The sequence below is a fragment of the Hemicordylus capensis genome, chromosome 6, assembly GCF_027244095.1.
Source record: "Hemicordylus capensis ecotype Gifberg chromosome 6, rHemCap1.1.pri, whole genome shotgun sequence".
In the NCBI taxonomy this organism is placed as follows: Eukaryota; Metazoa; Chordata; class Lepidosauria; order Squamata; family Cordylidae; genus Hemicordylus; species Hemicordylus capensis.
Window position 1 is genome coordinate 93,744,424 of NC_069662.1, and position 135,572 is coordinate 93,879,995.

Consider the following 135,572-nt stretch of genomic DNA (forward strand, 5'->3'; position numbering starts at 1 on the left):
AAAGAGAAATAATAAATAAATAAGATGCATCCCTGTCCTCAAAGGGCTCACAATCTGAAAAGAAACACAAGACAGACACCGGCAACAGTCACTGGAGGTACTGTGCTCGGGGTGGAGAGGGTCAGTTATTCTCCCCCTGCTAAATAAAAAGAATCACCATGTTAAAAGGTGCCTCTTTGCCAAGTTAGCAGGGGTTAACTTGATATGAGATTTCACAGTGAAATAACCTTCCCGTGAAATTGCATGAAGAAAGCTGATGAGTAGCTTGCCCTTTCCCTTTGGTCCAGAGGGGAATGATGGTGTTGAGAAGCAGGTGCTGCCTCCTAGTAATTGTTTGCTGCCCAGCAATCTCTCTTGCTCGCTCTCTTTCTGGCAACTAAGCAGGCAACAGTGCTGAGGAGGTCAGGGCAGGGACACACTGAGAAACGGTAACCCACTGAGAGCGTCTTCCCCAAGAGCCCTCCAAAACCTGGACAGAGCAAGAAGGAACAATTTTTTTAACCTGTGAAACTCTCTGCTGTGTTATTGGTACAACATGTGCATGTTATTAATGCAAGATATTACAGAAGAGGAGTTAAATGTACATTTAAACTAGAACCAGTTTAAGCCTCATGTATGAAAATGAAACTTTTTTTCACATGATCCCTGGAAAAGGTACTTGAGCTTCTCTTCCAGTTTGTGCCTTGTGTAATCATAGTTAATATTGGACAGAATCACTATACAGAAATTTTGACCCATGCAGATTTTACATTCATATTACACAATATATTAAGATGATATTTGTGAAAGTTTGATGTACATATTAATTTATTATATTATATTATATCATATATCATATCATATTATATTATATATCAACCAGTGTGTTCCCATACACTGAAATTACCTGTAATAAAATTCCTTATGTGGCCAGTAGTACACACTCATATGGTTCCAGGAGGCTTCTGAATCCTGACCCTGTGGGTGACAGAGATTCACAAACTCCTCCTCACCTCTGGTGATGTCTACAGCACTTCATAGAAGCCAAAAGCACTTGTCCCTGGTACTTGGGTGCATTTTGTGCCTATGGCAACCACCAGTGTCCACCTCCTTTGCTCAAGGAGTTATGCATTTGTGCCATTTCCTGTGGTGGGGAAGGTTTTCTTGCTGTCACTGGTGATACACTGAGTGTGCAGCAATAGCTGAGCAAAAAGTGAAAAATAAATTAAAATTTAAAAGCTGCTGTTACTGCCTCACACTTCTTAGAAGTTTGAAGTTGATTCCAACACAGTTGTCAGCACAAAGTGAGGACTTTACTGTAGCCATCAGTGACTGTAGGGCAAAGAAGGGGGCTTCTTTTTCTTCATCTGGAAGAAGCTGGCCTCTGGTGAGAAAATAAGCCACAATAATTGGTGGTTTAGGAGGAAAATAGGCAGGCAGAAGCTTCTGCAGAAGGAGATGGGGTGGTGTTGGTTATCCACCTCCCTGAGGTTGGTAGGCAGGGAAAGGACTACTGTGCCCCTGATATGGAGGAAGTGAGAGGGTGGCCAAACAGGAAACTCCCTGACAAAGCATATTGTCAGAAGGCAGGATGGATTATGTGGACTAAGGAGGATAGGTGTCGTTGGTGTATAGTGGTGTGGAAGCTGGTAAATGTTTAGTTGTCCCTGGCAACAGAGGAACCAGGAGGAGCTCCCACATGGCCTGTATGGCAGTTGACCAAATTTCTTGGTGTCTACTTAAGATCATATTAATGGTAGGGTTGCCAGTTTCAGATCCTCAGAAGGCTGCTGTTATGTCTTAAGCTACAGGCCCAAGTGTACTTGCTTGTAGGAAAACTCCATTAAGTCAACAGAGATAACTTCAGGGTATGTATGTATGTATGTATGTATTATTATTATTATTATTATTATTATTATTATTATTATTATTATTATTATTACAGAACCATCATTATATAGAGTGACTCACAGTTTCATAGCCAAATAAGTAGACCGATCCCTGCACCCAATGAGCTTACAGTCTAAACATGTTTAGGATTGTGAATGGGTGAAAAACAATCCCACTCCTTTGTGCAGCAGAAAGGATTGTGCAGCAAAAAGAAAATTGTACAGCAGAAAGAATTCCAGCTGTAGCTTTCTGGCAGGAAAAACCACACCTGATGAAATATTTCCCTTTTATGCAGCACTTGCCGTCATAATAATATTTATTCAGAAGTAAGTCCTATTAATGTGAATGGAAATAATTTCTGGTTAAGTGTGCTGAAGATAGCATCATAACAGGAAGCCTATAGGAACTGGAATGCAGCCTTGTCAGCCCTAATTAATGCATATTAGTTAGCCCTTTACACATTGTTCAAATACCCTGTGAGGGCGTATATTGAAGCAGGTTAGCTACCCTTCAACAGTGTTTAATTCTCAGGGAAAAGAAGTGGGATTGTTCTTCACCCATTCAGTGAATGCTTTTTTTGTTCTTCATAGCCATAAGTCATTAGGCAGAAAATGTTGCTGTAAATAAGATACAAATAAATGCTTGCTTATACAAAGAAAAACAACCAGTAGATTTTACATACTGCAAGGATTCAGTAATACATTATGTTAGATTAAATGGGAGTGAATATCTGCTTCTCAGTGAGCAGGGAACTAGGGGCAGTTTACTCCAGATTAATGAGATGTAGAAAGGCTGTCCATGGATGGATTTTAGTTCCCCCGTTAATGCACCAGGGAAAGGACACTACATCATGATGCTGTGCATCGTTGAAGCATCATTGGCCGGCTGCGGAGAAAGAAAAGTAGTGTGTTGCTTCCAACTGTTCTGTTGCTTCCGACTGAGGGCAGGTTTTTGAAGAAGGACTGCCCGCCACATTGCTGCAAGGTAAATCTTTCAATCTCCCAATACATCAGATTAAACTGATGCTCCCTGCACTATTGGATCAGATCATTTCGATTAAGGCTTCCCCATTTGCAACGTCAAGTCAATGCAGCTGATGGGGATCAGAACTGGATCATTTCCAAACATTTTGGTGATGCAGGGCCCTACTATTTAATACAAGATTATTATATCACACAAAATACTATAAATAAAATATACTTACAGATATGACTCCTGCAGTTAAATACAGAATAGGCTATAGCTATGGTCTTGTGGTGGGTTATCAAAAAAAGAAGTCTGACTATTTTAACTGTGAAAATGGTCAGTAAGCTGAAGCCTGGAAACTGATTCTGACTGTTACTGTTACCACGTATTTTGGAGTGATGATAAAAATATAAAGAATGTAAGTAATGTGGTTCATTACTTACTGTCTTTGCTTCCAATGAGCTGGATTTTTCTACACATGGGTTATTTAAAAATGTTTTGTAGCCCTTTTTATAGTAACAGAATAACGGTCCATTTTTATGGTGTACTTAGTTCCCATCCCTCCTTGTTTATTTTTTAAACAAACTTGCTAATTAGATAAAATTAATGCATTAAGTACCCTTTTTAAAGCAAAGTTGTGCTGTCAAGTTGGTGTCGACTCTTGGTGACCCCAGAGCCATGAGGTTGTCTTTGGTAGAACACAGGAGGGGTTTACCATTGCCTCCTCCTGCGCAGTATGAGATGATGCCTTTCAGCATCTTCCTATATTGCTGCTGCTTGATATAGGTGTTTCCCATAGTCTGGGAAACATAGCAGTGGGGATTAAAACCAGCAACCTCTTGCTCCTTAGGCAAGTTACTTTCCTGCTGTGTTATTAGGTGGCTGCATCCTCTTCAGGATACTTTATGTATATTTAGTGTAACTTACTTATTTCTCTTTATTATCCAAGATTTAATTTTTTGTTGAAAATTAAGACTGTATTTTTGTTAGACATTTCAGACATCCTGGCCAATAATATGGCAAAATCACAGGTTAAATATGCATGAATTATTGCTCTTCAGACATTTCTCTACAAAATGACAGCAACTGGGATCAGTATTCAACATTTTTCATTTTAACCTCTTATCCTTGTTTTCATGGAATTGCCCCGCAGTTAAAAGGCAGAAGGGCTGAGGAAGACCTCTGCTGGAGGCACTACTGGTCAGGGTAGAGCAGGGACAGGCTTAGGTAGCTTGGAAGCTAGCTACTGATAGCTCCTGGGCTTATCTGAGGCAGCTCTTCAAGCTTTGGGGTTTGCTTCTCCCTCCCTTTCTTCCAGCCAATGCCAGTACTGCTGCAGATCTGACTGGCTGCATGGCCACCATTCCATTTTAATCTCTTTCTTCCAAGTGATCAGGGTTGCTTTTACTTTCTCTCCCAGTTTATCCTCCCACGAAGCATACCTTCTTGTTCTCATGTCCTGCAACAAAATTTTCTGGGAACTGAGGGGAGTTGATGTTAAAATCCCTTATTCTGTCATTGTGAATGTTTGTCTATGCTGCTGCCCTGTGATGACTTCTTCCTCCTGAAGCTGCCATTTCCCCCCTCTCAAGCTGACTTTGTGCCCCCAAGCCACAATTTGGTGCTGGTAGCTCATAAGGCTCTAGCACAAAAAAGAAGGAGAAGGAGAAGAAGGAGAGCCCCCCCCCCGGAAGCTATATGTTTTCCCATCCCTGTGGACAATACTGGGTTACATGGTCCAATGGTGTTACTAATTATAAAGCAGCTTTGTATGTTTATATATCAGGATACCATAAAGATTAGTTGTTATAAGAAGGACATATGAGTGACACTGCTCTTCGTCCCTACACCTGCAGCAGATTCTAGATATTACCATATTTACCTAAATCAAACACGATTCTGAATTTAAGACGACCTCCTTAAAAACTAGAGGTTAACTACAGGTCATACCTGCATTTACTCGAAAGGAACAGGACTAAATTTAAGACAACTTTCCGATTTATTATAAAACTTGGATGGCGGTGGGACTAGTCTTGGATTCATCTAAATACAGTAGCTCTCTGGTTTTGGTGGAAACCAAGTGATTGTTCACTGCTGACTGATAGCACAGTATTAATTATCCCTGCTGCTACATGGGAATTTGCCAATGCAGATCAGTAAAGGGCATACTATGTTGCCATACAGCTGAATGTAACATTATTTCAGTGGTCGCTCCTTGATAGGGGGAGCATTGCAATGGAAAAGCTGTTGAATTAACATTACATGCATGTTAACCTAATTGGCCCTAAATTACTAAGTGAGATATTAAACAGACAGCACTTTATTTCTGTCCAGGTGGATTTTAAAGACCGTGTGTGCCTTATAAAAAACACACACACGTTAAAGTATGTCTTGTATATTTATAGTACATTCTTATTCAGCATACTCCAGTGCATTGCATATACTTGATACCCATTCTATTGGCACGGACCCAAGTATCAGAGCAGGTGGTATGAGATGAGGTTGAGTGATATGTTGTACAGTCTCTATCTTGGCCTGTAAATGACTAGAGGATCCCCACACATCTAACATGTTTGTAGGCTAAATAAAGAATAATTCCAAACTGAGATGAAGGGATTTTGATTTTTGTGAAAACTTGTAGACTATGGAGAGAATAGGAAACAAAAGAATGCAAAAGGATTTAGTTTAAAGAAAATTCAAGTATTTTATTTAAATTCACTGTATTACAAATTTAAGTGTGCTTAGGACTTGCACTAAAATATTACAGGTAAGCGACATATATAAAACATACTAATACAAGACACTGAAGTGTAACTTTTTAAAACATATGGAGCAGCATATTTGCACTAAGTGCCCTTATTGCTGTTTCTAGTTTTAAAAGGTTTGGAAGGTGCACATTGTTGGAAGAGAAAATGTGTTAATTTGGCTAAGTACAAAAGCCAGCTGCCTTTATCATGCTGCATAAGCATATGAATTATTATTTCAGAGATGTCAAACCTAAGGCTGAAATACACATATCTTTTTGCTGATGGTAGAGTAAATGCTGTTTGGCATCTAGGAATGGGTGCCCTGTGTTTTCTCATACACTCCGGGAGTGTATTATAGAATAAAAATGGTTTAGCTGCGAGACCACTGTATTGGCAACCTTACCATGGCAATATGGAAAATGTCATAAATGGTCATGTGCTTTTAATGTGCCGTTCAATTCTAAGTTTGTTTACTCAGAAATAAGACCCATTGTATTCAGTGGGACTTGCTTCCAGGTATATGTGTAGGATTGCAGCTTTTGTTTTCAAGATGCATTGCATGCTAGAAATGTAAACTTCATCAGGCGTGCAGTGGGACAAAAGATTCTCAGTCTGACTCAGCAATAACTGTTCTGTACCCCCAACTTAGCAAATGTATACAGTTGGCCTCTCTATGGAAGCACAGAGAGAAACACAGTTGCAAGTGTTCTCTTGGCATGTTTATTGTGCTGTCTTTACATCCCACCCACCTATCCTGTTGCACAGGGAGTAGATTCTAGCCTCCACAGCATTCAGGGGAGTGCAGCAACAAACAAAAACCCAGTCATCTCAATTCTGGCAAGTCTAATAATGCCAGCAATAGTAATAACACACAATCTCCATATGAAACTTTCTATGCCTGCCTGCCTGCTTCTCTCCATTCCAGTATGTACTGAAACGTGTTCTGCTTCTAATTATAAAGCAAACATTACTGTAGAAACTGGAATAGAGTACTCGACAGCTTTAGGCTGTCAAAGAACGTTTTAAAGCTACCGCCCCCCGCCCCTCCCCGGTTCTTCCGCGTTCTGCCACCTTGGGGCTACGCCGGACCCACTCCCCTCCTCTTCTTCTGCTCGTCAATGGTCAAGTGCTATTCACCGCTGACTGACAGTCTCGGCAGCGAGAGAGTCGCAGCCGCTGAACGTTGCCGGTATCTTCGTGGCTGCCGGGCCTGTCAGTCACACTGAGGGCGGGGATGGGCTGAGCCTCAACACTGAGGCAGCCAATCACGAGGAGAAGAGGCGGGAGGTTGGTTGCCTGTTGCTCCACCCACCTCTCCCTCCTTCCTCCTGGAGAGAGAGGACTCGTCTCTCTTGCTACGGAAGCTGAGACGAGTCCTCCGGTCCGGAGTCAGCTGCCTGCCAGTAAGTCGGGGAGCGGGGACGGGGAGAGAGAGACACAGAGTCAGTCAGGGCTCGGAGAGTGAACTGTCGCCTGGGCGTAGGCACGGCGCCGCCTGTCCGTTCTTGCCGGCTGAGCTGGCCAGAGAAGTGGGATGTGTTTGCCGCCGTGGCTGCTGGAGCCGGGCACGTCCATTACTAGGGCATGGCCTCGTTGGGCCCCGGCCCTGCCCGGGTGCCTAGAAGCGACTTTTACTCCAAGGGCTGCCTTTAGTATGGCTTGCAGTCTGACTAGCTGTGACTTCAGGATGTTTACTCAGACGTCCCGCCAAGTTCAACGGGCTTTGTGTTAGGAGTGCAGCCTGGATTTGGCTCTCAGATGAATGCAGTGGGTGGCTCAGGCTGCCCTCTGTGCATGGAAATGCAAATAGGCAGCCTCACTGCTGGTGCAGGGCGGGTGGGGGGTGATAAGAGAAAAGCTCTTAAGTAGAGCAGCGCACTCATGGAGGGGAGTGAAGGATGTGATGGGGGAGAGCTCAGGGTCCTTTGTGTGACACATGTTGGAATTATTGGTTTCAGAGTTGAAACTAGTTCTAGTAAGTATGCAAGACGTTGTTTTACTTTCCTGTGCCTACCTTTCTGATGTTGCTGTTTTTTAGAGAACTTTCAGGATGATTGTAGTTTTGGAGTGTTTTCGTGCCTTGTTTAATTTCTGCTACAATTTAATTCCAAACTATAATATTTATTGTGACCATTACAGAGAAAACGGGGGACAGTCTCCTCTGATTACTCAAGCACATGAAGGAGTGGCCATTTCCTTTACATTTTTGGCTCTTGAATGAGAGTGGTTTTCCACACGGAGAATTTCTGTGTTGTTGCCATCTGACTGTGTTGTTATCTTTTGAATTTGACAAAAATGTTAGGTGGAATTGCTAACATAAACCCGGTCTTAGGCACGCTTGCTTGAAGTAAATATCATTGAAATCAGTTGGATTTAGGAGAATGTAAAAGTTACAGTTTAAGGATTAGATTTAGACATGGTTAAAAAGGAGAGGGGAGAAAACACATTTAATGAATGATTAGTGAGATAAAATCAAGAATATATTTATGGGGTTGTATAATTGGGAGGGGGAAGAAGTGCCACTAGATTGCAGGTGACTCACCATCTATAGTGAGCACTCACTAGTGAAGGAAAAAACAACTGCTCTAGATGTATGTCCTTCATTTTCTGTTCATTTTAGAGAGCTAATTAATACAAAATGAATGCAACTATTCAATTCATAAAACAAAGTCAGTTTCTTGTAATGAAGATAAGATTATGAAACCTGGTGTTAACACATCAGTTCATTCCTCCATCTCCATTTACTAATAAGCTAAATAAACTAATTGTTGGCAAGTATGTTAAAGTTATAGAAATATGTATATTTTTAAAAAATAAGCCTGATAACCTTGTAACTTTTTCAGATCTGTGTGCTTGGATTTAACGTTGTCTTCCAAGAAAATTACGGAAAAGATATTTAAACATGGGGACTCCGGGGTCGGGAAGGAAAAGAACTCCAGTGAAAGACAGATTTTCTGCAGAAGATGAAGCTCTGAGTCATATTGCCAGAGAGGTTGGTACCTTTGTAATTCTTAGTTAAAATAGCTATCATGATCTACAAACTGAAATACTGCTGCAAAAACACTTAAAAAAAAAAAGCAGTATAGATGGTTACGAATATTTGACAAATGATTCGAACTAAAAATGTTTTACTTTCATCTGATATAAAACTCATATTATGGTATGTTTATTGAGCTCTTCAAGGTAATACTGTGTTTAATTGTTGTGGTTCTTAAAATTTTAAAACAAATTGAAACACTGCAAAAGGTTATGCTAAAATTCAAAAGGTTTGAAGAATCTTTGCTAACCTTTCTTCAAGTTGTCATCACTTGCTATGTTTTGCTGCTGGCCATTTCTGAGGAGGTGCTAGTGAGTATGGAGGAAATTATCAAATGAGATCTGGTTATCTTGTTTGGAAGAGTATTTGGTGTGAGAGAGGACTAATTACTGTTACCGTTAGAGTAATTTGTTGTGAGCTGTCTTGAAGAATCTTATAGGTGGAACAGTGGGATATAAAGGTTTCAGATAAATTACAGCTTAGGTGTTTGTGCCAGAACAATAGTAACCATTCACATTGTTGCAACAGTTCTGTGGAAAGCCCCAATGCAGCATAACTGTAAATGTGGCTGTTTGGCTATGACACAATATAGCCACTGTCATAGCCTATTTATTAATAAGACTATAGCGTGGCATCTTAAGGTCTGGCAGTTACTATGTCCAGAAAGTGTTGGTGCAGAGTTGTAAGGGTGACAAAAAGTGTTGTAAGAAGAGGCAAGTGAAACAAAGCAAGTAAAATATTGCCTGACTGCTATCAAACTGAAGGAAATAAACTGTGGATTCCCCCATTGTAGCAGTTGCAGAGTTATTCTTGTGTTGATCAAGTGACCAGTGTCTACATTTTTCAGTTGCTCCCTTAACTACTCTGTGCATTCAGCCACCTAATCTGCATTGTGTAGGCCTAACTTCACTTCTGGGTGAAGACTAAATTTGAATGCTCCTTCACAATTAAAAAACAAACCATTCCTTGGGTATGTTTTTAAGCTGTTGGCTACAGCTGGGGAGGTGGTTGCTAAAAGATGTTTTGGCATGGATGGAATGGGATGGATAATGAAGTATTAGAAGGAGGAGCATTCTAGAACCACCTACCTGTTGGGTGGAGCCTCAGAAAACTAATCACACCTAGACATGAATTCTGCCCCCACCCCAATCTGAAGCTGCTTTTCTAGCCGTCACCATTGGCAGTTTGGGGTGTATTACTGAAGAAGAAGCATTCCAATATCTTTAAGCAAACTTCCACCTTCTTGCTGGGCAGAGCTCTAAGAAACACAGTCGTCACCACATTTGGGCCTGACCTCCTCCCCCTGCCCCCCTCATGGATTTTTATATTTATAATCCCAATTTTGACTTTTTGGCCTATTTTATTTCCCCAAACGTTAAAAAAAAAAGATTTAGGGGATAAAATGCTATAAGCTGCTCTGAGCCCATTAGTGGGAGATAAATAAATATATTTTATGGCACGGCAGCATCTAGGCAATATTTAACTTTTCTACTTAGCTAACAGTGTGATGAAGTTGGGGTGCTGTTTTGGAATGTCTTTCCTCTTTGCCTTCCTTTTGTTTGTGTTTGCCTCTAGACTTCTAATTTGTCTTCCATTGTGTCTCCAGCATTTAGCCTTTGTATAATATCTGTGATTCAGTATCACTGTGATTTCAGTACTCCTGTTTTCTCTAATTTGCTTCCAGTGCTGACAAAAATAAGGTATCTCCATTGAAGGGTACATGTTCTTTGTGGAGGCACGCTCTAGGGACCAACTTGAGGGGCAAAGCTAGGCATAGCATTGGCAGTATATAGCACTAGCCATGGCTTTTGAGCCAAAAACTATGAAGTGTGGATCTGTTGTTTAGCAAGATGGAAGGCCTTGTTCTTGCATACCTACTCACATTCCCATTTGTCCTGAGGAAGATAGTCAAAAAATGAAGTCAGTTTCACCCTGATGGTGTGACATACAAGCCTGGTAGTTAGCACCGAAAAGCTGAGGGGTGGCTGTTGAATAAAATTTGCATCCTATAGAATTAAGTTTGCATCCCTCTCAAGTAGGAGCAGACAGGGGCTTTTGCCTGTTGTGGGGTTGTGCTGCTTCATCAATTAGAGTTGGACACCTGATGGTGGATGAAACAGACTTGTTGCTGGATATGGGGCAATAAGATGATGGTTCATCCCAGGAGCTTTTCACAGCCTTGAGAAGTGCTGGGAAAATAGAGCTGTGCCTGGAGTGTGAGATGCTGTTTGACCACCTGAAAGATGGGGTCCGTAACAAAGGAAACAAGTTGTTGAACTTTGAGTCCATTGGTTGTGGCCATTTGGGTGAGTTGTTGGGTATAGAGGCCAAGGTCATCCTTAGACAAAGCTGTTCTATTGTTGCCCAGCAATTCAGGGGGATGGGCCTGAGGCAGTATTGTAAGTCAGGAATGGAGAAATATTGGACTCTTGAGTTGGAAGTATCTGGAGGCTCAGAGCTGATGTCAAAGCTGGTATGTCTAGGAAGAAGCTGAGAATCAGGAGGCTGTGGAAGTTGAAGATACAGCTGTTTGTGTCAAAATGGGAGATGGGAGAAGCATAAAAGCTGTTGTTGGGGCTGGTATAAGATTTGTTGTGTTAGGATCTATAGTGGTGGCTGGAGGATTTGTTATGGTATCCAGCGGAGGAGTGGGGCAAACCATGGCAGAAAGAGGAGGCCTACAATAATACAGTCAGATGGTAGTGGTGATGGTATAAGTTGTGAGGTTTGTCCCAGTATGGCTGATGGAAAGGAGAGTGGTCACTGTGACAATAGTGTTGAGACGATGAATAGAATTCAGAGAAGCCTAATGGTCTTGGGATGGAGAATAGTAATTGTGATAGGAATAATCCCAGTTGTCATAGTCCATTTCTTGGGAGTGACAAAAAGAATAACAAGGACTGTGCTAGTTGGCCCACTAAACTGGAAAAGAGCATTGTTGGAGTCTATAAGGGAGCTGATCCTGGTGGAGATCTTAAGGCACATTTCAAGGATCAGGCACATGGAAAGCATTCTCAGTACTGAAATATTTGATTGTGGAGGGAATCAAATATGCTTAATGTGATTTAAATGTTATTCTGAAATAAACTCAAAGCTTTTGATGAAAAGAATTATTGGAAAACTTAAAAAAAGCCCAATAAAATATATGTACTCTCTCACACTTCCTAGGAATAATCAATTAACAACATTAACTACAACTCTGAAATTGCTAAATTAGCCTAATATTGTATTAGCATCAATTCATTGTTGTTAATTATTTTTATTATACAATTGCACATGCAGCACAGCGAGTTACAGACCATCCCTATGCTGACGCTTGAGTGGGAGAAGGAGCAACTTGAATCAATCTCCATTTTCTTGTGAAGCCACTATGCATTGCCAAAATATGTCCTTGAAATGATCCTCAGGGACATATGTTGGTGGCTCACAGTGGGCTTCAGAGCGAAGGGAAGACCAACACAAATCACCCCATCTCCTGCTCAAGCATCAACACTGGGGTAGTCTGGAACCCCCACTGCTGCTCTTACACAGTGTTAGTCTGGATGTCAGCCAATGAATTTTTAGAAATGGAAAATATTTCCACAGAAAAAATAAAGGATTGGTAATTTTTCATTCTGGCAAAGTTTCTGTGGAAAATGTTGTATTTCACATCTCCGTTCAAAACAAGTAATATTGTAAGAGATAAATTTATGTCCCATTTTTGGGGAAATTATTGAAACCAAAGAGTTGCAGTTCTGTTTCTAATAGCTTATCTCAGATACAATCACTTTTTGCTTAAAGGTAAAGTGTGCTGTCAAGTCGCTTTTGACTCCTGGTGGCCACAGAGCCCTGTGGTTTTCTTAGGTAAAATACGGGTGTGTGTGTGTTTACCATTGCCACCTCCTGCACAGTATGAGGTGATGCCTTTCAGCATCTTCCTATATTGCTGCTGCCCGATATATTACCAGCAGGGATTCGAACTGCCAACCTTCTGCTTGTTAGTCAAGCATTTCCCTGCTGCGCCACTTAAGGTGACCACTTTTGCTTAGGAACTTTTAAAATTCAAACATTAATTTTTGAAAAGCTGATTCTTCAGTTATTTGCATTAGGCTTCTAGACCACAATGTATGCTTTGATAATTGTTTTTAGAATTCAACCTTTTAAAAACAGTATATTTACTTTTATAGGTGTATTATAGGATCAGAAAATTGACTCTTTGCATAAAATTTTTTAATTCAATTCGACAGGCTGAAGCACGGCTTGCAGCCAAACGTGCTGCTCGAGCAGAAGCAAGGGATATACGCATGAGAGAACTGGAACGTCAACAGAAGGAGGTACTGTGGAGTTATACTTAAAAGTACATTCTGAATAATCTTTTGACTTCAGTACAGTATATTGGGGTTAATTACATGAAGCATTCCCTTGCTGCATCATTCTTTGACATTGCTACACAGTTCATGTTTCACTCTGAAAGCCTGCCAGATACTTTTCCTGTTGGTGCAGTGTTGTTCAGGCATTGTTCAGCTTGAATATTAAGGTTCTGCTGCACGTATAATGGGAAGGATAAGCTGTAATATGTCTTGGACCAAACTATCAATCAATATTTCTTGGGTTGGTTGAAAAAAAGAAGGTGGGTGTTACTGTGTGCTGAGGATATTTGTGTGTTTTGCCAAGTCTCATAGAACTGGGCACTTGGATCAGACTTACTGCAAACCTCTGCATAGGTTACTTTTAAATTTTATAATCTTTCAAAAATCAATATAGGATTTGTCTCCATTACAACTGAAAGGATACTGTATGCATCTTGGTTTTTGGGAGAGGTGCTATTGCAAAATGAGGGTGAAGGGGTTTTTTAAAGTGTAAATGAATGTTCCAGGAAAGGTAAGTGAACTGTGTGGTTTGTATTCTTACAGAGCTCAGAGAAGAACAGATAATTCTGGGGTGTGGTTGGGGGTGTCCATTTTAGAATATAGCAAATCTTGGGGCAGGACAACAGGAAGCAAAATTAAGGGAGAAGTGGAAAGGGAACTGTTCTGCTTGCTTGTATTGGACCATGTAAAATGTGGATTGTGCACAAACAGGGTAGGATAACAAACACTTATCTTAAACCACTGGGTGCAATCAAGAATATAGTTCGCTTGCTAATTTCAACTGAACTTCAGTGTGCCTCTGGATTGTGTTCATCATTATTAGTCTTGGTATTGTTATTAGTATTATTTATTTATTAGAAACATTGGATATACCACCCACTCCGAAGACTCTGGGCGGTGCACAAAAACATGCAAACAAGGCGACATTAAAAATTACATTCTAAATTAAAAAATTAAAGTAACTAATAAAAAACAAATAGGTAAACTATAGGGCAAAAGCCTGGCGAAAAAGAAAAGTATTCAATAGAGATTTGAAGATCAGTAAGGAAGGGGCTAAATCAACCTGGAGGGGAAGAGAGTTCCAAAGAAATGGGGCAGCAACCGAAAAGGCCCTTTTGCAGGTCTGAGAGTCCCAAATCGCTTGGAAATCAGGGACTGACAAGAGGGCCATCTGAGATGATCTAACCAGACGGGATGTAGCTGGATGGGAGAGGCGGGTCTGTAGGTAGAGAGGCACCAAGCCCCGCAAGGCTTTGAAGGTCAGAACCAGGACCTTAAATTGAACTCAGTAGTGAATAGGCAACCAGTGTAATGACTGTAGGAGAGATGTTACCCTGTCATATTTTCTGGCACCCATGAGTAGGCGAGCCACTGCATTCTGGACCTGTTGTAACTTCTTGATCGTCCTCAAAGGTAACCCTAGATTATTTATTCGATTTCTATACTGCCCTTCCTAAAAAGGCTCAGGGCAGTTTACACAGAGAAACAGCAAACAAATAAGATGGAACCCTGTCCCCCAAAGGGCTCACAATCTAAAAAGAAACATAAGATAGATACCAGCAACAATCACTGGAGGTCCTGCGCCGGGGGTGGATAGGGCCGGTTGCTCTTCCCCTGCTAAATAAAGAGAATCACCACTTTAAAAAGTGCCTCTTTGCCAAGGTAGCAGGGGGTTTTTGATTTGAGGAGCATGTAATGAAAATGTAGGTTGCGATTTTTAAATATATTCATTCAAAATGAACTGGAAATACTCCATTAGAAGATTATTGACAGGCAGAAAAATAAACTTATAGAGAGAGCTAAATTCCCTTTTCTAAACTTGGTGCCTGCAAAACTGGGAAATGTAAGTTTAAGGCTTTTAGTGCTACCACATAGAATCTTACACAACACAGACTGGAATCACTATATTGTATTAAGTTAAGAAGTGTGCTTTAAGTTAGTTTTAGCTTGAGAATAAACTGTGGCATATTATTGTATTCCCCTCCCCCATCCCCATTTCCCAGTCTTTCAAGCACTAACTGTGGAAGATAAAAGTGAATATGGATACAACTGTAGCCTTCCCCCAACCCACTTTTTATCTTCTGTATTTAGATGGGCCTCGGCTTTCTTTAAAATGTTAGTATACCACTGACATCCGCTCTGGACCTTAGGGTTCTGAACAGTGTTATAACATGGGTTATGAGGCATATCCTATCAGTGGAACCTGCCCAGAGCCTTTAAGAGTACAAATGTACAGTTTATCTTGTCACAGAATCACATGGAAGTGATTCTGCTTTCCTAAGGATAATGAACAATGGTGATTTCAGCCATAATTTTTGCAGCATGGGGGCAAACTGCAGAAAATATGAAAAGCTTTAATATTTAATATTATCATTAATCATTTAACATTCCACTTAAACATTTGTTATATCACGTTCTGTTTGCAAAACACAATGTAAGTAAAATGCTTTCACAAGGAGTTTGTTACTACATGATACCTTTGAGTAAATATTTTAATGTATGGCTGTATACCTGTACTCTGTATTGTAAATGCTTTCACTCTTCCTTTGTGCAGCAAGTTTCAGAACTTATGTATAGTTCAGGACTGAAGCTACATATGAAGTTCTGGTTAGGTCCAAGTGAACTAAAACAGTGTAGGCAGTATTTCATTGGCCATGATATTAAGATACTGGTTACAACAGTTAGTTTAAATAGTAAACTGTAATGTGTTTGTAAGTTGGTGCTCCTTCAGAGTGGAAATCACATCATTTTTTTGTAATGATGCTTAGGCAGCCTTTACTAAAACATTGACAGAATAAAACTTAACAGGCACTGTTTATTAAGGACTCCTTGAGTTCATTGTGAAAACTAGCTATTATGTGATTTGGATGAAAATGTTTTGGCTTGTATTTAGTGATCACTCTGAGAAATAAGTTATGCTAGTGATGTTAGGGATGTGCTGAATCGCAATTTGGCGGGCGAAGCGCAGGGCACATCCCTTTATAACTGAGTGCTTACACAGCCCATTTAAAGTGGAGGAGAACAGGTCCATACCTGCTACTCCTCCACTTGTCGTCATTGCCATTGTCTCAGTGCTCCCTCCAGCTATGCCCACATGGTTTTTGGGGGGAGAGGGCATCTCCTAGCTGCCCCTGTGTGATGCTGGCACGCACATGGCCTCCACGCATGTGAGTGCTCAGTTTTAAAGGGATTTTGACCACTCTGAAAAATAAATCATGCTAGTGTCTGTGCCTTCTGAGAAGATAATTGTGTTTGTGTGGATCAATGCACTGATGTGAATAATTTGTCAGTCATAATTTGTCTGGCTTTTTCTGTACTGCATTTAAATGGATGTCATTAAAAAATTTTTTTGAATAGGTAGACTTTAGTAATCTAATACAATTGCGGAAGTGAAATGAGAAATTGAAACATAAAGTTAATGACTTGCATAATATATAAAGCAATTCGGGTGCTGCTCTGTCTGTGTAACCATCGTGCTGGTGTCATGCAACAGGGTGGTTTTGCCCAGTCAGCAACTTGCATAAACCAGTTGCCCGACAGGGTGCCCATTGGAAATAATGGGCATTCTGTTGCGTGACTTTCCTACTACTATGGCTTTGACAGATATTTATATACCGCTCTTTAACAAAATTCTCAGTGGTTTACATAGAAACATAAATAATACATAAGATGGCCCCCTGTCCCAAAGGGCTCACAATCTAAAGAGAAACATAAGGTAGACACCAGCAACAGCCATGGATGTTGTGTTGGGATGCTGTGCTGTGCTGGGGTTGGATAGGGCCAGTTGCTCTCCCCCTGCTAAATATAAGAGGACCACCACTTTAAAAGGTGTCTCTTTGCTCATTTAGTGGAATGGAACCACCCTATTGCATAATACTCTCAATGGTAGTTACACAGATGCAGCTGGGCAGGTGGGGGCTTCAACTGCCTGCATTGCCTTGCACAGTATGTAAGCTGCCTGAATACAACATTTGACCATAGATATGAGGGTGTCTTGTATTTTGAAAGTAAACTGTAAGATATCGCAATTACTCTTACTGGGATTTCTTTCTTGTGCATTAAGATTATTTTTACCTTCTTGTAGCTTTCTCAACGTTCTTATGATAGAAAATGGGGACATATCCAGAAGTGGATGGTAGGCCAGGATTGCCTGTTTGTGTGATGTTTATGCTTGGAAAACTAACATGATTGGAGTGCTCTATTTACTAATCGCGTGTGAAATTTGAGCGATGGAATATAATAGAGACACATTTGGCTTGCATGAACAATGACATTGGATCAAAGAATTGGAGGTGCTTGTAGGCCATCTAGTCCAACCCCTGACTGATGCAGCAGTCTCGCTGTGTAAAACAATTTTAATTTTACATAAGGAAATTTACCTAAATATGTAACGTATGCTGTTACTCCAATATATTACTGCAAATAGGAAAATATACAAAATCAGTACATTCAAGTCAATGTCATTCTAGTACTGAATAAATGGGGATCTAAGAAAAGCAATTTTATATCAAAACTTGTATTTCATATATGTGGGGTGTGAGTTTAATCAAGAAAACAATGTGCTGCGGTTTCCTTTGTCATTGTTCTTTAGACAGTTATTTGGGATTTCCTGATACTTAGCTATAAGTACTTTTCAGTTTACAGTTCAGTAGTTCTGTGCTGTATTCTATCGAGTATCTTTTATTGTTGTTTAGAAGCTTGTCCCAGTGGGGCTCCTGTAGAGAGTATGGGCAGATGGAGTCAGAAAGGAAAAGGGAGGGCGAGGAGGAGAAAATGGACTTGTTTCTGAATAAGCTTATAGCTAAATCTCTATGCTTTGTGTTTGTGAGAGAAGTAGCTATAAAACATCCTGTTGGGAAGAAAACCCATAGTTATTGTGCATATTAATAGTAGAGGTATCTGGAATACAAAACTTTGCTGTCTGTCTTATTATGTTATTAATCAACAATTTATTGGATAATTTTATAAATGGTATAGATCAGCTCTTTCCTCCATATCTTTTGCGTTCTACCTCTGAATTTTAATTCTAAATTTCCTTCCATTTTATTCTAATTATAATCTGTAGCTGGGCTTTTTTAGTAGTAGATTTTGGTGAAGTTTTAAATTGTGGTCTCCTCATTACGATGGCAAATCTATATGAGATGGATGCTGCTTTCAATGGACGAATGTGATGCCATATGTATTATTTCTACTGTCCCTATTCCTAGAAGCAATATGGTTCCAGCAGGTTTAAAATCTAAATGGCTGAATAAGCCATTAAGTAAGCCATTTAATTATAAAATCTAAGTAAAGGTAAAATGTTATTGTAAAGGCCAAGCAATAATGCTTTCAAAATACTTCTACTTCAAAATATATTCATAATACTTCTATGGAAGTTGGTTATTATGTACAGTGAGGGAAATAAGTATTTGATCCCCTGCTGATTTTGTCCGTTTGCCCTCTGACACAGAAATGACCAGGCTATAATTGGAATGGTAGGTTTATTGTAGCTGTGAGAGACAGAATAACAACAAACAAACTCTCAAAAGCCCAGTGCCCAAAAGTCAGCGATGGATTTGCATTGTAGTGAGGGAAATAAGTATTCGATCCCCTATCAACAAGCAAGATTTCAGGCTCCCAGGTGTCTTTCCACTATATGCAGGTAACGAGCTGAGATGAGGAACACCCTCTGTAAGGGAGTGCTCCTAATCCCAGCTTGTTACAGTACCTATATAAAAGACACCTGTCCATAGAAGCAAGCAATCACTCAGCTTCCAAACTCACCACCATGCCCAAGACCAAAGAGCTGTCGAAGGATGTCAGGGACAAGGTTGTAGACCTGCACAAGGCTGGACTGGGCTACAAGACTATCGCCAAGCAGCATGGTGAGAAGGTGACTACAGTTGGCACGATAACTCGCAAATGGAAGAAACACAAAATAACTGTCAATCTCCCTTGGTCTGGGGCTCCATGCAAGATCTCACCTCGTGGAGTTGCAATGATCATGAGAACGGTGACAAAGCAGCCCAGAACTACACGGGGGGAACTTGTCAATGATCTCAGGGCAGCTGGAACCATAGTCACCAAGAAAACAATTGGTAACACACTATGCCGTGAAGGACTGAAATCTTGCAGTGCCCGCAAGGTCCCCCTGCTCAAGGCAGCATATGTACGGGCCCGTCTGCAGTTTGCCAATGCACATCTGAATGATCCAGAGGAGAACTGGGCAAAAGTGTTGTGGTCAGATGAGACCAAAATCGAGCTCTTTGGCATCAACTCAACTCGCCGTGTGTGGAGGAGGAGGAATGCTGCCTATGAGCCCAAGAACACCATCCCCACCGTCAAACATAGAGGTGGACACATTATGCTTTGGGGGTATTTTTCTGCTAAGGGGACAGGACACCTTCACCGCATCAAAGGGACGATGGATGGGACCATGTACCGTCAGATTGGGTGAGCACCTCCTTCCCTCAGCCAGTGCATTGAGAATGGGTCGTGGATGGGTATTCCACCATGACAATGACCCAAAACACACAGCCAAGGCAACAAAGGAGTGGCTCAGGAAGAAGCACATGAAGGTCCTGGAGTGGCCCAGCCAGTCTCCAGACCTTAATCCCATAGAAAATCTGTGGAGGTCGCTGAAGGTTCGGGTTGCCAAACATCAACCTCGAAACCTTTCTGACTTGGAGAGGATCTGCAAAGAGGAGTGGGACAACATCCCTCCTGGGTTGTGTGCAAACCTGGTGGCCAACTACAAGAAATGTCTGACCTCTGTGATTGCCAACAAGGGTTTTGCCACCAAGTACTAAGACATCTTTTGTGAAGGGATCGAATACTTATTTCCCTCACTACAATGCAAATCCATCACTGACTTTTGGGCACTGGGCTTTTGAGGGTTTGTTTGTTGTAGCTGTGAGAGACAGAATAACAATAAACCTACCATTCCAAATATAGCCTGGTCATTTCTGTGTCAGAGGGCAAATGGACAAAATCAGCAGGGGATCAAATACTTATTTCCCTCACTGTACTTAAAGATGTTTGTCTCATTGGAGAAATCTTATCTATTAGTGTGGATACTTACTAGATATTTTCTGGTAAAAAAAAGTTAATGTATAACTTTTCTTTTTTAGAGATTGAAACCTTTATAGGCTATTCTGTTATATAGATGCCTCTTCTGGATATAGTTGTTGGAGCATATGTTAGGACTGCATAATATTCTTCTGGGGATGTGGATAGTAACACTCTCATTGCTGTGTGATTCATACTATTTCCACGGGGTAACGATGCAGTCTAAGCCCATTTATACATATGTTCTATAACCTAGTTATACATACTAAATTTATTTTTTATTAATAAGAGTTAGAGTAGTGGTAGAGTGTCAAAGTAGTATTGGGGAAAATGCAGGTGCAAATTCAGGCATAAGCTTCACTGGGCAGTCTTGAGTCAGTCACTGTCTCTGCCTAACTTGCTGTTAGGAAAAAGTGGGTGGGAAAATACCACCCAGAGCTCCTTGGGTGAAGGGCAGGATAAACATGTAGTAAATAAATAACATATTAAAAACAGTAATTGGCTGTTTCTCTAAAGAAAACACTGCAGTGCTTTAAATGGCTTACTGCAAAATATGGCATGTTTGGTGCCTCTCTTAGTCACGTAGATTTGTGACTCCTGCATGTTGGCCATTAATCCTATCATAGGATAATACCAAAACACAAGTTATTGATCAGGTAACCTTGAACAAAATCAGGTGAAGCAGTGACACATTGTAATTCAAGGCAGACTTCTATGAAAGAATAATTGGACAGTTACTTACATAAAGAGTAGATCAGTACTTTCCACTACAAGTTCTGAATAATTTTCTAAACTAAAAATACTAGCTGTTTTATTCTGGTCTTCTGTTCTTATTTTCCCCTCTCCTTTTTCTTAATAACTGGTGTCTCCTTTCTCAGGAAGATTCAGAGAAGGCTAAGTATTCACACCAGTCCAACCGACGGCCATATTATCTGGTTTGTACTAACGTATACATTCTTCTCTTTGGTTCTTTTTTCTTCTTGTTCTTTTAAATGTATCGCTTCATTTGTGATTTAATTTTCTGATTAGGGAGCAGAAGATGTATCTACCCGAAGTACTGGTAGTCACAGGGTTAGTACTTAAACTTTTGACTAGTATGATAAAGTTGATAAAGCATGGTTGTTACATTCTGTAGAGTCTCTTTGATTTCTCATTTATAATTCTGTAGAATTAATATAAAATGTTTTCAAAACTACAAAGATAATGTGTCAAATATTTATTTCACACACAAAAAAACCAACCCTTGGCAAATGTTCATATTTCTACAGTAAACCCTTCAGGTTGTTTTCCTGTATTTTTGGACTTAATGATGTGTATACTAGTAACTAGATAATTCCTCTTCTATCTGAATATCTTATTCTAGATTTTGCAGTAGACCATGCGTCTATCTGCTAATTCTTCCTTTATGTAGGAAGGGAAGAATGGTCAAAATATAGACCATAGAGTACCAGAGCAATAGGACTGTAATTTCTACTTTATTCACACGTATATAAAACATCCTTTATGCAAGTGATATCAAAGAGATCCTATGCTTTTGATGCATATTATGCTAAAGGGTAGAGAGTACAATAGATACATCCAATTGTTTCTAATGTCCTTTGCCTATAAAACAAGCTATACTATGGCCTGATGTAGACTTAGAGTGAGATCCAAAGGTTTCCTTCCTCTGGAGGAAGGGAATGTTTGGTTTAACCCACAGTATTAATGATCTTCTAATCATGGTTGGAACAGAAATGTGCTGCAGAAGAATGATGTGTCTCCTGCAAATTTTCCTTTCCCCACTTTGTGGCTTTGTTTAACCACAGTGTTATATCTTCAACCACAATATTACCATCTTTTTCTGATGCTAATATGTCTGTATGCATAATATATAGTTAAATCAGGGCTGCTCAACTTCGGCCTTCCTGCAGATGTTGGCCTACAACTCCCATAATTCCTGGCTATTGGCCTCTGTGGCTGGGTATTATGGGAGTTGTAGTCCAAAAACAGTGGGGGGGGGCTAAGTTGAGCAGGCCTGACTTAGATGGACATGAGCCAGCTTCGTATGTTTCTATTACTTCTATGACAGGGAGTAAGCATGTAGTAGTAGAAAACAGAGTAGGCACCATCAACTTTATTTAAAACCTGCTTGTCCTCAGAGGAATGGGGGGGCAGTCTCTGGGCTCAGAGTTAAGAGAGGTGGAATGGGGGATTCGTTGTTGAATGACTCACTGAAGTTCCCGTCACCATTGTCTTTGGGAAAACATTCAAATTCAGTCTCTGAATCAGTGGATTCAAATATTACCCAGATAATATCTTCAGAGTCTCCCATCCCATTTGTTAGGCAACATTTCTGGGGCACTTGCCATATAATGGCAGAATCTATTGCCTCCCATACCTCTTTGATCCACCAGATGATAACAGAAAGTTCTGGCTTTTGAGCGGATTCCCCAGTGCTGACAGCACAGTCTTGGGGTCACCTATCCAGAGCAGGTTGACTTCTATTAGAGAATGTTTAGCATATGGTTTACAAAAGCAACAGTGAATAGAATTTCCCGATAAAGCACGGCCGTGTACTAACGAATGTGTGGTTGCAATGGTAGAAAGAATATAGCACTGTACGCGAGTTCCTACGGGTTTGAGTAGAGTCCGGTTAAAAGAGTTCAGTGAGAGGAATGTCCAAAAAGTCCAAGGGAGGGGCAGATCCCAGCTTCACCTTGTGTGTGGCCGGCAGGGCCGTGCCAGTCTTCTTCTGCCAATTGCAGCCTCTGGGCGTGGGTCCTTGACGGTGAGGGTCTTCTCCAGGTCCAGGGGGTCCTCCAGGGGTGTTTTCAGCACGAGTTCCTGGCATGGTCAGCCACTGTGCTGGCATCGTTCGTTTAGCATGCAGATATGTTATAGATCATGTTCCCGAGGCGGGAGGTTACATACATACATACATACATACATACATACATACATACATACATGCAGGTCAAGACAGCCATAAGAAAATAGGTGTCCATCTGAGTTAGTCGCGAGCTGCAAGGCATCGCCAATGTATGTAAGTCCTCCTTCGGTTCCACGTGTATGTGAATCTGGACAGAGTCCAGGGTAGAGTCCAAGTCAGGAGAGCGGGGGAACCCGGTCTCAACTTGTAAGTGGGGTGTCCTCTGGGGGTTTCCAGGTGGTCTGGCATCCTCCTGCAGGGAAAAAAGAAACCTCACTGGGCTTGTCCGCAGCTCTGGTGGAGCTCCTCCCTACCAGGGTAGGGTGGAGTGTGTGGTGGCTTGTACTAGAGCAGCTGCCTTTCCAGTTTTTGCTGCTGAGCCATGTGGCCATGCCCTGGAGCCTGCAGAAGCAGACTTTGAGATCAAAGGTAGGTCTTCTGTTTTCTCTAGAGGCGCACAGTTGCCTTATTCACCCCATATTCTCAGCCTGCTGCACGGTTGCTTCTGCGTTCTGCTTGGAACATCCCAGCCTGTGACAGCTTGGTCACCACTTGCCCTGCTTGCTGTCTCAGTTGTTTGGAGCTCAGCTTGGATGGGGGGGTGAGGCAGGAGGACAGGCAGAGTGCAGACAGTTTTAGCAGGCTGGACTGGAGAGTCAGGGAGTGCATTCAGGCTAGAGCTGTGGAAGAAACAGCAGCAGAAGTCCAGTCTGGAAAAAGTGTTGTTTCCATGCAGCCTATTCCCTGGGATGAGGACCCTGGCTCTTTAACCAAGAGCTTGGACCTAAAGCAAGAGCCATTTCCTGGAATCAACACCCCAGCCTCCCACACTGCCTTTCCTAGCCTTGCCCTGAAACCAGAAACCAACCTTCCACACCATCCCACCCCTGGTGCAAACCAAAGTCTGAAGGCTGGGGGTTCAGGAAGATGATCCTTGCTGAGGCAAAAGAGAAAGGAGTTCTCTGAAGGCTTCTGTTCCCGTTCAGGAAGAGAGGCAAACAGATGGGAAGCAACGGCTCCAGAACTTTATAAGACTCAGGCTTAAGTAGCACGCAGCTGGAAACAAGGCACCACACCCTGTGCATGGCTTGGCTTGTTACCTCCACATTACCTTTACATGACAGCGATGAAGGTTGTCTGTGCAAGTGGGAAGCCTGGCCTAGGAGTCAGGGCAAAAACTGATCATTAATCCCAGGAAGGGGGCCTGGAGAGTGGAGATACTTTGCCCTCTCCCCCTGGAACTCAGGGGACCAAGCCTGGACCTTGAACTTGGAAAGGGGCCTGGAAGGGGCTTAACCAACTCCCCCTGTCTTCATGGAAGTTGGGGAGGGGTGGCAAACCCTGAACCTGAAGCCAAGAAGAGGGTCTGGGAAGGGGTATCCGCACCTCCTTCTCTCTGCCTGGAAGCCAGGGGACTTTGAACATAACCTTGAACATTAAGCCAGGAAGGGTGCATGGAAAACAGGTCAGCTAAGTGGTTTTGGAGTTTCCATTGGGGATGGATTTTATTGATTTACCCAGGAGTTCCACAACCGTGGCCGCTGTTTGGGATTCAACGTGGTCTCTGACAGGCTCTCAGGGAAGCCTTGCTTGGGCATGTGCAAGGAGACTTATAGGAGCACAGAGTTTTTGGGACCAGTGGCAACTTGGTGACCCTGTCTGCCTGGAGAAAATGATGGAAGCCTGGTTTACCACACCGCGTCTGTGCTGAAAGGGGCCTGTAAGTAGGGCAGTCTCCTTCCTCTATTCCTCTAGAGGCCAGGCGACCAAACTTGAACCTTAAGCCAGGGAAGGTGCTTGAAGCTGGGATGCAGGCTCTGTTGGCAAAGGGGGAGAAGCATGGAGCTTCTACTTGGGAAAGATGCTTGCCCAAGGGGCAGGAAACCTAGAGGCCAAGTCTATCTCCCCCTGGTTTCCCAAACATGCAGCCCAAGGAAGGTGCCTGAACTGGGGAGCTGGTTGCCTTGGCGTTATCATCGGAAGACCTTTGATCTCTTGGTGGTGTAAGGGTTAAAATGTGATGGTCAGACTTTAAATGAATGTTTCAATTGGTCAAATCTGTGTTAATGAGACTATATACATGACTACAGTTATCAATAGTAAAACACTGAAAATTGCATGTGCTTGGTATGTAGACTATGGCATATAATACACTTTATACAAAAAGGTGATATACATGTAGTTGTTTAAACACTGAGCTCTTTTTTGGCCAGTCATATTAGTATGTGATGTTTGATTGAAATGATTTGTCTAATTTTTAACTTCTTAATGCAAATTAGTTTAAACTTCTAATGGACTATTAAAATGCATTTTTATGAAAGTAAGACTTGTGAGATTTGGAATTGCAAGCATATTTTAGTTTAACATAAAGCTAAAATGCTGTGTCAGAATTAAATATAAATTTGCAAAATTAAAATTTTAATTTAACACAAAATTATTTGCAACGAACTCATTTGTTGAGGTTCATTATCTTCTGCAACTTCATTCTTAAGAGCTCTTCTTTGGATGTCAGTGGGTCTCACCGGAGTAGAGCAAGTACCTCCAGGAGGAGAGATCTTGTGGTGCGTATTTGTGAATGAGCATGCTTTGGTTTATTCACATAACACTTTGTGCATACTAGTTAGGAGTAGTGATGGCAAAATTATTTTAATAGCATTTGAGCTCTGGAGCTAAAGATGTGTGTTTGACTGAGGCAGACATGAAGTTCCCAGTGATATCTAAAATTGCAGGCTAACATTGAGAGGGGTAGTGCAGATGGTGCTGATTCACCTGTGTTGCTGCAAGCTTACAGTGCATGGGTGGTCTTGCACTTTTGCACAGGAGCACAAATACTTCCAGTGCATGCACACTCTGGATGTGCTGGTTAGATTGGAAACAGGTTGCAAATGGCTGAGCAATGTGTTGCTGGTTTTACTAGTGCTTCCAGAGGGCTACCTGAAGTATTTGTGCTCTTGCACCACGGGTTCTTCACTGTGAGGCTGTGGCAGCTTGGTGGATCAGCATCGCCGGTGTTATGCTGTGATGAATGCTGGCCATAGTCTTTAAGGCCAATAGTAGTTGTTTGAGATACAGAGATGATAGAACTAGGCTAACTTTTTAAAAAGTATAGTGGGTCATGGCAGAGGCTGTGTTTTTCAGTATACCACAATATAATTAGCAAGTAGGAATGTCTATACACCATCAATAAAATAGTACTTACAAAGAGGAACTGATAGACTCTCTTTAATGCTGGCCACCAGTTTGAACCATGATTGGTTTTGTAATGCCAAATCATGGTTTGGCATGGTGAAAATAAAAGCATGAGCATTCAGCTTGTGTACTCTCTCTCTCCCGCACCCCACATGGCAATCAGAAATCTATTCCTGATTGAGGAGAAAATCAGAAATGGCTATTTTGTCTGAACCTGGCATATAATGTTTTTTTCGCTAAACCAAGAGTTGTGTCCTAAGCAAATTAGTCATGAATAAGCACCATTAAAACCACTGAGACAAATTATTCATGATAAACTTGTCTCATTGATTCAAATAGTCCTGACTAACCTTCTTAAGATAAAAGCCCAAAATTGCAAGCTACAATTTGATCCTGGTTCGCAAGCAAAGTATGGTTTTTGCAAACCATAGTTTGCCAGGTTTGGATAAAATGGCAAACTATATGGCTTGCCCCAAACAAAGATAAGAAGTTCCTTATCTCCTCTGCTTGCACACAGAGGGAGGAGGAATGTGTGAGCCTAAAGCTTGTGCCTACTCATTTTCATAATGGCAAACCATGGTTTGATATTGAATCTGAATAGTCCCTATGTTTAATAATTTGTATTTGTGAGCATGTTTTCTTTTAAGTTCAGTGCTTTTGATGTTTAATTTCTTTTTTAATCAAAAATGTGTGATATTCAAAAAGTCCCCATTTAGAATGGGCAGTTGCTAAATTACGATGTTTCAGATGATGCCCAATGCAATGTGAATTGGTGTTTTAGTTATATTTGATCTGGCTTGGAAAGTAATGGGGTTAACATTTAATAGGTATTAAAGGAATGATTAACTTATGCTTCCCCTTTTATTATAAATAGTTATATAATGCCTAAAACTAATTGTGTTGGGTAAACAGAGTCACTATAATCTAAGTTATAATCTAAATTTAAGGAAACAGCTAAAGCAAGAGACAAACATTTCTGTTCTTCTTACATAGCTTTTCACAAGGTGTGGTTTTGCGTCTTAAATACAGTAATTGATATGCTGTATAGATTGTTGGGATTTTTTTGTGGGAGCACACTTCAAGTGGACCTTTTACACAATAAAATAGAAAACAGTACAAGTTCTTTCAAATTTTAAACTAACCTGTTTTGAGACAACTGGCCCTTATTCTTCTTTTGCTCGACCATGTAAAGATGTAATGTCACCACTTTGTGGAAATCACTTTTTCTACTTACCATTTCTAAGAGAATGGTAGAATAATGGGGGGGGAATGGGTTCAAGAAATATTTTCTTCATATCTAGAGAGAAAAGTGCTAGAAAACTTCACCATCCAGATGTTTTGGGTGTGGGGAATTCATGAGTGTGGCCTGTGTGCATAGTCTGCTTTGTGGCAACACCCTCCTGCATGCATTACCAGTAGCTCTGATGAGGACACAGGTTTTTTCCTGTGTGAGACCTGGTAAGATTTGAGCTGAAACTGTCAATTTCTGATTTGGCTATCTGTGATCTGTTTGATATGATGTAAGGTCGTGGATTCATTCTTTGACTTAATTTGATGCCAGATACATTGTGTGCTGAAGCAGTCTTTTCTGCATATGTGCTGAGCATGCTGCAAAGAACATTTCTTCTTGGGGGATGGGGCTGCTCTGGGAAAAGCATCTGCTTGGAGAAACTGCTGCCAGTCTGTGTAGACCACGCCTGCTCAACTTAGGACCCCAGCTGTTTTTGGACTACAATTCCCATAATTCCCAGTCCGTGGCCAATAGCCAGGCATGATGGGAGTTGTAGGCCAACATATGTAGGAGAACCAAAGTTGAGCAGCCCTGGTGTAGACAATGCTGAGCAAGACAGACGAATGGTCTGACTCAGTATAAGGCAGTTTCCTATGTTCCTATGTTTTTGTCATTAACAGTAATTTAGGGTCACTCTTGAAACTGTAAAATACATTTGACATAAGTAACGCTGAGTTAATCTTATTTCCAGAGTGGCTACTGTTGAATGAGACTCATGCTTCAGAAATGTCCTACTTTATTTAATATCAAAGATAGATTCTTTAATATGTTTCACTTCTACCTTTAGATCTTGCTTAATTATCATTCATAGTATTAAGATTTATTTATGTATTATTTATTTTATTTAACATAATTTTATACCGCCCAAAACTTACATCTCTGGGCAGGTACTCCTATGCATGTGTCTGCATTTGTGTCTCTGTGGTGATGGGTGTAGAAAATATGCCACCAAAAAGCAAACTTTGATTTCTGTAGCCAGCACCCTCTGATGATGCACCTGAATGTTTGTCAGTGTGCTCTCTTGTCTAAGAGAGCACAATCAGCATAATAATAATGGCTTGCCTGCTCTCTACAGAAAGGAGCAGGCGAGTCATGTGCCATCTCTGCCTATTCCTTTTGTTTAATTCCATATTCCCCCCACCCACCCACCCACCCTTGGATAGATCAGTGGTATGTCAAATGCATTTTTAGGATGGCATTTTGTTAAAATCACAAGATTGCTTAGAATTGTTTCTGTAGATGTCTTTGCTCTTTGGTGATTGTAACTTTATACACTTTTACTCAACAGAGCCATGCTTATAGTGATTCTCATGGTGGGAAGAAGCCTTCTCTCTCACATAAAGATCTGTTGGTTAGTGTTTTTAGTTGGAGTTTGCTATAATTTGCTTCTTCATATAGCTTTGTGTATTGGTTATACATGGTATCTCTTCTGCCTGAAAGAAATCATGCTAACTGGGGAGACGCTTTGCCTACATGACATCTAACCTGGCAAAGTTGAAAGCATGACAATATGGACAGGGTGGTTGACATCGGGGATGGTAAATCCTGGTAAGAGACTACTCAGGTTTTTCTGTTTTACTATCATTTTGATGGTATGTTAGGTCATCTGGACACCTACGTGCTATATGTGTGCCTTTCAGATATATTTGAGACTTTTTGAATGTCTAATGTTGAACCCATGAAAGTAAGGTTTTGTTCCAATTGACACTGGAATGTACTTCATTAAGCTTCCTCTAATGAATGCTTGAAATTCCATTGAGGAACAGCCTATATAAGGTCAGATACTTCAATTGAAGTAAACATCTGAAACCACTTCAGTGAATTATTGCAACACAGATTACTTATCTTGATTTCCAGAAGATCATTGTATACAGTTTCACAAGACTTCAGTTTATGGATTTTTAGAATAGCACTTTTTATAGATGGCCACAGATTAGTTTGTAGCTTCTGTTGAAGAGGTCTGCGAAACCCCTCAGTGTTTCTTTCAGTTTCAATTCAGCTCTCAATTTTTTAAAAGCTGATATATAAGCACTCAGTGGATTGTATGCAAACTAACATGAGTGGAACTCTGCTCATACAACAGGTTTTTCTTGTACCCTTCTCTCCATTGCAACCGCCTATGTTACCTTCTGCAGTGCAGAACAGGCTGTGAGGGCTGCAGTGGGTTAGAGGAGTCCGTGGAAAGGGAGGGTCACCTTGCACAAGCAAAAGATCCTTTCCACTCGCACAAGACACTGCTGGGATACAGCCAATATGAAATTAGCAACAACGGGGAAGGTTTCTCTGTTTAAAACTTTTGAAATGCAGTGTAAAATACTTCCCCTGACACATGCAACCATTTGTTCAGTATAGAAAGTTGATGACATCAATGAAGGTCATTACAAAATATTTACCAATCTTTTGCTGGTAAGGCATTTGAAAACATGTGTACAGAATGACTCTCATCTTGTAACATAGAACATAACATATTGGTGTATATAAAGAGCTGTTTACCAATTGAGATCACTGATTGAGGTTTAATAGTATTTCAGTATATGTATTTAATGTTTTGACAGAGTGGATTTTACCATGACCGAAGAAATTACAGCAGTCTTAGGCATAGCAAGCCACTTTCCACCTACCAACCTCGGGTTTGTCTGATTTCTCCCTCCGTTGGGGATTAATTGTTACTGAGCAAGCTTTTAAGATTAAGAATTAGAGCATGGCAGATAACATCACCATAGCAGAAAATGTTGGCTTGAGTTTTTGTTGTGGTGGTGTTTGACAAATCAGTTTTTGGAAATAATAAAATGACACTAAATATTTGGTTGTCTTTTGTCCTGCAAACTACATTACTGCTGTGTGAATCAAATTTTGGACTGGAAGTAATGCTAGGTTTATAATTCACATTTATGTTCACTAAACTCTTTGATACTGCTTTGCTTGGCGTTGCCTTGGTTGTAATGTTAGTTAACAAATATTTATTTATTGGTAACCAATCCTCAGCATTGCTATTTGCACTGAAAACTGATTTAGTTAAAAGTAAAGATTTCTGGATAGTAACTAAAGATTAAACAACTAAAGCAGTTTTTAGTCTAGTATCTTCTTGCTAGTTATTTGAATCAGTTGGACTCCTTACATTGTGTTATGTTCATAAGTTTTATATTACGATACTAACACTTGTTTTTCATAAGTGTATATATTATGCACAGAGTGCTTAATTATTGAGACATCAAATGTAATACAATGTCTTATTCTTGTCACAGTCATCTTCTCTGTACAGTGATCCTTTGGCAACAACTAAAAGTTACAGGGTTAGTACAGTGTGATATACTAGTCTATATTTAGGTATTGTAAGATTCTGTAAACTTTAAAAAATGCTGTCCTTTCTAGGTGTCTCCAGATGTAAACACTGGTTTGATAAGAAGTGCCAGTTTGGTTCGTATGCCGATCTGCATGGTTGTCTTAAGCTTGCATCTGTGGGCATTGAGAATGCATTGTATGTTCTGTTCTAGAATATTGTAGTGGAAGTACATAAGAATATAAAAATGGAGAATATCTGAAAAGTACTTTGAGAAAATACAAATGTTTATGCACGCTGCAGATTGTGGAATCTGTGGTGATATCCTATTTTAAGACAGGGCATATCCAATCTCATGCCTTACTGTCATGTGAAATGTACATGATAGTACCTGTGCACTTCACTGTTGTTTTATATGCAAGATGTTCAAACTTTATCACAGTCTCTCCTTTTAGACTGTGACTAGGAGCTTTGGGTGCTGAAGGTTTTACCACCAATGTACAGAACCAACAGCTATAGCCTGTATATAGCCATCTTGGCCCCAGTGTTCCTTACATGCTCCCTTGCAACTGCTTTTATTTCTTTGTAACTTATTGGAAAAGTTAACACTGGACAGCATTGCATGGACTCATAGCATTCTCCAGCACTGATTGTAGTTGTGCCTATTTGTTGTATTTCTGCTGCCTTAAAAATGACATGAAGGCAGCCTCAGGTAAGCATGGTAAATGTGTATTTCCAAAGTACGAAATGAAGGGGTACACTCACCAAGTGCTAATTTTAGTGTCTTCAAGGCATGTCTGCTTTAAAGCACTAAATAATTTTGTAGTGGCTGTGCCAGTGACAAAGCATCTAGCAGTAACTGGCTGAGCTGCTGTGATGTGGAATGTTCACTAACATTCTGTCTGTTGAAGATAGTTGTCAGCAAAAGAAAGTTCACTGCACATCAATTCTATTTTGTGACACAGTCCTTTGGACAGGGGGAGCTGTGGGGACAAGGTCAGGAGACCGAGCACTGTAAAACAATACCAAATTCCCGCAGGATTAGGGAATCTGAGGGGTAGGGAGCCAAGATAATTGGGAGGAGGTGGTAATGGGCTGAAAAATAAAAATCTGAAGGAAGTGTAGCTGTTATAATGGGCAGGATTGCCAGCTTCTTACTAGACCTGCTACAGTGCCTCTAAAAGAAGCCTGATTGCACAGATATTTATGTAGAGGTAAATGCAAGTGGAAGATGCTTCCTTTGTGAAATTTTTGTATCTGGATGCTGCTAAAAGCAAAGGAGTAAGGCTAGTAATAACTTTAACAACCTGGGAAGCATGGATCTGAAGAAAAGAAGCTCGAATGAAAGGCTGGGTCACCTGTAGGAAAAATCTCTGAGCCTAAGGAAGAGAAGATGATGATTTAAAATATTTATATTCTGCTTTTCCATTTAAAATAAAAAGTGGCTCTCGGCAATATTAATACAATACGATTAAATAACTAAAACACAGTTTTTTAAAATCAAGAGACAGATACAGCAGAACTATAATATAATTCTAGGGAACAAGGAGATCTAAAATCACTTGAACAGGCCCAAATCCTGCCACAAGAAAAAAGTTGCATGGCAGAAGATCATCGGAGAAAGAGAATAATGGAGCTCCAGGAAGCAGGACAATCTATAGTTTGGGTGCAACCATAGAGAAAAACACACTCATACATCCCAACCAGCCAAAACCTCTGAAATTGTCAGGATGCACCGAAGAGCCTCACCCAATAATCTCAGTGGATGGGCAGGCTCATGTGGAAGGAGGTGATCCTTAGGTAACCTGGCCCAAAGCCATTTAGATCTTGAAAGGTAATCACCACTTTTAATTGGACCTGAAACAGCAGTTGAAAAAGGGGAGTTGCATGATCCTGAAAGCCAGCCCCAACTAAAACTTGGCAACTGCATTTTGAACCAATTGAAGCTTCCAGCTGCTTTCCAAAGGCAGCCGTGTAGTGCATGTTCCACTGTTGTGGAACTGGTCTCCCTGAAGATGTCCATAAAGATCCCTCATTATTGGTCTTCAGACATCTGTTGAAGACATTGCTTTGGGGGGGGCGGGGGTAGGATCTTGATCTTGCTGTCTGTAAATGTGATTTTAAAACTTTGTATTGTGTTAGCTTAATTTCTTGGGCTGGTTTTTTAAGGTTGTAATTTTATGGGAGTTTTATTGTGATTATTAGCTGCCATGTGAAAATCTTGAAAGGCAGGATATGAATGTTGGACTGTGAGGTCCTGAACATTTGTAACTGCCAAGAGGCTGAGCAGGCAAGAACAGAATATTGCAAAAGAGTGCCCCCAAGTCCCATCCTTGCCAGATGATCCAGAAGGATACCATGGTGAATGGTATCGAAAATTGCTGAGATGTCCTATAGAAGCAGCAGGGACACACTTCCTCTGTTCAGTTACTGGTGTAGATCCAGGTGACCAAGTCTGTGTCAGTCTCATAACAAGGTTGAAAACCACATTGAAATTTATCTAGTGTTGGGATGCAGCAACATGCTCAAGCACCTTACTTGAGTATACCTGAGGCTGGCTGGTGGGGTTTAGTCAGGGGCGTAACTATAATAGGGCAAGGGGAGACAGTTGTCTGGGGGCCCACTGCCTTGGGGGGCCCCCCAGAGGCAAGTCACATGACTGACTCCCCCAGCCATGCACCTGCCTGGGCTTCCTTCAGTTGTATTCATTCTCCAAAATTGTTGTGAGTGTTAAGATCACAACAATTGTGAAACCAGAACAGGATGTCTTTCTCATAATTTAGGATGATGTTCTATTGTGGCACATAGGTAGGGGTGTGTGTGTGTGTGTGTGTGTGCACACACACACACACACACACACACACACTTTACTATGCTTTTTGTTACCACTGTTCAGCCTCATTTAAGATTTATTTACTTCATGAGCTGAGCTTCAGTGAGCAGGGGGCCCATTTTAAAATCTTGTCTCTGGGCCCCCTCCCACCTTGCTACGCCCCTGGGTTTAGTGAGGATTTATTTAATAAAGGTGTCACCACAGACCCTTTTAGGCTTCCTGGAACTGCACCTTGAATCAAAAGGTAATTTCCTGCTCTATTTACCTACTCAGCCAGATCTCTTCTAACTGCTTAAAGCAGCTGGGAAGGGCAGGGGTGTGGCGCAAAAGTGATTAGCCTCATAACTCCAAGGAGCCTGTGCACGTCCTCAAGCTGCACAAATTAAAATTTGTGCATACAAACAGCTGTCAGAGGTACATCCACTGATCCAGTATCAAATATGGAGCTGAAGCTGGAATGGATATGGGTGACTTCATCTACAGTGTGTTTAAACTGATCCTTATGGTACAGGGAACCATTCCTTTTGCTATGTAAACCACGTTGCAAACTTTTTTTGTTGAAGTGGTATAACCCCACTATAGTCCCAAGAAGCTTCTTCAAAACGGTCAAATACAGATTTATCTCCCATAACCCAGAATCAGAGAACTCCCCTCTCACTGAGACTTAGTCACAGAGGGATTGCACCCTCTCATTCAACCACCACTTGAGAAGGTGCCCTTCCTTGGGGTCTCCTTCATACGCTCTCGGGCTCCCCCCCCAAAAAAGTGGATACCACTTGGATATCAATGAGGACATATGCTGAACGCACTCGTGTACTGGAGCTTCTTGAGGCTCTTCTCCCTGGAATGGTGGTTCCAGATGCCTGAGGGGGATGGTATGAGATGGCTCAAGCCACCTTTTGTTCCTGCTGTAGCCTTCTTTCTTCAGCTGTGGCAGGCCTCTGAGAAAGGAGCCCAAGTCCCAGAAGGGTCCCACCATTAACCGGATAAGAATTGTGCTAGCATTTCACTGGAAATTGCTGTGCTCGCAGCTATCCAGCTCAAATGTTATATCCTCCAAGTGGCTATATCTACTTTGTGTGCAGGAGTTTTGGAACTATGAGCTAGTCTCTGTTAATTATCTTACAAAAGGCTGTTAGCCACTGGTTTCTACAATGGTGCCACAAAAGTTTAGCATCTGGGGATCCATTTTATGAGCTTGCTTACTGTACTTAGTCTTGGTATTTTTTTTTTTTTAATGGAAATGCAGGAGTGTCAGTCAGCCTTCTGCTCTGCTTCCTACCTTTCCAGAGTCAGATAATTAACTGGAGGTAATGGGAAGGAGACTCAGCAAAGGAATTCTGGCAAATCAACTGTAAAATAGGAGATACTCCTCACTCATGTTTGTGCTAGATATCAGGAAGGTGACTAGCATGGAAGAAAAAGCACAAGAGGAAAATCAGTTCAGTTTGTTTTTTGTTTTCCTTCTAATAATGTTGCACATAGCATGGCATATATGTTTTGGTTCTTAGAAATCTGGCAGGCTTCATGTTGATGGAAGCGTTGTTAGCAGTGCATGGGAAATGAACTGAGCATTTGTGTGTTGAATTCACAAACTTTCCAAAATGATAAAGGAAGATTATTTGTGAACTTTGGAGGTTTTCAGCAAAAGGGTAGAGAAGTAACTGTTGGGTACTTCAGGCATAGATTATTTATTTATTTTTATTTATCACATTTTTATACTGCCCAAAACGTGGGTTCTCTGGGCGGTTTACAAGACAATTATGTTTTAAAATGGTGAGTTGGATTCATTTCATTGTGTCTTTGAAGCTGACTAGAACTACAAGAGAAAACAAATCTGTAGAATGACATTGCTGCATTTCTAATGTTTAAGTGAACACTTTTAAATGGATAATTTAAAACACTTTGATCACTATATTTCTGATTCTTATCAGCTGTTGGTTTTTGGCTAGGCAAGATGGGTGCCAGGGGGAATAACTGTTTTCATAAAAATAATCACAAGGAACACTACTAAATGAAGTGGTCTAGACACTGGCTGTGGGTGACATCCTGACTAACACAGAGTGTGCTTTTCAAGCAGATGCAGGGTGAGTCCTTGTGCTGTTCCATTGCATTTGAAAACCTGGTAGCAATTGCGCAAGAGTGCTAATATTTCAGAGGGCTCCTCCACACACCAGGAACACTCTGTAATAACGGAAACACATTCCTTAAACCAGTGGCATGTTTCTACTATTATGGAGTCCATCATGTGCGGGAGCCCTTTGAAATATTAGCGCTGTTGTGCAATTGCAATGGAGATTTCAAATGCAATTGAGCAGTGCAGGGGCCCACGCTACATCCCTGAAGCTGCTTAAAGCACACATGCTTTGTCAGCCAATGTATTAAAAATATGGTAAGCTGTGCCTTTAGATTTAAAATTGAATAACTTTTTCCCTTCAGAAAAAAATACTTTTTAGTGAAAAGGTCATGTGTATGTATGCTTAGTAAAGGTGAGGTTTTATAACAGAATAACAATGCTTACAAGGCACAAAGATACTTGTTTTAATTTTCCAATTCTGTAAATACAAACACTTGTTTTCTCTTTTCTGCAGGCATCATTATATGATAATGGATTGTATAACTCATATAGTTATCGTACTGTAAGTCTACAGGGTTTTCTTTTGGTTTTTACAAATTATTTTTCTGCAGAGATAGGTAACTGAAAATCAAGCATTTCCTTTGCAACTTTGTTTTTAGCCTTCTGAATACAGTTCTTATTCTTCAAGAGCAAGTTCAGCACGAAGTAGTCCCGTGGTGAGAGGGCTTTCATTTATTTTATTTTGGCATGTCTTCATTTTCCCTTTTTGACTAATACTCCTATTTGATCATTTGTGTTAATCACTCTGCAGACAAATGCATGGATTGTAGGTTTCTAACTTGCATTTCCAAAGTTGATATAATAAAAGTGAATTGAAAATATGTTGGTGGCTGTTAGTTTTTGATCTTGTGCAAGTTTTTCTTTTACAAATACATCATTTGAGTGTAGAATATGAAGAATTGTCATAAGAAACCTGGGAATATAGTAGATGCAAAAGATCTCTGAAAATTACCATAATCCTATGGGCATTATTTTAAATAAAGGTGTTGGAGAGCACACTGCCTCAGTTGTTTTACGTATGTCCTGTTGGTTCTGGCTGCTCAGATTGCTGAGGAAATTATGGTGGGTGCAGGGAACATGTCAACTGTTAAATGTAATATCACCTGTAGGGGTCAAACATTTTGATCTCTCTTACAGACTGTATTGGGAGCTGGGGATGAAAAAATTTATGGTCACTTTTTTTTGGTGCAGTCTCAGAATCTGATTGTTCCTTTCTCCAAGCAATCCTTCTGTGTTTGTGGACAGCTCCCATGTGTGGAAGGATTCCCATAGGGTGTAGCTGAGCTCTGTTCCCTTCATCATTTCTTGGCACATATGTTGGCTTTGCCATTCTGTGTAATTCTCCTATTACACAGAATGGAGAATTAAGCCCAGCCTCCCTTAACTCAGTCAAGGAATGTAAACTAAGAGCTAACATTCCTAGATGTTTAGAAGAATGGGGATAGCTGGATATAGATAAGAGAGGCACTCATAAGAACATAAGAACAGCCCTGCTGGATCAGGCCCAAGGCCCATCTAGTCCCGCATCCTATTTCGCACAGTGGCCCACCAGATGCTGCTGGAAGCCACAGACAGGAGTTGAGGGCGTGCCCTCTCTCCTGCCATTACTCCCCTGCAACTGATACTCAGAGGCACCCTGCCCTTGATGCTGGAGGTCGCCCACAGCCCTCCGACTAGTAGCCATTGATAGACCTCTCCTCCATGAAGTCATCCAAACCCCTCTTAAAGCCTCAGAGGATGCTTATGTCCTGTAATGGTCTGGCATTTTCTGTTAAGTTCAGTAGGGATCTCTCTCTGCCTGAATGCTCCATCCACTTAAGGCAGGATTGTACCAAATGTGTTAAGGTCCGGTTCATGCTGTCTGACATCTGTCTATGTCATGCTCGTGAATCTATCCAGCCTGGTCTGTTGGCACTTTCTTGGGAAATATACTCCCTATCTGCAATTGAGATGTTATTACCTTATAACACTACTTTATTAGAAGTATTATAAGAATTACTGAGATAATTATACAAAGTGATCAGCATGTTTTGGAAAAGTACAGTATACAGACATCTGTAAAAGCCAGTTTCCACATTCATAATGGTGAAGAAACAAAATCTAGGATGCAGGGAGGAACAGGCATGAGTCTGCCTAATCAGGTTAGCGAGCAGATTTAGCCAACAGTGCTTCCAAGGCACTGAAGATACACAAGGGAATATTTTTCACTGGACTTGGAGACCCTGAAGGCAAAATCTGCCTCTTACACTGGGTAGTCCTGTCCTCACAGACTAGGATTTTGCAGGAGGTGTTGGGTCTGTGTAGATGCACTGCTTCCCACTCTCTGCGGAGTCCTTGCACTCTAGAGGCCCCCTCTATGCACACATCCCAGCTAACCTAATGGTGAGCATTTTGTTAGGAACAGGATATGCTCAAGGCACCATGAAGAGATTATTTCTCAGCATGTTGCATTTGATTTACACATGAATCACTAACAGTGTGTACAGTGCTTAACCTTGACCCAAGCAAATTTTGTTGAATAGTAAATTAGTTAATTACTTGTCTTTGAATCTTATAGTTTACAGATGATGAAGCAGGGAGCATTGCATCCTCTGACCGTGCCGTTCGAGGCCGGAGGGATAGTGTGGTGAGCTGGGTTGCATGATTGTGCCGTGTGTTCATAATTTTCTCAACTCTAGCACGTGAAGTCCCACACATCTGATTGAGATGAATAAACTAAGTATCACTATTCACACTGTGTACACACATTAGTCTGAAGGAATTTTGTTCTGTTTTTTAAAAAAGGCAGAATTGCATGCTGTTTGCATCTTACAACTCAGTAACACATGATTGACATAAGGGTTCTCCGTATGCATCCCTCCCATCATAATATGGATTCTGCAGGTAGTTATAGTGTATGCCAGGGCTGCTCAACTTCGGCCCTCCTGCAGATGTTGGCCTACAATTCCCATAATCCCTGGCTATTGGCCACTGTGGCTGGGGATTATGGGAGTTGTAGTTCAAAAACAGCTGGGGGGCCTAAATTGAGCAGGCCTGGTGTATGCTCATGACATTGTGAAGCTGTTTCCTATACACGAGAGATCTTGGTAAGAAAATAAGAATTTGTATTGAGTAATGGTTTACATTCCTTTTTGACATAATTGAATACATGATTCAAAACATGTGTTCTGTAATACTGTACACTTGTATTGTATAATTGCTGCTGACCCAAAGAAGGTTGTGGTACATATCTTGGCAAGTCTGATAATTCGGTAGATGACTTTGTGCAGTGAAGGTAACATGAGTAGTTCCTTTCCCATCACCTCTGATATGTAGATTTTCAGCAGCTTTATATGAAAAATGTGAGGCACACTCAGGAGTTAAAATATTGGCCTTATGTAAGAACCGGTTTTAAAATGTGTGCTTCAGGCAAAGGCAAAAAAGATTTGTGAGTTGAAGGAGTGAGTTAAGCAATCTGGGGAGTTCTGTGAAGGAAATGGCTGATATTCATTACTGGCTAGTAGTCTGTAGTTAGTTTGGAGATAGGGAGTTGTGGGGGAAAGCATCCTAAATCATAATCTGATAGTCATATAGGGAATTAATCATGTAAGCTAAAGAGCAAATTTAAGGGCCTGGGAATTTCAGCTTTAATTATTTAAATATATTACTGTTGATCATATTGACAAATTTGGTAGCATGACTCTCACATACACTTTGAGTTGTTTTTGCTTAAAAGGCAAAAAAAAAAAAAAAGACACTGGGGTATGGCTTAAACATATTGCCCACATGAAAGCCAAAGTTTAGTTTAGCTCAAAGTCTAGTTTTTCTGAGCCACAGGCAGCAGGGTGTTGAACTGCTTGAGGACAAGCAACATCCTCAACATATAGGAAAGAATAAAGGGATTAGAATTGAGTTAGTGGTATGAATCTGGTATGCATGTCTAAATGTAGGAATTTAGATAGCAAAAAAAGAGTTTAAAGTTGCTAGTATGGGACAGGCCATGGGGAGGGGGGAAGAGATGAGATTTTTCTTGCCCTATCCTGCAGTATTCCCTCTAACGGAGATCCCCAGATGTTGTTGACTACAACTCCCAGAATCCCCAGCTGCAACGATATTTGCTTGGGGATTGTGGGAGTTGTCATCAGCAACATCTGGAAATCCCTGTTAGAGGGAACACTGCTATCTTGTGGGCCCAAAGTGGGCAACAAGTTTCTTGTGAAGCCAATTAGACTGGAAATAGCTCACACATGTGGCACTGTCATCCAGTTGCCACCATGCAGTTGTCCTTCAATCTGTATATGTTTGCAGCTGTATGGAAGTACCTTGTGTGAATACGAAATATGCATGATTACACAAGATGGCAGTGATTCCTGTGATCTTCTAAGGGGACGTTGGTAATGTTGATTAAGCTGTCTTCAGTGTAACATATCTTAAGTATCCATGTTAAAGTTTTCTAGTCAGAAAAGGAGAACCTCCTTCTACAATAGAAAATTTTAAAAATAACTTTGACAGACACATAACAGCACAATCAAATTTCTTGTTGAAAGACCTGAAATTCAGTGTGTGCGTGTTGCTTCTGTTTTCCATAATCTTTGCTAGTTTAGTTATACTGAAGTGTTGCTTTGGCTTACCAGTGCTGCTGCCACAATATAGGAACAGTTTTCACTTCAAGCATAGCTGAGTGTGATAGAAATATTCTAGTTTTTGTTCTGAAATACTTTATTTTATCTTTCATGTTTCCTCTCTATTTGTGGTCTTTGTCATTGAAGTCAACAGACTTTTCTGATCATAGTGAAACTGCAGCTGATTATTTTAGCCGCTCTAATCGTAGGGGAAGCATTGTTTCTGACTTGGATGATCTCAGCATTCCAGACATGAACAGTGTGAGTGTGACTGGTGTATTGTGCCGATGTCATCATGTTGGTTTACTAATGATTCCTTTGGGTGGGGGGAGGGGGCAGTGTTACTAGCATTCTCGTGATGTTTTGCTGGCTTTAGTATTACATGCATAATTTTGTAATATGTATTGTTGCGATTTATAAAATAATACAAGTTATTTCAAATATAAATACCAGCATGGCTCAATTCTTGGGTTTTACTCTTTTACTAATATGTGGTTTTTTTAAAGAGAATTTTCGGATGTGTTTGATATTACTGAGTGTTTTAATTTGCATATACAAGTTTGGAGTTTGTATTTAAAAAAACCAGTTTTGATTGCAGATTTCTTCATTGATTTAGACGCATGAATGAAAACTCTAAATAACACTTTTTCTTTTTAAAACAGCATTGGAAATTACTTCGATATATTCAAATTTCAATGACAGATAGTTGTTAATAACAGTAAATGATTAGGCAGAATAATTGCAGAAGGTTCACAGCCATCAACTGACATCTGCTACTGCCCATAAACAATTGTTAACTGTGTTCAATAACTGAAGGAACTTGTGCTCATGCTGTATATTGGAGATCATGGACTTGAGAGTTGGAAGGGTCCTTGAAGTTCGTCTAGTCTAACACATTGCTAAGTGCAGGAAGCTTCTGCAGTAGGAACATAAGAAACTGCCATATACTGAGTCAGACTATTGGTCTATCTTGCTCAGTATTGTCTTGAGACTGGCAGTGGCTTCTCCAAGGTTGCAGGCAGGAATCTCTCTCAGCCCTCCTCGTAATCAGGTTAGTAAACCTGTATGTCATTTATGCAATGCTCCTGCATAGGAATAGGGAGGGAAGACGCGACCAAGAGGTTCATGCAGATGAGACAGTAAATCTCTTCTGGAAAAGTTTGTATGGTTATGTGCAAAAAGACAAGAGTATCTCTTCTAAACAGCAATGGGACAAATTGTGGAAATGGACGTCAGATGTAACCCCCCTGATTACCTGATGTGCCTTGAAATCCCCCACCCCCGAGTTACAGTACTACCTGCATATACTTCATAACCTTGTGGGTTTCCAAATCATTGTGTGTAAATCTTTGTAGATATATCATGTACAAACAACCACTTTGTATATAATTGTGCTTTGGTAGTTTGTTGGTTCAATAAAAAAATCTTGTCCTATTTTGGAGAAGCCAGGGAGGTAACTTGAAACCTTCTGCTCTTCTCAGAGCGGCTTCATCCCCTGAGGGGAATATCTTGCAGTGCTCACACATCAAGTCTCCCATTCATATACAACCACAGGAGACCCTGCTTAGCTGTGGGGACAAGCCATGCTTGCTACCACAAGACCAGTTCTCCTCTCTATCCCTGAGAGATGTCTGTCCGGCCTCTGTGTGAAAAAAACCAGGAAAGGAGAGCCCTCCACTGCATTGAACAGACTATTTCACTGTTGAACAGCATTTATAGTTAGGAAACCTTGTGGCTATCTAGCCTAAATCTGCTTCCTTGTAATTTCAACCCATTGGTTCTACTCCTACCTTGGGAGCAACAGATAACTCCACTCCTTCTGTGTGATGGCCCTCCAGATATTTTGAGACAACTATCATATATCCCCTTAGTCTTCACTATTTCAGGCTAAACATGTTCAGCTCCTTTAGCCATTCCTCATAGAACCTGGTTTCCAGACCACCCGCCATCTTTATTGCCTTCCTCTGGACCCATTCTTGTTTATAAGATCGCTTCTTAAAATGTTGGCCCTAGAACTGGACACAGTGGCTGACATCCTAGCACTGTGCTGGTGCGGCAGTGTTGTCATACAGACTAATGCTGCACTGTTGCGTGAGGGAAAACAGCTCCCCGCTGCCACATCCAGCTAGTGTGGGGGGAGGAGTTGTGTACCTGGCCCTTAAGATGGTTATGGAGGATGCTGTTTTGGCTCCCTCAGCACATGACTCGTGCCAGCCAGTGGGTGCTGGGGAGTGGCTGCTTAAGCGGCTGGCTCCCTTCTGTTCATCCTTAGTTGCTCTGGGGGCAAAGCACCTACCCCCCCCACATTCCTACTTAGTGAGGGTTATCTGGTTGCCTTTGGGGGCCAAGTAGGAATTTTTGGGGTCACATTTTATTGGTTCTGGTGTGGCCTTTTTTCGCCTGCTTCTCAGTGACTCTGTTAGGTTGTTGTTGTTGCATGTTCGGTCACTTTGCAGGTGAATGCGGGTTGGGGTAGGTTGTCTAAGTTTGGTGTCTGATTGGAGGACCATTTAAGGTGAGTAGGCAAGTCAAGGAACAGCCCTTGCAGGTTTTGCAGTCCTTGGGCTGGGATCCTCCCCTACTCGGAGGCTGGCTGGTGCCCACCACTCAGAGTTGTGTAGCTGGTTGGCCTCCCCTCGGCGGGGTTCAAGCCTCCCAGTTGTGATGTCTGGACTTAGCACTGGGCTGAATCAACACCTAGTCCTTTGCCCTGTGGTGGGCAGTCCTCCTTACAAGGCTGACCCACAGAGGGGGCACCTGCATTCTAATGGTAAATTGCTCATTGCAGGTTATTTCAATTTATTAATGAAGTGGCACTAGTTCATCCAGTCACACGTGTCTTGTTGTTGTTGGGTCTGGGTGTGCAAAGGGGTGATGTCCCTGAAGGTTGCATTTTATGGAGGCCCAGTGGGCTTCAGAGGGAATGGGAGATCAGTGAGGATTGCCCCTCGGGTGGCACTTCAGTGTTGGCCTGCATGTCAGCACTGTTGTACTGTCACAGTGTTAGTGTAGATGTCCAGTGAAAGAAGAGGAGGAACTCAGATGCCTCTTGGATGAGCTTTATTGCTGGCCTGACATGTTTCAGCAAGGCCTTTATCAAGGGCTCTCATTCCCTCGGTGGTCAGAAGAGGCTAAGAAAAGATGTCTGCTGTTCCTAATTAGAGTTCAGCTTCAAGGAACAGTAGATGTCTTTTCTTAGGCTCTTCTGACCACTGAGAGAGATTGGAATGAGAGCCCTTAATAGAAGCCTAGCAATAAAAATTCACCCCAGAGGCATTTGAGGTATCTTTTTATTTGGTTTGGTGCCTCTCCCTTTCCTTTTCTGGCATAGTGTGGATTCAGCCTATATTCCAAATGAGTACTCTCTACCAGTGAATACTGTCTCTGAGTGCAGAATGGAGTGGAACAAGGTTTTCTCATTGGTGGCTTTGCTAGAGGAACGGGGGCCCTGTTTGCCCCCGTCCCCGATGGCCCTGTTTTTTTGGGTGTGTGTGTGTAGAGCACACATACAGTGTCATGCACGGGGGGCGGGTGCAAGTCATTCAGAGCTCATTCCCAGCTGGCATTTGCTTGCTGGGTAAGTCTGTTTTCCTTTCTCTCCACCTGAGCAAGCATGAGAAAGGAAAATAGACCTACCCAGCAAGCAAATGCCAGCTGGGAATGAGCTCCAGAAAGCTTGCGTGGGCTCTCAGGGGCTCTGGTCACTTGTGCTTGACATCATGCACAAGGGGGCATGGCCAGAGAACATAATAACAGCTTTGCTGGATCAGGCACCAGGCCTATCTAGGCCAGCAGCCTGTTTCGCACAGTGGCCCACCAGATGCCTCTGGGAAGCCCCACAGGCAAGAGGTGAGGGAATGCCCTTTCTCCTGCTGTTGCTCCCTGCAACTGGTATTGAGAGGCATCATGCCTCTGAGGCTGGAGATGGCCTATAGTCCTCAGACTAGCAGGCTTTAATAGATTTGTTCTCTGTGAATTTATCTAAGATCCTTTTAAAGCCATCTGGGCTGGTGTCTCACCACACCTTGTGGCAGGTGTCATAGGTTAATTTATGCACTGTGTGGAAAAAGTACCTCCTTTTGTCCGTCCTAAATGTTCTGGCAATCACTTTCATGGGATGACCCCTGGTTCTAGTGTTGAGAGAAGGAGAAAAATTTCTCTTTCCACACCATCCACTCTACACTCTGCCATCTTTCCACACTATCCACACCAGCCCTGGAAGGACCACACGAGCCCTCTAGAGTTCATTTCCTAGCCGCATTAGTTGCTGTTTTGTTAGGGCACTCAGCAACGAACATAGCTGGAAAATGGGGACTGGCTGGAGTTTGGGGGAGGAGGTGTGTCAGGCAGCCCCCAGGAGCTGGGCGGCTCAGGTTATTTGAGCCCATTCTATTATAGCACTGTCTCTGTTTCTTGTGACCTGGTTGCTATGCTTCTGTTAATGCAGCCTAATATTGCATTAGCTTATTTAGCAGCTGCATCACATTGCTGGCTTATGTTCAACTTCTTGTTCACTGAGACACCTAAGTCACTTACACATGTCCTGCTGCCAAGCCTCCCCTATTTGTATTTGTACAAATGCCAGACTTTGTCTATGTTGAACCCTTTGTCTTACCTCCAGTATTTGAACCTCTGTACTTCTGTGGGAGGTCTGGAGAAATCCCCAGCTTGAAGTTTGGAGCTAGAGAGGGATATGGGCAGGGCCCATGCTGGGCATTTGAGGACCTTGGAAGCCCATCTGTGGAGACCCTGCCCACACATCCACTCCACCTCTAAACTTGAACCAAGGACTTGGTTTGGTGCAAGGCAAGTGAGATACTTGGGAACTCTAAAGTTTAATGCTCTCAACCTATTTCTTTTAGGAAGTAGAAATGTTGGGGTGGGGGGCGTGGGAAGACAGAGAATGAGTGCATATAGAAATCTATGAAAGCAGACTTTTTTAAAAGTCGTACTATTTTGCGAGTTGCCATTAGTTTAATACATTTCAATTCTGACCACCTCTTTTAAAAAACAATAGTCACATAATCACTGAGGTTCCATACAGTGATTGAATTCATATTGTAATATCAGTTGGTGAAGGGTTTGAAAAAAGCTAAAAGACATCTGCCTAAAAGGTTAATTTCTGTAGTTCAGGCTTGTATGGTACTGATTTGTAGAGCTGGTACCCTGAAAAGCAAGGCCACTGGCCCATAAGTGTTGCTAAATTAAAAGCAAGTTCTGGGTTCGCATGGGGGGAAAATGAGGAGGAAGTATTGTGTTGGTGCTAACGTTTGGTTTGGTTTCATACTCAAGAAGGATATTGGTAACTCAGGATTTGTTGTTTGACTAAATGGTTCAGATTTAATACTAAATCTCTCTCTATATAATTGGTTTTCAGCTAGAAGAGAAGAGTGACAAGCCATATTCTGACTTCTACACAAGGGTGAGTTTTTAACTAGATTGGTTCTCAAGTTATAAGCAATTTTAAAGCACACCAACGTTCTCCATACTTCGGTCAATTCAAAGATGCATGTTGAGCTGTCTGAAGGTGTATGGCTTGATTGGACCATCGACTTCCTGTGTATTGCTGCTTGACTTCATTGCATTTTCTCATCTGTGCATTTGGCAGGATACGGTGCAGTCAATGCTGTGCCAAACTCATAATGTATTTCCCATCTTTGCTGAAAAGTTAAAAAGGTTTTGTTCAGTTGTTGCTATAAGGGCCCTGGGTGGCGGGCAGAGGGAGACGAAACCTGAAAGTGTCACACAAGCACATAGATGGACTGAAGTATAAAGAAAGTTTGGAAACGCATCATCATGATAGTTGAAAAGTCAGTTAACGTTTTAAATCAAAATGTGTTATTACTATGTGGAAATGTTACCTACATGATGTATCTGCGGAAGGTGTTAAACCATGCTGGAATGTGAACATGGTGGTTTTTCCCCTCCTTTAGCCAGCATCGCGCAATTCAGCAACTCCTTTGAGTGGAAATTCATCTAGACGAGGAAGTGGAGACACTAGCAGTTTGGTGGATCCTGATGCTTCTTTAAGTGAATTGCGGGTGAGCAAATGTTTGTTTGGCAGAAAATAAAGTTATTCTCCTGCATCTGACTTGAAGCAAGACTACAGGCCATGATCCAAAAAGCCTTGGCTTTAGTTTTTGAAATTCCCTTCTGTTTCAAGAGGTCCACCATCTGTCAAGGAAAGTACCACCCACAAAACTGAAGTCTAAAATTCCCTTCAGCATGTAGAACTAGTCACACAGCTGATTGCATGAGGCCCAACATTGTAACCCTTAAGAGTGCATACATTTGCAGTCCTAACAAATTAAGTTGCATTGAAATCAGTGAGGTTTATGTCCCACTAAATGTGCTTAAAATTGGGCTATAAGGAATTATAGCTTCTCATAAGACTGTCATTGTTTGATACAGATACTTTGAACACCTTGCAACATAATTTTTAAATCTCTTAATAGACTATTTCCAATTTTTTCCATAAAGCAATTTGATCAGCATTTAGTACTTACTATTTTTTAGTAGTCTAGGAAAGAAATAGTACATAAACTATTATTTAGAATTGGCTATAGCTGTGAAACTACAAAGATTTCAGTTCACAGTAATCACTGTATATATTTCCAGGGTCTAATTTATTTCAGTGGGGCTCATGATTGTAATCTGGGTACTGCACATTATGCCTTCATTTTGCCTGTTGATTTATACTTATAGTAAACATTGAATTAAACATGCACATCTTAGCCAGTTAGAGAATAAAGGACCCCCCCATTCAATTACAATCTGTTGTAATTTGGCCAGACTAAATTCCCAAGCTTTTTAAAATCACATAATTAAACTAAATTTTTTGTAATGTTCTTATGCAATGGTTCATTCCTATGTCCTACAGGATATCTATGATCTTAAGGACCAGATACAAGATGTAGAGGGGAGATACATGCAGGGACTTAAAGAACTAAAGGTATCAGGGTTCCTCCCAAGCATGCATTCACTATGTTAATACGTTGGTAATGGAGTCTTTGCCACTTTCACTAATGGTGCTTTACTAACACATCTTTCAATTTATTTTTTTAAGCATGCGGCTAACATACAAATTGAGGAATGGGTCAGATTTTATTTCTATGTTTGGTAATTAAATGTGTTTGGTTAAAAAGTGTTAATGTATAATTGAAAACAGCAGTGATAACATATTTAATACATGATATATTTCAGTATAGTTAATCGTATGAAAAGTTTAATGTGGCTTTTTGTTAACCTTGAAATTTTTTATTTGGACCAAAATGTTAATGATATTATTGTGAGGGCACACTATTTAGTTGGTGGGTGTGGAGGAGGGGGGATGAAAAATCAGTTTTTCTCAAAAGAACTTGCTTGTTTAAACTGACTTTAACAAACTACAAACAAAAACATAGTTTAAAAAAATCCCAAACAAAACCAGATGTCTGTGTGTGTGCCTGCTAAATACAAACACTGAGAGAATTTTGGTATGATCCATTAAGGCATGTACAATATACATCACCTCTTGCCTCACAAGGTCTAGAAAATAAGTTTGAAGACAGCCTCTAAGCCTGGATTATAAACAGCACAGACATCCCCTATTAAAGAGCCTTCCCTCCAGTCATGGAATTCCCTCCCTCTAGAAAACTGTGAAAGGTCATGTCTAAGCACCTACTTGGAAAGCTCACTTACTCCCCAAGCATTTTTGGCAGCCTAGCCAATTGGCTGAAGTTAACAACAGTACTTGTATCTACAAACTAATTAAAATATAGGACCTCTGCCTGGTTCTACAAGCCTCGCCAATTACTGTGACAACAATGTAAAAATCTGTTTTCCTGTAACGAGATGACCCTGGTTACTTTCCTAAGGAATTGTTAAAGCAACGTTATGCAGCAACTAAGCTGTGCATAGCTGGATGTTGGAAATCCCCTTACCAGTCTACCAAAAGATGACTTGATAGGAGTCTGCAACACCTGGGGCTATTTAGGTTAGAAAAAAAGACAACTGCAGGGAGACATGATAGAGGTCTATAAAATCATGCATGGTGTGGAGAAAGTGGATAGAGAGAAATTCTTCTCCCTCTCTCATAACACTAGAACCAGGGGTCATCACATGAAATTGATTGCCAGGAAATCTAGGACCAACAAACGGAAGTACTTGTTCACACAATGCATAATCAATTTGTGGAATTCTCTGCCACAAAATGTGGTGACAGCCAACAACCTGGATGGCTTTAAGAGGGGCTTGGATCATGGAAGAGAGGTCTATAATCAGCTACTAGTTGGAGGGCTATAGGCCACCTCCAGCCTCAAAGGCTGAGTACCAGTTGTACGGGAGTAACAGGAGAGAGGGCATGCCCTCAAACTCCTGCCTGTGGCTTCCAGCAGCATCTGGTGGGCCACTGTGTGAAACAGGATGCTGGACTAGATGGGCCTTGTGTCTGATCCAGCAGGGCTAGTCTTATGTTCTTATGGAATTCCTCATGCTACTCAGCAGTGCAGTTAACGAGAAATTCAGCCTAGAAGAACCACCCTGTGGCAGTTTGAAGTTTCTCTTTATCTCCTATATAGTCTCTACCAGTCAGTGAGCATGTCCCTGCCAATTAGAGGCATATATCTAATATGAGTTAGCATATCCAGTCATCTGTTCTTCTTGTTATCTTCCTGCCAAGATTAATTTCATTTTCCCTCTTCTTCTCCTTGAGTTTTACTGATAGGGTACTACATAAACCATATACATGAATTCATTTAACATTTATGTGTTAGGTGATTGTTTCTTCTCAATTATGTTGATGTGTGTGAATTCTGGATTACATTCCTATTGTATATGACCTTTGTCTTTGTTCTAACAAGAAAATGCATCTTATTAATAAAAAGCACAGAACAGATATTGCTCTCTTCTTTCCTGCAGAATATAGTTTGAATATTGATTTGACAACTGAGGGCAAATCCTTCCACTTCACTTAGTGTATTAATCAGTATTCTTTTACAAGTCTTTCTATCTCATTTTCCTCCCGTCCATGTTTTGTCCTCCTACTTCTGCTAGTTAGCAAATCATGCATACAAATACGCTATCCTTGCATTGATACACCCATTAAATAATTACAGTGTACGTGCCTCACAGAAGGGGAAACTTCATGAAGCTAACAAGTCATCCAATTATGGCTTATAGAAGTTTCTTTCCCACAGTGTGGTGTGGTCTATATAGAGGGAAAATGCTTCAGGGCAGGGTTTGTCCGACTCTGTATCACATTTGGCATGGAGTTCTGTTTGGAAGTGAAGGCAATACTGCTGTAGACTTCAAGACAAAGTATATTAATGCTTGGCACTTGGAACAATATACTCCTGTAAAAATAATATTAACACTTTAGATGGAAAGTTGGTCTGAGTTCACTTCTCATTTATGAATATAGCTCGAAGACTGTCCACTTGGATAGGTATTCAGTCCTTCCCTTGAGAGGATGAATGAACTTAGATATGAACATTATATGAGGCTATAATAAATCTGACCTGACACTTCTCTCTAGCAAGACTACTGAATCTTAGGGATTATATGATTTCTTATACATATATGGGGTTACATTTGTTAGCTAATAGATAACAAACTTCTGTTATCCTGCTTATATTAATATTATGCGAACAACCTTCTTGCTTACATTAATATTATATTTTCATCATTCTGAAGGGTGGTCTCTTTAGGGATAGCATTTCCTACCGAGGGTGTGGAGAGCCAAACAATCAAATGCAGATGTGTTTTCCTTCCTGATTGTGAAGCTTAGTTAAAAGTATAGAATATTCCCCTAACTGAAGCTGAAATGGTTCAAGCCTTATTTAACTTAGTAGTTCAGTCTTACCGTGTACTTAGGGGAAGTTCTCACTGAAAGGAATCGGAATGCTATAACCTTGCATGTATAATCTGAATTGTTCAAGACTGCACTTTCTTCAGGTTCTGTTATGAAGCCATGTTTGTAAATAACTTGCTTGGATTGTTGGAACTGGCCAGAAAAATAGTACAAAGCCATATTAAACTTTTGTTAAAGCTGAACAAAAGCTTGTTCATATTATAATTCCTTTGAATTCTTTAAATCTATTAGCAGATTTAATTAAACAAAACTGCATCCATGAAGTACTAAACAAGCAAAAATACTTTTACTCATAATGTTTTACTGGAGTAAGTTTAATGATGTCCAACATGTACCCAGGATTCACTTGCTGAAGTTGAAGAGAAATATAAGAAAGCAATGGTTTCTAATGCCCAGCTGGACAATGAGAAAAACAATTTGATCTATCAAGTGGATACTCTAAAAGATGTTGTTGAAGAAAGAGAAGAGCAGTTAGCAGAATACTACAGGGAAAATGAAGATAAGACAAAGGTAGGTATTTTATGTATTATGAACTATAAAATGGGCAGTGTGCCTTTTGTTTAGCTGAGTGTTAAAAATATGTACTTCTACATAATTAACCAGACCAAGTTTTTTAAAATGTAGAATGGAAGTTTTTACTAGTTCAAATTTTATGATGGTGTGTTTGAGAAAGTGAGAGTGTGAGTGAGAGAGCATGCACAAGGCAATTTTTTCCTCTAACCTTGGTTACCTATCATTTACTATTGTCACGGATACTGATAAGTGCATCACAAGTGGACAAAATTAACTCCTCACCTACAAGGATTTTCCCCTCTGTAACTTGGAGCCAGGGTCTAATATCCAGACCAGCACTGTGTCAATTCACCAGAGTGTTGTGTCATGTGACTGGTGTGCAATTTTGGGCAATTCCCCCCTTCTTTCTGTTTTGTCAGTGCCTGCTGACAAAAAGAAGGGTTGTAGGGGGTGGTCACTGAATCATTTCTCTCCTTCATGTGACAGAAAACCTGGCCCTTTGGTACAGGATTAGTCTGAATGTCTCTATATGCAAACCTCTTTGTGTAACCACTTTTCTGTGGCAATCCAGGCTATCACTTGCTCCCCCCTTGGATTAGTTAACAGTTAAACATGGGGAAAGTATATTTCTTACCTATCTTTGGCTCAGGATGATTGACCATATCAGCTTAGTGGTTTTCAGAATGTGAAGTAGTTCTCCCTAGAATGCAGTACTACTGATTGACCTGCACTCTGATCTCATGGCCAAGGTGAGAGTGGGTCAACAAGGATTGCTATCCGACACCATTTTATTAAACAGAGGAGTCAAAACAGGGCTGTCTGTTGGCTCCCTTTTTATTTCAGTAATATAGTACAGGCCATGGAGTTTCAAATTCTTTCCCTCCCTCACTTAATGGGCGCAAAATCTTGATCTTGATGTATGCTGATGATATGGCATTTGGATCTTGTGTCGGGATTGGGCTTAGAAGAATGCTGGTTAGATTGGCCGATTACTGCATGGAGAAGTTGAGGATCGACTACAGTAAAACAAAAGTGGTAGTCTTTGGTATCAGTAGAATCAAACACAGATGGACAATTAACATTCAGAAAATAGAACAATGCCCTTCCTTTTAAATATTTGGGTCTCTCCTTTCAGAAATCTTTATCTTGGTCACTCCATCTTAATGCAGCTCTATTGATGTACAATGGGGGTCATTTTAAAATTCTTTTCCTCCAGGTGGGATCAAGAGCTCCAGCGCTCAAAATACTTCAGGGGGAAATAATTTTGTAGTTTTTCAATGGGGCAGAGATTGGGGGTGGAATGTGACAGTGAGTGAAAAATTATAAATAGTCCAACATAATACCCTGAGGATAATTCTGGGCCTTCCCCTTAGCATGCCTACTGTGCATCTAAGAATGGAGTTCTCTGTTAAGAGTCCATCTGAAACAGCTGAAATATTTTAAGAAATTTGATAACCTTGGCAACCAAAGTCAGTCTTGGAGGAATCTGATTATCTAGACCCATTTCAAACTGGTTTTCGGGTGGGCTGTTGGGTGGAGACTGCTTTGGTCGGCCTGATGGATGATCTCCCATTGGGAATTGACAGAGAAAGTGTAACTCTGTTGATCCTTTTGGACTTCTCGGTGGCTTTCAATACTTTCAACCACAGTATCATTCTGGATCATCTGAGGAGTTTGTGGGAGGGAGGCACTGCTTTGCAGTGGTTCCACTCCTATCTCTCAGGCAGATTCCAGATGGTGTCTCTCAGGGACTGGCATACTTTGGTATGGTGTCCCTTAGGGCTTCATATTGTCTCCAATGCTGTTTAACATCTGCAAGAAACTGCTGGGAGAGATAATCAGGAGATTTGGTGCAGGGTGTTATCAGTATGCAGATGACACCCAAATCCTTTTATCCATGTTAACATCATCAGGAGAAGGCATAACCTGCATAACCTACATAAATGCCTGCCTGGAGGCGGTGATGGGCTGGATGAGAGATCACAAACTAACAACAACAACAACAGACCAGCTGCTGATTGACAAAATGATTTTAGAAAATTGCAAGAGAAGAAAAACAAATCTAAGTGTTGCATGGATTGACTACAAGAAAGCCTTCGACTCATTGCCTCACACATGGATACTAAAATGTTTAGAAACAACTGGTGTCAGCAAAAACATTCAGATATTTATTTTAAAAGCAATGAGCATGTGGAGTACACAGTTAACAATCAATGGCGAGACACTTGGACAGTTTGGCATTAGAAGAGGCATTTTCCAAGAGGACTCACTATCCCCTCTGTTGTTTGTAATCGCCATGACCCCACTTTCACAAATACTAAACAAAACAGGCCTCGGATATCAAACATCTAAAACATAAAGTCAAATCAACCATCTGCTGTACATGGACGATCTGAAGTTGTATGGAAAGTCCCAGTCAGAAATCGAATCACTGCTAAACATTGTCCGTATATTTAGTAGTGATATAGCAATGGAGTTTGGACTAGACAAGTGTACTGCATTAATAATGAAGAGAGGGAAAATAACAAAAACAGAAGGAATAGAACTACCCAATGGAAGCAACATCAAGAACCTGGAAGAGAAAGAACATTACAAATACTTGGGCATTCTCCAAGCTAATGACATCGCACACACTGAAGTTAAAAGAAAAATTGGAAGTGAATACATCAGGAGAGTTAGTTAGATCCTCAAGTCCAAACTCAATGGCAGGAACACCATAAAAGCCATAAACACCTGGGCAATACCTGTTATCAGATACACTGCAGGAATAATAGACTGGACCCAGGCAGAGCTAGAGACACTAGATCGTAAGACCAGGAAAATCATGACCATCAATCATGCTCTACACCCCTGCAGTGATGTAGATAGGCTCTACCTCCCTCGCGGCTCAGGTGGAAGAGGAATGCTGCAAGTCCATCAAACAGTAGAGGAGAAAAGAGGCCTTGGAGAATATATCAAGGACACTTCAAATGGTCAATAATGAGAAATTATTCAACACCAATGAATAAAAGCAGGCCTACAAAAAAGAACAAGTCAAGAACCGAGCAGAAAAATGGAGAAATAAGCCCCTGCATGGTCAATATTTGCACAATATAAGTGGAAAATCAGACATCACCAAGACCTGGCAATGGCTTAAGAATGGCAACTTGAAGAAAGAAACAGAGGCTTTAATACTGGCTGCACAAGAACAGGCACTAAGAACAAATGCAATAAGAGCAAATGTCGAAAAATCCACAACAAACAGCAAGTGCCACCTTTGTAAAGAAGCAGATGAAACCGTGGACCACCTAATCAGCTGTTGTAAAAAGATTGCACAGGCTGACTACAAACAAAGGCATGACAAGGTAGCAGGGATGATACACTGGAACATCTGCAAAAAATACAAGCTACCTGTAGCCAAACATTGGTGGGACCATCAAATTGAAAAAGTGGTAGAAAATGAAGATGCAAAAATATTATGGGACTTCCGACTACAAACAGACAAACATCTGCCACACAATACACCAGATATAACTGTAGTCAAGAAGAAAGAAAAACAAGTCAAAATAATCGACATAGCAATACCAGGGGATAGCAGAATAGAAGAAAAAGAAATAGAAAAAAATCACAAAATACAAAGATCTACAAATTGAAATTGAAAGGCTGTGGCAGAAAAAGACCAAAATAATCCCAGTGGTCATTGGCGCCCTGGGTGCAGTTGCAAAAGACCTTGAAGAGCACCTCAACACCATAGGGGCCACAGAAATCACCACCAGCCAATTACAAAAAGCAGCTTTACTGGGAACAGCCTATATTCTGCGATGATAGCTAGAACAATTGACAATAAAATTCTGGCATCCCAGGTCCTTGGGAAGGACTCGATGTCTGGATAAAACAAACCAGTCAATAACACCTGTCTGACTGTGTAAACAACAACAACAATAATAATTCGATTTCTAAATCCAGATAAGACAGAGTTACTTATTGTGCAGGGTCGCAGCTCGGGGGATGATTTTGTTCTGCCTGTTCTGGATGGGGCACACTTCCCTGGAAGGAACAGGTATGCAATCTGGGGGTGCTTCTAGACACAAACCTCTCCCTGGTGTCCCAAGTTGAGGCAGTGGCCAGAGTGGCTTCTATCAGCTTCAATTGATACGCCAGCTGCATCAGTTTCTTGAGATGAATGACCACAGAACCGTAGTACGTTTGCTGGTCACCTTCAAACTTGACAACTGCAATGCACTCTGTGTAGAGTTTCTTTGTATGTAGTCTGGAAACTGCAGTTGGTCCAGAATGCAGCAGCCAGGTTGGTCTTTGGGTCATCTCGGAGAGACCATATCACTCCATCTTAAAAGATCCACACTGGTTGCTGATAAGTTTCTGGGCAAAATACAAAGCCCTAAACAGCTTGGGCCCTGGGTATTTAAGAGAATGTCTTCTGTGTTATGAGCCACACCACCCATTGAGATCATCGGGTGAGGTTCATCTGCAGTTGCCACCAACTCGTCTGGTGGCTACTCAGGGACAGGCCTTATCCATTGCTGCCCTGAAGCTTTAGAACACACTCCGTGCTGAAATAAGAGTCTCCCCATCTCTTACAACTTGTCAATTCCTTAGTTATGGTAGAACAAAATTGAATCTTTAAGGCAGTATACCTTTGATTACCAGATACTGATTACAAACAGGGATAGCATTCATAATCATGTTTTGCTTGGATCTTCCAGAGGTATCTGGATGGCCTTTGGGGACACAGATGGACTTTAGTCTGATCCGACAAGGCATTTCTTGAGCAGCTCTTAAAATTAGAGGGTACACACAGGATAGCTTAACAGGGATATGTTATGCTTTACTATGAAAAGAACCTGAGTATGTACTCTTGCTTTGTAAAGTAGATAACTGGGTAGACTACTCTAGCCTGATGTAAGTCCACTCTTGTTGTAATGGGCAGAGACAGGTGGTGTATAATTTCGAAGGTGGCCAAATAAATCTATCTATCTCAACAAATGTCATTTTGTTGAATCGGGATAACAGTCCAAACTGATAGCCAGGGATGATATTGGCATTTCTGCCAGGTTTTTGTCTTGTGTTATTACCACATGATCTACTCTTAATTAATGTTATGCTTAGAGATGAGCTGATTAATTGATACTTGTATAATGCAGGAACTGGAAAGGCAGAAACACATGTGCACTGTTCTGCAGCATAAGATGGATGAACTTAAAGAGGGCCTTCGCCAAAGAGATGAACTAATAGAGGTATATGTTCAGACTTGGCTGACAACTTTCATTGAAATAAAAATGACCTATTCAGATGAAATTACAGCATGTATTTGTTCACAGATATGTATACATAGATGCATTTCAGGAGTAAAAGGGATGAATTCAAGAATACATCTTAGTTAACAAAATTATATTTGACTTGAGATATTGGAATAGAATAAACTTATAATGCTATCTCATTTCAACTTTTTGTCTCGCAGATCTAACAGTAGTGAAAAGGTCCCTTTTTGCCTCTTAATTCCGGTATTTTCTTCAGTCTGTAAATTTTATGGAGTTTCTTTGAAGTAATACCACTGAATAAACACTTTTTATTGCATGTGTTATATAAAATTTGACAGTCTATATTATATTGGACAGACATTTTAAAATTGTGTTCATATCTCTAGTCATATTCTTATTTTAAATGCTTCCAGTTTCCCCTTATGAATCCAGATTCCAGATCAAAACCAATTTGCTGCTTTGTACTCTGTGAACAAATAATTGCAAAGCGATATAGTAGTGTTCTGTAGTAATAACTCCGGTGTGACCTCATGAGTTTTGTTTTGCAGCTCCTTGTGTCTACTTCTGTAGCCCTTTAAACAATTTGATGGACAAATGGTCAACTTCTTCGTCCTTCCTGTTCCCTACTTTTTCAGCTACTTTTACTTCAAGGGTCTTCTAGCACTGAGAAATAATGATCTAAAATCTTAGGTTCAGAAACCTTCCTGGAAAAACAATTACCACAATTTTCAGAATCTGTATACTAGTTTAGTTTATATGCAACTAGAAGCTTCCAGAAGGCTCTGTCCTTGGTGAGGGCTTGGCCCTTTCCCTCCACTCTTAAGATGAGCTCAGACTGACTCTATACTCCAGACTGAGGTGGGGATTGCATGTTTGAGTGGCTCCCCCATCTCTCTTACTTTTTAAAAAAAGCTTCTGCATTAGGGGTGGGGGACTAGAAGGTAGCTTTTAAAAGCTTAAATGCTTCCCCCCTCAATATGGCAGCTAGAGAGTTATTGAAGTAGTCCCTTGACTGAATCTGCCATCTAAAGTGGTATCATCCAGGAAGGACTGCAGTGTGTGCTATTTGTACTGATTCACAGAGTGCAGGAGCTGATCCAGGATCTAAGAGTGATGGGATCAAAGAGCACATGTGGGCCATAACATAAAAAGCAGTATACTGTACTTTGGTATGGCGGTCCTGGAAGGGAATACACAGTTTAAAATTCTAATTCCTCCTCATATGACTGTTGCCAAATCTTCTCAGTTTTGCATGTTGGAACTGCCTGACACATACTACTTTAACAATCTTACTTTCAAAAACCATATTTTTGTTACATTTGTAATTTTGTTGCTTTGAGTATGAAAAGAGATATGCAGTTATAAGTTGATAAAGTGTGTAAGCCTGGTTAGTTGTCCGAATGTGTTAATGCAGGGGTTCTCAAACTTGGGTCCCCAGATGTTGTTGGACTGCAACTTCCATGCTGGAGACGACAGGGGTTGCAGTCCAAAAGCATCAGGGGACCCAAGTTTGAGAACCCCTGTATTAGTGATGTTTTAAACTATGGGAATATGTTGGGTTTAATAGGTTGTAAAGCAAAGTGGCAACCTACATTTTATGCCTCAGTTTCTGGTTCGAAACTAATCACTGACAAATTTACCATTAACTTGAGTGGAGTATAGAGCCTGTCCTAAAGCTATTCAGATTTCTTTTGGTTTAATCCAGAGAGAGAGAGAGAGAGAGAGAGAGAGACTCTCTGTCACGTTTCTCTGTTCCTTAAAACTTCATCTTTTGTCTTTCATTGACTTACCTATTTATTTATTTCTGTCTGCTTGTAATTTCCTTTACTTGTCTCTTCCCTCCTTTTATTCTTTTTCCTGTGTTTACTGCAGGAGAACCAACACATGCAGCAGAAAATAGAATCTATAACCAAAGAGGTGTTTGACCTCCAGGAGACAGTTAATTGGAAAGATAAAAAAATTGGGGTATGAGATGAATTCTGAGGTTACGAGCAATGAGGAATAGACTGGCATAAATTGGCATTAGGATTGTTGATGGTTCCAATATTGAAAAGAGAAGCTAATTTAATAATATAAACTTTTTAAAAAATGTTTTATTTCATGCTGAATTTTTGTAAGTAAATATAGCATGCAGTTTGAGCCTCAAATTTGGTGCACCTACACAAGTATAACTTAAAAAATGAGAAATATATACTAGTAATGCAGTGATAAATTTCTAGTCTTACAGGTAGATATTAGTACAGGAATTGTGGATTTTGGAGATAATCTTGTTCTTGAATAAAAATAAAGTATAGCTTGGAGGATTTGTATATGTAGATTAGTTACCAACCTTTTAACAGTTTGCCATTGAGGGAACACTGCAGATCTTTTAATTTACCTATGCGCTTAAACGTTTAGACAAGGCATGGTGGTGGTTTTAGCATAATTGGGTACAAATCTGTATATTCTGGTGGCATTCCAGAGTTAGTAAGTTACATTGAAATCAATAGGACCTGTTAATCATAATTAACTTGGAAGCCACTGATTTCAGTGAGATCATGTATTACCAATATGATGGAAAAGGTGTATATGGGCATTGTATTGAAGGAATTAGCTCTTATTTCCTTTTGAAGCTAGATGTCCTTATATAATGGACATTATTTTCTAGGTTCAAAAAGTCCCCAAGCTCCTTTCTTTTTTTACTTCTGAAAAGCCCATCTTCCACACAGCACAATGGACTAGGTTTGCTAGCTGGCAAGTTCGAACACTGCTAGGCTTTAAATAAAAGCATACATATAGCTTATGGATTGTAAAATTAGACAAGTTTATCATTGACATTATCAAGTTTTTTCAGAAGCCCAAACAAACATTTTTAGAACTATGATTGGTACTTTGTGGGATTGTTGGCTCATTCAGTTTGGCTCAAGTGCTGGGCAGAAAGCCTAAAATTGCTTTAGAAGTAATTTACTAGAATTGCCTTTATAGTTTAGCATGTAATTTTAATGAATCACAGAAGTTGGCTTGTTTTAATGTTTGCCAGATCTGTTGTAAATGAGGAGTGTTGATGCCAAACATGCACTTCTGTGGCAAACACGGGACTGTAAATGGCTCTGTTCTTCTTTTTGCTTCACTCTTTGTTCAACTGATTATCTTTTATTTGCAAGAGATCTTTCTTACCTATCACGTGTTCTTTCTCTGTGCCACTTTCTTTGTGCTACTTGCTTGCACCCCAGGCCCTAGAGAGACAGAAAGAATACTTTGACTGCATTAGGATTGAACGAGATGAGCTTAGAGATGAGCTGGCTGACCTCAAGGAAACAATGAAGACAGGAGAGGTATGTTAGCAGTAGTGACACTTACAAATGTAAGAATGGGGGATGGAGGCCCAACATAAGAGTGCAATATTATTACTTCAAAATATCCCACTTCTCCTAAATAATGAGACTCAAACAGGAATAATGATGCTGCTGCTTCATACTGTGCTGGTTAAGAGTTGATTGGCAAACTGTTAGCTTTCTTTTAGATACTATTAACCCTATTTCCACCCCCAGAAACATGGATTAGTTATAATCCCAGATGGCACTCCAAATGGTGATATCAACCATGAACCAGTAGTTGGTGCAATAACTGTTGTATCACAAGAAGCTGCTCAGGTCTTGGAATCAGCAGGGGAAGGACCACTAGGTAAAATTTAGAGAACTATTTTTCTTGCCGGCTGGTGAATTTGCATTTCAGTGTATTTAGATCAAAATGTCCAGTGTGGGCCACACACCAAAATAAAGACTTCTACTTACCTTAACATGCTAAAGACACTTACTTAGTAAGATAAGTAAAGACCTTTACTTATCTTAACCAAGACTTTAGTTCTTGCTTAATCAAATAGCATAGTAAATTTAAATATATTAAATGTGTTAATATTTAAGTGATTAGAAGTTTATACTTCATATGGGTAATAATTTGTATTTATTTATTTTTTAACTCTTGGAAGGAACTGGAGTGGAATGGATCCCATTTGAGAAGGGGAAAACATCATAAACATTTGTTTTCAATGTTCCAGGTCAGGTTCATCCTTAAGAACATTAAGTGCCCTGTGGTGTTTCATCCACCTCCCATCCCCATGTTATTTTTAAAAATTGCAATTTATTCAAATACTGTGGTATTGCCAGCCCCAGTTTCATTACACTGGAAACTGAAAGTACTCTGCACTTATGGTGCTCGGGGTCAATTAGACCCCATAATATGCTTTTGTGGTAATGCAATCACTTGTCTAGAGATTTTTAGACCAACCTGTTCCTCCCTTTTCTTGTGGGAAAGGAGCATAGAGGCTAAACATAATATCTTCTGTATATTCATAATATAGCTTACACTGTGGATGATATGTACCCTAGTGCTGCCTTTGTTTTCTTCTTCAGATAAAACATTGGATAGTAAGTGTTGAGTTTTTACTTTTGCATTTGGTGTCATGCTAAAGGCAGTCCTCAGGTTTTTAAAGTCATGAATAACTCAGGATACTTGTTACCCCAAAACTGGATTCATATAGTACATTTGTAGTATTCTTAGTTTGTAGATATTGAACAACCAAAGAACCTAAGTTATTATCCATGTATATAGAAAATATATTGTGTGTAGAGCTTTTGTGCTCCTTTTCTGCAAGAAATGGGAGGAACAGATTTTGGTCTAAGCATCTATAGACATAAAGGGTGATTATATTATTACAATAGCATTTTGTGGGGTCTCTTTGACTCTTAGTACCATAATCACATAGTATTTTCATTTTTCCATGCAACAGGGGTTGGCAAAAACCATATTCATATAACCTGCAGTTTTAAACAATATTACGAGGGAGGTAGATAAAACATCACAGGTCATTTAACCTCGCTGAGGTTGAGCCTGAACCTGACCTGGAATATGGAGTTGGAGAACATTGAAAGTGTACCTATATTATCTCTCCCCACCCCCTTCTCAAACAGGGTAAAGTCCACCCAGGATCCTTCTGAGGGTTAAAAAGTATTTAAATGTGCAAAACGCTGAAATGTATGCCTAAGTTGATGGTTGCACTAACTGCCATTTCAGTAGATATTCTAGCATAGTTGGTTAGTTTGTGCTCACAAGAGCAGAACTAGCAGCAGTCCTATGAACAATACACTGATCTACCTGCTTGGTTTGTCTCACTATCAAATGCTGAATTTTGCAAGGTATCCATGCTATTTTTCAATGGTGATGTGCCTATCTTGGCTCAAGGTTGACTCAGCCTGCCATCCTTCCGAGGTCGGTAAAATGAGTATCCAGAATGTTGGGGGCAATATGCTAAAATCATTGTAAACCGCTTAGAGAGCTCCGGCTATAGAGCGGTATATAAATGTAAGTGCTAGTGCTATTGCTATCTTCCCCCAAGTTTAACCATATTTACTTGGAAGCAAGTCAGTTAATTCCAAGGAGGTATGTTTAGGATTATTACAGTCTTAACTGTCATCTACTTTTGTGTGGTCTTGCTTGGAAATAGCCCATCTGTTTCTAGCTAAGAATGTTCAGATTCCTTCTGTTAAAGTGTTCTTAATCTTCTCACCAAAAAAAGATTACTCTTATGAGGAACAGAATTCTCACTTTCTGATTGAATTGTTTCCTTTTAGATGTTAGGCTACGCAAGCTCGCAGGAGAAAAGGACGAGTTGTTATCGCAGGTAATGTTTGTTGTTTTCAGAAACTTTCTAAAGAAATGAAGGAAACTCCCATACTAGAGCTTTCATAAGATGATATAAAACAAATGGATGAAGTTATGAAATAGTACCAGGCCCTGGCAGTTGTTGCGCAACACTGCTTTAGCTTGGGTCATACTGTGGAACTTCACTACATCTCATTTATCACTAATTACAGACCTAGGATGCTTCTGTTTGAATCTTGCTCCTCTTGTGAGCTCACTAGATGGCCTTAGGCAGGCCACTTCCCCTCTCAGCCTCTGCAATGTGAAGGTAATACAGAGTTGTTTTAAGGATTACAAGAAATTAATGTGAAGCATTTTGAGCATTCAGGAACACTACACACATAATTATCTATATATGAAAGGCTTAGGTTGTATGTGGCAAGCCCCACCCACGCAGTGCTAAGTGCACGCGTGGTGAGAGAGAGCTGGGGCAGCATGATGGTGACTCGGGCGCGGCCCGGGAACTGGAGGAGCAGGAGGGAGGCACAGGGAGGGGAAGCTCGGGGGTGGCCAGGAAACTGATGGGGCAGCTGGTGATGAGGAGCAGCAGAAAGGCGCTGCTGGTGATGAGGAGCAGCAGAAAGGCGGAAGAGGAGGGAGGCCCAAGGAGGAGGCAGCTCAGGGAAGGAAAGTGGTGTTGCTGCTGCCGCTGCTGTGCTGGAGAATGGGGAGGTCTCTGGGGTGAGGGGGTTGTCACGGGGTGAGGCGAGCAACTAGGACACAGATGCTCTGTGTTGGTCAAGCTAGTTTGTATTATTTTCCTCAGGGAGCCCTTCCAGCTGGTTAGCCTTGCTTCACTTTTAGAAGAGTACATTAGCAGAGTAATGAGGCAGACAGACCTTTTTTAAAAAAAAATTAGGTATCTGCTAAGAAAATTGCATAGAAATTAAAAGAGACGCCAGCCTGGTTGTCTAACACTAGATTGTCTCTGGTTTCCTTTAAATGGAACAGATAATTGGCCCAAAGGCTAACAAAATACAAGATCTGTTTGGAGCCACTTATTTTCAATGGCTGCTACATGGAGAACTGGATTCAGCATATATATGAAAAATGCATTTTTAAAAAATGCGTAACATCTGTTTCATACTAAGGGCTTGTTGGGAGCAAGCATGACCTCAGCTGCTGCTGCTTTTTTTAATGGTTTGGTGGGTTTTTTTTTGACATTTTGTCTTTTACATACATCTTCCCCCATTTCCCCCGATCCCTTCCCCCGCTCCACCCCCGAGCCCAACCTTTCCTCTCCAAGCCAGCCTTTGCGTGCTCAGCTTAAAAAAAAACTTATTATAGCTGACATCCTTTTTTCAAAAGGGTGTTAAATTTTACCCCTAGGTAACTTGTCCATTTGCCTTACTCTTCTGACATTGCCATTGCAAATTTAGGCCCTCTCCATGTTGAATTGCTTCTGACTCTTGGCCACTTGAAATCAACTTATTGCTACTGTTGTAAAGCAGTGATACTGTTATTCTGTAGTTAAGGAGAGAAACTACTGTGCATACATATCCACAACTAAGTCACTATTACCTTGCTGATGGCAGCAAACTTTGATCAGACAAATCCGGTACTTATGGTTGGAAATAAATACCGTGGGCTGTTGGTAGTAGTTGCCATCTGTACATAACCATAAAAAGTATTACTGTAAATACTAGTGACACACACTGACAAGTAAGAATACACTTGATAGTGGACTGACAGTTCCCAAAATGTTAATTGCTTGCTTTTATTTCGTTTCAGATTAAAAAATTGAAATTACAGTTAGAAGAGGAACGACAAAAGTCCTCTAGAAATGACGGCACAAGTACTGATTTAACAGGATTGGAAAATGGTTCTGATTTGCAGTTAATTGAAATGCAGAGTATGTATACTTTTAGTCTGCAATTGCATATATTTTCAAAGAAATTGGCATTAACTTTTTTCTAGATTCCAAAATACATTGTCGGAATAGTCATACTTTGTTTCTGTTATGGTTTTCTGTGTATAAAGTGGTTTGCAATTTGGGCAGTGATGGTGGTGTAAATGAAGTCTAAGAGCCTAATCTCAACATGTTGTGAAATAAAATGAAAGAAGGCATACTTACATTATTTTGTAAATGTAGTTACGTGCATGCTGTTAATAAATAGAACAGAGGTGGTGTTCAGTGAACAACCCTAAAGGGTTGAAGCCTACCAGCTGAAATCTGTGAATTTCATATTCCAACTGCTTTGGACCAATTAAGCATCTATCTAAAGCAGTTGTATGGGGAACATGGACTGTCGGGAAGATTCCCAAGTTTGATTTTGCTGTGTACACATGCATTGAGAAGCTACAATCTGCAGAGGCTCCCAGCATGTGTAAACATGGCGATGTGCCTCAGCTTCACACCTATGTTGAAGTGTACACTTGTGAAAATATAATATAATGTGAAGGTGCCTTCAGAATCTGGTGAGAGGGTAGAGTTAGGAAATTGTTGATTTCTCTAATCTGTAGTGCATATAGCTGTTTGAATTTGAAAATGTATATTTTATTAAGTGGAACACATTTGTCTGGTTCCATTACAACTTCTTCAAAACTTCTCAGGGCAATTTCTTTTACCTGACTCGATAAGTCACTCTGTAGCCCTGCCTCATTTGAGCTGAGAACTGCAGGTGGGCTAGCGTCTTTAAAGAGCTGGCTGCTCCACTTCCCTTCAGTACTTGGCTAAAACTTCTTGGGAACTGTTCCTGTCCTTTGAATGTGAATGAAGAAGATCGTTCTATCTTCGAAGAAGTAAACTATTACCATGCTCAAGACCAAAAAGCCCTTAAAATTTAATTACCTTGTGTATTGTGTTCCAGTAAAACTAATGGCTAAAAGTCTTGAGCTTTAAATCATAAGCTCTTGATGACTTAGGAGATAAAATATTCACCTTCAAGAGCTGTAATTCCCAGGTTTGTTCCTTCAAAGGAAAAAAATTCACAGTTAACCTCTTTGGAGGTGAGAAAAGAATTGGTGGAACTACCAATAAAGCCTTCAGTGAACTCTGTTTACAAATTCAGTTGACAGCCCTTTTTTCTTTTTTGGCCAGGAGATAGCAACAGACAAATAAGTGAATTCAAATTTAAACTTTCAAAAGCTGAACAAGATATAACAACCCTGGAACAAAATGTAGGTACTTGTAACGACACTACATACTGTTATGTTTTTCCATGATAGACTGCAGAAACAACTTGTTCTCCAGTTGACTATAGCTTATTGTCTCTAGAGCCAATGTGTAATTTCTTTCACTGCATGATCAGGCAAATGATTCCCAAAGCGTCATACTCCTGTGGAGCAACCCTCCATTTTTATATTCCATTCTAGAGACAGAGTGTTAGAGTGTGTGTGTGTGTGTGTGTGTGTGTGTGTGTGTTTGTGAACGTTGCAGGCAAAAATTTGAGCTAACCCCATCTCTGGACTTTCTCATGTTAAAAGTCTAGGAATAGCTTGATTGAAAAGTGATAGTGTGGAGTGTGAGCAGATTTTTTTATTAAAGTGCTGGTTCTTACAGTGCTTGGTGGTGGTATCACTATCCATGTCTCTTCATGGGTTTGACATTCAAGGCATTATGCTACATAAACATTTACTGTTGCTAAATCTCTGCTTTGGAGGTAGTTGCCTGAGGGAAGACTGTGTATAATTAACTTCTGTGGCCTTGTTTTAGTACTGTAGGTAAGGCCACAGATGATAAACTCCTCTAGCATATAAGAAATTAAGTGATTACTGCTTTAAACTTATTTGCTTTTTCAGGTTGTAAGACTTGAAGGACAGGTGATAAGATACAAAACTGCTGCAGAGAATGCAGAAAAAGTAGAAGATGAACTTAAAGCAGAAAAGAGGAAACTACAGCGAGAGGTAATTGCCTTATTTTGAGAGTGGGGAGTTTCCTCTGCATAGGATTACTAGCTTCTTATGTAGAAAGGAGCATTGGTTATTCACCATGAAGGTTTCTTCTTGCTGCTGGATTTGAGGACACTTCTGTGGGTTATTCCTCCCATGTGCTCCAGAGGGCAGGACTTAAATTAGCTAGAGGCTTTATAAAGGTAAGGTAACCCCTCCCAGTTCTGAGCAGCGAAGCAAAAATACAAAAATAGATGAAATAGGAAGATAGTACAAAAAATGCAGACCAATAGACACAGATGCCCAGACGGGTGGGTCGAGATGCCCTCAAATCCAGTAGCAAAAAGAAGCCTTCACGATGAGTAGCCAATGCTCCTTTCTCTGCTGCTGGAAGAGGACATCTCCGTGGGACATGCCACAGCTGAGAACCCCGGGTGAGAGCCTCAGCATCTACTGGCGCGGAAGAACATGTTGCAGGACCCATCTGCCAAATGCTGCTTGAGAAGAGCTATGCAGATCAAGCTTATAGTGCCTAGTGAAGGTGGAAGGAAATGACCCTGTGGCTGCTTTGCAGATTTCCACCGGTTGTGTGTTGGTTGAGAAGGCGGCAAAAGTAGCTGCTGACCTAGTGAAGTGTACCAAGATCTTGGGAGGGTGTCACAAGTTCTGTACTTCATATGCCAAGGCTATTCATGCCTTAATCCTTCGAGCAATGGTAGCCACGGACATTCTCTGGCCTGTGGAGGCTAGAAGGAAGGAGACAGAGTATATGTAGTGCGGATTGAAGCAGTGTGGTCAAGATAGACATTGGTGCATGTCCAGTTTATGCCATTGTTTTTCTAAGGCATGTACAGGCTTTGCAGAAAGATGGTAGGATGACTCTTTGTGAACAATGAAAAATTGATGATACTTTTGAAAAGAATGAAGGGTCGAGAACAAGACAGACTGAGTCTGGAGAGAAAATGCAGAAGTTTGGGATAATGACCATAGCTCGGATACTCGCCTGACTGAGGTGATGGCCACTAGGAAGGCCAACTCGAAAGTAGTCGTAGAGATATGGAATGCACTGGTTCAGAAGGCATAGCATGGAGGACACGTAGCACCTTGTGCAAGTCCCAGGAAAAGAATCTATGTACAACTGGTGGCAACTTGAGCATAGCCCCCTTGAAGCATTTGAGAAGTGGGTGAGAAGAGAGGCTCCATTTGGAACCAGAAAGTAAAGGTGCCAATGCCGCTGCTTGCCTTTTCAAGGTGTTAGATCACAGGCCCTAGTCCATCTGTCTTGCAGGAAAAGCAGTAACTCTGGAAGTCCATAGCACTCAGCTGACAGTCTGTCATCAACACTAGCAGAGGAAGACCCACTATGTGGCTTGGTGGCTCCTGTTCCTGGAATCCCTCCGAGAAGCAAGGATGATGTCCAGGACTTTGGGCACATACCCGCAACACGTTAGGATGTTCTGTTCAGTTGCCATGTGGCAAGCCTGAACCACACTGGGTCATGATGTAGAATTGGATTCTGCTAGAGGAGGTCGGGTGTTATCAGAAGTAACCAGGGCGACTTGACTGCCAGGTGTAGGATCTCTGCAAACCATGGCAGACATGGCCAGTGTGGTGCCACCAGAATCATCTGGGCCTGGAATAGCTGGATCCTGCAAAGTATACAGCTGAGGACCAGAACTGTTGGAAATGCGTAGATCATCTTCTTGGGCCAGGGGGCGGAGAGGATGTGGGGAAACGAGAGAAAAACCTTGGCAGTTTTGAGTTGGATGGTGAGGCGAACTGGTCGACTTGAGGATGCTTTATGGCCTGTGTCAGACATTCAAATGCCCCTGGGTGGAGGCTCCACTCTGCCGGATGGACATCTGTCTGGCTGAGTCAGTCTGCTTGGATGTTCAAGGACCCACTCACATGGTGCGCAGTTAGGGATGCCAGATGCCACTCTGCCCATTGTAGCAGCAAGGGCGACTCAGTGTTTAGAGACTGCGTTCTCTTGCCTCCTTGGTGGTTCACGTGAGCCTTGTTCATCACATTGTCCGTGTGTACCGGTACACGTTGATTGTGTAGGAGTGGTAAGAACAGCATTAGAGCCAGCCAGATGGCCCTGAGTGCCAGCCAGTGAATGCTGTGGCTTCTTTCCTGAGTGAACCATCGTCCTTGTGTGGGACACTGAAGACAGTGCACATGCCCCCCATCCCGACAAGCTGGCATCGGTAGTCACTATGGTCTTCAGTGGGTCTAAGAAAGTCTTGCCTCGGCACAGATGAAAATGTTGAGTCCACCAGTGGAATGAATGTAGTACTTCTAGAGTGTGTCTGACCTTGGTCATTCGGCATCATGCTATTTGGTTTTGGTAAGGAAGGAGAAACCATTGAAGTGGACAAAAGTGGAAACGTGCCCAGGGTAGTGCGTCCATAGGAGCCACTATCAGGCACAGAGGTTTTGCCAGTGTCAGAAGGGGAACCTGCTTGGAGGTCAAAATTTGTCCCAGTGAAGTGAGTGACTTGATGTGTTCTGGTGGTAGAATGAGGCAGTCTTTGGATGTGTCTATAATCACCTCCCAGTGGTGGAGGCTTGTGGACAGTGAGAGATGGCTCTTTGTCTCGTTCACCAGGAAGCAGTGCTTGCTCAGTGTTTGTGGTGTGAGCTGTACATCCAACCTCCCACTTTCTTGCGATGATGACATCATGAGGTCATCCAAGCATGTGAGGACCCTTATCTTCTGGAAGCGGAGGTGTGCCAACAGGGGTTTGTGAATACTTGAGGGGCCGGCGAAAAGCCGAACAGTTGTGCCCTGTATTGAAAATGTTGACCTGCATATCTGAAACAAAGGAGGGGGGCAGCTGGCTGGGTGTATTGGTATGTGTGGGTATGCCTCCTTGAGGTCCACCAATGCCATGAAGTCAGAGTTTTGTAGAGCTTCTGCTATGGAGTGCAGGGTCTCCATCTGGAACTTCTGATGCCGGACAAACCGGTTTATAAATTTTAGGTCTAAGATGGTTCTTAGGGATCCATCTTTTGGGGGCATGGTAAATAAAATAAAATAGATGTCCTTTCCCATCTGGTGATTGGGTTTATGGTGACTCTATGATGGCTATGCAAATCAGATGCTGAATTGCACTGAAATCTGCATGTTTGGTAGGCGTATTTGACCGTGCTGTTGGAAAACGGCCATTGGGGATGGAAGTTCTGTTTGGTAGATGTGTTGTATGGTGTGCCAAACCCACTTGTCTGATGTGTTGGACTCCCAGGTGTGGAAGGAATGGGATAGGTGGCCTCCCACACCCAGTCCTGGTGAGTCCAAAGGAAGGTTTGGGTTGTGGCCTGAAGGTCTTTCTGGCCTTCTGGTAAGAAAGTGTGTGTTCTGGTGGTGGTGTGGTTGGTTCCAAAAGGAACGTTGTGGCCTGTTATCTCTGACCCTTTGCCTAAAGGACAAACCACCCTGAACCATTTTTGGAAGGGCAGTATATAAATAAAATTATTAATAAAATAATAATAATAATAATAATAATAATAATAATAATAATAATAATAATAATAATAATAATAATAGAGGAGGAACACAATGGGTGAAATGACTTGCAGCTTGTGCAGGAATCTCCTTTCGTCTTTGCGAGGGAAAGAAGGAAGTGCCTCCTTTTTGTCTTTTGTTTCAATAAATAGTTCTTGAAGGGCCTACCATCACCAAAAAAGCTTAGTAGCTGTGTAGGTTACTGGGGCTAGATTGCAACACACAACAGGGTCAACTTGCCAATGTTTGAGCCATAAAGAGTGCCTAGCCACCACCATGGAGTCAGTAAAATGGGATGAGAAGCGAAATGCATCCAGTGTAGCATCTGCAATAAAGGCATGTGCCTTTTGAATCTTTAATGAAGTCTGTCTTCGGTGTATAAAGTCTGAGGGAGAAGACTGGAGTAACTCAATTTTCTTGACTGATGCCGTGACTGGAGTAACTCCACCCAGAGCAGTGATGTCCTAGCCATATTATGCTACCTGTGTAATACCATAGAGTTTATTCACTCATTATATAGATTTTAGGTTTTCTATGTGCTGTTGGTGAATTGGGGTCCAAGTCAGGGTTCTCTGTAACAGCTACTGGACTGTCCCTGTTACCAGTAGGTCCTGGATTAGAAGGGCCAAGGTCGGGCCCTGAGGATGGGGGATCAGGTGAGTCATATATGGAAATGGCTGAGGAATGGGATGGTGAGGCCTGATTCCCCCTTAGCCTAGTCCTGTTTTTTTGACAGGTTGAATCTCTTAGATCTGAGACCTTGTGTCTATACTTTATTTTTTTAGATTTCTTTGATGCTCCCTCTGATGAAGAAGAGGAAGTAGAGTCACTGTCTCTATTTCTCTCTCTAGTAGTTTTGGTACAGTGACGCTGTTGCATAGACTTAGCAATTGTGTTTTGAAACCAAGCTTGCCAACTCTGGCATTTCATCATGGAAAACAGGAGCAGGGGTTGAGGGACGGGAGAAGTTGTGTGCTGCAGTGGGGGGCATGATGGCCTCGGTCTCACTGGATCCTGTGCATACTCTGGTGTCCTGATAGACGAGGCTGGCTTTGGTAGGGCAGGCTGCATATGTAGAGACAGCCTGCTCCCCTCCTCAGGGTGCCTGGGAGCTACTAGAGGCTCTTTATGATCCGGGTGTGGAAGAGGGCCGCTTGGAGCACTTCTTCCCCACTCCTTTGGCAACCTTGGTGGTTGTGCAGGGGTTGTATCCTCTGGACTCATAGGTGGGGCAGAGGCTGTGAAGGCCCAGCTGGTATGGGCATCTGATCGTGGTATGGCCACTTTGGAGGCCGCATGGGAGGCTCTGCTGGTTCGGTCGGCCCTGCAAGGCCATTGAGCTTCCCAGGAGTAACGGGAGTGTGGTCCTTCGGCAAATATGACCCCCTTGGTGCCTGCAAGCAGCTTCGCTTAATCATCCTGACCCCCAATGACCCAAGGGATCAGGGCCTTCTCCACTTCCTTCCTATAATGGTGCCAGTGAGGACCAGGTTGTTGGTGGGACTGCTGATGCGAGTGGGTATGCCCCATCTTACCGGACTTGTGGGGGGGGTGGCATTCTTTCCCCCTTTGGGCACAAGGATGTGCTTCAATCTTCCCTCTTGTTCCATCCAAGAGATGGGTGAAGGAGGGGGTAGAAAAAGCAAAGCAGGAAAGAGGAAGTGTGTTTGTTTTTTGGATAGAGGGGAGAAAGATGATGGTTAAAGAGGCAAAGAGTAGAGTGAAATATTAGAGAATAGGCAAAAAGGTTAAGAAAGAAAAAAAAGCTGAGAGAGGCTGTCTCTGGAGCAAAGACAGGACTGAAAGATCTGGGAGGGGTCACCTTCCCTGAGCTTATAAAGCCTCTAGCTAATTAAAGTCCCATCCTCTGGAGCAAGTGGAAAGGACCATGGAGATTTCCTCATCTAGCATCAGATAACTTAATTAAGAGGAGTAATTCCTTCCTCTGTTGCAATCCACATCCTCTGATAAATGACTCCTTAATTTTTGCTTCCTGTGTGGGAGGAGCACTGAATTGCATCGTTCTTAATTGCATTGCCCTGGAACTGTTATGCTGTGTCTGCTCAAGACTGCAGGAAGTCAAGCAAGCAAGTTACTAACTTAATCCTAAGTAAGCACCATTGAAATAAATGAGACAAGTTAGTCATGACTAAATAAAGTTCCATTGATTTTAATAGGACTTATTCTGGATCCTGCTCACTGATTTATTGTCAGTACATCAAGCTTGGCCTTAAATGCTGCAAACTAGTGCACTGAACTAGCAGGGTAGAAATATCCTGAAGTTTTTTGTAGCCAAAGGTTATTTTAGAATTACAGCTGAATCTTGATTGTGTAAACAAGCTCATAATCCAAACAGCTACACTAAAGCACCTTCAGTATATGGTGTCTTGAAACTGCATTATGTTGTAATGTATTGCCACAATACATTTCATACTGTAGGTACTCAACACTAAGTATTTTGCATGTGTGTATCTTTTAGTTAAGAACAGCACTGGACAGGATAGAAGAGATGGAGATGACCAACAGCCACCTAGTAAAACGCTTGGAGAAAATGAAAGCAAACAGAACTGCACTTCTGTCTCAACAGTAGAAAGGAAATTCAAAACATCATGCACTGCTCCTTGAAATAACTTGCCCTCCGCTTGTTTTAATACAGACTTTCTTTGGCACAAACTTTGAACACTGAACTGTTCAACAGATTTTAGTTTCATAATTAAGTGGCAAATATTTTGCAACTTGAAAGAATGAAAAAATAATTTTGAGTTTCTATGCGGATGAACTTTTAGTAGCTTAATTCTAGTCTGATGGAGCCCAATACTGTATAATTGACTTACAGCTATAAACTATTTTCACAATGGTGAAATCAAGTTTATTCCTTGAACTATTTTCAACTGCTTTAATAATGCTTGGTGCTTGGAGACAACTGCATGAATTCGAGGATGCTGCATTACAAACTAACCTATTCTGTGCTCAAGACATCACATGGCACAAGTGCCTTCTATATGGTGCAATGTAAACTTCAGTGATTAGATTTAAAATAACCTTTGGAATCAGATAACATTTATTTTAAAATGTATTTTGGGGGTCTGTTTGCTAAACTTTATACATTTTTGATGGAACACTTTTGTAAAATATTTAAATTTATATAAGATGACTGTATAAAATTTGCTTTATTGCATGGGTGATGCACATCTGAGTTTTAGACTTCCAAAAGTACTATCCCCAACTGCTCTTAATGTAAGAGTAGGGCCTATAAGATGTTTTGTTGTACATTGTAAAACCTGGTGTGTTAGCTGCTGCTTATGTGTGGCGTGGAACATTGGGTGGGAGAAATGGGGCAGGAAGTATTATTAAATGGACACTTTACTTACCAAAACTGGTTGTGTGTGGGTATGTGTTGTCTACATTAACATTATTTCCTATGCATTAAGTTTTAATAGCAATAGCACAGTTTTACATTGGTATCACAAGTCACAATACTCCACGTGAAGCAGTAGCATTCTGTCAGTGTTTGAAATACCAGATACAGCACTTGTTAATACTGCAGCTGAAGTGGATATAGTTTTTTCATAATCTCAAACTATTAATTTGCAATTGTAATCTTGCCAACTGTATGAGTTCTATGTATGTGTGTTTTTATCATGGTCTTGGCAAGTTTCTTGGATAAGTTACTCTGTAGATCTGCTGTATTTGTGGGGTTAAAATGAACAGCCTATCAAGAGCTAGATTGGATGCAATTACTAAAGCAGAACCTTGCACAATTGTTCTCTACCTTTTCTCTATTGAACTTTGATGGAAATCAAGATGTCTGCTTATCTATTACACACTTAATTCTTAAAGCTAAACAATGACCATGTCATTTCCTCTGACCTGCAGTACAATCACTTTTACAGTCAGCCCAATTAGCTCAAGTCTGAAACACAGTTATTTCATTAAGTGACCACAGGAAACGAGCCATTAATAAATAACTGGAGGCCTTTATTTATTTGCCCATGTTCAGCACCTCTCAAAGACTTTGTACAGGTCTGGTAGATTAGCAAGCTGCAAAATATTGCCATCTTCTCTGAAGTTCTTAGGGGGTAAGAGGGATGTCCTAAAAGCTTTGTAAAGCACATGTTCAACTGCCCACTTCCATGATCTTGTTTCTGCTTCAGCTTCTTCTGCCTGAAATTAAAACAGCTTAAGTTTGACCAAACATGAATTTTAATAGTATTTGATCTAAGGTTACCAAGCAAGACATTTCAGGTTATGCCTTCTGCTATAAGAGTAGCTGAGTTCTGTTCAAAATGTATTAGACCTAGACGTTCTCATGTATTAACTTCATAACCACTTGTTCCCATTTCATCTAGCCCTAGGCAACCTGTGGAAGCTTATACCAAAGCCTGTAGGATACACAAGGACACTGATATTCATAGGGGTTCTGTTCCATTACTGTACTAGGAAAAGGTGAAAAAATGCTGATTTTTAGCCAAATTGGGGGGCAGGATGCAAGGAAAATCTCATCACCATGCTTTGTGGCTCGCCCCACATTATGCTGTGCCCCACATATGCCCCAGAATTGGCAAAAAATCACTTTTTAAAAAAAAAAAAAGATGGGAGCCAGTTTGTGTCTCCAAGTGACTATCTCTGGTCATTTCCAGCCATCGCCGACTCACAGAAATGTGAGGTCAATGTGTTCCCCCCTGTATATGCTGAGGTTGGGTGTCTTACCTGACCACGGCTATGTGCATCTGCAAGTAAGGTTTCCCTGTACTAGAAATTGACAGTGTCATGTGTAGGCAAGCTCTGGTGCTCTTGCATACTGGGGTACTGTTTCTCCCTCTGGATAGATGCTTTTAAAACAAAACTTGAAGTTCTCCCTTGCTTAAGTGCTACGTATTCCAGCAACAGAACTGCTGCACTGCATGACTGTGCTATAACCTTCTTCCATCCTTCACTTCCTCCAACTCTCAATTATCCATATGGTTCCATAAATTTGGAAAAACTCTGCACAAAGCATTAGTCTAATGCAGGGTTGTGAAACTGCAGCCCTCCTGTTGTTGGCCTATGCCTCCTATAATCCCTGCCCCCTGTGACTGGGGATGATGGGAATTGTAGGCCAGCAGCAGCTGGAGGGCTGCAGTCTGACACCCCTGGTCTAGTGCAATGGACTCTCTACTTCCTTAGAGCAGCCCCATGGACCACAGACTGAAATTCCTGTGTACTACTATCAAGCAATGATCCCAAACAGCATAGTGGCAATGGTTAACACTAATAAGCATTAAACCTGAAGTGTATTCTCAGCAGGGAAACAGTGCCTCTGGACAGCGGCTTGCTTCTCAGCACTTGCTCCTGGACCGGGCCAAATAAACAGGAACCCAGCCACCCCCTCTCCTGTGAGTGGGAGGAGCCATCCCCAAGTTCCCAGAACCAATTAATTAAGCCAACAGTGGATTGTATATAAAAACCAGATAAATTACGAAACTGAAAAAAATGAAAGTCACTGAAGGGGGAAAATCCTAATGGTGGGTAAAAGCATAGGGAGAGGGGCAGATGTATTCCGTCTCTCTGCTGAGAATGGCTGCTTCAAGTACGTACCATGGTCCATTCTCCAGCAGGGAAGGAGTGCATCCAGACTGTGGAGCATACATCAATTTCTGTCCAACTGGAAGGGAAGTCTCTCCTGCCCATGTACAGACCACCTGTTGTAGTACTCTCTAGCCAAAAGACACGTTAGCTGAAGACACTGAGTTTAACTTGTAATGACGTCCAAAGGTGGATGGGGACGACCAAGTCGCTGCTTAACAAGTGCTAACTAGTGGAGCTTGTGTTGAAAAAATGACTGAAGCAGTTGCACTGCAATTCCGGCAGACGTAGGAACTCCTGAGGATATATAGGCCTGCGATATGCAAGCCCTGATCCACCTGGACAGGGTAGAGGAGGAAACCTTCTTACCCAACAAGCAGGGTAAGAAACAAAGAAGCATTCTGAGATTTGGAAAGCCTTGGTTTGCTTTAGGTTGGCTCTGATGGCACATATGAGGTCAAGAGTATGCCAGGACCGATCCTTGGCATTGGATGGCTTTGGGCAAAAATAACTCTAAAGACATGGAAAATTGTATTAATTTTAGGAATAAAGGACAGATTTGTTTGGAAAAGTACATAATCTGGAAAGATATGACAAAGCTACTTCCTGATAGTGCCCTCAGCTCGGAAACCTTTCGAGCGGATGTGATTGAGATTAAGGAGCAATTTCCATGTAAGGAACTTAAGTTTCACCAATTTAAGTGGCTCAAATGGAGATTTGGTAAGTGCCTGAAGGACCAAATAAAGATCCCACATGGGAAATCTATGGGCCAGTGGTGGGCTAAGCAGAGATGCTAGTCTCAGGAACCTTTTAACATGTGGGTGAGATGCAAGAGAGGAAGGGTGATTAACCCTCAAGATGGCAGAGACAGCTACTATCTGCCTTTTAAGAGTATTTGGTTTTAGGGCTCTAAGCCCTCCTGAAGGAAGAACAGGATAGACTTTATAGGGGCCAAAGATGAGTCAATTCCCTCTGCCCTTCACCAAAGGGAAAAGGTCTTCCAGGAAGCCTGATAGAGTATCTTCATGGAACCCTTCCTGGAAACCAAAACCCTATCGGAATACCCTTTCTTCTTTAGCACCTTCTGCTCAGCCTCCAGGCTTCAGCCACTTTGGATTTGGATGAAGAAGGTTCCAGCTGTTGTCTAGTGGAAAAGGTGGTTCCACCAACAACCTGAGCAGAACCATGGCCTGAGTGGCCATGCTGGGGCTACTAACATCACTTTCGCCTGACAAGCTCTCATCCTTTGGATCACCTTGGATAGGATGGCCTGTCGGGTAAAACTCTGGCCACCTCTGGTCCAGAGTGTACATCCCCTCTGCTCTGGGGTCATGAAACCTTGAAAAGAACCTTGGAATCTTTGCATTTGCTGGAAATGCAAACAGGTCCACTACTATGACCCCAAACCCGCAGCTGATCTCCTGAAACGTTTAGGTTAGTGACTACTCCCCCGAATCCATCCTCTGCTGGCCGAGCCAGTCCACCTAGATGTTTTCTACACCTGTGACATGCTCTGCCAACGGGAAGAAGGCCATTCAAACAGACAAGTGGCCTCGAGGCAGCATCAAGGAGTTTGTGCCTCCCTGTCAGTTTACGTGTGCTTTGGCCACTGCATAGTCCATTCGGGCAAGTACACGGTGGTGACACACCTACTGGAAGGCCAGGCGAGAGAGAGTGAGGAGTATGCTCCAACTAACTGATGCCATGAGCACTCTCTTCCTTGTTCCACTGACCCTATGCCACTGATGTTCCACAATGGTCTCCCCAGCCAGAGAGATTGGCATCTGTGCTCAGTTTCTCTTTCTCTGTGGGTAGGTATTGGACCCCCTCAGGCAAGAGCCGAAGAAGCCACCAGCAATGTGAATCTTTGGCTGACTGAGAGATTGATACTGGACCCCAAGAACGGTCTGCTATCCTGTACTGGTGAGGGAGAAAGCCCATTGAAGTGGGCAGGAGTGAGAGGCACCTCCTCTATAGCCTGATTTCAAGGAGGTGCTGGATGGCTTCCAGTACCAATTTGTGTTTGCCAGCTTGTGAAACCTTGGAGATGGCATGTACTGCCTGGAGGATGAGTTCCAGGCAATATCCCCCTCTGATGGTGCCCCTTACCCACCATCCCTGTGGGGGGAATTGGGAATGACCAGAAGAGCACAGTGGTAAAAACTGCCCCTGCTTTGCCTAATGTGCACCAGTGGGTCAGGAGATCCCCCACTCAGAACCCTCTGAAGAGTGGGTGAAGCAGGCTGTTGCTGGGCAGAACTGGTGACATTTGAACCAGAAATGGAGGATCGTGCCTTTTTAGTATGCCCTTATCACTCAATGACTCTTTCTGGCATGAGAAGCCCTTATGGACTTTTTAAAACCATGTCCCTCAACCACTGCTGGATGTTGTTGGCAATGGTCTATCCCCCACAAAAGGCACCACATAGTCATCCTCGCCAAGGACCCAAGTAAGGGCCTGCATATCTCCTACGTCAGAGATGCTCCCAGTGATGCCCTCTAAACATAAGTCTCTCTTTCCCTGCCTGATCGCACACCCACTCCGGTAGTGATGGCACGTGAGGTTCTAGCTCCTTTGCCCATCTTGTTTCTTTTGAGGCACAGCAGCCCCTGAGGCTGCAGCACAAGCCTCTCTTGGGGGCAAAAGTGGCACCGGACCCACTGGCGAGCCATTGGTATCGGGGGGGGGGCACTTGCTGGATGACATGCTCGATTGAAGGGGGGAAGGCTCAAAGACAACACACACACACACACAGATAAGCCTGAAAAAGCCAAAACCAAAGTGTTTTATAAAACAAGGCAATAAATGAAAGCTCAAAGAGCACCGTGGCTACCCTGCCTACTAGGAGCCAGACAGGGCAGAACTGGGAATCCAGGGATGGCTCCTCCCACTCACAGGGGAGGGAGTTCCTGTCGATTTATTTGGCCCTGTCCAGGAGCTAGTAATGAGGAGCAATCTGCTGCCCTGGTGCACATCTTCCTTGCTGAAGATTCTCCATTTCTCTCCAGAAACTGCATTGTGTTAACAACCTCACAAATGACAACTACAATGAGAAATCTCCAAGTTTCCTTATGCTCTCCTCTTGAGAGTACAGCACTTTTCTCTTGCACACTGACTACCATAGCATTACCCATCATGATCCTAAGCCCCAGCACAACCACCACTTGGGAATAGAAGAGGCTCATGAGAAGAGCCCTCCTGTTTATGAACAGTTCAAGCTTTTGCCTAGTAAATGATTAGGTCCTACTTCACTTTCAACCAACACAGGACTGCTGTAATATTTAAAGGCTCTTCTACAGAAAGGCTTTACAGATTCACATTGTTCCCCAGTACTGGCACAACATGTATCTTAAAATATGCTGCTGTGCCAGGCACTTGAAAGGCTACCTTGATGAATTGTCGGGAAAAGAATTCCCCTCCTCCTTACATTAAAGAGGAACAATTAAGCATTCTCTCCCTTTGCAGCCAGTCCCTGCAAAGTGTATTGTTGATATTACAGAATAAAGTAGTCCTTTTACACGTTACCATCTGTGAAAGAACCAATGAGGAAAGTACCTGTTGAGCAGTAAGATCCGACTCTTCCATTATATATTGCTTTCTAATAGAATAGAACATGGCATATTCTCTACTAAGACTTTCAAAACATTCCTTTTCCTCATCCCAGTTTACCTGGTAAAGAAAACATAACAGAGAGAGAAATGTCTATAGTGCAAAGCTAGCTCTTTAAAAAACAATAGTTTGATACGGGAAAATGTGTATATACCTCAGTATCAAGTACAGTTTGCCTGGGTTAGAAAAATACTAAAGCAAAACTTCCCTTAAGGGAAAGGCTTAGCACTTGTATCCTTAACTATCAGCCCCCAAAATACAGACAAGTGTTGGTGTTTTTTTTAAAACCCACTCAATGAATTTTATATAGCAAGAGATTAGTTACTTGTGACTATATGTCACCTGCAGTTTCTTTGAGAGAACAATGACAGTGGAACATATTTTAAAGGCACTTTTGTGTAGCAGTAATATCACACTCAGTCCCAGTCCTTAATATTTCAGTTTTACTTTCAATTCTCACAATCATATAAAAGCTCCAAGTGTGGAGCTTGGCCCCTAGTTTATGAAGCTGAGCAGCTGGCAGGAATGCAACACAGGGAGGGGGCTGTGGAGATTTGCAACCCAGTGGTCAAGTTTTCTGTAGTAAGTGCTTCTAAATGTTATAGACCAGGTCGCTATCAATGACCAGAGGAAGGCAGTTTTCAGGGGCATCCCCATGACAACCGTAGTGTGTGTTCCTGGGGTCTGAATGGGAAACAGAAGTTTAAAGTGGTTTTCAGAACAGATATTCAACTAGGGCAAGGATCTTGGCTATTTTTCAAGCAAGGGCCACTTTTGCCACAAACATTGTACGTGAGAGCTGTTTCCCACTGCACTGACCTTCACACAGTGCCAAGCTTTTCTCAGTGCCATAGTGGGGCCTTTAAAAGAAGTGGGGCTCCATTCAGCTCCAGTGATGTCTGGGAAGGCATGTGCAGAATACTAGGAAATGCAGTTATCCCCAGCACTTAAGCACTTGGAGCTTCCCTTAAAGGAGACCCACTGGCACTGGGCATAGCTGTTGCAGCACGGGGTCAATAAGGCTGTGGAGTATTCCACTTTGGCCTAAGAAGAGCCACACAGAGACTGTGGGAGCTGCCACTAGTACCCAGGCCTTGCAATGAAAAACATTAAACTAGGGTGTTCCACTCTTCGTTTTCTCCAGGTGCAACTCTTAAATAAGGTTGTATTCACAAATCTATGTAACTGAATAGTGTTAGGCATTTTTGTAGAGGTCATTTAGGAGAGCGTTCCTCACTTCTGTACTGTTCACACATCGCTTAAAAAGAGGACTATGACGGAAGATTGAGGAAGTCATACTGTTAGAGTGGAGTAACTCTATGTGAATATAGTTTGAGAGATTCTAATTCAAGCAAAGGTCACGACTGATCAACCTACCTCTGTGGCCAAACGAAGGATAAACATAGGTAGCCCTTCCAAGGGAGGGACGTAATTATCTATCAGAAGTGGAAGTCCTGAAAGATTCCCATTCTGTAAACAGAATATTTTCAGTCATATTGGATGTCTTCTCATCTGTCACATACTAGGGGTGTGCATGAGCCGAAATTCGTGGTTCAGTTCAAATTTGGACCAAATTCAGACTGAACCACTGGTCTGTGAACTGGTTTGGCGGTTCAAGGGTCTATGCTTGCATAGGAGTGGGGGAATCCTTGAAAAGTCTTCTAAAGGGCGTGGGGGGCAGAGGGCAGTGAGAGGGCTCCTTTCAAAGTAGATTAAGGTTCTTACTGGTCCGCTGATGCCCGCTGCCACTACTCAAAGCCTCACGGCGCAGCCCAAGCACGCAGCACTCCCTCCAGCAACCCGGTGGTGCGGTTCTAGCATTCGGAGAGGCTGGAATGGAGGAAGCACCACACACTTGGGCTGCACCAGGCGGGCTTTGAGTGGTGGTGGCAGCTGCTGTGCCAGTAAGAACCGTAATCTATTTTTAAAGGTGCCCTCTCATTGCCCTGTCCCCCAACTGCGCTTTAGAGGACTTTTCAAGGATCCCCCCACCCCTTTGCTTGTAGAAGGGAATCATCACCAGGTACCCCTTTGCAAACATAGCTCCTCAATCCCAAACTGCTCCACTATGGAGCTGGCTCGGTTTGGTTTGATCACAGACTGGACCGCCTCTAGTCCAGTTCATGATCGAACCAGCCCGGTTCAAAACGAACCGGTTCATAGGAGCATAGGAAGCTTCCACATGGGCAGACCATTGGTCCATCTAGCTCTACACAGTACAATACAATAGTCTACACAGACTAGCAGCAGCTTTTCAAAAGTTGCAGGGCTGAGAGAGTCTCCTGTCTATCTCGGAGATGCCAGGGAAGGGAACTAGGAACCTTCTGCATGCAAGCATGCAGCTGCTCTTCTCAGAGCAGCCCCACCATCTTATAGTGCTCGAACAGTTCGAACACACCCATGTCACATAACTTGAGACCACTGCATGACTACCTACCAGAGCTGCTGCTTACAATTCTGCAAAGGGAAGTTTCCCACAGCCTGCCTCTAGCTTTTTTCCCCTATTGAACTTCTTGTAAAAAGCTTGCCCAGCAGTACAATTCTGGGCATATTAATTTGGAAGCACTGTTTTCAAGGTGCTTACTTGCAGGGAAATAGTCTGCAGCTATTGGCCGACATGATACGCATCCCTACTGGCAGCGGTAGGGCTTGTGGTGGTGCTGCAGATATGGAAAGCAGCAGGTCTGCTATAGGGACTGAGCAGTCACACTAGAAGCATTCGTGTATTTTTTCCCCATTGCAAATAAACGCTTCTAGCACTACCATCTGAGCTCTGCGGAGGAGCTACTGCTTTCCGTGTCTGCAGGAGCATTGCCACAAGCCCTGCCATTGCCAATAGGGTTGCCTATCGTATCAGCCACTATTCTTGTCCAGTAGCTGTTACCACACAACTACCCTGTGTCCAAAAAAGAAAAGAAAAGTCGTTACCTCATCAATTTCAAGTGAGAAATAGTCTTTCAGCATTTCGCTCTTTTTTGTTAGAAACTGAACTATATATTCAGCAAGGCCTTCCTTTGGCCCATCTTCTTCTGTCCAGCCACTTTCAGCATTCTCCAGGGCTAGCATGGCCAGATCATATAGAGGAGCTGGTTCCTAGTATCACCAAAATAGATAGCATAACTACCATTTACTGTTCATACACATACACAACGTTTTACATATTATCCTCAAAGTTTTTGGAGAATAATAATAATAAATTCATTAATTACTGTTGGGTCATATCATGTTGGAATTTGACATTTTGGGCCATGCCCAGGCCTGCCAGCTATTTAAGTCCAACCAGAGATGCTGGCCAAACTCACATCCAGGTCTGCATGATGGCAGCTCTCTTCTTGTTTAGAAAAGCAGTCTCCTTAACACATTTTGATTCCTGTCTTGAGGTTAGAATACCCTCACATTTTAAAATTACTTTAATCATTATTAAAATATCTAACTTAGATTCAAGAAGAGTATACTTACTGACAACCTCAAAACTCCAAAGTTTCCAAAGTCATAAATAAGGATCTGGTAGAACATTTCTTGACTTGAGAAAGAAAGAAAAGTCAATTTGCTATATGCACATCCTATGTCTATGAAAGAAAAATCCCAATAGTAATAACAAAACTATTATTTTTAGTTATGGGTAGGAACTGTACAGTCATCCCTCACCAACTGTGAGGGTTACGTTCCTGCAAAACCTGCGGTTGGCAAATTTGTGGCTGGCGAGGCATTGAAACCAGTGGAAAACAGGGGGTTAGGGAAACCAAAAAATCACCTAAAAATCAAGGGGAAAGTGCTCAAAGCCCCTCACCAAAACTCCCTAAATATCAGCAGAATCAGCAAGAGGTACCAAGAGTCACCAAGAGGAATGAGCAGACTGAGCTCCCTGAAAATTCCTGAACACTCAAATACACTTTAAAATCACAACACTACAGCAGAACACAAGGAATATCAATGAAAAGCTTTTGCTACCTGACAGCCATGCATAGATGGTCAGGATGCTAAGGAGGAGGGATAGGAGAGATGTTGTGGGCTGCAATAAGGGGAAGGGACATGTGGGAAGGGTGGAGAAGAGTGGGCTGGCTCAGGGGGGTTTCAAGGAGAAGAGAGAGTACCAGCACCCCCCTCCTCCGAAGCACCCTCTGTTGCAGGCAATTCACAGCTGCTCTCCAATGTGACAGGTCGCTCTCTTGAAAAAGCTCAGGAGGATTGGCTGTGCCATCTTCTTCCTGAGGTCTTTTTGGACCTCAGTGTAAGGCTGAATCAGGTCATTCAGTCCCCACCTGAATGTCAGGCTGCGCTATATAAAGGGGTCATCTGCCAGCTCTGAGGCATGTTTGAGGAACTGGTTGATCTTTTCAAGGGTCAACTTTGCTGTGGCCCTGCAGTCTTCCTCTTCTTCACCAGCTTCTTCCTGATCGCTGGAGAATTTGATCTGGGCCTCCAGGTCTTGCTCTGTGAGCTCCTCAGAGTGTGACTCCAGAAGCTCAGCAACTTCAGCCAGCTGGATGCCCTCATCTCCAAGTCACCTGGCAGAAACTATCCTCCCAACCTCTATCCTCCGCAGCTGGCACAGAAGTGTGTGTCTCTCACAGCCTACTTCTACAGCTTCCTCCAACAGGCATTCAGGGTGCTGCTCCTGAGCTCATCCATCGTCTCCTTGGTGATGGTCAAGGCATGGGCGATGTAGCCCTTCCAGGCTTCCTTCAGGGTCATGTCGGGGTCACCATCCATCAAGGTCAGCGATATGTTCAAAGTTCCGCCTGGTGTAATGGTTCTTGAAAGCCTGGATGATGCCTTGGTCCATCGGCTGAATGAGCAATGTGTTGTTTGGAGACATGAACACCACTTCCACATTGGGCTGGGCAAGCAGCAGGTCCGGAGGATGCCCTGGGGCATTGTCCAATAGCAGCAGTGCCTTGAAAGCCAGGTTCTTCTCTTAGGTCACGCTCCATCTCATGCACAAAGCAGCCATTGAACCAAGACATGAAGATGGTGCGTGTTACCCAGGCCTTCGTGTTTGCTCTCCAGAACACAGGAAGGTAGTTCATGTTCTTCCCCTTCAGTGCCCATGGATTCAGGAACCAGTAGACCAGCATGGGCTTGACCATCAGGCCATCTGAGGTGTTGGTGTAGAACAGAAGGGTCAGCCTGTTCTTTGCAGCCTTGAATCCTGGAGACCTTCTCTTTTCCTTGGAGATGAAGGTGTGGTTAGGCATCCTCTTACAAAAGAGACCAGACTCATCTGCACTGAAGACCTGGTTGGACACATAGCCCTTCTCTTCGATCAGCCTCTTCGGCTCAGCAGGAAAAGCAGCTGCAGCCTCCTGGTCTGCAGAGGCAATCTCCCCAACAAGCTTCACATTGTGAAGGCGGAAGTGCTTCTCGAAGTTCTCAAACCAGCCCTTGCTGGCTTGAAACTTCTCAGAGTCTCCCTCTCCAGAACTCTCCACCAGGTGCCTGTAGATCCTCTGTGTCTTGATGCAGATCATGCAGGTGCTGAGGGGGACCCTTTTCTGTGCCTGCTCCTCCATCCAGATGTTCATGGCCTTCTCCAGCTTCTCAGTGTTGGGTTCTTGTGGCATGTACAAAACCTTGAGAGAGGATTGGGTCCCACTGGCAACACTGCCTCTGATGGCATCCTCATTCTTCTTGATGCTACGAATGGTCGATTCATTGACCCCAAACAATCTTCCAGATGCACTGTTGCTTTGGCCCTCCTTCAGGCAGTCCAATACTTTGATTTTGTGCTCCTGGGATATGACAGTCCTTGCCTGCTTGGCCACAGCATCTTCCTTTTCCTTGCCTGCATGCTTTGGAGACATTTTCTGAGCGCTCACTCTCTTGCTCACACACCATCGCTCCTCTCTCTCTAATCTCTGCTTCTCTAACTCTCACTAAAAAGCACTGCAAACACAGCAGTAAAGACACAGCTGCCATTACGGCCCCCCCCAACACATGCAACCCCCCCCCAGCAGCAAAGAGTGCAAACACAGCAGTGAAGACATAGCAGCCATGCCGCCCCCCAGCACATGCAGGCCTCCCCCAGGAGCAAACAGTTAAATGCAGGCTTCCCACAGCAGCAGTGAAAGCGCAGCAGCCATTACTGTACAGCCCCCAACACTGCACAGTTTTCACACAACTCAACTCCACCTCTCTCTCTTTACTCCACCTGTCCAACGCCCCTCCGCTCTTTCCCGCCCTCGGAAAATCATGCCAACAAAATCCCATGAGAATCGCATATACTCGAGTTGCGGTTGGTAAGACCGGTCACAATTTCCCAGTCATGGATACTCAAACCTGTGATTGGGAAACCCATGGTTGGCGAGGGATGACTGTATGCGTATTTTCCCTAGAATACTCTAGTTATCTCAAGGTATTTTATAACAAAAATTAATGTGCTTAATGATATAGCAAAGCTTTCTGGTAGTGGCATATAATGGGCTGATTCTCACAATCCAATGTAAGGACAGAGGAGCATCCAGCCGAGGTTTGGGAGCCATGATCATGCACCCAAATTAATAGTTTTGTTACGTCGTAATTGTAATGTCGGGTGGAGGACTGGGAATTGATTGTATGCTAGAACCAATCCCGGTAAGTTGGCGAGGACAGCTGACCTCAATCTGACATTTGATGGCCTGCGCCAACCAACCATGGGGCTGCTTCTGGCACATGATCACTTTCTGGTCCTCTGCCTTAATGCTCTACTGTTTCATTCCACGTTTTTCTTCCCCAACCGCATATCCACAAGCTGCCCTGTAGAGATGTGTGCCCTCCTCACAGATGGCCTTAATTTCAACATGTGTTCCCAGCATTTCTGAGCAGTGAACCTCATATTTAAATAACAGCTAGAACAATGTAACAACCCACAACAGTCAACTTAGGAAGAAAACAAACAAATATGAGCACTCATAGTTCTGTCTCAGCTCATATGGAACAAGTTCAGTAGCTTACTATTTTACCAGAAGAGCAGTATACCTGAGCTTTGTAGTATTGACAAGATACAGTTTTGTCTGATACTGCACCAGTGCCCACTGAGGATTAACACACCCAACAAAGGAGTGATCCCGTAACATCTCTTGAAGACCTGGAATGACAAACACCCTGTATTCAGAAGAGTACCTAGAATTTGTAATACCTTTCTCTTAAGAAATCAATCGCTTGATACATCAAACTGCTGGAAACAGTTTGATGAATTTCGTGTCACCCAGTCCTGTAGTTCTTTCTCCTCAGGGAAAATTGAATTTGACAAGAAAGTTGCTGCTTACGCTATTCTTAAACTTGTATGCACTTTCCTTCTATGAAACGCCTCAGAATATACTTTCTCGAGCAATCCCACATACTTTGGTCTCCAATTTTAATTGTAAACTGCCCAGAGACACAAGTTTTGGGCAGTATAGAAATATTTTAAATAAAAAACTAAAAATAGCTTAAGAGTTTGACCTTCCAAGGTTTAGAGGAAATACTGCATTTTCAATAGGATACAAGAACAGTCACATTATACTCTTAGAATCCTTTTTTCCAGTAAATATTTTGACAATTTTCCAATAAATATTTTCGCAATAAAATTGGTCACTCCAGATTTTTTGGATTTAAGCCATGCAGCACTGTTGACTTCAAGCAGTTAGTGCTTGGCATTAAAGTATTGTACTTGCAAGTGTGTAACAAATCTCAACAGGGCCCATTTAACAACCCAGGTCAGCCAAAATAGTTGGGTCCCAAGTAGTTTCAAACTGTTTCACTCCAATGAACTCTATGTTAATTCATTGGTTCATTCCGTTGGCCATGACTGTCAGATTTTACAACAAAGCTCTAATATTTGCCCTGAGCCATTTTTGGAGGGGCGGTACATAAATCAAATAATAAATAAATATTTAAACACTGGCGATCGTAAGATTCTGCATACCTGGATATGGCATGATACCTCCAAGCACCAGTACATTTATTGACAAAGTAGTAAGCTTTGGGTCACATTTACTTGGAGTAAACTCCACTCAAGTCAGTCTATTTCAGTAATTTAGAAACTGGGTGATAGTCCAGATCTCCAGACATAGCTCCAGACATACCCTTCCCGGCTTCTCCAAGATAGGTCTGAGAGAGATTCCTGCCTGCAACCTTGGAGAAGCTGCTGCCAGTCTGTGCAGACAATACTGAGCTAGATAGACCAATGGTCTGACTCAGCATATGGCAGCTTCCTATGTTCCTATGTACTGGTGTTGGCTACTTGTTCAAAGAGACTAACATGGAAAGTATACTTTATCTCTGAAACATTCATTATTTTAGTATAACTGCAAGGAACAAATTAACCCTAATCAAACTTCAGCTATGTCTGTTACACCAAAATTTGCTCTGAAAAGTACAACAGCTGAGAAGAAGCCACCCCCATGGAGAATTTGCAGGCTATTTTGTTTGCTTCAAAACAAATATTTATTGGACAGAGCCAAGTTGTGCTTGGCTCCTCTGAATCGCTTACAAAACTGGGCAAGAAGCAGCCATCAGTGCTCTCAATCAATGCCCACTCGACTGGCGGGTGTTTCCAAAGCAGCATCTGAACACTGTTGCATTCGAGCCTCCCAGTCCCTTTTTGGTGTTGCTCAGCACAAAACTACTTTGTTGTCCCTGTGTCCGTAGCCAAAGCACATAAATAAAGATTTGCTTTTCCAGGCTGGCTTTTTGCAAGCCATTAGCCATGAGTTAACTTCAGCATTCAGAAAAATCAAATGATAAGAATAAAATATTACTGAGTTCAGGAACCTCTAAGCACTGTGGGAAACAAGCTTGAATGCAGATCAAAAAGCCTTGTGGAAGGTGTGCATCTAACATGTAGAATAGCTACAGACTAAACTGGTATGTAGGGTATACATATCACTGACTTGGGCTATTGGTACAGAAACTGGCCCCCATCCAAATATTTCAAATACCTTAGCATGAGTAGTCTTAACTCACTGCTACAGGAATTTAGTGGGCAATATAAATTCTATCTGCTGGCCAATGGCTGTAATAAAATTGATGATGATGATGATGATGATGAATATACATTCTAAGAAAACTCACAAGATATGCCATTTTGTTAACAAATCAATTATCTCATAATATATGGTAACTTTGCGTTAACGAGTGTAGCTTAAGGGGTCTACAAAGGCACGTGAAGCACAGCAGTAAGGACAGATGAACTGACTTGCATGTGCCCGATTGCCAATTTCCTCCTGAAGGGTCAATACACTGGTTAAGTTAATAATCCTCCGCCGAGGAGTGCAGGCAGCAGTCATTTCCTGTCTTGCATGTTCCTCCATTTCTACATCACAATCTGTTCTCAGCCTCTTTCTGCAATACAGATACAAAGGAAATGAGTTCTATTCCGCCAGAAATGTATACAAGTCATCAGAGCAGTGCGATGAATTCACAAGTAGCTAAGCCACTCAAAAAATTCAATTCCTGTTTCACGCATATATTTCATTTTCCACCCAACAGCTTAGTTTGTTGTAAAAGATTCTTTGCTGCACATTTTGTGGTTTGAAATTGCACCAGCACAACATGATCCCAAGGAAAAAAGGGTAGTGTCTAGCTCTGTATCAACCTCATATTTTTTTAAAAAAATATGCAAAGATAATAAAACATCCAAGTCGGAACTATTGTTCAGCAAAGAAGATAGAGAAGACCTCTTGGCAACAGTTGTTATCAATGGAAACAATGCAGAAATATTTAGCAGAGATCACATTTACCGAGCAGGTAAGGCTTCAGGAGACATCAGTTTACTTTCTTTTGAGTTTTCTGGTGACTCCAAAGCTGTTTCCAGGTCACTGCAATCTTTCATCTCAGCATCTTGTGGTCCAGTATTCTTGCAGCTCTGATTGGTGCTACTGTCCTCTGGTGCCACAGCAGCAAATCCAGAAGTCTTGGATTTATTAGCTGGCTGAAGAAAAGCATCTAGCTTCTGGTCCCGGGAATCAGTGCGGACCATCCGATGAGCATATACCTTGTCTCCTGTCCCTTGATTACTTGAAGAACTTGCTGATTTAACAACATCAGTAGAAGAAGCAGTAACACATGGAAGCAATGTCTGCAATGAAGAGATTTATGGGAAATAAATGAATCAAAGAAGAGAAGCAATTCAGTGTACCTGTCTGGCTTCAAGTCTGGGAAGAGCCAACATTAGGCACCACTAAGGGTGTATTCACAAAGCCAACTTTGTGAATATATGTTTTTAAATTTGATGTTTATATTTGTATTTCTATTTTAATTGTTTTTTAATGATTTCTGTTTTTTAATTGTAAACCGCCCTGAGCCAGCTTGGAAGGGCGGTATAAAAATCGAATAAATAAATAAATAAATAAATAAAATAAACTTCTCACATAACTGCAATGATCATCAGATAATCTAGCCATTCAAACAGGGTTACAGATAATGCCTATCACCATAACCACTTTCCCTAAGTGGCCAGACTCTCTAATGAAGGCTGTGCCACCTACCAAGAAGCATTTCACAGTTAGGGAACAAGTGGTCTAGCATGGCTGGGACATATCATTTAAAACAAAGCAACAAGCTGCAACATTAAAGTATGGAAGATTTCTTTGTCATACACACTCTTCTTTGCCTTACAAATTAAACTGTGGGCAAAGTTTTAGCACATCTTGATTAAATCGGTTTACGGGAAGAATTATGTGGCAGCAACAGCCCTTCTGACCCAGACATTGTTATCTGTTCTGTTCCCAGACTGGTCCAGAGGGGGTGGGAGAGCTTGCTCTTGGTCCCACCGCCAAGGCAGTTGGGATTGTATCCCAGCTTCTGGCTTGTATGCCAGCTCAGTTTAAAAGCAGCAAGAATTTGCCCAGTTTGGACATCATGGATCATCAGGATAAGAAGTAAAATCCTTCCTCCCATCACATATGAATAGGATGAAAAGCATGTGCCTAAGGCTAGGGGACACGACAAACCCAAGATTAAATCCTATCTTTGGGTGCCAACTGAACTGGGTCTATTTGCACAAGTAATAGTATTTTGTACGTTATAATCTCTTACGATACAAATCAATGGCTGACTAACATGCACACCAAAAAGTGTTCCCCACACACTAATGGGGGAGTGGTGAATGTTGTTGATCCCCTCTTCCCTCTGTAGCTTCCTGTGCCTCCTGCTAATATGTCCCCGAGGAACCCACAACCCTCAGGGATGTGTTTTCTGGAGACACAGGTGGCTGAAGAGATAAGAGAAGATCGGCAAACCCCCCACCCCACCCCGGTTGCACACACATCAGTCTTCATGTCAGCCAAAAGTAGTTATATGTAGTACAGCTGGGTATTTCTATGTTACACTTACAGTGAGGGAAATAAGTATTTGATCCCTTCACAAAAGATGTCTTAGTACTTGGTGGCAAAACCCTTGTTGGCAATCACAGAGGTCAGACGTTTCTTGTAGTTGGCCACCAGGTTTGCACACAACCCAGGAGGGATGTTGTCCCACTCCTCTTTGCAGATCCTCTCCAAGTCAGAAAGGTTTCGAGGCTGATGTTTGGCAACCCGAACCTTCAGCTCCCTCCACAGATTTTCTATGGGATTAAGGTCTGGAGACTGGCTGGGCCACTCCAGGACCTTCATGTGCTTCTTCTTGAGCCACTCCTTTGTTGCCTTGGCTGTGTGTTTTGGGTCATTGTCATGCTGGAATACCCATCCACGACCCATTCTCAATGCCCTGGCTGAGGGAAGGAGGTGCTCACCCAAGATCTGACGGTACATGGTCCCGTCCATCGTCCCTTCGATGCGGTGAAGGTGTCCTGTCCCCTTAGCAGAAAAACACCCCCAAAGCATAATGTGTCCACCTCCATGTTTGACGGTGGGGATGGTGTTCTTGGGCTCATAGGCAGCATTCCTCCTTCTCCACACACGGCGAGTTGAGTTGATGCCAAAGAGCTCGATTTTGGTCTCATCTGACCACAACACTTTCGCCCAGTTCTCCTCTGGATCATTCAGATGTGCATTGGCAAACTGCAGACAGGCCTGTACATGTGTTGCCTTGAGCAGGGGGACCTTGCGGGCACTGCAAGATTTCAGTCCTTCACGGCGTAGTGTGTTACCAATTGTTTTCTTGGTGACTATGGTTCCAGCTGCCCTGAGATCATTGACAAGTTCCCCCCCGTGTAGTTCTGGGCTGCTTTGTCACCGTTCTCATGATCATTGCAACTCCACGAGGTGAGATCTTGCATGGAGCCCCAGACTGAGGGAGATTGACAGTTGTTTTGTGTTTCTTCCATTTGCGAGTTATCGTGCCAACTGTAGTTACCTTCTCACCAAGCTGCTTGGCGATAGTCTTGTAGCCCAGTCCAGCCTTGTGCAGGTCTACAACCTTGTCCCTGACATCCTTCGACAGCTCTTTGGTCTTGGGCATGGTGGTGAGTTTGGAAGCTGAGTGATTGCTTGCTTCTATGAACAGGTGTCTTTTATACAGGTACTGTAACAAGCTGGGATTAGGAGCACTCCCTTACTGAGGGTGTTCCTCATCTCAGCTCGTTACCTGCATATAGTGAAAAGACACCTGGGAGCCTGAAATCTTGCTGGTTGATAGGGGATCAAATACTTATTTCCCTCACTACAATGCAAATCCATCGCTGACTTTTGGGCACTGGGCTTTTGAGGGTTTGTTTGTTGTTATTCTGTCTCTCACAGCTACAATAAACCTACCATTCCAATTATAGCCTGGTCATTTCTGTGTCAGAGGGCAAACGGACAAAATCAGCAGGGGATCAAATACTTATTTCCCTCACTGTATTTGCTTTCTGTACTGCTTGTCAAGGAGACAAACGGTGTATATACGAAGACGGTTATTGAAATAAGCAGATTGAATCAGTATTTTTAGATTCATCCTTTCTTGTAAATGTTTTCGGGAATACCTTAATTGGCCACATATAAACATTTAGTTATGTTTGAGTTGTACTTTCTGAAAGTCTTATTTATAGCTCTATATGAGATATTTTATGCAATTCATGTACTAATTAGGCCTGTGCATGATTTAAAAAATTGGATTCGGATCATATCCGACCTGATCCAAAGTAGGGAATGTCAGTTCAGGTTTTTGGACCCTTAAGAATGTTGGAATCAGTAAAATCATTTTTTAAAATCCCCATCAAAGTCTATGGGGAAAGGAAAAAATTGTGAACAGTTAGCCTGGGAGCTCTCAATGCTTACACAGAGGAAGGTAAGGATGGCTGGACTCTGTGTATTTAATTAGAAGTGAATCCAACCATCCTTTGATTTTGAATTAATTTGTAAACATAACCGAGAAATTATTCTCACAGAGAATGCAGAAGAAAAAAGTTATGCCACATCCGAGAATCAAAGGGGAAATCATCAGAGAATGTCAGGGGAAGTGACCTAACATCAGAGAATCTTCCGCCTTCTCTTTTAAGTTGTGAGTAAAATTAAAAGCTAAATACTTTTTAAAATTACAAAATAAATGCATGGTGTCAGAAGGTGGTTCCCCCCACCCAGCCTCAATCAGGGGTGGGGAAAAAGCAGATTCCCACAGACATTTGGATCTTCAAAATGCTCCAATTTCCCCCGAATGGAAAAGTATGACCTAAAATGGGGTGTGAAAGTTCAGGTTCTTAACAAACCCCTATTTGGGATGGGTTTGCAGAGGCCTATAACATATGCACATTGGTGCCCAAAGCACACGTTAGGCAACTGTGGGCACCAAATACATCTATGCTACCCTGTAATGCCATCACATCAGATCTGAATGGCTTTCTGACTGAAGACTCAATCATACAAATTGCTTTATGCCTTATGGGAAGGCTTGCTTGGCAACAACTGGATGTTCAGCATTATTTACCTCCATTTCCCCTTTCCAATCAATTTTGTCAAGTTAACTCCCTAGATTAATGGGATTTCAAACTCCCTGTCACCAGGAAACCTGTTCAGTATCAGTTTACCTGGCAAGGAGCCTCTGCACAGATGCCACAGAGTCCTCGTAAATTGCACATGTTTCTAGGTCACAGTTCAGGGGGGGTACCAGCCTGTTCTTGACCCACACATGAAAAATGCTGACCTATATCAACTACTATATGCACAGCTGAAATCTTAATGGAACTACAGACTTGAGGCAATGGCTCAGCAGAAGAACATCCCCTTGCCATACTGGCTGTTTCAAAAACACTGCAATGAAGAGGAATTTGCAGTGTGCCCAATTGGGGCAGCTGTAACACAACACACAGTTGAGCGAGTACTCAATTTTTTTTGATTAAGGATATTCAACAGTTGAGCGATATTTTGTGCAATAGCCCACCTTATTCTGGAAAGTTATGCTCCTCATACATGGCATGCTATCATCATTCTGAGGCATAACATTTCTAGATCTTGAACAGTGAGAACTCACCACTCTAATTATCAATACAGCAAACACTTTGATTTTTGATATATTTATTTTGCTAAATAATTAACTCACCTGGGTGAAATACATCCTGGATGAGTTAGAGCCCAAGAGTTTGCTCTCAATGTGCTGCTGTACACGCTCCAAGATGCTGTCTTCATGAAGGAAGTGAACTTCATGTTTTGTAGGGTGGACATTTACATCTACGTTCTGAGGGGCTATTTCAAGGCTGCAAAATGTTTTGGACACACCATATTTAAGATATTCAAATGGCATGCTCAGCAGCAGGTTCATCAGAGTGGATGTTCTATCCAGAGCTGGTATCAGAAATCAGACATTTATTGCCATGCTCTAGAGTTTTTAAGCTACAGAAACATGGGCTTCATTTTTTCTTCATTAAAAACACCTTTCCATTATTGGAGAGCTCTTGACTTGCCACTCCCTATGATGCTAAATTTGTCCTCCTGGACTATTAAAAAGAAATAATTAAACAAATCAGAATGAATGTTAAGTTTCAGATAAATGAAAAATTCCCCTGCACTTTCCAGTTATGGATATGGATAATTACACTGAACTAACACTTTGTCTGAGCATATGGACAGACAATTAAGAAGCAACTTTGTTGAAAACTGGTTATGTTCATGATGTACTGAAAAACCAGGATGATGTTCAATTCGATTACCTATTTTCACTGCAATTATTTCTACTTTTTATTTATCATCATCATTATTAATTCGATTTCTATACCGCCCTTCCAAAAATGGCTCAGTGCAGTTTACACAGAGAAATAACAAATAAATAAGATGGGACCCCTGTCCCCAAAGGGCTCACAATCTAAGAAGAAACATAATAGACACCAGCAACAGTCACTGGAGGTACTGTGCTGGGGGTGGATAGGGATATTTAACATATTGAGGCAGTAAAGTAAAGAAAAGTGTGCCGTCAAGTCGATTTTGACTCCTGGTGCCCACAGAGCCCTGTGGTTTTCTTTGGTAGAATACAGGAGAAGGGATGGGCCCGGACCAGTCCGGAGGCCATTGAAAACGTCTCCAGACCCGTCCGGACCTGGGTGGTTCGGATTGGGGATGGGGGGTCGCTTTAAGAGCGGCAGGAGGGTTTACTTACCCCTCCCACCGCTTTCCGCTGTGGCGGCGTAATTTGTAGAGTAATTGGGGCGGCAGGATACCTCCCTGCCGCCCCTTCCCCGCTGCGGCTCTGCAAAGCTCCCAGTAATGCTTTGCGTGCGCGCACGTCAGTGACGTGAAGCGTGTGCATGACGTGCGCGTGCGCGCAAAGCATTATTGGGAGCTTTGCAGAGCCGCAGCGGGGAAGGGGCGGCAGGGCGGTATCCTGCCACCCCAATTACTCTACAAATTACGGCGCCACAGCAGAAAGCGGCGGGAGGGGTAAGTAAACCATTCCGCCACTCTTAAAGCAACCCCCCCACCCCAGTGCCGGACCACAGTGTGGCGGTTCCATGCACACCCCTATACAGGAGGAGTTTACCATTGCTTCCTCCTACATAGATGCCTTTCAGCATCTTCCTTTATCACTGCTGCCCGATATATTACCAGCAGTGATTTGAACTGCCAACTTTCTGCTTGTTAGTCAAGCATTTCCCCACTGCACCACTTAAGGTGAGGCAGTCCACAGGGTTAAAATACAAAAATACAAGTTAAAATAATCTATTAAAATACAGATATTTTAAAATCACTTAACTACTTGCAATTAACTAAAAGCCTCGTCAAAGAGGTGAGTCTTTTTAAAAGCTGCCAGGGATAGTGAAACTCTTAATTTCAGCAGGAAGTGCATTCCAAAGTCTTGGGGCAGCTACAGAGAAGGCCTGACCTCTCTCCAAGGCTCTATGAGTCTATTTGTAGTTGGATTTTCATATCATAAAAACACAACTACTCAGCTACTAAACTGCTTCACCACTGCTTAGCCATGCTCATTTTGTGAAGGTTTCTCCTTTTTCCAGGCCATCTGGTTCCAAGTGTCAAAGCTATCGTAGTACTTTACCTTATATATAAGAATGGATGTGTGTTTTTAGGTAAATAAGCAGCATATACAGTCTCTATTGCTTTTCGCAGAGCACTTGACTCCACCAGCCGATCTAGAAAGAGAACAGGAAGAGCAGTTAATACCACTTTCATACCCATCTCCAATCAAGCTTAGACCTTCAACTTTTCATTCATTCAACTAACAGGTAAATACATGGTAAACATATAAAATATTACAATAAGAATCTTTATGTCATAGCCCTCAGGCTATAATGACAGTCTTGCACAGTTGTGACTGTCTGCTGACTTCAGCACAACTAACAGCCTGATCTTAAATACCTTTCCTACGTCTTCTTTGCCAATACATAAACACATTGACTTGGAACTAAGACCCATTGATTTCAGCAACACTTTAATGAACTTCACTTTCTCTGGATTATCCTCTAAGCTTTCACTAACAAGCTGCAAGACTACAGTTTACTGGATAATAATGGATTATCCAGTGAGAGTGTGAAGAATGGATTAGCTTCTTCTCAGTCTTGATCAAAGCAGAAAAGCCACTCTATAGGAATATGCTGCCAAGGGCCTAGAGAGGTGGGATATTTTAGCAAAGGTCTACTTGTCTGGGGCAAGTTGGAGCTCAGGGAAGTTGGACTCCAAGAGTTTATATTTCAACGGTCAAGTAATGAGACCCTTACGCTCACCATGGATTCCTCATATTGCCCTTGTACATCTAGTGACTCTCTTCTTTCTCAAGGGTTCCGTATGGACAAATATTGCAAGTTCTGACCAAAAACCCTCGGGCAATTCCATATGGCAGCTTATTCCAGCAGCTGTGGCATCAAGCAGGAAATGCAATGAAAAGTACTTCAAGGAACAGTACTTAGCATAGGGGTTTGGTACCACCACTGCAGTGCCATCTGTGTGAAACCCGACACTCTGTTAAAAGCAGCAGTGATCTTCACTGCAAAGCAGAGTGTCTATGCAGACTGTGGATGTTAAGCATGCCAGCTCAGCTTGCCTGACCTTTGCTAGCTCCATCATTGGAAAGTGCCCTCCCTAGCAAGTCAAATCATACTTGTCCAACAGGCATTACACGTACAGACAGCAGAATCTGTCTTTTGTTACAGACAAGTCACAATCCGAAAATCAATACTGCAGACAAATAGATACAACTGAGCAATACTTTCAATTTGTACTCATGATAGTATTTCATTGGCAGCAGGATTTAGCATCCTTTTTTTAAAAAAAGTCTGTTCAGAGTCTGGGAGTTCTGCTTTTTGTTAAGCCCAAACTATATTTCTTAGAGCTTACGAATAGAAATACCTAATTCTGTACTTACGATTTATGAAGAGCAAAAAGGTGCATTTCTTCACTGAATAGTTTGCATTGGTGATATACCCCTTCATTGTAAAAGCCAGTGCTACATCTTCACAGCTCACTTCAATTAACTCTCTAAAGATATGTTCAAAAGAGATCATCATCATCATCATCTATTCTTAAGAATTACTTCTCTGATACAATCAACTCTTGAAAAAATGAAGCCCATATGTTTGTTCAATGCCCTTTTTTTCTGGACAGCACTCAATGTGGGGAAAATTGAGGAGTTAATAGAATGTATTTAAAGCTATTATACATCTCATATATATCAGGTCATATCATATATGTGGAAGTGAGATATGTATAACATATGCACAAGCACGGTCACCTCAATGAATGTCTGCACTCCCATTGTGGCAATTTCTAACACTTCCATAGAATTACTTCAAAAGTACTTTCCCCCCTTTATCCTCCGATATATCATATCCACCCTCTCAGAGTACATTTTCTTAGAGGCACACACTTCCCTGGTATTATTTCAATTGGAAATAAACCCTCAAAGTACAATGGTGACCAAAATAGACACAGTATTCCAAGTAACGACTTACAAGTATCTCAAACAGGAGTACAAATTGTTCCTTCTTTCTTTGGGACTACTATATCAAATACATCTTAGAGCTTACTTTTTGAACACTAGCCTTTATTATACGCATGTGTGTCTTCACCCATGTCCTTACTGAAACCAAGGGTCAGGTCATTAACACAGGAGTGGTTTTGTAAATGGAGAAAAAGAGGGAGATCTACAATGACATAAACCCTGAGAATAGATGTCTGCAGGGGACACACTATTTTGCATAGCCATCATTAGACAAGCGACGGCCTCTCCTTAGTGTTGCCTCCGCTAGCATGATCAGACCTACAGCTGTAACTGCCAGTTCTAAATTTAGAGACAGTCTCACACTGACCTTTATGCCAATGTTGGCAGGAGTCCTAGAGCACAGGCAACAAGCCAGCCTGCTTATTTACTTTATGCTGTTTGTGCAATGGTGGGAGAGGGATCCTTTCTGAAACTACAGATACAGATCCCAAGGCACTGAGAGTAGGGCTCAGGATGTCTGCTTTTAATAGACAAAGTCATAGATGACAGATTCATTTAAGGATGTGTATTCACTGACGGGCAATTTGAGGAAGCAGGAGCTCCAGGTGCAATTAGTGGAGGATGTTTAGTACAGAAAACTAACAGGAGATTCCTAAGATACACTGGGGCCATTCACACAACCCAGCGGTCAGATGAAGGTTGGTTCAACTCACCTTCCCCACTGATGTGCGCTTGAATGTTACTGGGGAGCGTGGCTTGCACTCCCAGACAATTTGTACTGCATGGTGCAGTGCGGAGCTCCGGAGGCCGGGACGACGCATCCCGGCCTCCAGATATCCCACAATGCACTGCACAACATGTGTGGTGCATTGGGGAATTCGCCCAGGAGACAGGTGCTCTAGGTGACCATCTCTGTGTCTGCTGGGGCTGAATGCAGCCCCAGTGACCACATGATCCTGGAGCCTGAGTTAAGGGCTCGCTTGAGCCTTTAACCACAGCTAAGGGCCGGGGTTGGCTGGGGTTCCCTAGCCTGGGTTAGGGTGCATGTGAGAACAGTCTCAGTGTTATGTTAATCCCTCCAGACCAGACATGCATATGAAAATAGAGTATGGAGTGCAGAGACCAGTGTTGGGTTAGGAGTGTTATACAATTTTTCTCCCTTGATTTGTTTTCCTCAACCTTCTTTGGGCAATATCCTGAAAAGCTAATTCTCACCAAGCCATTTCAGTATGAAACTTTCCTGGGTTGTTCACTATCCTATTAAGCTTATCCTAAATAACTGTGGAATAATGCCTCCTATTTCACAACATCTCACGACAAGACAATATACCCAATCAATTTTCTGATTTTAAAAAACCAGGAGCTTTCCTGGTACTATTTTAAAATGTGTGTAAGTTAAATTTTATGTTGTAATCAGTGTACCTGCTAACAGCATTTCCAAAGATGGACCGAATATTGTCGACAGCTGAAGCATTTGACAGTGTTCTGACATCAGCTAACGTATCGCCTTGCTAAAAACAGAAGATATTAGCCATGTGTTTACTAATGCCTTTGAAGTACTATATGAAGTTAGTTAACGAATACAAGAGGCAGACTGAAATACACATAAATATGTATTAAAAGTTTATTTTTAAGAAGAGTGCCGATCTGTACTAGTCTTGCGGCGGTGGGGGGGAGACTATACAGCAAATAAGCCCAACATGTAAAAAAGCTTTTGTTACACACAATTTTAAACTTAAAATGTATTTAAGGTTTCCTAAACAAGCAGAATTTAATTAACTTATAAGCCAGAAATGTACAGAGATATGCAAAGACAGATATGCCACAAACAAAAGCTGAATGGTTGTGTAGCAGATTACCAGCCTGTGTCTCAGAGCAAGCCTAAATGAAAGAAAGAAACATTCTGAATCATCCTCTCTATGTTTTCCAAGTAAAGGCTTCTCCCCAAACTTTCCTGTAATCTTGGTAGGACCTAGGCTGCCACCACTATCCAATTATCGACAGAGTTTACCCCCACTCCACCCCAGGCTTGGGTGGAAATCCCAGGGAAAACTCTCCTTTTGCTATTGGAAAAGTATACAAAAATCTTCCATGTGCAAGCTTACGCATGGTGAGAAAACTGGTAGTTGCTGAACGTATGAGGCGTGTTGCACCAGAGAAACCCCTTTCCCACCTCCCGCTTTCCTGAGTTAAAAATCCACTCAGAGAGGCTTGCAAAATGCAAAGAACAAAACGAAAAAAATATTTATTCAAATGCTACAGACTGCTTCGGTCTGAGGTTCTCTCAGCTTTTAGTTACAGGTTGTTGTACACCGCTCAGAGCCTTTGGATGGGGCGGTTTATAAATGTAATAAATAAATAAAATAAATACTCAGTACGTTACAAGAATACTTCAAAAAGCACCCCAAATGATGTTGGGGCAGCAAACTTTTAAAAACATGGTTACCCAGTTGCAAAGAACATGGATGTAGGAAAATACAAAAGCACTTTTAAAAGCTTACAGATGAACCATCCTAGAACAGTATCCGGGATTTACAAAGCACACAAAAGAAATAGAAGTTGCTAACGCAAAATCTGACTAACAAACTGTCCCCTAGGCTGAATCCCCCTTTCCTTGAAAACTCACCCACCATCTGATGGGAATCAAGCTTCCTGCAATCCTGTCTCTCAAGAATCTGTAGTTCCTTCCACGGCCATCCTCCATGGCTGCACATCCTGCCCTCACCCCCAAGCCTGCTTCTTTCACAAGAGGACCTCTTCCTCCTCATGGCTCTCTAGGTCCCACCCATGAGGTGTGCTGATTGGCTGAGCTCTGGAGTTCACCAGCCTGTCAGTCAGGACAGGGTTCACTTCTGGTTAACTCTTTAGGGGAGAGGAGGGGCTGGTCAGTGACTGATCACTACAGGTTGAGACTGGAATCTTTATTTCAGTCATTGACCAGACAAAAACACAACACAATAGAAAAGTAGTAACTTCCAGCAATCACGGTTCTGCCAGTACCTTCTTACAAAACATTGTTTACAATATAACAATATAGAGACACTCATGATTTTATCAACTGCTTCCTTACATAGCTTGCAATGTAGCAAAATTTTGCCACCTTGGTAGAAACTTCAGTATCACTGTTCAACAAAAGAAGAGGCATATAAAAGGCCGATGGCCTACATGGGAATCTAGACAAAATAGGTGACAAAATTGCTAACCGAAAATCTCTATAAAACAAACAGTGAAGCAGCATATGATCAATCATCTCAACCGCTCCTGACTGACACGGGCATAACCATTGAGAGAAAGGAATACCAAGATAGCTGAGGGCAGCACATTTAAGTGTGCCAAGGCAAATGCCCTTTTCGAATTTGGACAAGGACAAGCTCATGTAAATATTTAGCTGGTCTATGAGGGTGAGTTGCATTACCTAAGAAAGTAAATGTCTGACTCAAGCCCTGTCTTCCTGAGTCACTATGTCCCAAATCCACCGCCTTATTATCTTCTTGGCTTTGAAGATCCCTAAGGAGACCAACACTGGGATACTTAGTCCATAGCTTTCTAAACTGTTGCATCAGTATCACTAAAACTGAGGTTTTACTCACCTTTTTAACTGAAAAGCTAATGCCAGAGTTGTGAATGGCATACCTGGAAAAACAAAAACAATGCCACAGCATGTAGACCAGTGAATGGCAAAGAAACACACTGAAGGAATCATTAGTGAAGTGTATGAACATTACTTTTTAACTTATTTTGATTCTTAATAGGCCAGAACTAGAAGATATGGGAGACTACATGCGTGATCACTGTAGGAGATTCCTCTCAGGGGATGGAGCAGCTCTGCGAAGAGCATCTGCGTGCTTGCATGCAGAAGGTTCCAAGTTCCCTCCCTGGCATCTCTAAGATGGGGCTAAGAGAGACTCCTGCCTGGAACCCTGGAGAAGCCGTTGCCAGCGTGTGCTAGATGGACCAATGGCCTGACTCAGTATACAGCAGCTTCCTATGTTCCTAAGATATAGAAACCAAGTGGCTGCCACTAAAATCAACTGCACAGTGTTACCACTTCACATTACTCTCTGCAAGTAATGTACAGTAAGACTTGTGCCACAGTATCACAACCCTATGCTTTTCCTCACCTTCAGATGAAGCAGTCAATGAAATGGAGTCCGGAAAACAAGCATAATGATATTACAGTACACAATTGTTTTACTGTCTTTGTAAGCAGCCCTGAGCTATATCATACCGGAGGAGTGGGACAGAAATATTTCTAAGTAAGTTTTTTAAATGCACAAGAGGAGAAGGCCCTATGGGGAAGCTACATGGTTCCCATCACAGAATTTAGCAACAACAGTCTAGTGAATATCCACAGTGAATATTCAGGTGGATACAGCACTGAATGATTTGCTGTCAGTGATATGACTTACATTAAACACACCAAACCACCTATCTCCATCTTGGCAAAGAGCAACCCTTACAACCCTCGAGGCAGAAACAGTGCTTCAAGCTGGTTAGTATAATCGAATATGCTTGTTTTCTTTCTCTCCCTTTCATGTTCTCTCAAACATTTGCACAAATAATTCTGGAATCCTTCCTCAATCATCATATGATGTTGGATAACACAAGTGTTATGTGACTGCTCAACTGGCTTAAGAGGGATTCTATTCAAGATGAAAACCATGGTCCAGCTGTATTTATGCCAATATACTGACATCAACATAAAGGCACCTCTTGCTTTCCTAATTTATCAAAGATGTCATTCTTGGCTAGAAGTAGAAAAATGTCCCAGTCTAACAAATTGAAACAAGATATGTAGATAGCAGAGTCTGGATCCCCTTGCTTTAATCTGTTACCTGCTAACAACTTCCAGGATTTTTGCATATTCTTCACTTGGATTTTTTAAAGCTTTTCTTCTTGTAGTCACATTGTAAAATAGATCTTCAACCTGCAGACAAAAAACACACACTAGGCAATTTAAAGCAAACAAACAAAATTCAGAGGCACTGATCACTCTGCAACACCCTTTTCAATTGGCAAAAGAACAGAAAACTGCATCCAACACATGAAGTGGCCATAAAGGTTTGCCTGCACAGATTACAGCCTAGTTCACACAATCATTAAAATCTAGGTTTAATGTGGGTTAGTAATATTAGCGTGATTGTGTGAACTCACTCCAAGGTGGGAATCACAGGCCATAAACCACCTTGGCATGTCCACACAATCACACTAGTATCAATAACCCACATTAAGCCTAGATTCAAACGAGTGTGTGAACCAGGCCAATTTGTGCCATCAGCTCTCACAGTGCTGATTGCCTGCCAAGTAAAAGGACAAAGACCTTGCCTAACCGCCTCCAGTTACACTTCTTGCTCCCTATTCTGTTTTGTCCTGCTGCACTTCTTGGAGCCAGATCTAGATGTAGAAAACTTTGTTTGAATCCCCCTTGGTAGACATCACCACAAATGCAAACACCACCTAAATGTTTTTAGAAATCAGAATCACAGAGTTGGATGGGGTTTTGTAGGCTATCCAGTCCAACTCAATACAGGGATCTCAGTGCAAGATCATCTCCAACAGATGGCAGTTCAGCCTCTGCTTGAGGAAATCCAGAGAGGAAGAATATGTCTGCCCCTCTGGTAACTGGTTCCAATGTTGGACTGCCGTTCCTGTTAACAGGTTTCTTCTAATGTTCAATCAGTATCTACCCTTCTGTAATTTAAGCCCATTAGACCTAATCCTGTCCTTTGAGGCAGCAGAGAACAAGTCTTTGCCTTATTTTTATGTAACAATCCTTCAGGTATTTGAAGAGTGCTATAATGTCCACCACCCCTACCATGCACACTTCTCTTCTCTAGGCTAAACATACCCAGTTCCTTCAACTTTTCCTCATAATTGCCGAAGTCTCAGCTTCTGATCTGAAAGTTCTTCCCAATCTCAGATGTTTATGGAATGGTCATATTTACTCAATGGTATGGGGACAGGAATTCTGCACATACTCAGGGGCACTCTTATTATTACTTTTTCAGTTGTTCCAGGGCTCAGCACCGGTACTGAAAACATATTCTGAGACTAAGCCACAAGGTAAAATTAAGCCCTGGATCTCTAACTCTAATGATTAGGGCAGAACATTCCAAGGAGCTTACTGGAAGTGCTTCCTGGAACACCTTCAATATTCTAGGCATTTTCCAATATGAGAGGAAAGATACTGGACTAATTGAACATGTATCTGCTCTAATAGACAATGTATTTTTAAAACCAAGTAACCTACTGTGATCTGAGTCCCTTGATTTCCAGCACAAGGTTTGGGGGGAGTCTTCAATTTTCCATCAGAATAGCTTGCCCTAAGAGCGGAACAAAATAGATGGTTAGGCATCCAGATGAACTATTAGATTGCTCTACAAGAATTATTTTGTATCAGCAGTGCTTTAGGAAGAAATGCTGAACTCTCACCCATTTTCAGGAGACTTGGAAGATTCAGAATGCTGTAGCCATTTCATGAAGTACAGAGAGCATTTCAACAGATGGCAGATCAGTAACTTCATTGACTTCAGACAAACTGCATGTACCATGGTTCTTCTGAAGATGACAGCAATGGCTGCCACAACTGAATTGCCACCAGTGCTCTGCACCCAAAAAAGGGAATAAGGCTGCACCCCTAAATACAACTATTAGGAAGTAAGCCCTATTGGACACAGTTCAGAAGTGACATTACAAGCCTATGCACACTTATGTGAGAGCAAATGCTATTGAACAAAATGGTACATATGTCTGAGTAAGCACACAAAGGATCATATTGCATAACTCATCTGTTTAATCTGCTCAATATAAGGCAAGGCTGATTCCTGTTAATGGGCCACTTTGAATTGCATTTGGATCAGAAACCACATGTGAGTGCCGTAAGATCTTCCCCTTCAGGGCAGTGTTCCCTGTAACAGGGAATCCTACAACTCCCAGCTGCAATGGCCTGTGGCTGAGGATGCTGGGAACTGGTCCCAACAACATCTGGGATTTCCTCTTACAGGGAACACTCCTTAAGGGATGGGGGCCATAGCTCAGTGGAAGAACATCTGCATGCAGAAGGCCCCAGGTTCAATCCCTAGCATCCCCAGGCAGGGCTGGGAGAGACACCTGCCTGTAACCTTCGAGAGCCACTGCCAGTTAGTGCAGACAATACTGAGCTAGATAGACCAATGGTCTGACTCAGAATAAGGCAGCTTCCTATGTTCCTATGATGTACAAGAAGATTTAGAGTGACATCTGGGGGAAACCAGAACACCACAACTGTTGTCCTTCATTCAAAATGCATTTTGTTTTGACTAGTGATGCAATGAGTGACCCCTAGTGGCTAAGTGTTTTGTTGAATGGTACTGAAAAGAAAAAAATATTCTCTCAGGTTGGTTGCTTGCTTGAAGACTGAATCCTTGACACTATCCCCACCACCACCCCCTGCCCCTTTCTGGTAACATTTTAGCTATCAGGTCAATAGCTATGTTGACCTATTTTTTCAGTAGCATCTGTCAATACGCATGCTTCAGAATTATGGTTCTTTTTGCATATGTAATACTGTTTTTTTTTATTTTTAAAAATACTGTATTTATCAGTGCTCTGCAGGAACACTGCAGTTGAGATATATACAATTAGCAGAGGTCAGGTATTATTACACTACTGAGGAGCAGAAACTCTTGCCAGTTACCCAGAGATGGACCAGTAGATCTCGATCTACTTTTTGCCCACACCTACCAGAAGTGAGTAGATTTTAAACAACTATTTACTGATGATAGAGGTGGTTATCAGTAACATCCTCTCCAGACATTTAATATATATAAAGATGAATATCTTACCTGTATGCACACTTTCCATCTGCTGTTTTAGTTGTTATAGTAACATGGGCAACATGACTTATACTAGCCAGTGCCTAGAGAAACGAAATTCACTATTAGATACTGGGTAAATTAACATCTATGAAAAATAGCACTTTATTGGTGCTAAAACAGTGTTCAGTTGTAGCCTACTAATTAAGTTAGTCCCTAAGTTCTCCAGCAGCATTAGAGAAAGAATACGAAAATTGGATTAAATGAGAAAAGTTTGTTTAGTCTTAAACATCTTTTCATATGCAACTCAGATGTATCACAAAAATAGGAAACAGAATATTTATATTAAAGGAAATATCACTTCTCTGCCTTGTGATACCAAGGCCAAGGAGTTCCATTATCACTTTTGTAATTCTTAAGAGGATAATATTTAATTAAGTAGAGCAAGTCACCAGATATGCTTTAAATCTACAAAGAAATCAAGAGAACAGGAACTTTCCCCTTGCTTTTGGATTTTATGTAACACTAGTATTTTGAAGCCCGTTATAATAACGGGCGCTAGCCTTTTCCTCTCCCCTTTACTGTTTGTTTTTTTTTAAAAAATACTGACGCTGCCGTTGCCGCCGAAGTCCCACTCTCCCTCCCTCCCAACTTCCGAAACCACCTTACCCCGGCCCGTGACAGTTGAGCAAAGGATGACCTAATTTGAAGAGGGAGAGAGGAGCTCGCAAGCAGTGCTCCTCCCTCTGCAAAGCCTCTTTCCGAACTGGCGCTTGGGGCGGAAAGGACGCCTCTTCCGTCCTTTCCGCCCCAAGCGCCAGTTCGGGCAGAGCCTTTGCAGAGGGAGGAGCACTGCTTGCGAGCTCCTCTCTCCCTCTTCAATTTAGGTCTTTCTTTTCTCAACTGTCACGGGCCGGGGTAAGGTGGTTTCGGAAGTTGGGAGGGAGGGAGGGTGGGACTTCGGCGGCAACGGTGGCGTCAGTATTTAAAAAAAACACACAAACAGTAAAGGGGAGAGGAAAAGGCTAGCGCCCGTTATTATGGAAGTCGTGTCTCCCTTGCTACGCGCATGCGCAGAACAGGCCAGGGAGGCACGGACACACGCTTGGTGTCCGTCCACGGACGGACACCAAGGGTTTTATTATAGAGGATACATATCTAAACATTACTTTTTAAAACTTTTTCTTCCTTGTATGAAATTTGGAAATGCAAAATTAGATGTAAATTAACATCTAATTACACCAAAAAGAAACCAAACTGATTATGTTTTGCTTTTTAATGGAACAGTTTGCTAGGATTATCATTTATCTTCCCCATAAGGCCTTCAAATTGTACAAGGCATGAATGCTTTATAGAGCAGCTCACTGAGTCCACGTACTCTGCATGGACTCAAAGGGGACCTGAAAGTGCCATCAGAATAAGCGACTCGTGCATTGAAGGCCATGGCCTTACCAACTGAAGGAAACTGGCTCACTGAAAATTTCTAAGTAGATGGGAACTATGAAACGTCTGTCAGTTAGCAAGTGTTTTTTCTCAATGTGTTCATGTTCTATGTGTAACTGATTCCAGAGGGGAGCTCTGTAACCTGTCCCTGAAAAGGGGTGGGAGGGGAGTCTTGCAGAATCTTAAATAAAAGAGCAGGATCCAGGCTAGCTTTGCACTAACATAAGTGAGAAAATACACAATTTCCATAATGTTGCACAATTGCTGCAAAAGAACAGTTATCATCTGGATTCAGGTCTAAACAAAAATAAAGAATGTATTGATAAGTGCTAAAACAGCAATTTCATGCTGGAGTCTCCTTTTGAAATTATTTTATTGAAGAATGGCAGCTCTCAGGTCAGAGGTAAGTGACCTAGCAGACAGAAATATTTTCCTACTGTTTTCTGAATGTTGCCATTTCTGACTTGTGTCCCTTTCTTCTTCTTCTTCTATACCGTTCCACCAGCCCAGGACATTTGTGTATGGCCACATACAGACATCGCAGGAACTGGCCTAGAGCTGCAGTTTGCAGTTAACGTTTGCGTCAAAGACAATCCCCCATTCTGAGTTTGGGAAACTCCAGAGGCAGGTTAGAGTTTCCCCTCCCTCTTTCTGGTCGCCCAAGCTTGGTTCCACCCACTTGTACAGCCATGTGGTGCCAGGCTATGGGCATGGCTTCACAGCTCCAGGAAATCGCTCACATGGGGGTGTTTCTACAGGTTCAGCGCAACCAACACAGACCTACCAGCCACGGCCATTGTTGCAAGGATTGCAGACTTCAAGCAGTGCTCCCTGGTAGTGCTGCTGGCTCTTTAATTATAAGAGCAGCAGGGCCTGGTGTGCCTGTTGGCAGGCAGAGGAAGTGTGCAGGGAGGGGAGGGGCATTCGGTCAGGGAACACACCAGGGAGTGCTGGGTGAACCCTAGAGCATAACCGCTGTTGGTGCTGCTCCAAGCTGGCCTCTCACTGGTCGCATAACCTGTAACCACAGTTATAGCTGTAGATTCATGCAGACAACACGACAGCCCCTTCTAACAGAGATTTAGAGCGGTGAAACTGAGGAGTAATCCCAGTTCCAAATTCCAATTTGGTAAGTAAACTGAACCCTGTGGTTTGGTTGCGCAGCCATGGTTGCATGCATTCACACATTGCATGAAACTGGAGATACAGGTTTGCCAGTAACCTGTAACTCCGGTATTGTGCAATTTCTAAATGCATCCTATGTATCGTATGAACTGAACTCTAATCCACAAAAACTTATGCCATAATAATTGTTAGTCTTTAAGGTGCCACAAGACTCTTTATTTTTGATACTTTGTAAAATACCTTAGATCAGGGATTCTCAACATTGGGTCCCCAGATGTTATTGGACTTCAACTCCCATAATCCCTGGCCCCAGTGGCCTTTGGTTGGGGATTGTGGGAGTTGAAGTCCAAGAACGTCTGGGGACCCAACGCTGAGAATCCCTGTCTTAGATAACAGGCTGTGATAACTGCTTTTACATAATACCGGGCTGAATAAATATGTTATCTAAGCCTAAATCCTGTGAACTGTTAAAGGCCCACAAACCACTGCATATCATAAAAAGAATCTGGAAATGAATGAAAAGTGAGCCCGAGTTAAGAATTTCCTACCTGGATAACTTCCATGGAGCAGACTGTGCAAATTACATTTGAACTGATACAATGTGTCTGAAGTTCCGCAGCTATATAATTATTGAATGGTGACAAGCCCTATCTTATAGTTCCATTACACCAGCCCCTCCTACTTGCCCATCCTGTGAAGTGTCAGTTTTAGATTGTGAGGCCACTGGGACAGGGATCTGTCTTCATATGAGAAGTGTCACGTACATGAATAAATAACAGCAACAAGTATATATATATATTTGCATGCATGCACAATAAATAACCACAGTCACAAGTGTTACTTATATATAAATGACAGCAACAAATGCAACTATTTATGGATCCTTTTTTTAAAGAATAAAGTTGATTATATAGATGGGATAGAATAGGAGAAAAAAGGAAAGAATAGCAAAGTTGGCACTTGGCACTATTTCAAAACTTAGTCCATACCTCGCCTCTAAAACCATACGTAGAAATACTAGCTAGATCTTCAAAAGTTTGTAGTTTACTTGTAGTGAATCTCTCACACACGATATCCATATCTTCTTTCTGCAAAAGACAGAAAGGAGTCAACAATTATGTTTGAAGTAGTTTCCCCAAGTGTTGCCACATTTCCTTAAATAAGGATGCTGGAATGTCAGCTAAGTTTACTTACTCTAATTCCACAACCATTATCTTGGATCTGAATTAGTTTCAAACCACCATCCTTAATAGTCACTTGGATACTGGAAGCTTTGGCATCCAAACTATAAGCAACAAAACACAGATATTTAGCCTCCAGAGACAGAAACATGATTGCATGATGTCACAACTTATTGTTTCAATTCTATTTTTATTCAAAATCATCCCAACATCAGATAGATGAGATAGATAGAGGAGAGGAGAAATGGTCTTGTGGTAGCAAGCATGACTTGTCCCCTTTAGGGATGTGCATGGAACCGCGGCGGGGAGGCTCAAAGGCAGCAGGGATCTATCTTAAGAGCAGGGGAGGGTGCACTTACCCCTCCCGCCACTTTCCGCCCCACCAGCGTCTGTGTGTTCCAAAGCCAATCAAAAGGGAGGTAGGCTGTAGCCCCAATGGGCTTTGAAACATATGGACGCCGATGGGGGGGGGAGGCAGGAGGGGTAAGTGCAGCCTGCCCCACTCTTAAAGAATAGACCCCTGCCGCCTTCGAACCGGCAGAACTAGAGTTTCCATACACATCCCTAGACCCCTTAGCTAAGCAGGGTCTGCCCTGGTTGCATATGAATGGGAGACTTGATGTGTGAGTACTATAAGATATTCCCCTTAGGGGATGGAGCCACTCTGGGGAGAGCAGAAGGTTCCAAGTTCCCTCCCTGGCAGCATCTCCAAGACAGGGCTGAGAGAGATTCCTGCCTGCAACCTTGGAGAAGCCATTGCCAGTCTGTGAAGACAATACTGAGCTAGATAGACCAATGGTCTGATTCAGTATATGGCAGCTTCCTATGTTCCGAGAAAACCAGTACATTCCATGCCTGCTTTTTATGCATTTAAGTTGCTATCCACAAAAACCTAGCCTAATGATCAATTTTATTTGAAATAAAATAAAATAAAAGTTACAGCAATTTCTCAGCAATCTTGGCTTAGAGAGCCATCAACTGTTCTAGTGATTTTATTAAGAAATTAGAGATTTTGATGCTCTTCTCCTTTATAAGAGTTTCAGACACACACAAAAATCATAGTCCTAGGCTCCCATTCCTAATCTGCTAATCTGATCAACACAAATTTCAAAAGAAACACTAATTTACCCTATATGAGCATATTGCAGATCGATGCTCAACACGTGCATTTGCCAGTCCAAGACATATATACATACACCATTAGAGCTATCTAATGGTTTATAAGTATGGTGTGTGTGTGTGTGTGTACACAATTCTAGTTCAACAATCTTTGTATGCAGCAAAACAATACCAATATACTTTCAGCTACAGTACCTTTTTCACTGTATGCTTGCGGGAGATCATAAAAAACTGCTTGATCAGATTTTAGTGTTAGTCACAAAATTAACCCTGGCGTGGCTGCTTTTTCTTGTGTACATATGCAGGGCCACAGATCCATATCAGGGCCCCACCCTAGCATATTTAACACAAGAAAAAGCAAGCATGCCAAAGCTGATTGTGACTAATGTCATGTCTCGTTTGGCCCTAAGTTTCTTCAACATTTAACTTTCCCCCCTGTTTTATAAAAGTATATATGACACATTAACTTTAGACAATTTAATATCCATGGGCATATCAAGCTGCATTAGAATTACACTCACTCATGTCACACATACAGCACAATTATTGCGTACTTTTTAGAAAAGAGAAATTTATAGCTGAAACATTTTTAAAAGAGTGTAAAAAAATCAACAATTTTATCCACCCTTGTGCAGAGATGAAGGATTCACATTTCCCAAGCATTTTCTTTACCTCAACATCAGAAGTTTATCCCACATGCACCTTTTTCACTGCTCAACATGTTCACACAGGGGGAGGGGAAAGAAGGCAAAGAACTGCATCTCTCCATCATCCTGATGAACCACTGTGGTCGGAACTGAAGAGTAGGATCAAGACATACAGCCTTAGGAGTTATACCTCTGCCTCCTCAAACCTTAGGAGTCCCCATGGACACAGACCAGACCAGATACTCCAGCAACTCCTTGAAGGTTAAAAGGAGGACTATAGCCTCAATTGCTCACCTGCCCTCTTTGGGAAGGGGGTGGCAGGAAGGTCTGCCACATGATGCTCTCTCTGAGCAGCACAGCAGGATTGGGCAAGTAATGGCTGCAAGTCAACCACCTGCCTTTGCTCTTTGGGTGACACAGAGGGGAGAAGAGGCCCAGCAAGGCTACCAGAATAAGTGAGAAATTGCCATGGGTTCCTCCCCACACCAGCAATACCACAAGCCAGAAAACCCCCAGCAGACACATTACCAGTTCTCCACCATCTCCTTAATGGCATTGGCCGGTCTCTGGATGACCTCTCCAGCTGCAATACGGTTGACCACAGTCTCATCCAGCCGATGGATGACTCCAGCCATCAGAGCCATGGCAGCAACCAAGGAGAGCACAAGTTCTGGGGTGGGAGTGAGTGCAGTGTCAGAGGGGAAAACAACTTATATGAGAACAGAAATGGAAAAGGTCATCTCCTGAAGACGACAGATAATTTGAGATTATGGGGAAGGGGACCTAAAGAAACGGAAGGAGGCAAAGAATAAGGAGGAAGCAGGAGGTCCTAGAGATGTTCATTGAAGGGAGAGAAGAGGTGATAACAAAGAGTGGAGGAGATAATTGGAGAGACCTGGAGTCAGGGGCGTAACAAGGCTTACCCCTTGCCTAATGGTAGTTACGCCCCTGCCTGGAGTGACAAAATGACCTCGAGGTAGGCACCTCTTGCCCAAACAAGGTGCTGGAGAAAAATCGCAGGGATGGGGTGTGTGCGCTATTTTCTAGGGAGGGGAGAAATAAGGGACGCTACATCTCCAGCCCGATGGGAAGGAAACCGCCCCCTCCCACACACCGTCCTACACTCTCTGAGGGGCTCCTCCTACCCCACAATCCCAGCCAGCTGCTTCTGCTACAGATCTCGCGCCAAAAGAGCGGGCCGCTTGGCGTAAAGACGCAAGCGCGCTGTTGATTGGAGCACCCCCAACGTCAATCGGAGACAGCGGACTTTGGGGTCTTGTTTTGCTTTTGAATCTCTATGATCGTTTCCGACCATAGACTATAGAGATAGACCAACACACGGGGCCCAATTATTTCGGTCTCTCTCGCGCGAGCTCCTTCTTGAGGCAGAAATGAATCATTCGGGAGATCCTTTAGAAATGCCTGGAGATTTTAGTGCAGCTGATCGAATAATCTACCTGGAAACAAAAGGTACCAGAAAAAAGAGGAGTTCACGTTCATTTAAAAGTTAGGGAACGTTTAATTACCTTGAGCTTTACTTCAACCTGGGAGATGTTTGGGTGTGTGGGATTTTTGTCTGGGGATCTAAACCAGTCTCAATCCTTCACCTGCAACATTAACAGTGGACTAAATTGCAAGATTCTCATAAGTCACTCACTCAGCCTCAATAGGAGGATAGTGACATTGCAATTTGCATGTCCCAGGGGTACCTTTAAAATTTTTCAAAAATTTTAAACACACGCACATGAAAAGTAAGGTTTGAGACAGAAAGGACGCCTCTCTTTGCTGGTATGTTTTTTTATCGGGGAGCGGGCATGGTGCCTAATTACAGCAACGCTAAAACCCTAGATTTCTCCGTCGATTTCCAGAGCAGCTCACTTCCGCCCTGGGGAGATTTATAAATGGTTTCTCGAAGGAAAACTTGGAAACTCCCTACCTAAATAATGATATGTGTCACTCTGTTCTCTTTATCTGAGCTACGAGTATTTCAGTCGAAAGGGAAAGGAAGAGCAATGGAGAAGACTACAATTCCCATGGGCCATTGCGCAAGGCGCAAGCATGTTGACGGACGCACTTGCGTAACGCTGCCTCCCGTTCTCCCGTCCCGCCGGAAGACTGTTTGGGAGGTTCTTCCATCAGTATGTATAGGGAAGGACGGCTCAGGTCCCAACCTTACTGAAGTGCACTTTGGACGGGCTTTGCGAGCTTCCTCGCCTCGCATATTTTACAGGCGTGATAATAAAGTTTGCATAAAGTCGTGCTCTGAAAGCTCAGTAATCGGATGAGTCTTTGTTTAGTTGTCATAGGAAAGAGAATCATCTACTTGCTTCAGCAAATTGTGGAACTGCCTGACAGCTCTTCTATCCAACATCAGCGCGCGCACCGCCCCCCCAACATTTCGCAGATGTGGGGGCGAGGGGCGTCGTTGCATACTAGTAAAACACCAAAGATCATTGCCTGGAGGTCTCTCTTCCCAGTTACACACACTGTTGAAGGCTTTTCTAGACTTGCTTCAGTTTGTATGTATATATGTATTTATTGTGACCTAGCCTGTCCTGTGCTATCTGAACCTGGGGCTCTGGGTGTGTTGCTACGACAATAGGCAAAAAGTGGATTGTGGACGATCACTGGCCCAGTGAGCACTGCCGGCTGCTGTAATCTTGCAAAAAATGCTAGACTAAGACCAGTTATTAAGTACGATAGACTGCATACTCGATGAGTCACTTAAGACAGACTAGTTATGCCTCAACCCAGGGGTTTTCAAATCTGGTTCCCCGGATATTGCTGAACTACAATTCCCATCATTTCCAGTCACAATGGCCAAAGCTGGGAGTTGTAGTGCAATGTTTTATGGGGACCCATCTTTGAGAACCCCTGCCTTCACTGTTAGTCATGTTAGTCATGGACCTCGAGGCGGGTGGCAGAGAAGGCTATCGGGTCATAGTTAAGGCATAACTATGCCTTAACTGTTAAGACTTGTAGGTAGCCATAGACTCCAGAAAGAGCAGGGGGGTTGAGAAAGGGCCACTCCTTAGATTGCTTAAGAGGGGCTGAAGTCTCCCCCTTGCTGGATAATCCAGGGGTTGGGGAGAATGCTGTTGTAATCAAGGCTGATGGATAGAACGTAGAAGTTTAGTCCATTTGACTAGGAGCTAGTAGGGGACTACAGAACCTTTCTTGCTGACTGTACTTCAAAATTTAGCTGAGGAGAGCTAATGTATGAAGATACAGTAGAGTAAGCTTCAGAATAGAGAGATCAGGCCATGGGAGCTTCAAGTTCATTACTATCCTAAAATATACATAATGAATTGTGAGTTTTCAGGCTAGTTAGGCTCCCTTTTAGTGGACTTGTACACCTTACCTTCATATTTTGAATTACAGTGTGGTGAACAGTGGTTTCAAGTGCCTTCCTCATGCACTTTGGCCTTTTTGAACCTTGGTAGAGCTGCCACCACTCTCTCATAAGAGATGACAACTTTAAATTTATATCAAAATGTATTTTAAAAATGCCTCCAAAAAACCTCTTAGCATAAGCAGGCAATATGGGGAGGCTGAATGGGGCAATTTCCTTCTGTCAGTTTATCACAAATCTTGTTTATTTAAGTAATCATAAAAGGAAGACATGTTATCTGTCTGTCTATTTATCTATCATACTTTTATACCACCCAAAATATACATCTCTAGGTGGTGTACAAAATTTAAAAACAATATAAAAGTCATAAATTAAAATCCACAAAACACAATAAAAACAATAGCATAAAACAGTTATTAAAGCAAATTATTAAAATTAAGTTATATATGCAAACAAGGCAAAATAGTAAAAATATACAGCAAGGCACCTTATTCTTCCTGCGTGGTTTTAGGCAGAAGGCTCAACAGATCTTAGTTGTTAAGTTACAGTCCCAAACTAAAAAGCTTGCATCATGGTGAACTCTCCATGCTCTCAGGAGCCATTGCAGCAGGACTCAGCTAGGAGTCCCCAAAAAGGTGAAAGCTAAACTAATGAAGCAGACATCTCTCTAAAGCAGCCAACTCCAGGAACAGACAAAAGTTGGTCTTCACTCTTATATGAAAAAAGTTTGCAAATTCGCCATCTAGCACAGGAAGAAAAGCTAGCTTGGTGAGAATTAAAGATCTTCCTCTTAATTTGAACAGACAGCCTGACAAGATGGGAGACAATGACTCAGAGCACTGACGTTTAAGACTTAATGTTCTTCCTGGTAAATTCTTAGAATGCATTTGCACTTATTTACTTACTTACTTACTTATTTAACATACCAAAGAAAGCACTCTCTAAGGTAACCCGGACACAAGCTGTTCAGAGCTTTAAAGGCAATGACCAGCACTTTGTATTTTGCCTGGAAACATATCGGCAGCCAGTGCAGCTGTTTTAAGACAGGCATAATATGGTCTCTCCGGGCTACCCCAGAGACCAATCTGGCTGTCACATTTTGAAGTTTCCGAACTACATATGAAGGCAGCCCCACATAGAGCACATTGCAGTAGTCAAGCCTGGAGTTTACCAGCTGATGCACCACTGTTTTGAGATCTGGTTTGAGATCGTTCTCTTCAAGGAATGGACGCAGCTGTCAAATTAGCCAAAGCTGATAGAAAGCGCTCCTGGCCGTAGCCTCCACCTGAGATAGCCACCTGGCTGTAGCCTCCACCTGGCCGTAGCCTCTACCTGAGATATACCATGGTGAGGCCTGGATCCAAGAGCACTCCCAAGCTGCGTGTACAGTTCTGGTCACCGTATCTAAGAAGGACATTGTAGAACTGGAAAGGGTGCAGGAGAGGGCAACCAAGATGATCAGGGGCCTGGAGCATCTTCCCTATGAGGCAAGACTACAGCATCTGGGGCTTTTTAGTTTGGAAAAGAGGTGACTATGGGAAGACAGTATAGAGATGTATAAAATTATGCATGGAGCAGAGAGAGTAGACAGAGAGAAATTTTTCACAATGTTAGAACCAGGGGTCATCCCATGAAACTGAAGGCCAGGGAATTTAGGACCAACAAAAGGAAATACTTTTTCACACAGCACATAATTAATCTATGGAATTCTCTGCCATGGGATATGGTGATGGCTACTAGCTTGGATGGCTTTAAAAGGGGCTTAGACAAATTCAGTGAGGACTATTAGTCTGCATACTATCAATGACTTCTAGTCTGATGGCTATAGGTGGCCACTTCCAGCCTAAGATGCAAGATGCCTCCAAATTTAAATTGCAGGGGAGCAACAGCAGGAGAGAGAGGGCATGTCCTCACCTCTTGCCTATGGGCTCCTCAGAGGCATCTGGTGGGCCACTGTGTGAAGCAGGATGCTGGACTAGATAGGCCTTGGGCCTGATCCAGCAGGGCTGTTATGTTCTCATGCTTAGCAGTAGCTAAGATATCTCTGCCCTTAGGGAAACACACCAAAGTCACCTGATTATAGGGTTGCCACCTCACCCACCCCGAATTCCAGGTATCTCCCGGATTTTAAAAAGCTAGTCTCTAGCCCTTGTAGAAGCAGGAATTATGGAGCAAAATATGCAGTCAATATTCTGCTCAACCGCTGGACTTGAATTAAGAAAGGAAGAGCACAGGAGGCTAGCTGGGAGTGTTTCACTTTCACAAGTACAGTAATCCCCTGAGGAATGTTGCCTTGTTTGTTATCAGCAAGGGATCTCTATTGGGCAGTTGAGAGGATAGCTTGCTTTTGATGTGAATCACTACCTGCCTAACAGGCTGTGTATTGTAAAGTTTAGGACTTTCTTGGCTTTACATTCAATGCATGCCTACTTAGAAGTAAGTACTGTTGGTTTCAATCAGATCTTCTCTCAAATAAGTGTGTACAGAATTGCAGCCTTAATTTAAAAACTGCTTTTGTTGTTGTTGTTGTTCTATTGCTGCTGTTAATATGTGAAGGGAACTGGTCAAGCAAAGATATCTTACCCAACTTTTGTTGGTAGATGTCCAGAGCAAATACAAGTCAACTGGAAAGTGCAGCTGCTAATTTGCATATACAAATTATTTGCAAGCCAATGTACATAATATGCAAATTAGGCACCCAGATTTAGAGAGCCAGAATATGGCAACCTCTATTTAACATCAGGTTGTGTGAGAGAAGCAGATTATACAAAGAGAGAAAGTCAGCATGCAGGCAATCACTCTCAAAATGCAGTTTTAGACTAAAGGCAGTTCTGGTATGTGACTTAAAGAAACCTTTCACCACATACTTCAATATATGATAGCCTGTGCCCAATTTTATGCATGATTACTCCCATTGAGTAGTTGATAAGTCCCATTGAGTTTAGTGGGGCTTACTCACAGTTAAGTGTGCAGAGGCTATCAGCTAATTAAATACATACCTGTCTTGGCTCCTGGCCTTAGCTGAGGCTCAGCATGTTATGCTATGTGCAATTGGAGGGGATCAAGGCAGGTCCTAGTATACACACTCACTCACATTTACACTCTCTCTTTCTCTCTCTGGAGTGAGCAAAGCAAAACAAACAAACCCCCGTGCGTAAAATGCCACCTAAAACACCACTTTATTTTCAAATAATAAATAGGTTTAGTTAATAATAAATTATTATATCCTAATAATAATTTCATTTATTGTAAATGTTTTCTAACTTTCTACAAAAGATTTTGCTTTGTTGTGTCCTTCTCTTCCTTCTCTGAAGCGATATTATGGGTTAGATTCATCATAATGGGTTAGCTTCATCATACAAAAAGTTCCATAACTGAAATCCATATGTGTTCCATAATGTTTACTTGGATCAGTTACGAGTTTATTAAAATTCAACTGTTTGTACTAGATAAACTCATGTAATTAGTGTTGAATGTGATAATTGTACCATTATTTGTCAATTAAATAAGCAGATGTAAAAATGCACCTGACAAGTAAGCTTCACCCATTATATCCTGATTGCTTTGAGTGCTCCCATCTTAAAACCACTTCCAGGGGGCCCAGTGTTGATCCATTATCCAGTCTGTATTGATCCATTAGAACATATTCTAAAGAATTATCTTATGATTGCTCATCCTTTAGTTGTCTTCCTAAACAAGGCCTTTAGCTACTTTTTTCCTTGAATTTTTGTTGTAAACAATGCTAAGGGATCCCAAATGTGTAATTTTGCTTTGTAAATTTGTCCTTTTTCAGACCTGATTTGTGGCTACCTTTTTGTTAAAACACAGTTGTCGCACCAATCTGCCCAGTGTGGATTGGCAAAGGGCAGATGGGGATACATCACAAACTTGCACACACTGCAGATATACTGTTCATATTTTACAATTTGAAGAAATAGGACTACTTTGTATGTGTGTTTATCTAATTTTTCAAGCCATTGGTTTGTTTGTTTTTTAACGTGGACTATGGCTTCTCAAACAAAGCTCTAAATATTTACAGAGATATTTGCTCTAACCCCTCCATTAAATTGTTGCTTTAAATCTGGCTAGCGACTAAAATCTGAAATGTGAGCCCTTTGGGGACAGGGATCCATCTTATTTATTATTTCTCTGTGTAAACCACCCTGAGCCATTTTTGGAAGAGCGGTATAAACATTGAATAAATAAATAATAAAATCTGTTCTAAGGAATTAGAAACTGAATGTTAGCATTCCACCTTAAGCTATATTGCTGTTCAAGCTCTTGGGAGTGTAGTATAAATAGGCTGGTTTTCTTTTCCATATCTCCACCTAGTGACAACCAGGAGTATTAGTACTAACATACTAATCATGATGTGTTCTTTAAACATACCTCTGTAGTGAAGACTGTCAACAAAAGCATTTCCTCCTCCAGTGATTTACTTCCCTTACTTTTTGGGGTATGTGTGTGTGGGGGGGGTACCTGTCTTTTACTTGTTGAATTAGGTAATAACAGCTTATTCTGAAAGAGAGTTTCTTAAGAGACAATAGGCTAGGGGTATCCTGATGACTGATTTCTGCAATGGTGGTCTACTTTTAGGTATTTATCACAGAGGTGTACAGGGCTCTCTGTCTTGTCATTAATCTGTGGTTGGGTGTTAACTAGCTTGCATATGAGTGCAGAGAGTGTTAACATAAGGACAGCCCTGCTGGATCAGATCCAAGGCCCATCTAGTCCAGCATCTGTTTCAGACATTGGCCCACCAGGTGCTCTGGGAAGCCCACAGGCAAGAGCTGAGGCATGCCTTCTCTCCCGCTGTTACTCCCTGCAAAGGAGTAACATTAAATTTAGCAGTAACATTAAATTTAGAGGCATCCTGCCTCTGAGGCTGGAGGTGGCCTATAGCCGTCAAACTAGTAGCCATTGATAGACCTGTCCTCCATGAATTTATCTAAACCCCTCTTAAAGCCATCCAGGTTGTGGGCTATCACCACATCTTGTGGCAGAGAATTCTATAGGTTAATTATGTGTTGTGTGAAAAAGGACTTCCTTTTGTCAGACCTAAATTTCTTGGCAATCAGTTTCATGAGATGACCCCTGATAACAACATATGACCTCCTGATAAGAACTTGCCCAGGAATTCCAATGTTATGGATGTTTGGGTGCCTGGATGGATCCTTCTCCATACCAATTGAGGGGCTTGAGAATAGATGCAGCTGAGCTTTTCCACCAAAGGGCCCTTTGTCTCAAACTATCAGTATAGCCTTTGATGAGGTCACTCATGGAGGTTTTGAAACAAAATAGCAGTAAATCCTTATTTAATGCTTGCTTGCTTGCATATTATATGAACATTAATGTCTTAAAATATATGCAAATCTGTTGCTAGGATTACACGGGAAAATAACCATATGGGTTCAGAGACCAGTTCATCTGTCCTTTGTTCAAACCAAACATTAATTAACCGACTATTCCTTAGAATGCAGTCAAACTGTTTAGTAGTACTTCTCCTGAAACAATACTGATAAAATTCTTGCCACATTCTGCAGAGAGATTCAAGGGCACTGTGACCTCACAGAAGCATACACTGAGTTAATCTCCGAGGTACAAATGTGGGGGTGGGGAGGACCTGTTAAAGGAATTAAATTAGGGTTTGGCAAGTCTGCACTTACAAATGAAACTAGCAACACACACATCTCCTCATACTTTAAAATGATAGTAATAATTCCTTGTATCATTGAGAGCACAAAGGGAAATGCCTTTGTCTAAGCGTTTGTTTTTACATTTTCTCATCTCTTTAATGCTTGGCTTTTGAGACTAATTTGTATGTATACACACTCCACCCCTCTTCTCTGTACTCATGATATACATATCATCTCCCCGAGTACCACTTCACGCATCTGATGAAGTAGATTCTGGCCCATGAAAGCTCATGCCGCAATCAGCTTTGTTATCTTTTAAAATCCCACGAGAGTCTCTTCCATGTTTCTGCTATTCCTCTAACATGTTTTAAAAGTGATGTGTCAGGAATGATCAAGCAGATCCCACTTGCTGGATTCTGAGGAAGCGAGGGAGGGCCAGGAGATCTGCCTGAAGCCTCTGATGTCAGCCCAGGAAGAATCTGATGGCCAGGCAAGCCCAACATGTATTTTGGGGTACAAAAGTTTTCATAAGGAAAATACTCTGGACTAGCTTAACCTGTGCAGAGCAGTTGCATGCTATTACTTGATTGCTCCCCTCACCCCCTGCCACAGCCCCTCTCACCTCAGAGATCTCTCCACCCTGACCTGAGCCACACTCCTGCGGCTGCTGCTCCTCCATCTGGTTGCTTCCACCCCCTTGGTCACTCCTCCATACCTTTACTCCACCCCCCTCACACTTCTTGGTTGCGGCTGCAGCGTTGCTGGTACCTATTGGCCAAGCTGCAGCCCCTATCCTCAGAGACCTCCCCACCCTCACCTGAGCCCCACTCCTGCTCCTCCTCACAGGAGCAGCAGCAGCAGCAGCAGCGGTTGACCGGGCCATTCCTCGCTACCACCACTGCCATGGCTGCTCATTCCCCTCAGGCTGCTGACATGGGCCCATCCCTTGCCTGCCTCCCTCCACCAATGGCCTTGGTAGCCCCAAACAGCAGCAGTGGTTGACTTGGCCCTTCCTTGCTGCCAACAGGCGCTGCCATGGCCACTTGTTGTCGTCAGGCCGCTGACAGGCTCGGGCCTGTCCCTCGCTCTTGCTTCTTTATTTCTTCTCCTCCCTTCTTTTTCTCTCTTTCTCCTGCACGAGCTGTTCCCCTCCATCTTTCCCCCCTCCCTTCTCTCTCTCTCTCTCTCTCTCTCTCTCCCTCTCTCTCTCTCTCCCCATTCCTGAGTTAACAGATCTTGTTCATCTTGTTTCCTCATCTAATTCACACAATGGCTGCCTCCTTCTCCTGAAGGGGCTCTTTCCTCCCTCACAACTCCTCTCTTCGCAGACCCCTGCCTACTATTTTTTAATACGTAGAGTCCTCTCTACAATCAAGAACATCTTCCGACCAGTAACAGTTGCATTCCAACTAATCTTAACCATCACAGGCTCATCCCCACTATCTGTATATGGAATCCCCACTGCCCAATCACCATGGTGCTTCTGCTCTTACAGGCTCCTCCTCCCTATCTGCACATGGAATCTCCACTGCCCAATCACCATGGTGCTTCTGCTTGTGAACTCTTGCAAGAGCTGCCACACACAGGATTAGCCATGGGTACGCCTTAGAGAATTATAGATAGATCGATAGATAATGTTATATAACTATTATCTCCTAATTGCATTTGCAGACAATGGTTGGCTGATACGTTTTAGTTCCTGGGGTGGAAAATCCTACTGGTGCCATCACTACCTTGTCCCACCCTGACAAATCGGACACAATAAACTGGGAAATGCTCCAGCTCAAGCCTCAATGAAGTTGAGAAGGGGTTGTACAAGAGCCCTACTGTGCACAAGTCCTGTTTGTTTCAGTAAACATATCTTGATATTTACTTTCGGAAGGGGAAGGTAAATTATTGATAAAGCAATTAATAAGGCTCCATACAATATTTTATTTCAGCTGATGTTGATGAATAAATTTTAAACTCAAGCACCAGCACTGGCCAGGTTAAAAAATACTATGGGGCCTTTCACATGATCGCGCAGGTGGGGGAAAAGCAGAGTTAAGCTGTAGCAGATCTAACCCACCCTTTGTCCTAAGGCAAGCCCACATGAGGGGAAGATTAAAATGCTGAATCATCCCCTCTCTATGCTTTCACCTACAAAGGCTGTTCCTTTAAACTTTCCTGTTTCTCCAGTAGCCGATTTGCTGCCACCGCCACCCAATTATTACAAAGTTTAAAACACACACATATCCTGGATTTGGGTGGAATTCAAAGGAGATTCTCCTTCTCTTTCTGTACCTTGGTAGCTGAACGATCAAATTGAGGCATGTTTGCACCAGAGTAAACAAACCCCTTTCCAGCCCCACTTTCCTAAAAATCCACTCTAATAGGCTGATTAAAATTCGGAGTGGCACACTTTAAAAATCGTAGTTACCCAGCTGTAAAGAACACAGATGCAAGAAAATATAGAAGCATCCTTAAAGTTTACAGAGACTCTTTCAATGACCTAGCTGGATGGATAGACACAGGCTATGGCTTAGCTTAGTTATGTTACAGGCACACAGTCCTAGACCAGTTGCAAGGATATACAGAGCACACAAAAGGGAAATAAAAGTCTAACGCAAACTGACTAACAAACTGTGCCCTAGGCTAAACTTTCAGCAGCCAATAGCCCTGGCTTCCTTCCCCCTTGAACTCACCCCAAACTCCAGGAGAAATTTCAAGCCCCTGCAGTCTTATCTTCCAAGAACAGCAGTCCTCCTTTCGGCAGTCACTTCCCTAGCCACCCATCCAGCTGCCAGTCCAGCCTAGCTTCTTCTGCCCAAATAAACCCCTCTCTTCCTGCCTCATGGCCCTCAAGCTCCCACCCATCTGGTGGCTGATTGGTTGAGCACTAGCTTGTCAGTCAGGACTGGGTACACTTTTGGTTCACTCTTTAGGAGAAAAGAGAGGCTGTTACTGCCTGATCATTATATAAGCCTACCTTCCCTGTAGATGACCCACATTGGCCCCAGCCATGCCACCACACACATAATCACCATAGCGGCAGCCAGTGTGGCGGTCTTGAGGCCAAGGGAATTCTACAATGCACCATGCAGCAAGCGCTCTAGGTACTTGTCTCTGTGTCAGCGTGGGTTGCAAACAACCTGCACTAACACACGATCCTGGCATGTGTTACGGCATGTGATATGATCCTGACGTCAGACGCAGGTGGCATGACCATATTTGGAAACTGTGAGGTTTCAGCCATGTGGCCCCATTTGCAAGGCGCCTGGATGGGAGCACCTTTCCCTGCCTCGAAAGGCAGAGAGGCCTTCTCCGCTGCTTCCCCGAAGCTTTGGAATGTGGTCCCTGCTGAAAAAGGGACATCTCTGACAACTTTTAAAAAGTCTTTAAAGACACATCTGTTCACCCAGGCTTTTAATTAAATACTGTTTTCATAGTTTTAACATAGTGTTAAAATATTGTTTTACAATTTTACATTGTTGCAATGTTTTAACTTTTTCTGTTGTCATTTATTTTGCTTTGTTGTAAACCTCCCAGAGACGTAAGTTTGGGGTGGTATAAAAATATGTTAAATAAGTAAATAAATAAATAAATAATACTAGTTTAATGTGACATTTAAATATGATGTGACTTTCTTGTTTAAAAAAAATGGTGGGCAGTGGCAGATTTATGGGGCCCCTCGGTAAATACCTTTGTAGACCCTCTTAGTGGTGGTGAGAGCAGCGGCAGGCATGGAAGAAGGAGCATCACATTATAGGCAAAGGAAGGTAGCAACCACCAGCACAACTACAAAAGTACACTCTGAGACACCATCACTGCTGTTAAGGTAAGTCCTCACAAAGGTTTGGGACTGTGCTTGTGGCCACCATCTTGGCTCAGCAGGGTCTCAGGGATCAGCCATGGGCCCTTCAGCCCTGGGACCAAGTTGTTTAACCCTTGATACCAGTCCTGATGGTAACAATGAGACATTATTGGGGGATATTGTCTTACTGCATGTAATATCTTTTAAAAATTGTCTTCAACCATTTATTCCAGGCATTCATATTTTCAGAGAGAACATATAGGTGTCAATCGTATATGGTGCTGAAACAGGGGAAGTTTGTCCAAACACAGAACTAGATGATATATAAAAACGTTCCTTAGGGATGGCTTATGCTGCCTGCCCGCCCTGCAGCAGAGGCAGGACAAAACTGTCTAGCACTTCAAAGATTGTGTAAAACATTTACTGTGCAATTTGAAGCATATTTACACTGAAGTAAATCCCACTGAGTTGAGAAAGTGTGTGTAGGATTACAGTGTTAGCTTTGCTGACAGCCAGCTGCTCTTCGCACACCCCTTAGATTCAGTGCATGGCAGAGACCCAGACCTTCCATGGAAACATTATGTCGGGATGCCACGTTACCTGGTTGCTTAGGTGGCCCTGTGGTTGCTGGAGAACGGCATGCCATCCCTCCTCTGAGGCTTTTGTTCCCTTTAGAGGACAATGGGGATGAGAAGGGCCCAGCCTGGTTGGATCCCAGTGGGGATGAGAGGGCAAGGCAGGAAACGGCTCTGGGGAGACAGCTGGGTTGGGTGTGGCAGGAAACAGGAAGCAAGGTACATAGGAACATAGGAAACTGCCATATACTGAGTCAGACCATTGGTCTATCTAGCTCAGTATTGTCTTCACAGACTGGCAGCGGCTTCTCCAAGGTTGCAGGCAGGAATCTCTCCAAGCCCTATCTTGGAGAAGCCGAGGAGGGAACTTGAAACCTTCTACTCTTCCCAGAGCGGCTTCATCCCCTGAGGGGAATATCTTGCAGTGCTCACACTTCTAGTCTCCCATTCAGATGCAACCAGGGCAGACCCTGCTTAGCTATGGGGACAAGTCATGCTTGCTACCACAAGACCAGCTCTCCTCAGGAAGATCAGGAAGGGGGCGGGGCTGGAAGTAGGCTTTAGGCCCTATGAGCTCTGCACTGGGGTATTTAAAGACAAAGCAGCTGATGATGAGGGGCTGCTTTGTTCTGAGTATGGGAGCCAGGAGTTCTCCAGGAGAGGGAGCTGGCTGAATGCAGCAAGCCAGGAGGAGGACTCGGGTGACAAGCTAACCTCCTCCCCTGGCTGTTCCTGAGGCTGACCTTTTTTGGGTTGCTTCAGTCATTCTGGAGTTTAAGAAGGGCTAGGAGCCCACTTCGTCTCCTGGGAGTCCGACACATTATTGAGGCAGGGAAGACTTGAGCAGGGCTTTAGGTGCTGCAATAGAGAGACAAAGCTTGTAGCTGGATCCAAGGTCCCTGGCATCCAGGGGTTAATTTTACAGGCTGAGAGAAAGCACTTGGACCTGGAGGAGAGTCACCCTGGACAAAGAATGCTTGGGAGTAAGCCATGGTCCTAAGGGCAACAACAGATATGCTAACCATAGCTGTAAACATCCAGATGTCAGAGTGGAACAAAGATAAAGTGTTGCTATGCAGATCGGGCTAAGAAATACCCTTTGTTAAGACAATCAGTTCAGCGCACCACTGTTGCACTCGCCCTGCTTCATTTAAACTTAGCATGATTTTGATATTCCTGCCTCTCTCAACCAACAGGCAAGGGGCAAAACTCAATAAATAAAAAGTGTTGCCTCCTATCACTCCTTGGTTCACGGATTCCTGACCAGTTTGCTTATTGTGCTTTTCCATCCCTCCCCCCGCACACACACACACCGCTCCTGCCTCACAAGAGCTGAAATGACTGAGTCACATCATCTGAATAGAGCTCTGGATTGCGGGATCTTACCCTAGTCACTCCTCCAGCTCTTGGGCCTGACTGCTGGGGACAAAAAACACTCTTCCTTATCCATCTAAGGCAGGCCTGCACAACATAAGGCCTGGGGGTCAGATCCGGCCCACAGGGACATTTTTAGTGGTCCCCAGGGAGGAATATCCTGCAGTATCATAGGAGCTGGCAACTGCCATATAGCGCCATCCTATGTATGTTTACTCAGAAATATGTCCCACAGCGTACCCAGTTAAAACATGACAGTGTACCCAAAGCATGACTTAGGACTGAAGCATGAAAGTGACAGTGATTTGGGGAGAGGAGAGACCATTTATTTGAGGCTGGCATGCACTCCAGGTGCTCCACTGACTCGACCCGATTCGACAGGGATAAGGCCTATGTTCTGTCCAATATCCTTGGAAAGGATATTTTATTATTATTTCTTGTTTACACAGTCAGACAGGTGTTATTGACTGGTTTGTTTTATCCAGACATCGAGTCCTTCCCAAGGACCTGGGATGGCTGAATTTTATCGTCAATGTTGTTGGTTATTATAGATATCGTAGCAAAATATAGGCTGTTCCCAGTAAAGTTGCTTTTTGTAATGGGCTGATGGTGATTTCTGTGGCCCCTATGGTGTTGAGGTGCTCTTCAAGTTGTTTTGGAATTGCACCTAGGGTGCCATATTATATTATTATTATTATTAGTAGTAGTATTACATTTTATATCCCGCTCTTCCTCCAAGGAGCCCAGAGCGGTGTACTACATACTTAGGTTTCTCCTCACAACAACAACCCTGTGAAGTAGGTTAGGCTGACAGAGAGTGACTGGCCCAGAGTCACCCAGCTAGTTTCATGGCTGAATGGGGATTTGAACTCGGGTCTCCCCGGTCCTAGTCCGGCACTCTAGCCATTACACCGCTGGCTAAATAATATTTTAAATAATTTTAATGTAATAATTAATGTGCTGGAAATTGACTTTGGCACCCATGCACTACGCCATGAATGGTTCTGGCCCACAGGGGCATTTGAGTTGTGCAGCCCTGCTCTAAGGTTTACATAGGGCCACTGCCTTGTGGCTGCCTTCCAGCACACTTTAGTCATCATAGGAACATAGGAAGCTGTCACATACTGAGTCAGACCATTGGTCTATGTAGCTCAGTATTGTCTTCACAGACAGGCAGCAGCTTCTCCAAGGTTGCAGGCAGGAACCTTTCTCTCAGCCCTATCTTGGAGATGCCAGGGAGGGAACTTAGAACATTCTGATGCTCTTCCCAGAGTGGCTTCATCCCCTGAGGGGAATATCTTGCTGTGCTCACACTTCTAGTCTCCCATTCATATGCAACCAGGGCAGACCCTGCTTAGCTAAGGGGACAAGTCATGCTTGCTACCACAAGACCAGCTCTCATCCTCAGATCCTTGTCTTCATTGGCTTCCTGTACCAGTCAGCAGATACAGGAAATTTGTTTTTCTGTTTTTCATAATCTTGGCTCGGAGTCTGTTGCTTCCTTTGAGGTGTGCTAATATTGACCTTGCCTTTGTCCAGATGAGAATGCCTTGTTATTTGGTACATGCAAATCTGATTCTCAAACTAATTCCCCACATGGCACATGCTTCTGAATTTTGGGTTGAAAACAACAACCCTAAGTTTCAGTTGAAAATGCTGAGCATCAATAATTCTAAACTGCCCTGTAGATAGTTGCTGGAACAGGAGCTGAAAGTAAATACCTTATTTAATTGGCTTCCTTTATATCATCAACTGCATTTAAATTCAACTGCAGCTAGGTTTGCATTTTATTCTAGACCGCAGGATGTTGAAATTCAGCTTGATTTGGCACCCATGTCTTGCTTTCTCTATGTTTAAAATACTTTAAAACCATACATGTTAGATAAAATGTATAAGGCTGTCCACATGAGCAGTGTGAAGAGCCTAAGAAGGTTCTGCAAGCCTGGGCAGCCGGATCGGCCACCCACATGATTAGCAGCTTCATCGTGGAGCCGGTTGGGGTGGAGGGGATTTGGGGCCCCATATTCTGGGAAGCCAACCCCCAATGCCGGGAGGCTTGTTGTAGCCTCCCTGGGGGGGGTGTACTCATGAGTCACCACAGCACGGAGTCGCACCTGTGGCGATACACATTCAAACAAAAGGGGTTAGCGGAGTGTGCGCTCCACTAACCTGGCTTGCTGCCTGGAGCCACACAGCTCGCGGCAGTTCACACACACGGTGGAAACCAGGCGTGAGAATAGCCTCTATGTCCGTTTTCTTACATTCATTCCGAAGAACAGCATTTACCTCTGTGAAATTTTTACGGTGGTGACCAAAATCTTTGAAAGTTTTTACATACATCTGAGCCCTGAACTTTGTGGAAGAGGTGAAATGGAATATCTCCCACATTACTTGCTGTGTTGTCCATTCTGTGAGGAATGAAGATTGTACGGTTGTACCCTTTGTTGGCAAATAACTGGGGGGGGGGGAATGAAGATCTGCTAAAACAGCATTGACAGAATAATTGCAAACAGTTGTGTGTCATGCAAGAGCAGCACCTAAAATCAGGATGAAATTTATTCAAAGAAGTGTTTGCAGCCTGATGTTAAAGAACCATTGTTGTCAAAAGTGTTTCCTCTTGTATCATCTTTAATATAATTATGTGCTGGAATTTGTATAACTTCTATTCAGTGCGTTGTATCCAAAGAAATTCATGAATAACTCCCATTGAAATTAACAGGACTCAAGTTTTATTTTATTTTACTTTACCAATTAGTATACCGCTCCACACTTTCGTCGCTGGGTGGTTTACAAGTAATAAGGCAAGAAACTTGTCTAATTTATTTCAACGGTGCTTAGTCAAGATTCACTTGACTACAGTATGACTACAGTAAGACAAGTTTGTACAATTATGGTACACCGAGTATGTACCTTTTCTTTCATTTAATTTTTATGGTGGACTTCACCTGGTCACATATGCCTTTTGCTATCTGCGGTTTATGTACCACTTTGATGAGGGTAGTGTCCTTCTCTTGGTCCTTATAGATCTCTCAGCGGCTTTTGACACTATCGATCATGCTATCCTTCTTGACCGCCTGCATGGGTTGGGTATCGGGGACACTGTCTTACAGTGGTTCCGTTCTTACCTTAGTGGGCATCTCCAGTCGGTATGCATTGAGGACAGGTGCTCTGACCCATGGCCACTCCTTTATGGAGTTCCCCAGGGTTCAGTTCTTGCCCCTGTCCTCCTTAACATCTATATGAAGCCACTGTGTCAGGTCATTTCCCAGTTTGGGGTGAGATTTCATCAATACGCTGATGATACTCAGCTGTATATCGCCATCCCAGACCATTCTAGGGATGCAGTTTCTGTGCTTACTCGATGCCTGGAAGCTGTTAAGGTCTAGATGAATCAGACTGAATCCCACTAAGACTGAACTTCTTTTATTCAGCCCTCGTACCTGCCAACAGCTGGATGTAAACCTTGTTTTAGATGGAGTGGCGCTGCCCCCAAAGGAGCTTGTTCGAGATTTGGGAGTCCTTTTGGACTCGCGCCTCCTGCTTGAACAGCAGGTGGAGGTTGTGGCCAGAAGTGCTTTTGCCCAGCTCATCTGATTCACCAATTACGCCCTTATCTTGACCAGCAGGCATTAATGACAGTGACCCATGCCCTTGTTATCTCCCGCTTAGATTATTGTAACGCCCTTTATCTTGGGTTACCTTTGAGGACGATCAGGAAGCTACAACTGGTCCAGAATGCAGTGGCTCACCTACTCATGGGTGCCAGAAAATATGACAGGGTAACACCTCTCTTGCAGTCATTACACTGGTTGCCTATTCGCTTCCAAGTTCAATTTAAGGTCCTGGTTCTGACCTTCAAAGCCTTGCAGGGCTTGTCCCCTTTCTACCTACAGACTTGCCTTTCCCATCCAGTTACATCCTGTCCGGTTAGATCATCTCAGATGGCCCTCTTGTCGGTCCCTGATTTCCGAGAGGTTCGGGGCTCTCAGACCCGCAAAAGTGTTGGTATTGTTCTATTGTTATTTCCAAAGTAAATTTGCCTCTCTTGGTCCCAAGAATGTTAAAAGTCAGAAGAGTTAGTGAAAGGATCTAATTGTGTGAGACAGCAATCAAATTACTTCTTGTATACATCTATCTAGTGTGTAATTATAACAAATTACATCTACATGAAACCGCTGGGAGAGATCATCAGGGGATTTGGAGCTGGATGTTACAGTATGCTGATGACACCCAGATCTACTTCTCCATGTCAGCTTCTTCAGGAGTTGGCATATCCTCCCTAAATGCCTGCCTGGAAGCAGTAATAGGCTGGATGAGGGAGAATAAATTGAAGCTGAATCCAGATAAGATGGAGGTACTTATTGTGAAGGTCAGAACTCTAGAGACGATTTTGATCTGCCTGTTCTAGATGGGGTCACACTTCCCCAAAAGGAACAGGTTCGCAGTCTGGGAGTACTTCTGGATCAACGTCTCTCCTTGGTTTCTCAGGTTGAGGCGGTGGCCAGGGGTGCTTTCTATCAGCTCCGGCTGATACGCCAGCTGCGCCCGTTTCTTGAGATCAATGACCTCAAAACAGTGGTACATCTGTTGGTAACCTCCAGACTTTACTTCTGTAATGCGCTCTACGTGGGGCTGCCTTTGTATGTAGTCTGGAAACTTCAGTTGGTTCAGAATGTGGCAGCCAGGTTGGTCTCTGAGTCATCTCGGAGAGACCACATTACTCCTCTGTGGATGGAGCTACACTGGCTGCCAATAGGTTTCCGGGCAAAATACAAAGTGCTAGTTATAACTTATAAAGCCCTAAACGGCTTATGCCCTGGGTATTTAAGAGAGCTTCTTCTTCGCTATGAGCCCCGCCGCCCATTGAGGTCACTTGAGGAGGTTCGTTTCCAGTTGCCACCAACTCGTCTGGTGGCTACACAGAGACGGGCCTTTTCGGCTGCTGCCCCGAGATTGTGGAATGCGCTCCCTCCTGGGATACAAGCCTCCCCATCTCTGGCAATTTGTTAAAAACACCTGAAAACATCTCTTCAACCAGGCTTTCTCAGCTTTTTAAAACTTGTTTTTAAATTGTTCTGATTATTTAATTGCTGTTTTATGATGTTTTTAATTGTTAATCATTGTTTTATGCTTTATAATTTTTGTTTTAGTTATTAACTGATTTTAATGGTGTTTTAATGTAAACCGCCCTGAGCCTTTTGGAAGGGCAGTATAAAAGTTTTAATAATAAATGAAATAATAAATGAATGGATGAATGAATGAATGAATGAATGAATGAATGAATAAATAAATAAATAAATAAATAAATGTTTAAAGTCACAGCAAAAGGGGGTGCATGTTTGAGGCTAGTTAATCAATACATTTGACTAAGACAGAAGCATCCTGTCAGGAGGTAAGGCGATTACTGGAGAGCAAGTTAATTTTAGCAGTGTGAAACTGGTAATTAAGCCTGACCCATTGTGTGTCTTGTGAGTTTCACAAGCACTGATAAACAATGCTAGATTAGCCCTGCCTTCACAAATCATTTACCAGGCAGTCATGAGGTCTGGGTATCATGTACTGGTTAGGTCATTTGAATCCAAGCATTAATTGTTTCCTTAATAAAATGGAATCAGACACAGGCCTGGGTTCCATATAATTCTGGGTTGGTAGCTCTGGGTTGAATATTGGGGTCAGGGTGTTCCCAACAAAAGGGCCTTTTCGGTTGCTGCCCCACTTCTTTGGAACTCTCTTCCCCTCCAGATTCGTTTAGCCCCTTCCTTACTGATCTTCAAATCTCTATTGAGACTTTTATTTTTCGCCAGGCTCTTGCCCTGTAGTTTATCTTTTTTTGTTTGTTAGTTACTTTAATTTTTAATTTAGAATGTAATTTTTAATTGTTGCCTTGTTTGCATGCTTTTGTGCACTGCCCAGAGTCTTCGGAGTGGGCGGTATATTGAATGTTTATAATAAATAAATAAATAAATAAATAAATGTACAGGCTGCTTCACTAAATATGTGCTACTAGTTCACCAGCAAGTTGTAATGAATGATGGTTAAAAGAATGACAGACTGGCTGATTTCAGTGCAGTTTGAGCAGAATTTTCCTCCAGTGCTTTATGCTCCATAAGTCATTTGTCTCACTGTTTTGCTCCTAAATTATTATTTTTAATCTAAATAATTTTGTGAACTTTTTTCACTGAAAATTGGAATGAATGAATGAATGAATGAATGAATGAATAAATGAACAAATTCTGATAATTCATTCATGGTTGCAGACACTTTAATATTCATATGCATATAAGCCAAGTTATACAATAGAAAAGTGGAATTGTTAGGAAATATTAAATAGAAAATACTAAATAGAAACAGATATATTAGAATAGAAAAGAGCATATAGCATATAGATGAACTTATACAATAGAAAAGGGGAAGAATTTTTTATTGGTGTGTATATATATAACATTTTAAATATCCATATGGACATTGTATCCTGATGGATATCATGTGAAGAAAGCACACTGACCCTGGATTCAAGGGCAATTGCTGGGGGGAGTAACAAAAGACTTTTCCATCTACGTACAGAACTATAACACACAATTTCCACCATGATGAAAAATGTGTGGCTTCTGTTCTGTAAATTGGGGAATGTATTCACATGTTAGCCATCTGGCATCTACCCTGCCCAAGTCTCTCTTGCAACTGCCAGCATGATTCAGGGGTGTCCACAGGACTTTTTCAGGTGGGGAGACAAAGCCAGCAACCCAATACCCCCACCCTGGGAGTATGCCCCATTTAATTAAATTGAAACTTGCTCAATCTGGGGTGCCTCCCTCCCTCATGGCACAATACCTGCCTGGTGGATGCCATGGCCTTGGAACACCTGTGAGCCTCCCTTTGGGATTTAATTATCTTTCTGCCATTGGGATTCACCTCTGTTGCCTTGTCTCTGGAGATCAAGGAAAGTTTCCTTACCTGCATGTTTTATTTTCTTGGCCTGTATCCTTTCACTTCTACTCCGTGCCTCCTCCACCAGGCTCTCTGCTTTCCCTCCCTCACATGCTACTGCTTTTGGTTCATGGCTGTAGTCTTTCCCCCACCCTGTTATCCCTCCCGCTGGAGATAGCCTTCAGCCTCCATTCTCCTAATTCATGTCCACTAATGAAGTATTTACAACCTGTGATTTTATCCCCCTTTCATTTAATAAAATCCCTTTGCCTAGTTAAATTCTGAAAACTCAACTGTTTGTCCTCCTCAGATACTTTGCAGTGATACCCTACTATCTAGACCGTGAGTCCCAGTTGTGTATACCACGCTCCTGTTAATTTGTCTGTCTTAATTTGATACATAGCTGTCTAATCCCTAGCAGGAATAGAGCTAGAGGGCCACAGAAGGAAAATCCCTCTTACTACTGCCAATCTGCTTTTGCCATTTTTGGCAGTTGCCATAGCACTGGTTTTCTTTATATTTAGCAGGGGAGCTGGTCTTGTGGTAGCAAGCATGACTTGTCCCCTTAGCTAAGCAGGACCTACCCTGGTTGCATATGAATGAGAGACTAGAAGTGTGAGCAGTGTAAGATATTCCCCTCAGGGGATGGAGTTGCTCTGGGAAGAGCATCTAGGTTCCAAGTTCCCTCCCTAGCTTCTCCAAGATAGGGCTTGGAGAGATTCCTGCCTGCAACCTTGGAGAAGCTGCTGCCAGCCTGTAAAGACGATACTGAGCTAGAGAGACCAATGGTCTGACTAAGGATATGGCAGCTTCCTACATTCCTAACTGTCCTTATTGAATTCCAGCACAGCATACCACCAGTGGCTGTTGCGGATGTCTACCTTGTGTTTCTTTTTAAACTGTGAGCCTTCTGGGGACAGGGAATCATCTTACTCATTTTTTCTATGGAAACTGCTTTAAGAACTTTTCTTGTTGAAAAGTGATATAGAAACAATAGTAATAGATCCTGGAGGACTCTAAAGGGGAGCTTTTCTAAGTTTTAAATCCACTTGTAACCACTCATTTCTGTTTTGTTCTTTCCCCCCCTTTTTTAATTCACCTGTGTCTGTTGTTCCTTGTCAGGAGAACATAGTCAGTGTCACTGGCTGGGCCTTCTTCCTCTCCTTCTTTCTAACAGGGCAACACTCAAAGAAATATGTGTAGACTGATGGGATACTAGAAGCGTCATTGTGTTTGGCTAGCCATCTACATCCAGCAAAGCTCCTACTGCTGGCTACACTTTCTCCCTCTAGAGACTGAGTGTGGTAGTGGGTACTGGTGGTTGTGAACTGAGTACAGTAATCCCTCTCCAATGGCGGGTTTACCAACTGGGAAATTGCCAACCACAACCAGAGTGTATCCGCAGTTGGCGAAGCAATTTAGTGATTTGGGGGGCATTTTAGTGATGGGGTGTGTGTGCGTTCCGAGGTCCAACCTGCTCATTCCTCTTACTGAGTCTGACCCTTGCTGAAGCTTGCTGACTCCTGGTGATTTAAAGTGCATTGGAGTGATTTTTGGTGGGGGGGCTCAAAAAATGTCCAGAGGTTCGATCCACTCATTCCTCTTGCTGATATTAAGGGATTTTTGGTGATTTTAAAAAACCATTTCTCCCTCAATTTTGAGGTATTTTCGCAATCATGGTTCCCCTAACCCCATTTCCCATTCATCCCTATTGCTCACCAACCACGAATTTGGGGTTTGCAAGAATGTAACCCTCACGGTTGGTGAGGGATGACTGTAACCTGAATAGGGTAAGTGTGATTGTCTTTGCAACATTATTTGCAAGGCTGTTTTTATCTGTCATTGGTACTTGTGTTGGTAGATATGGATTGTCTGAGTTGTGTGCTCTAGGGAGCTGAGCACTGACTTGTATGGTGGTTTCATGTTTTCTGTATACCGTGTTGCACCAGTGTAAGAGAGGGCTTTAAAGGGGTGTAGGAAGCCAATTAGCACCATTTGCTGTTGATTGTGTATTTTATGTTTATATTACTGTATTTTTGTGATTTGACTTGGGCTGCTGTTGGCAAGAAAGGTGGCATAGGAACAAAGGAACCTGCCCTCTACTGATTTATTTATTTAATAATCATTTATTTACCCCCACCCAATTATTTATTTAGTTATAAATTTATTTATTTATAAATTATTTAATAATTTACTAGATGTTTATTTCTGTAATAGATTTAATATTTGTTTGTTTATTTGTTTGTTTATTTAATAAATCTGTATACTACCCACTACCAAAGTCTCTAGGCAGTTTACAGCATAAAACAAACCAAGAATTTAACTCTTGGTTTATCTAGCTCAGACTGGCAGTTATGTCTCCAAGGTTATAGGCAGAAGTTTCTCTCAGCCCTATCTTGAGCAATAGAACCTCCTTTCGGGGTCCTAAAAAGAAACCTTCAAGGAAACGGGACGGAACGGGTACTAGGGAATTGGAACGTTCCCCTTCTCGTAATCAGGTTAGTAAACTTGTATGTCATTTATGCAATGCTCGTGCATAGGAATAGGGAGGGAAGACGCGACCAAGAGGTTCACGCAGATGAGACAGTAAATCTCTTCTGGAAAAGTTTGTATGGTTATGTGCAAAAAGACAAGAGTATCTCTTCTAAACAGCAATGGGACAAATTGTGGAAATGGACGTCGGACGTAACCCCCCCGATTACCTGATGTGCCTTGTAATCCCCCACCCCCGGGTTACAGTACTACCTGCATATACTTCATAACTTGTGTGTTTCCAAATCCTTGTGTGTAAATCTTTGTAGATATATCATGTACAAACAACCACTTTGTATATAATTGTGCTTTGGCAACGTACTGTATGCTTTGGTAGTTTGTTGGTTCAATTAAAAAATCTTGTCCTATAAAATAAATTTTAAAAAATAATCTTGTCCTATCTTGGAGATGACAAGGAGGGAACTTGGAACTTTCTGCATGGAGGTATGCAGATACTTTTCTCAAAGTGGCTCCATCCGCTAACGGGAATATCTTATAGAGTTCCCATGTGGTCTCCCATTCAAATGCAAACATGTCAGACCCTGCTTAGCAAAGGGGACAATTCTCCTTTGCATAGACATCTGTTAAAACAAAAAGATATATCAGAACCTTCAATTTATAATGTATGAAGGCTGGCAACATTAAAGAATTTAACTGTCTTTTAATATTCATCAATTAATTTTTAAATATCAAACTCTCAATAGAGGTGCCATTATGAGATATGTGATACCTCTGCTAATTGGGCAAAGTAGTACCTTTTAAGGTAGTGACTCTTTTATATTCAGCAGGGTATATATTCAGTAATGGTCCCTGTTTAAGCCCAGCACAGCACCTCTTCAATGGCTGTTGAAAATCTTGTGATTTGGTTTTGTTTGTTTGTTTGATTGATGAGTCTTTTGGGGACAAGGAACCATTTTTTCCATACATTTTGCTAGGTAAACCACATGGAGAACTGGGCTTTTTTTTTGTTGAAAAGTGGTATTTAAAAATATTTTAATAACAACACATTGAAGAAAGTGACTTGGAGATAAGGAAGACAGTATAGGATAATCTAGAATGTAGTAAACAAAAGCTGCCACTTCTGGTTAGAAGAAAAGACCATCTTAACTTTTATTTTCTCTCTAACTACATGCCCACACTTATTTGCATTTAAATACTGCAAAAAGGACTGTTGCTATTCCTCATGTTTGTTTTTCCTCTGCAGGGTTGGGAAAAGCTTGTTTGTTTTAACTTTTGCCCCAGTTTGCTGCTTTGTGCAGTAATTATTGCTATCCCTGCTTCCACCAAGCTAATGCCCCCCCCCTGGTCGTTTCCAGTTTTATTGTTTAGCCATTATAATTTTTTCCCCTTTTCCTAACGAAGTGATAAAACTAAAAATGCAACCCATCTCCCAACAGAGTAATCATGTTCCAACAGTACTGACTCACACTGTTTATTCTTCCTCCTCCAAGTTGGATAAAGGCTTCTTCTGTTCAGTATGATTTTTCAAAATGTTATGGACATCAGGAACTCCCAACTAACACTCATCCCAGTGGACACAGAAAATGGAAAAAATCTAAGAACCCCAAAAACGGTTTCACTGGTAGAACTGCAAAACAAGCAGGACCAGAAAGTTAAGACGACAGAAAGGGAAAGAGATGGAACTACTTTTGCTTCCAAGCTGCTCTGGATAGCATTGCTGGAGGCAGGGGTGTAGCAAGGTTGGATTGGACCCAGAGACGAGATTTTAAAATGCCCCCCCCTCAAAGT

At 42.2% G+C, this 135,572-nt stretch overlaps 2 protein-coding genes and 2 long non-coding RNA genes across 29 annotated transcripts; 2 read left to right on the forward strand and 2 right to left on the reverse strand.

The window, feature by feature from the left end:
* Positions 1–6,842: 6,842 nt before the first annotated feature.
* On the forward strand, positions 6,843–72,696 carry LRRFIP2 (LRR binding FLII interacting protein 2). Of its 24 annotated transcripts, none has more exons than XM_053259851.1 (28): positions 6,843–6,985; positions 8,426–8,574; positions 12,846–12,932; positions 17,053–17,103; positions 20,894–20,950; positions 21,045–21,086; positions 25,416–25,484; positions 28,692–28,754; positions 29,959–30,033; positions 30,649–30,696; positions 30,776–30,820; positions 36,108–36,155; positions 36,253–36,309; positions 38,211–38,279; positions 40,402–40,515; positions 45,632–45,676; positions 46,188–46,295; positions 47,135–47,206; positions 50,444–50,614; positions 55,759–55,851; positions 57,748–57,840; positions 59,088–59,189; positions 59,406–59,538; positions 61,485–61,534; positions 63,286–63,406; positions 64,595–64,674; positions 65,296–65,400; positions 71,373–72,696. In XM_053259851.1, the coding sequence occupies exons 2-28, from the start codon at positions 8,485–8,487 to the stop codon at positions 71,481–71,483; spliced, it is 2,199 nt and encodes a 732-aa protein (XP_053115826.1). In that variant the 5' UTR covers positions 6,843–6,985; positions 8,426–8,484; the 3' UTR covers positions 71,484–72,696. The 24 variants fall into 24 exon arrangements, with proteins under 24 accessions (XP_053115826.1, XP_053115828.1, XP_053115834.1 ...); XM_053259853.1 differs by having other exon boundaries at positions 36,253–36,306; XM_053259852.1 differs by lacking the exon at positions 6,843–6,985 and adding an exon at positions 7,000–7,557.
* Positions 45,651–63,289, reverse strand: LOC128329190 (uncharacterized). Its single transcript, XR_008309553.1, has 4 exons — positions 63,076–63,289; positions 61,730–61,809; positions 59,032–59,090; positions 45,651–45,914 (listed from the first exon to the last, which is right to left on the reverse strand). It is a non-coding gene; the product is annotated as an uncharacterized LOC128329190 (long non-coding RNA).
* A 154-nt stretch (positions 72,697–72,850) lies between the features above and the next one.
* On the reverse strand, positions 72,851–111,025 carry MLH1 (mutL homolog 1). Of its 3 annotated transcripts, none has more exons than XM_053259848.1 (20): positions 110,780–111,023; positions 110,163–110,304; positions 107,882–107,972; positions 107,677–107,775; positions 104,150–104,223; positions 102,577–102,649; positions 101,162–101,253; positions 99,917–99,959; positions 97,749–97,837; positions 95,751–95,863; positions 94,428–94,521; positions 92,484–92,637; positions 87,770–88,107; positions 87,226–87,371; positions 85,026–85,134; positions 81,528–81,591; positions 80,997–81,161; positions 79,446–79,538; positions 78,015–78,128; positions 72,851–73,057 (listed from the first exon to the last, which is right to left on the reverse strand). In XM_053259848.1, exons 2-20 carry the CDS (start codon positions 110,276–110,278, stop codon positions 72,890–72,892), a joined length of 2,235 nt encoding a protein of 744 aa, XP_053115823.1. In that variant the 5' UTR covers positions 110,279–110,304; positions 110,780–111,023; the 3' UTR covers positions 72,851–72,889. The 3 variants fall into 3 exon arrangements, with proteins under 3 accessions (XP_053115823.1, XP_053115824.1, XP_053115825.1); XM_053259849.1 differs by having other exon boundaries at positions 110,558–111,023; XM_053259850.1 differs by lacking the exon at positions 79,446–79,538 and having other exon boundaries at positions 110,163–111,025.
* Positions 110,832–111,902, forward strand: LOC128329191 (uncharacterized). The gene is made up of 2 exons (XR_008309554.1): positions 110,832–111,104; positions 111,611–111,902. It is a non-coding gene; the product is annotated as an uncharacterized LOC128329191 (long non-coding RNA).
* The last annotated feature ends 23,670 nt before the right edge of the window (positions 111,903–135,572 follow it).

Coding starts and splice junctions, on each gene's coding strand:
- MLH1 (XM_053259848.1), bottom strand. CDS start 110,278: ATGGCTCTGATGGCTGGAGTCATCCATCGGCTGGATGAGACTGTGGTC. Junction 87,372..87,769: donor CCTGAAGCCTTACCTGCTCG/GTAAATGTGATC, acceptor TCTGTATTGCAG/AAAGAGGCTGAGAACAGATT. Junction 85,135..87,225: donor TGGCAATCGGGCACATGCAA/GTCAGTTCATCT, acceptor TTGTCATTCCAG/GTCTTCAAGAGATGTTACGG.
- LRRFIP2 (XM_053259851.1), top strand. CDS start 8,485: ATGGGGACTCCGGGGTCGGGAAGGAAAAGAACTCCAGTGAAAGACAGA. Junction 36,310..38,210: donor CAGCACGAAGTAGTCCCGTG/GTGAGAGGGCTT, acceptor TGAATCTTATAG/TTTACAGATGATGAAGCAGG. Junction 61,535..63,285: donor AGGACGAGTTGTTATCGCAG/GTAATGTTTGTT, acceptor ATTTCGTTTCAG/ATTAAAAAATTGAAATTACA.